This window comes from Ictalurus furcatus, chromosome 27 (assembly GCF_023375685.1).
Source record: "Ictalurus furcatus strain D&B chromosome 27, Billie_1.0, whole genome shotgun sequence".
Classification (NCBI taxonomy): Eukaryota; Metazoa; Chordata; class Actinopteri; order Siluriformes; family Ictaluridae; genus Ictalurus; species Ictalurus furcatus.
The window spans coordinates 12,868,694-12,987,838 of NC_071281.1; the positions used below are offsets into that span (position 1 = coordinate 12,868,694).

Genomic DNA, 119,145 nt, shown 5'->3' on the forward strand with positions numbered 1-119,145 from the left:
CACACACATCAAACACTAAGATGAAAAAAATAAGTGTATATAGAACAACACTGTGAACTTCACGTCTAGGACGCAGGGGGCAGTACATCTTTTGAAGGCACAATTTTTTAATAATAAATGCACGCTGTGAAGAACAAACAATAACAATATAAACAAACAACTACACACAAAAGTTACAAATAATTATGTCATTTTATTGAAATCAGAAAACGTCACAAAAAAAACAGCTGCACAGGTCCTATTTGAAAAGTAGCCTTTATAGTGTGCTCAGTTCTTGTGCAGGTTTCTCGTTGGTCCTTTTGGATATGAGCTTTATAAGATCCGCTTCATAATCTCTGTCAGGAACTGCTGAAACAGCACAATAACACCTCGAGAGCCGAGTTTCACCTCTGCTTTTTGCAGTACTACTAGTTCTGGCAATTTCACACTGGATATTTGAAACAGTATTACAGAAAAGGCTTTAGATTTCCCTTAATTCAAAAGTCTCTGTAAGAGAAAAATGATGTGTCATGCTCGTTTGTGTGTACAAGGTCGCGTTTCATTTTCAACGTTTTATATACTGTATCGAGGAATGCAATATAGATTAATATTTGCAAATCATGCTGTTTGCTTTTTGGTTACAGTGTATAATTTTTTTATCTCAGTCCACTCACTGGTGTCCAAATGGCAGAACGGAAAAATACAGCAGCACATAGGCTGCACTGTATATTACAAGTGTAATATTTTAACAGAATATATGTGTGCTTACAATCTTGGTCAGGATCTTGGTCATGCTCAGGAAATTATCAGGCAAGCCTTGTAATATTAATATAATGTATGGCAGTATAGTACAATCTATGACAGTATTGCTGTATAGGTAAAAGGCAGAATAAAACACATTATAGTGCTTTCTAATTACTCATGCCATACTTATTACTCATGTAAAAAAAAAACTCTACGTAGCCTACGACTTCATTCAGAATTTCAAGTGATCTTAAGTAATCTTTCAGAAATCTACATATACTACCATTGGTTGTTATATAAAGTGCTTCATTTTGTGATAAATTATAATTTTCAGTTTCTACACTCTATATGGCACTGCAATTTATTTTTAATGATCAGCAACCTAAAAAAAAAAAAAAGTAAAAATACATTTAGGAGGGTTTGTGCTCCTTTTGCTATCCTTAAATGGCAAAGTACACATGCATTAAAAACCACTCATTTTTACCATTTAATACTGTATATACAGAAAAGAGTAACATCAAAGATCCTATTTATTTTCATTTTTATCCTTTGTATTTTGGTGACATTAAATCAGACTGAGGTTGAGGTAAATCTGGTTTAAAAACTGATCTAATATGGCATACACCAGGGGTACTCAATACCAATTTGTGAACAAGCAACTACATACAAATGTATTGCTTGCAAAGTTCTTGATAAGTGACTAAAGAGGGACTACAATTACCTTTTAATTCTTAACCACTAGTCATTAGTTTGTGGCTGTAAATAAGATATCAATTTGAAGTGGTTATGTTTTAAAGCTCATGTTACCACTTTTGACTTGAGCTGCAGACTCTGAACAGATGAGACATCTATTTTGAACTTAATAAATACTATACTTATATACTTCCTTGTCAAATTGTATTTAAGCATTCTGTTTTTTGTAATTAATCTTAACAGAATAAATGATGGTTCATACTGAGAATGCTGGATTTGTTGAACTACAGTTCATATGTTGATCACTTCTGCTTCAGTATTTGTTTCGAGTACATGGTTTGATCCATTGAAATACTTGCTGGGTCCACATCCACCAGTTGACGAGATTATAATCAAAAATCATATAATATTCAGTTTAAACCCTCAATCTTGTCTTAGCTTCAAGGAATTAATAGGCTAGCATGTGCAAAGCGCAAAGAAAGGCAGCTCATGTGTAGCAGTAACATTGAAACAGAAGTACACCTGAAATACCTATTGGAAAAGGCAATTTCATGAATAGCTGAAGCAAATAACAAACACAAGTGGTTAGTGAGCAGTTCTTACAGAGAAGCTGGGTAAAAACATCACTCCGAACTATCAATGGAAACCACAAGTAGACACAAAAAGCCCATTAACAACATGGATAATCACACGAATGATAACACTCATGCAGTCAAACACAGTCTTACTCACATCACAGTTACACCACAAATAGAAAAGTTGACAGTAAGATGTGCAACAAACAAAACGAGGGTGGAAACGTTTCTTCCTAGAAAAGTGTAGAAAGGGGAGGGAGGAGAGAGGCATGAGAAGACGCTTCCCTCTTGTAAGCTGGTTTAGCCACTCAAATATGTACAACAAATAGACAAGCTAATCAGGTGGGATCAGAGGTGTTGTGAGCCATGCACAGAGTGGTCGGAACACCACGGTTCATGACACACACAGAGTCTGCAGGCCGCCTGCTCCGGCCAGGCCGCTCCGCCGCTACACACAGGGAAAGAAGAGAGACAACACACCAGTTATTACTCAGACAGGTGAGTGGAGGATGATGTTCAAAGGGAAATGGAAAGAAGGTGAGTAGAGTCTAAACGGAGCACGAAATGGTAAAGCAGACAAGTTTAACATGCATCTTGACAATGCTCTGGTTAATGCATAATATATGATGGTTGTACATACAGTTTTTTTTTATATCAGCGTAATGTTTCGATCATGCAGCCCATGTTTATCAGCGGTTCCCTCAAAATGTCACTTGTTTCGTTTGTCTCCATGCTTGTAAGTGCAGTTTGACATGCTATCTCCTCCAGACACGCACATTTTATTTTATTTTTCTCCCTTCAATCATTTTTGACAACCTCTTTTTGCCCTTTTATCACCAGGCCAAAGAGAGTATTAGTACATACCAGGAGAGAAGTAATTAAAAAAACAAAACAAAACAAAAAACAAAAAACATTTTCCATTCAATGAAAAACCAAACTCTGCAAACAGGTTTCATACAAAATTTATTTCATGCTAGAATTGGAACCATGTGCTCTTTTATCTATTAATTGGGTTGTTTTTTTGCATAACATTGTGCATGCATCTGATCCCCCCCCACGCACTTCTGAATTGCATACAGTGCTCTTTTGTTGTAAATATACATTTGTCTTTTTAAACTTTTTAATCATTTTTGTACCTAAAAGAAAAGATATGAGTAAAGATGTGCACCACACATCTTGACTCCCTTCTTTTAACACTTTGACATTTTTTGTCATTTTTTTTTATTCGTTTATTTTTCAAAAATAACACTGTCAAAAGTCTGTACTTAATATGTGAAATAAACAGTTGCTCACGATCTACGCACCAATAATATAGCATAAAACCGAAAAATATCAACTAAATTTGCTTTTTTTTTCTTCCTCTTAGTAAGATTCAATAGCACAAGCATGCCAAACAGAAACAAGATGAAAAGATTGAATTGACCACACAGAAAGCTGGCTGAAATCATTTCTTTTGTCCTCCTCAGCAACGACTTGTTTCTCATTTGAGGTCAATATGACCAGAGCTGGCTTACAGGTGGTTAGTAGCACAAATGAAAATATGGAAAAGTGAATAATTCGCTGCTAAGGAAATGTACATCTTTGAACATCTTGTAATCATGGCTACATGAAGCGTATTCAAAAAGTGAAGAAAGAAAATATAGTTGATTTTTTCATACAGATATTCATAACAGCAGTAAGCATTTTTTTTTTTTCATTTTTTTAAACATACCACCATGCAACTCATGCTAAAATGTAAGCCTTCTACAACTGCCACATAGGACATTGTAGATTATACCATTAGAAGTGTTAGTGGATATAATGAACCATTGATTATTAATGTTATTCCACTCTTTGTCAAATCAACATCAGATTGTGCCATGCCTTCAGTGCTGATGTATTGTTGTCCACACTTCCAGTCCTTAAAAAAGTGTCCTTGTCCAAAAAAAAGACCCCTTGCTGTTTTGAGAGGGTCATCAGACAGAAAAAGTATGCAGTCATGGTATGTGAAGGAAATATTCAAACGTTGTACCAGTATCCTATTCATTTGTCTCTTTCCTTTTCCCTACATGCCTCTCTCCTTTGGAAAGTGACCTCAAGCCACTGTGGAGCCAAGAAACGTTGGAGAGGGAAAGTTTTCCTCTCTGAGTCGCTGCGGTCCTGTGGTCAGGTCACACGGAGCGCTTCTGCCTGCATATACTTAACTAGGACAGTCTCGTCTTTACAGGAATCTGTAGTAGAGAATACAGGGATTGTGGGGTTGCTCAGGGTCATCCAGCCACTGCGCCTCGGCCATTCAACTCAGCTTACACAAAGAGGACGATTGGGAGGGAAAAATAAGGTGAGGAGACTTCTCACGGAGGAGAAAAAAAAACAGCATTGGATTCTTGGACAATCCAGATTTCCAAAAAAAAAAAAGAGTAGAGATGGACAGAGACATAGAGAAAGAAGGAAACAGTAGAGAGACAGCTGCTCAGGACAGCAGAAAGAGACCGTGGCATGCGGGAGAAGTTTTTTTTTTGGGGGGGGGGGGCTTAGCTGTCAGACTGGACAGAGGTGGAAACCTATTTTGCAGGTAAAGAAGAATAAAAGGAAGGGGACTCGAAGCTGAGCAGACTTTTGTGGATTAAGAAACAGAAGAGGCAAAGACAAAAAGAAGAGGTGCAGCATGGGTAGAAAAGCACTCAACATCTTGGGCTCTCGTTTCAGCTACAAGTTGCCACTAACTGACTGCATTTAAAGATTTATTGTTCCGGTATGATGTACATGTGTCTGCTGGTGAATTAAACAGGGCTACAGTGCAAAAAATATCAAAAGGGAGCATTAAATGAAACCTCAAGTATGTATTAATTAGATATGTAGGATATGCAGTTGGAGCCTGGTTTATACACTTTCCCTGAGAACTTCTTTTGACATTTGACAGATTTGTTTTCTTTCTAACAGCTCTATGAAAGCGAAAGACAGAAAGCCACTGAGACAGAGAAAGAGGAGAGAAGAAAGCCAGAGAAAGAAGCACAGCTCCAATTTGGACAAGGACAGAGCACACCAACACAGCAGAGGCTAGGGGGTTAGAAGAGAAGGAGGGAGGACTGTAAAGTTCTAGCAGACATATTAGGACATTGCTCCCTACTTCAGCATTAATTCCCCACAGGATAAAGGAAGATTGGGAGCTCGGCGCAAGAACAAGTTGAGCACAGGACTTAGCGGGTAACTTGGCCAGCTCTGTTGACTATAGTGCCCATGCACCAGGACATTTTCTAACATTGGAAGAATATGCAAATGACATTCAGATACAGAGACTTTGAGCTCTGTTTTTTTGTTTTCTGGATGGATTTATATCTGGATGAGTTGTCAGCTGTTCTGGGTCATTTTACCAGCTGTCAGGTTTCATGCAGTTAAAAAGAGCACACATGCACAGAGGAAATGTTTGGGCTGGTATCAGGTAGGATAGAGGATGACTGGAGAACAAGGTGCAAGAGAAAAGCTACAAATATGTTTGAGGTATTTGGAAAATTAGCTTATAGTTCAAGAGGGGAAAAGGGCCATATTTACTAAGGCCTACTCTAGTAACTGGTTCACTAACATTTTAAAATTTACCAAGCACAAATTTGAACTACTTAGCTGAACTAATTGTTTCCCCCTTTGCATCGTTTGATTTGTTTTTGTATTTTAGTCTTGTCTCCACCCCGTCATATCATTGGTTTGTTACCTGATTGTGTTCACCTGTTCTGTGTTACTCTTTGATTAGGTTGTCTATGTATAACTTGATGTTTCTTTGTAGCATTGCAAAGTTTAATTATACTTTTTATAGCATTGAGTCCAAGCCTTGTTTCATTGTACTTCCTGGTTTTGACATACAGTAGATTATGTATTAAATTTAATACTGCCAGCCTAAATTTGGACCCCTGCTATGGATTTTACCTCAATAAAGCTTATACTGATTTCACACACTTGTGTCCTGCCTTTCACCTCATGTTACTTATACTAAAATCCACACTATCAATGAAAACATAGCCACTTTGTCTTTCTATCCACGTTAAAATGGCATATTCTACCACAGAAAACACGTCTTTTGGAAAATAATGAATTAATTTCCTGTTAGATCACTTTGTACAGTATACAAGTAATACTGTAGCTGCAAGAAAGTGTGTTTAATGCTCATTGTCTCAGTGTGCCATACAGCAAGTGACTGCAGACATTGAAAATAACAGAAATGATGTAAAGATCATGAGTTAAACACCCATGTCAGACATCTGTCATGCCTTTTTCTATTATCTTTGTACTTTATTGTTGATGGAAAAATCTTGGAAACGGATTGAAAATGGCAGTGTGGCCAAAACATAAAAACGATACTTTAACATATGTGCTGGTTCAGTAGATACACAGTTTTGCATGTCTTCCTGCCTGCAATATCAGGCAGATTTGCTGCATAGCATTAGTAGATATGGCCCAAAAATCCCTTGGTAAAAGCAATATTGAAATCACTGCCCAGAAACGATCTGGTTAGAAAGGTTACCAGAAGTGACTATTATGGCTATCATCAAGATCAACACTAAGATCATTTGCCTATTCATTACTACCCGTTATAACTTATCTGTTTGTCCTCACTACAGGACCCCTTTCTCCCAACCAATACCAGGCCTATACCAGCGGTAGGACAAAGCATGCTGGGAGGCCCATAAACTGGCCCAAAACATGCATCACATAGGAGCACACCAAAATACAGAACAGCAACATCCACTCATACACCCAAACACATTGCACTCTCTCTCTCTCTCTCTCTCTCTCTCACACACACACACACACACACACACACCTTTGCTCACATAGCCTACATATGTACATAAAAATACATTAACACTGACAAAAGCTCTTAACACAATCAACACATTTTAAACAGCAAACTGAGACAGAAATATACTGTGTGTGTAGGAGAAGTGTGTGTGGTGTGTAGCTGTTGATTGTTCTTATGGTGCTTCTAAAAGTGGAAACGTGGAATTAAACAGAGCATGCTCACACAGAGCTGGACACAAGACACAGAGAGACAGTGCTATTGCTTGGCTAGTGATGACACTCTGGTTCAACTCTTATTGGTCTTACGTAGCCTCTGTTTAGAATATTATAAATAGATATACGACCATCTCCAGTCTGGCTACAAGGGAAGAAAAAGACCTTGCTGAAAGCTTTCTTGCTTATAATGTTTTTCTATGACCTACCCCTTGCTTCTGGATTTGTAGTTGAACGCTAAGAAGCTGATGAATTTCCTTCTAAACAGTCTTGGTTAGCTTGGATAGCTGCAGGAGGATGAATGTGTACACGCGGTATTTCCCTATCTGATTTAAATATAGTGTAAATATGACAGGGACCTCTCAAGCTGCAGGGGGTGGAGGGTGTCTTAGTTGCTAATGCTGTCCTAAAAGGCTTTTTCGCTCTGCTATTTGTGATTACAGTGGGGCTGGTAGTCAGGTGGTGACTCTGGCATGGCCATCCTCCTGGCTGTGTGTCCACCCTAGCTGCAACAGTGGGTAGCCTAGCGTGGGACCAGCCAGCTCCCCCCCTGCCCTCCCCGAGTACATTCCAGCTATGAGCCAATCAGAGATCAGAGGACCCGGAGGGGAAAAATGGAGGGAATAACAGACACAAACGGACATACGGACAGACGGGCAAGTGGAGGAGATAACAAGTAAAAAACAAACAAACGACAAAGAAAAAAACAGAAAAAAGGGAAGATTAAGGTTGGCCCCAGGAGGCAGCTGTACAGTATGTGAGTCAAAGTGAGATTGAACATAATGCAAGACGGTGCTGAGAGAACAAAAAGAGAAAAAAACTTATTGCATGTTTAGAAAAGTGGAGTGAGTTGGAGGAATGTAGTTATGTAGCTCTAGAGCTCTGGAGATTCGAGATGTCGTTTCCATTACCCTATGTTCACACTAGCAAGCAACAAGTTTGTTTGTGTCACTTGTAGCTGCTTAAATGGGAAATAATTGCAGGTAGGAACTGTTGTAAGGTTGTAACTGTTCCAAAGTTGTAAGTGGGGAACTGAAGAAACGTCAGGCCACATGTTCCATAGCATTGGTCCAAGGAATCATTCGAGCCAATCGCTTTACTGCGTCAAAATGAATTTGCATAGAATTGAGAATATTTCTATTGAAATGTTGCTTGTCCCTTGCTGCTGTTGCTGAAATTGCGGCCCCTGTTGAGCAAGTACACAAAAAGTAAATGTTGCTAGTTAGAGAATGTTCGCTTGCTAGTGTGAACATAAGGATAGTATCTAATGGAATTAATGTAGATTCAATGTAAAAACTAAAAAAAGTTTGTTTTTGTAGTCCAGACAGCATGTCTGAATAGTGTCTGAACGCAAGTAAGGCTCTATTGCGTGAATAAAATTCTATTAGAAGAAGATTTTCTTGAACTGCAGATCTGCGTTGTGTTCTTGGGTCTTTTCACTGTCTCTCTGTTATGAGTGTGCTCTGCTTCAGTATAATTTTGGGAAGTATAGATGGACATTTTGTGGGTTGTGTTCGCTATGTGTATGCAGCTATGCATTTGTGTGTTTGTGAATAACTCCTACGTACCTTTTCTCACTCTGGCGCCAGGGTGTGTGGCTCGGCCAGTCATGTTTAGTAGAAAACATGGAGTTTCCCCCCGTGGTTCGCAGGAGCTAAAAATCTGTCCGTCCTCGGGAGAAATGGCCTGGTCTATGTGTGGACAGTCTTCATTGGCCAGCGCTGCCTTAGCCGCCTCGCCGTTCAGTTTGGGATCTTCGAACACACAAGCACATGTGAGAGAATACAGGTGCAGGGCTATGCTTGACGGGTTGCATGCCTCATAGCAAGGGTTAGGTAGGAGGAGGAAGTGAATGAAGGGAGGACTGCACCCTCTGAAGGGTTGGAGGATATGTTTGAAGGAGGAGGTGAATATAACATGCATATTATGTGTTTTTTTTTTGTTTTGTTTTTATAACAACCAGTGAACTGCATTGGGATAGCACACTCATTCAATTGTTGGATAGATTACCAAATGTCTTCAGCTTGACGTACACACACGCAAATAGACACTAAGAGGTAAAAATGATCAGAGATCTGATTTAATTTGTCTTCCTTCTTAGTGTGTGAGTGAAACTGCTGAACTGTATTAACTACATCTTGCATAGTTAGTCTCAGCATAAAAGCACACAGCTGCAGGCTATTTGAAACATACTCAGTGATTTTAAGGAAAAAAAAATAGATGAGTTAATGTTCAATATGTCTGTACACCCAATCAGGACACTGCAATCTTACTACATAAATTAAATAAAACCTTTACACATTATGCGATCAAATCTGTTACAAAGTAAGCCACATAAACATTAAATACATTCATTTAAAAGATAAGTATACATTTATATGTCCGTGTCATTACCTTGCAGTAAGCAATGTTGGATAAGGGCTAAATATAGAGAATTAGAAGACAGTTAGTTTCCCACTGAAGAGGAATTTATAGAAATTCTGCATGGCAACCAGCCTGTTCACCTGTGCACTCTTTGGCATCTAGCACTCTGACAAATTTATGCCTCATCGATCACAAGAAGGCAAGAAGGCAGAGCACTGCCAAAAAGCTGTTGCAAAGCATTTGCTGAATTTTATATGGCACATTAATGGCAAAGGTTCCTCCCTACATTTGTTAAGGTCACCCATAAAACAGTTCTAGTCAACATGCAGCAATTTAAAGGTTATCGATAAGGGACCTTTGAAGCTTGTTTGGCAATTTTACAGCAATCCTGTTTCATTATGGTCAAGTTATGGAATAAACTTCAACCTCTGGCAGTGTTACTCTTGTTGGTGAACAAACAGCCATAAAATATCATCTAGATTATACATTATTAAATATGGCATCCATTCAGCAGTAACCTTCTAGTGTCTGTCCCCAGTGCACAGTATTTTTCACGTTTCACCTGCTCAGAGTCCCTCAACAGTGTTGACTCACACACAGATTTACACACAGACACACACACACACAAACATTTATGTGCATATGTGTATAAATAGATGGGCGCACACACAAACACACACCAAGGAAGTGCTGGGATGTGACGCAAAGCTCCTGGGATGAAGGCATGAGGTGGGGAGTGGGGTGTGAGTCATCTTTAGAATAGCTCCACACACACACACACAATTAAGGCATTCCTTTCACTTGTTTATTGTTGTCATTTATGTGCACTTCCTGTGCCCTCCTCTGTCTTAAAATACACACTCAGTCTGATACTAAGATGCATAGCTTAACATGCACAAATGTGTGTATGTGTAATAGTGTGTGTTCTTTTCTTGTGAAACATTTTATCTGCAGTGAATGTGCGTGGGCATGTGGGTGAAATGAGTGTGCGTGCGTGTGCTTTAGAGGCCATATCTCATTAGTTGAACACTGCTGTTTAAAGACAACATGTAATGCAACATTAAATATGAACAATGCCTCAGGTTTAAGGATTTTGCATAAAAGTGTGTTCATGCCATGATGTGTAATATAATGTATTATGTTTACTGAAAGCTGGTCATAATATTGAAAACAAAATATACTACCTATCACTACTATTACTACTTCTACTATTACTAGTACTAGTACTACTACTACTACCTATTTGTGTAACTATTGTAAAACCATTATGGTTAAGCCTATTAGCATTGGGCACATAGAAACACTCGTTGAAAGATAGATTGGCAGCTCCAGTCATGATTCCTACATTTTGTAAGTCGTGTTTCAAGGCCGTAAAAAAGTCCTGTCAGAAAAGCTTGCCATTATCCAGCTCATTCAGTCAAAGCATGCATAACTTATGGTTCTGTCATTTGCACCTTTCTGTAATTTGTACTTCTGTTCATTTACTTTGTCTTCTCAATCATTACTGATTATGGATGTGAAAATGAAGCTGACTTTAAAATAATTGTGCTTGGCTCCTCAAAAGTAAAAATTAATCCACTTTAAATTTGAAAGTTTCACTTTAACAGCAAACAATATGATGTAAATGCCAAAAACTGGGTTTTAAATATATTTATTTCAAAAGATTGGAGGGCTTATCCCTGCTAGCCCATTTATACCAGCCAGCCCTGGATGTTATGAATAAACATATGAAGATCCAGAGCTTGTAGTCCCTCTGCACCCTAAGACTGTGTTATTTACATATAAAAGCAGGGTAACTAAAGAGAGGCCATGGCAGAGAGCAGCCGTACTGGGGCTCTGATGGGAGTGCCCTAATTCCACTCCACTATTTCTGCTCTGAGATGGCACACAGCAGTACATTTAAAGCACAAAGTCTCTAAATCAGCCTCAATTAAGCCTTAGACACATATACAGGGTGTCCAAAAAGTCTCAATACATAAGGGAAATTAACCCCTTTTAGCATAATGTATCCCAAAATTTTTACATTTAGTTTATATATATATATATATATATATATATATATATATATATATATATATATATATATATATATATATATATATATATATTTCAGATAGCCTTCAAGAATGACTTTGACAAAAGAAGAACATATTGAAATCATTCTCATGGCTGGATCGGGAAGCTGTCACAAGGTTGCGGTGGACTTGGCAAGAAACATGGCAAGCACACGATCACACACAACACTGTTGCCAAACATATTAGCAAATTCAAAAAGAGTGGAAGTGTTGCAGACCAACCGAGAAGTGGACGTCCATGAACATGGCGAAGACACAACCGACGTGGTGCTGGCAAACATACTCCCCTATGTATGGAGACTTTTGGGACACCCTGTTCATGTAAAAACTAGTAGTAGTAGTTTTTATCCTAGTAGTAGTTTTAACTAGCATCAGCATATACCTTTGTGCATATTAAACAATAGCACATCTCTTCCTAATCCAGTCTGGTTTGCATGATTTCATGGGTTTATTCAGTTGATCCTGGTATCTATTCAGCTAATACCTGTGGCTCTTATATAACTGGAATGAAAGACTGCACCCACTTTTATCATTCCAGAAAATATTCAAGTCTCCTGTCTTATATTAGAACTGAATCAGTCTGTGCAATTTTTCATTTGTAATTTATTATCAACTAAAACAAATATAATAATTTTCCTATTTTAAGACTTTATTCCTCTGTATGCATGGCGCGTATTCAGTTGCCTCATTTCCGCTCTCCCAAAATTCCCCCTCAGAGGTCGATGTGAATTCCCGGTAGGAACGTTCTACTTGCAGTTAGTCCCATATGACATGAATGCAACATTACAATTGTGGATGCCACACATACACGATAGGTCTTTATGTCAAGAAAGGAGATGCCTGATAAAAGGTTCAGAAACAACATATCCTCAGGTTCTTGTTGTAGCTGTACCATGTTCATTTGGACTTTTCTGTAGGTTCTAAACTTGCTATGCTGCAACAAAATCATCTACCTTACCAGTTTAAAGCATACAGATCTACATAACCACCTCCTCATTAGGTGTGCACATGATCCCTGATCATAACTGGTTTGACATGAAGAATTCCTGATTACAGCCAAGCAATCTGTCAGTTTCACATATAGATGGAATTAAAAATAATAGACAGGATTATTATAATAATGTAAAGGCATTAAACCAAAGCAAATAAAAAATGGGGAGTGTCAGTTCTTCTTGCACCTCCCCTCAAATCAAGCCATGAATAAAAACAAATAGTAACTTATATACTAAAAATCATAGAATAGTAAAAGATATCTGAAAGCCTTCTGGTGGGTGTGAATAATTAGGGAGGTCTATCTTGGATGTCAATGAACTTGAACAGTAGACAGAGAGCACGGTCTTACCTAATCTCCATCACTCTGTGTGTGTGTGTGTGTCTCCATGGGAGAGCTTGTAGCAGAAAGGTGAGCTATTTACCAGCATGGAGCCTGTTTGTGCATGTGTGTGTGTGTGTGAGCAACTACTTGTACATCAACCTTGGGGAAAAAAAGGAATGTATGTGCATGAAATGCAGGTCCATGCTGGGTTTGCATCTGCTGTATGTTTTCCTGTTTGTGGCCAGTCTGACAGATGCCATCTGTCCATCTTTGCTATTTCACATGGTATTGTGCCCAGAGTCAAGCGGCTCGAACTGATTAGCCAGGCGTCTACACACAGATTGCAAAGGCAATGCTCGATAAAGCAAGCAATGAAACAGCACGAGCAATTAAGGCTTCAAGGCGCTATATTAGAAATTCATCCTCACTGAAGCCTTCAAAATAGAAGAAGTTATATGGAAGACTTTTCATATCTAAACCTAAGGATTAAAGGTGTGTGTGTGTGTGTGTCTGTGTGTTTTCTGCAGGAGTTGTGAGTTGAGCTGAATGACTGCAGCGCGATGCAGAGCCCGATTCCTATTTTGTGGTTGCTCGGACACTGTCGCCATGGCAACACGCTCCAGTACCATATTTAAAAAAAAAAAAAAAAAACCGGTGACGGTAGAAGGCAATAAACAAGACATCAAATGAAAAAGGGAGGGTGAGGGGAAAACAGTGAAAACTATTATTCGTATACCACTTCTGAGTCAGCAGTCTGAGTTAATAAAATAATTTTAATAATATTAATTTTGGAAAAAACATCACTGAAGTTTAAAGCATTTATACTGTACTATTTGATCAGAATGGGTGATCATAAGTAAACATATAAACAACACTGGATGATTTTTATGCTACTGTAATGTGAAACTCTCTCTCTCTCTCTCTCTCTCTCTCTCTCTCTCTCTCACACACACACACACACACACACACACACACACACACACACACGGTTATGACTCATTGCTATCCCTGCACCCTTTTCTAATAGTGACATCCTTATTCATTGAGTACAGCACCTGTCATAGGTCCCCTTCATCACAGCTATAAGAATACAACATATCTACATCCATTCCAGAATTCCTTATTATCCAACACCTAAACCCATATCATTCCAAAATATAGAAGAAGTAAAAAGGTGCATGTTTATTATCAGCAATTGTATTCTATAGTATGGACTAATATATAAATAATCACCAGCAAGCTTCAGTTACCTGCAAAGACATTCACTGGCTGAAAGACTAAATGTAGGTCCATGCAGTGGTTCGAAATAGTTTCAACTGCACTTTTTTACACCTACGTGGGTGAGACTGCGAATGTGAAAATAAGCCATTTATAGTACTAATAAGTGAAATATCGCTGTGGCAGCCTGTGCAGTATATTCAAAATTCTCTGCTCTAATCACTTATAAATCCTAACACAGGTATAATGCTAATGTCTCTTTAAAAAAAAAATTTTTTAAATTAAAAAAAAAAAAAATTAAGCATTTAAAATAGAATTAAAAACCCCATCCAGTTAGACTGTTCTCCTTAGCAGACATATCATAGTAGTATAACTATATGTATTTTGCAATAAGTTGCACTGTTATCTTACATAGCTAGTATTAAATAGCAATTTTCTTCTTGTATTATGTGTAAAATAAGTTACTTGAGCATGTCCATGGAGCTGTATATACTGCAGTATATAAGAACAAGAGTGAGTGCCATGTAATCTGTTGTTGGGTGTATTTACAGATTGTTCTGTATCTAAGAGGTCTGGCATCTGTAAGCACGTGTGCCGTTGTGTATGTGTGTGTACAGTACATCCATCTATGTGTATTATAATCTCTTCCTGAGTTCACAGAAGAGCTACTCTAAATTACACACTAATGAAACAATTCTATCTTTCTTTCTCCATCTCTCACTATCTTTTTCTCTCTTTTGAAAGTGGACAGTCTCTAAGTACTTCCAGTGGAAGCACTTATCTGCTCTTATTCTCATTCTCATTTCAAGCTACTTACTCATGTGAAGGGGCAGAATTTTCATACTGATCAGGATCTTTTTCACTAGGATTCAGAGAAGAGTAGTGTCAGTGTGACTGCTTGCTATTAACACTTTATGAAAGAAAGGAGAATAATTAACAGTCTGTAAACTATACAGGTAGCAGGATGACAAGTTTTGTACTAACTTTGTACTAAAGAGTTAGTTTCAACGTTTCCCTGCACAGAGAAAATAAGTACATTTCCATTTACTCTAAACGCACTATTAAACATTTATGCATAGGACAAATTCATCTCTTTTTTTTTTTAAATAATGAAATTCATTTTTGTTTTATGTATGTCTCATACAAAAACATTTATGTCTAATGTGGGTTTGAATCTGCATTATACCGTATGATCACAGATATTACATATTTGCCTTGGCCTTCCAATAATAAGTGAGTTTGGATTAAACTAATTTAACAGATTTGTTGTTCTTTTCTCAGTATGGGGAAATTCATCAAAAATCCGTGGTAATAAAACATATGCTACAAATGGCGATGGTGACCATCGCCATAATACACGGAGATTTTTTTTTTTTTTTTTTAAACAAAACACTATAGTATTCTACCTGATATAAAACACAAAACTTACCCTGTATTAGTTTAATCATAAGGTCTATGATATTATATCCAGTGTAAAGTATGTGCCTTAAGAGTTTCCTGCCTATCATTGTATAATTAAAGCTTCACCAGTCTAAGTGCAACTACAAACTACACATCAATAACACTTAATATACTTATTGACTAGATTATATGATCTACATAAATATGTATAGGCCTATCTAAATACAAACACATTAAACACCTAAGAGTTAGACAGTCCGTACAGGATTTCATAGAATTTTTTGTGATTGTTGTGCCCAAAAACACTCGATTGTGCTGCAGATTTTTTTTTTCAAAATTTGCAATGCAATTTGTGCAGTTTTGTGCTTTTTTTGAGGAATTTGGTGAAATTGCAATTGCACAAAATTGTTTTGCACGGTCTTTTGCTGTGATGTTTGTTGGTGAATGAGATGTTTTAGCTGTACTTATTGTTTAATGCACTTGAAATTAAGAGGGCTTTGGCTGAATGCATGTTGCGATGACTTCACATGACATGTCTTGGCCCAAATCTGCGAAACATCTGTGATAATGTTTGAAAAATTGCAAGCTCCTCCGAATATTGCGGAGTTTGCTTGATTTTGCATTAATTTCTGCGATCCCAAAATCCTGGAAGGACTGGTTAGATCAGTATAGCACGGGTTCATAATAGAGCCGAATGAGCATGCTATGCTTTTTTTTTTTTTTTTCTCGTTAAAAATGCAGTTCACCTTGATATGTTCCAGAGTAGGAAAACATCCAGCGTTAGAAAAGTGTGTGGTGTAGAGCAAGACTTTTGATGGCACGGTGTGTGTATGTGTGTGTTTAACAGAATGGGGAAAAAATGCTGAATGGGTTTTTTATGCCTCTGAAGGTTGATATGCTGAAGTTGCTGGCTTGTCTGGAAAGTGAGAAATGTTGCATTCAGGAGTCAAGCTGAGAGAACAGTAAAGAAGTCAGTGGGGCAGAAAGGAAGGAAACAGAGGGTTCAGTCTCATTCTCAGGCTAGGAGTATTTAGTCTCTTTTCGTGCATTCAGATGGTCATGCCACTGAAGGGTTTCCTACCTGCTCGGTTCATTTCTAAAACCTCGTCCTGGGCAGCCAGCGGGCATGTGTCACTCTGTGTGCTGTGGTGGGGCGAGTTCGTGCCTGACTTACAGAAATTTGGAGAACCCAGATGTGGGGCACGTGGGATGTGCTTGTTCTTTTTCTTTGGTAGTTTTTGCTTTGCCATAGCCAGCGAGTAGTACATCCCAAAGTTATTGACGATGACTGGAACGGGCATGGCAATAGTGAGCACGCCAGCCAGGGCACACAGAGCACCCACCAACATGCCCGACCATGTCTGTGGGTACATGTCTCCATAACCCAGAGTAGTCATAGTGACCACAGCCCACCAAAACCCGATGGGGATGTTCTTGAAGTGTGTATGCTCGCTGGCGCGGGGGTCATTAGGCTTGGCCCCAATGCGCTCCGCATAGTAGATCATAGTGGCAAAGATGAGCACTCCAAGGGCAAGGAAGATGATGAGAAGGAGGAACTCATTGGTGCTGGCACGGAGTGTATGCCCAAGCACACGTAGGCCCACAAAGTGGCGTGTCAGTTTAAAGATTCGGAGGATGCGCACAAATCGGACCACACGCAGAAACCCGAGCACATCTTTAGCCTCTTTGGAGGACAGGCCACTCAGTCCCACCTCTAAGTAGAAAGGCAGGATGGCCACAAAATCGATAATGTTAAGGGTGTTTTTGATGAACTTTTTTTTGTCTGGACAAAAGGTGATGCGCATGAGGAACTCGAAGGTAAACCATACCACGCACACGCCCTCGATGTAAGTGAGATAGACCTCGGTCACAGTCTCCTGGTAGACTCGTGTAATGTTGTTGTCTTGTGGGTCAACGTCCGTACGGTTAATGATGGGGTTGAAGGCCTCGTGTGTCTCCAGGCAGAATGTGGTTATAGACACCAGGATGAAGAACAGAGAGGCAAACGCCACCCACTGGAGGACAGAGAGAGAGAGCGAGAGAACAAGAAAGAGGAAAAGGGAGACAAAGGGAAAACATGTGCTTATAAATCAAAATAGAACTTTAAAGATAACAAATATTCCTACTATTTTCCACTAATTTAAGAAACTATAGCAAAAACTACAGTGATAATGTTCCATGGCACTGGTCTAGAAGTGGGGAACATAAAATGAAGACTTTACTGCAGAAGTGATTACATTTTAGTGATTACATTATAGTTCAGGATGGTAATTACACTCCATTGATGACTCATTGCTTTACCTCATAATTCACCAATCAATGTTATATTTTATTATTCAAGAAGTTTTATATATAGGTATATAGGTTTAAGTACACTATATGGCCAAAAGTATGTGGACACCTGACCATAATACAAGATGGTCGTTTCTGTAACCGCGCCCCTTTGGGAAGGATTTTCAACTAGATTTTAGAATATGGCTGGGGGAATTTCTGCCCTTTCAGCCACAAGAGCATTAGAAAGGTACTGATGTTAGACAAGAAGGCCTGGCACACAGGCAGCATTTCAATTAATTCCAAAAGGTGTTCAGTGGGGCTGAGATCAGGGCTCTGTGCAGCCACTCATGTTCTTCTACACCAACTTTGGCAAACCATGTCTTTATTGAGTTCACCTTGTGCACGGGGCATTGTCATGCTGGAACATGTTTAGGCCCCTTACTTCCTTGCTTATCCTACACAGGGGGAGCACATTCACACACTATGGACAATTCATATATTGTGGTGGTTTAGTGGTTAAGGTGCTGGGTTACTGATTGGAAGGTCGGGGGTTCAAGCCCCAGTGCTGCCAAGCTGCCACTGTTGGGTACCCCAACAGTGAGCAGCTCCAGGGACACTGTACCCCAACTTCCTGACATGCTGGGATATGTGGGGAAAAAAAAGAATTTCACTGTACTGCAATATATATGTGATCAATAAAGACTCATAATTATCATTAATTTGGGAATGCCAATCAGCTTAAAACGTATCTCTTTGGAGGAAATCAGAATGCCCAGAGGAAACCCTCAAGGCACATGGAGAACAGGCAAGCTCTGTGCACACAGGACAGCTGTACAATTTGAGCACCTAATTTCCATGGTACTTCAAGCGGCACTAGCAATCACCATCAATGTTGATCAAGTGTCATAGTTTTGGCCATACAGTGTATATATAAAAGTCATTATTTAGTGAAAAACGGGTAAGATGTCAGACAAAGAATGACCCAGGTATATAGAGTATCCAACACCCTTCAATAATTTGTAACTTAGCTACAAAAATGAAAATGTAGGTCAGTGCTTTTAATAGAGCACCAACTTATCTAGTATCATATAACTTGTGCAGCTGATGCAGCTCTGATAGAGTGGATTTGATCTCCCACAATGCCCATGTGGTCAGATTTCCAAAAGAAACAGCAAATACATTTCTGTTGATTTCATGTAAAATTCACAAGAATTAAAAGCTAGGGCAACTGACTATTTTTACCAGAGCCCAAAAAAATTAATTTCTACCTGTTTTGGGGGTGCCCATGTTCAGCTTTGAATTTATTTGTGATGTCACACTCCACAGTAGCAATTAATGGCTCAGAATGAAATAGTGATTCCACAATTGGGGTGTGGTTTTTATGCCATTATTAAATTACATTTGTTATAGGTTATAAATAATATACATTTTAGTTGTGTCCCTTAGGTTCACTCAACCCTGTTACCTGAGTAACATTCCAAGAAAGAAAAAATTCTCACATTCTTTTTTTTAATTTCATTTCCAATGATATTGACAAACGAGGTTACTTGAACATACAAATGGTACCCAAATTATAGACTGAAGGTAAATTATTAATTAAATAAATACAGTTCAAATAATTAATAGTTAACCACATTTTGTATTTTTGTTAATTCTGTGCTAAAGACCCAACACTGTTACTCATGTAGCAGCAAAATCCAGCAAGGAATCATTGTAAATATATATATATATATATATATATATATATATATATATATATATATATATATATATATATATATATATATTCCACATTTTTGAATGGTTAAATGCATACTCCAGATTCAAATAGTCAAAACAAAAAGTTTAAACACTTAGAACAGCTAAATGGCACCCCAATCATGGAATCACCAAACTGCTGAGCAAATTGACTACAAATTTGATGAGACTGTATTATGGTAGCAGCAGGAGCCCAAGGGGTAATGGATGTTGTGTAACTCCACTTAACCCCAATATAATATTAACAATGCCTGTCCTGAAAGTAGAAGGTACAAGATGCCCCATATTTACATTGCATGATTAGTCAACAGTCTACAGATCTGCTGTAAATACACACAGGAACTAACCGCATTGGACACATCAGTTATTGATTTACAACTCTTCGATCTTCTGAGCTTCTCAAGGAACATCACCTGATGTACTACTACTGCTGTTACAACCATTTCTACTTGTGTTAAATGTATCCATTCTCTGATAGTATCTTTACTTCGGATCTGCATCCTAACATAATCTCTTAAACAGAAGACAGTAATTAAAAATGAAATCTATCAAACCATTTGGAATTGGTATACTAAATGGAGCTATTACATTTACAATCGGATATCCAAAATGCATTAATATTTAAACATAATATCTGATAATGGCTCTAAATATAGATGTTTCTAAATATAAATTCCAGAGCCAGAGTCTGGCATCTACAAGCATGATTGGAGCTGAATGAATGCTTTTTGTTGAGCGCAATGAAGCAGCACTATAATCATACCATCTGTAGCAGCCATCAGCACTCCTGATCCTTGAGACATCACTAGCTCTTTCTCTTTGTCTGTTGTTCTGTCTCTTGTTGACTGGTCTTAATTGAATTCTGGAATGACCACTCAATTTAATTCAAATCATTGAAATGTGTTATCCCTGCTGAAAAACCCAGCTTGGTCTGATGAGATACCAGCTGCCAAAACACAGCCTGAGCTGGTCAAACTGGTAGACTACCAATAAATATTTGAGATTTTCTAGTTGCCTTATTGTTGTGTTATTTTATTAAAACAACTTGTCTACATCCTTAATTTAGAAACATTTCTACCAGATGTTCTACCAGCTTGAGCAACACAATTTGTATTTGGGATGTGAGGAAAAATTTAGTTGTATTTCGTTGTACTTAAATCCTGCATCAACTCCCAAAGTTTCAGACTACAACTCCTATGATCCTTAGCCCACAAACTTATCACATGACCTCCAGTCAAGCACCCACTCCAAGGCACCTGATTACTAATAACGGTCATCTGTTTGCAATCATACTGTTACCTTTAAATAACTCAGACTCTCAACGTTACTTTGTGAAGTGTTGTGCCAGCATTGTGTTTTCAATGAGTCCAGGCTTTTAGCTCCCTGTCTTGCTCAGGGTCTTACTAATTTGGTTTTGTTTAGTTTATACCTGTTTGCAGATTGCTTCCCTGTTGAAAAATCCAACTGAGTCTGATTAGCTATCATCTGCTAAAATGCAGGCCTTGCTAATCAAGCTAGTAGACCATTTTTTGCCAGCTGGTATATGGTAGAAAGGAATTTTCAGAATTAATGCGATTAATGCTACATCATAGACAATAATTTTTAAGAAAATAACACTACAGTAAGGTGATTTGAAAATTTCAAGCATTTATTGATCAGTTTAGTTGAGCATTAAGGAGGTTGGAAAATAACTGGTCTAACAGTTTAACTAGCTTGGCATGTGTTTTGGCAGCTCATCAGACCAAGTTTCTGAGTTTTGCTTAGCTTTTTGGTTTGCCTGCTACCTTGAAATCCTGCACTTGTATTCTTCTGTCACCTTCACAACAAGAAGACTCACGTAAACGCATACTTGCGTCACATATAATGAGAGAATTTAAATACTGTTTTGTTACCATTAATCCTAGTTGTCATTCTAGCAGCCAAAATGTTTGATGCCAAGCCGCTTATGTCTATGGTAATTTTTGTTCACAGTCCTCTATTTACCATACGTTTTATGACACATCATTAAAAATGTACTTTATATAAACTGTTTTAACCTTCATTGTGTTAAATGCTTTCAAATTTGCATATAGTCTAAGCTGTCATAAAATGAAACATTATGACAGCTATAATAATAATTATCAACCATGGGAACACAACATTGCAACAGAACACAAGGCACAATCTGTCAGAACAGGATATGGCATCTGTTATAACATATGAAACAAGATTGTAGTAAAGTATATGTATGTTTTTTGCTAAAGAAGCTGTTAGTATCAGAAATGTGGAGCCATCACTCTCTCAATCAATTATTTATTTATTTATTTTAAATCAGATGAGGGTTAGAATTTATTATTTTTTTAAATATATTTTTCATTACATGTACCAACTACATGTTACTCTGTACCTACTACCCAGTAGCTGCTGGGTAACTTCATTTAATCAAATGGCAGTTGCCTGTTATAAATAACAGATATTGTAAAATAAATAAATAAATATGCAGATTCTCAAAGAGCATTCTCAGAAGAGTCAAACAACAGAGTAAGACTAGGGACCTCAATTTCATCAGATATGCATTGAAATAATCACCTTAATCAGCCCATGGAATCAGTAATTTCTTTAGCAGTAGTCTTGTCATTGTACTGGATGACATTACAGTATTTATCATTGCTCCATCAGAACTCTAGTGTATCTTAGTGCTGAGAAAAAGTATGTTTTCTTCTGTTTTTGTGTATATCTCATGCTAAATAGTTTTAGATCTTCAAATGAAATACAACATAAAACAAAGGCAACCTGAGTAAACACACAATACACTTTTTATTTATTTTATTTATTTTTTGAAGGAAACAAAAAGTTATCCAGCACCTATCACCCATGTGAAAAACTAATTGCCCCCTTAAACTTGAAATCTGTTTGTGCCACCTTTAGCAGCAATAACTGTAACCAAATGCTTCCAATAACTGGAGATCAGTCTTTCACTTACTTCTAGGATTTACTCCTATGCTTTTGATCATTGTCTTGCTGTGTAATCCAGTTGCACTTGATTTTCAACTTACGAAGTGAAGACCGGACATTCTCTTTAGGATTTTCTGGTAGAGAGTAGAATTCATGTTTTCCTCAATTATTGCAAGTTGCCCAGGCCCTGAAGCAGCAAAGCATCCCCACACCATCACACTGTCACCACCATGCTTGACCGTAGGTATGTTCTTTTTGTGGAATTCTGTTTGGTGTATGCCAGATGTAACGGGACCCCTGTATTCCAAACAGTTCCACTTTTGACTCATCAGTCCACAGAATATTCTCCCAAAAGGTTTGAGGATCATCAAGGTGTGTTTTGGCAAAATTCAGCCTTAATGTTCTTCTAGGTTATCAGTGGTTTTCACCTCACCAATCTTTTATGGATGCCATTTTTGTCCTGTGTCTTTCTGATAGTGGGGTCATGAACAGTGATCTTTATTGATGCAAGAGAGGCCTGTAGGTCCTTTGATGTTATCCTTGGCTCTTTTGTGACTTGGTGGCTGAGTCGTTGCTGTGCTCTTGGAGTTTACCCATTTGGAGATAACGGCTCTCACTGTGGTTCTTTGTAGTCCCAGAGCCTTTGAAATAGCTTTGTAACCCTTCACAGATTGATGTATTTCAATCATTATTCCTCATCATTTCTGGAATTTCTTTCAACTTTGGCATAGTGTGTTACTGGGTAAGACCTTTTAACCAACTTCATGCTGTTGATTTGATTGAACAGGGTTTGCAGTAATCAGGCCTAGTTGCATACATTTGGCGAATTAGTAACTACATGGGCAAATATACTTTCACACAGGCACAGTTGGTATTGACATTGGTTGCCCATGTTTTATCTTAGATTTTGTTTTCATTTCTAAAACAATTTAGTATGAGATATTCACAAAAACAGAAGAAAAAAAAACACTTTTTCACAGCACTGTAGACAGTACATTTCCACATCTTTTTCATTCTGCATAACATTTTTGTTCATTTTCCTTAGTGTGTCCTTGCTTGCTTTACAGGTGAAGAGAGTACAGGCCTTGTGCAAACCTCCTACACTGAGTCCCACGCATGGAAACTTACAGCAAGACGAGCCACTACATACTGCTCCAACCTCTCAGGCTAAACTCAGTGCAGCAAGACCACAGATCACCCATTACCACCTTCCTGACTACACTATAAAAGTTACAACAGTACCAGTCATGCATTTTTGATATGACTATAGTCTAATATGGACCAAATGCAAAATGACAACATGAATCATATTTTACTGACAGGTAACTGGTATGTAACTCCAGAAAGCTCAAAGAGATTACTATCGTGGTCCCACAATTGGTCTCTCGTCTCGTTATGCACAAGCAAGGTTGCCAAGTCTCAGCAAAATGTTCAGCCCAATTACATCTCAAAAAGAACACCAAAAGACCTGAAACTAGCCCAAAAAGTTCAGATGTTGGAAAATGGAGCTTTTTTAGTGCTTCTTAGTCTTCGCGTGGGAAACAAGGTCACCATGGTACACACGCATTTCTGACTTGGAGTATCTGCAATACGCCTTTTTATCATTGCCTGGTATGGCCATAATACATTCCATAGTACCCATAATCCCAATCTTTGCTATATTTCTTCCATATTCTGATGGTAAATCAGAAAAAAAAACTCTAATGATTAGATTTCATTTAAATTATTTGTTTGTGAAACAAGATTTTGGTTGCTGTGGGCTGTTTTTAAACGAGCCCCCCAAATAATATCACCTACTGACTTGCTTTTTCCACTCAGTTTGTTTCAAAACTAACCCAATTTGGTATTTAAAAAACCAAATATGTGTACATATGATCTAAAATACTATTTTGTTTTTCAAACAAATTACATAATAAACATAATAAACCCCATCATTTGGGTTTATGTTCTGTCATTACTTTGAGCATGAATAAGTAACTTTTAATAATAATAAGTTAAGTTGGTGACCTCTCTGGTATAAATATGTTATTGCAAGCAATGCATAGAATGACTTTCAGTAACACAGTTGCACCAAATCTGACCCAACAGCTCTGACTTTGAATGAATAATTTAGGCTTTACTCGGTGACTCAAGAGTGCAAGAACATTTTGCTGCCTTAATATTACTAGTTCTTAATTTTTAATGAAAATTTTACATACTAGATTTTATTTTGCAACAGCAAGATTCTGGGCAGAATCATCTATATATCACACATCATTGTCTTTAAATGATTGACAGAATAATGCTGCATTCATATTTTTCTACTTCCAATCACAATGTGTTTGTTCAACTTCAGCTGTGTAAAGTTGGAAAAAAAAAAAAATCCTCACAATAAGCTAGAATTTATTTGGCTTCTGTATGGATATAAAAAGCTCTCAAATCGCTTTTAAGTGACCCAGGAAAGTCAGTTGTTAATGATTCATTTATTTTAAAAGTGTGGGGTGTATGGTCATGCAGCATTAATAGCACTGAAAAAATGTGTGTATATATTCAGTTATATGCAGCTTGAAGCTGCATTTATTTATTTATATTATATTAAATAGATCTTATTTGAAATAGGGTTGATTCTCGGATTTAAAAAACAACAACAAATCATTCAGGAATTGTAGAGAGTTCTCTTTTATGTTTTAACATCTACAACCTCAATTTTTTGCACCTGAATCAATTTCATTCCATATCACATGTTAGTCCATGTTAGTGGGCCCTGGGCCTCCACTCGAACTCAAACAGTTTCAATTATTTATTGAATTAAAGTGGACAGTTAAATTATATAATATACATTATATAAGAAATATTGAATGAATAAAAGCTTAAAAGCAATGATAAGTTTATTTATGGTGACAGTGTGCGTAACTAGACAACAACGTTTCTTTCATTACATGATGTGTTACTATGTCCCAGTACTTGCATACTCTTTTGCTACACACTCAAACGTATGTACTTTTTCTTCACAAAAACAGTACCGGTACATACTTTTAGTGCATTGTGAGTAGGTGAATTGACACACAGTATCTGTTTCACGTTGATTCTGATGATCAGAGATAATAGTAGCTGAGAAAAAACAAGACCTGATGCATTTATGGATGGTTGTTTTTTTTTTTCTAAAAGCAGACATTTAGATGATTAGCACTGCATTCATGTGTACCTTCTATAATTTCAACCACTTAGGATTCTGACTTTACGCAGATGTTCAACTGCATTAAAGCATTAGTAAATTAGGCATTAATATCTTAGTATCATGATCAATGCTATTGACACACTTACCTGCATCAAAAATTTACTGCACATAATAAATGTGATGGGTGCAACAACTTCCTGTGTGTTGGTACTAAAACTATAATTGCACGATGCACACTGGAGGGTGTGTGCAAAATTGCATGATAAGAGAATCGGTTCTTTTAAAAATGGTCCCAACAGAGAAAAAAATAGCTGAGTGGTCACTAGTGCACAGAGTTAACTGGCTTCTATTCCTAATCTTCTCTGTTATTGTGAAAACTGCAGAGAAGGAGAGAGCGAGAGAGAGAGAGACAGAGAGAGAGAGAGAGAGAGAGAGAGAGAGAGAGAGATAGAATGAGAGAGAGAAAGGGAAGAGCCTTGATCAAGAGTCTCAAAAATAGCATGGCAGCCTCCCCCTCCCCCTTACATCACCTCTCTCTGTCTCTACCTCTTTCTCTTGTTCTACCTTGCTTCCTGAAGATAAAAGCCTGTCACGTTCTCTTATGTAACCCAGTGCTGCCTTGCACCCACATTCCAAATTCTGTCTGCTTTTCTGTGTATTTTAGAGTGACTGAAAGGAGCCTGATGGCATCAAAGTGCCGGGGCTGTGAACACTACTGACCATGCCCAGACGAGGTGGACATTTGACGCCTGACCTTTAAGCATGACCTTCAGTGTTAACACTCTATCAGGCTGACTCAGTGGGAATCCACCAAACATAAGCCAATGTCCCTGGACTAAAGGGTCAGAGATTCAGCCACTGGAGACCACTGCTGCCCTTTTATAAATGTCAAAGGTCATGATTTTCATTGGAGAGCAGTGAGAATGGGGTGATGGAGTTAGATTGATAGGGGTTTGACAGTGCACTCATTGGTACCTGAATGAAATTTAAATGCTGCTTACTGCAGAATAGCTTTGTGTTTATCTATATACAGCACAGTGCTTGAACTCAGTGGTTTCATTGGCTTTTTTTGATGAAACAAGGAAAACCAAATGGAACCATGTTATGCTGCACTCTGTACACGTTGTTGTCTAATGTACCCAGAGGTCATACTTACTTAAATGTTACTATACTTTACTGGGAAATAACTTCTCAAGTAGACACTTTAAAGTCCATCCATCCATCCATCTTCTATACTGCTTATCCTTTTCTTCAGGGTCACGGGGAACCTGGATCCTAACCCAGGGAGCATCAGGCACAAGGCCAGGGTGGAGTGGGTGCCAATCCATCACAGGGCACAATCATATACTCATTCACACACCCATTGGACACACCAATCAGCCTACCATGCATGTCTTTGGACTGGGGAGGAAACCCCGCAGCACGTGGCCACAGTGGGAACCGAACCCCCGACCCTGGAGGTGTGAGGCAAACGTGCTAACCACTAAGCCACCGTGCACCCTACTTTAAAGTGTATAATTTACTTGGATATAAGTACTAAATAAAGTAAAGTAAAGATAGAAAGTACTTGGATATCATAATTTGAAAAACCAGTAGGATCTTTCCATTTGGTTTTCCTTGTTTCATCCAAAAAAATCCAACCTGCCACCTTCTTTGTGCTTTTTCTTGCAAAATCATTAACCATATGCGGTAGACAAACACAGTATGCATTTAATATACTGTACATGTGAAAGTACAATCCATTTTGAAGATTCATCACTCTATTTTTATCTGCAGTAACTGTAATGTTAATAAGCTAGATCACTGGGGAAGGTGCTGGATACTGAGATATTGAATGAAGCAATATGTGTGTCTGCCTTGAAGACTGAATTGTTATACTGTGTTACATATTTTATCACTCCAAAGTGGCTACATAAGCAGAAGCAAGCTTGACAGGATAGCTGTGTCACTGGTAATCAAATGTTTTCAATTTTCCTGTGATGGAACATGTAACCATGTACTAGCTGTCATGTCATGTGATAGGGAGAGCTAGCTAGTGGATGGAAATTGGCAAAGTCACCACAAAAAAAAAGATTTTAATGACTTTCTTACATCTAGAAACTTTTTCAGTCTTTTAGTTAAAGCGTACGGAATCCACACATCCAAATTGTATTAGTATGCAATAGTTCCTAAGTGTATTCCACTTTACCCTTGGATTACACTATCTGGTCTGTTATGTACACCAAAAGGAGGTCCATAATGCATCTGTGCATTATACATCATTGGTATTTTCCTCTTGTCCAAGTAGACATCCCTTCTACTGACAGAAATTTAATGGGTAGAGGATGGAGAGCAGTCTCAAAAAGTTGAATAAGCTTGTGACAGTGATAAATGCTGTATATACAGAGAGGTACAGAGGAAACTGCAGCACTGTGGTTACTGTGGTGTGAACATGTTACCACAGACAGTCTAAACGCACCCCATAAACATATTGTAATTCAGGAATATTTGCTTTGCTTTGATGACTTTGATGCCTTTGTTTAGGAGAAACATGTGATATTTATTATCGATATTTGTTGAGTCTGGAGCCGTCATACACTTTTTGACATGCAGTCCAGCTTCTCCACACTTCTCCTCTCTATATCACTGCTTCATACAGTACATTCATAAAGCTGTATAAAGGTCAACTTCACGCTCTCTATGTGTGTGTGGACAGTACTGCCTGTAAGATGAAATCCACTTGTGAGCAAACATGACATCCTGGCATCCATGAAGGATCTTTAGGGCTGCCAGTGAGGGAGATGTGAAAATCATGCGGTTATAGTCACGGCATGAGTTGTCCACACTACCCAGCTACAAGCTCAACACTGTGATTTTTCCACCACTCAATTATCACTGAATTAGTAGTTGTTCATGAACTGATTAAGTGCTGGACATTTCCAAGCTTGTTGCTTGAACATTGCCCTTGATAACAGGGTTTTGGCCTCCTCAAATAAATGAATAAGTACATAAAAAAAAAAAAAGTTCCTTCGTACACCCTGATGGGTTTTTTGAAAGCTAAAACCACTTAGAAAAGCTAGAACAATTAACTATTAAAAGAAGCCTTGAGGGATACTTTTTCATAGAGATTAAATAAAGGAATTAACTGGCCACATCATGGCCACATCATCACGGATATTTAATTCATTAATTCATTCACATTCAGAGAGTGCTTTATTCTGGTCAGGTCATTGCGGATCCAGAGCCTATCACGAGAATATTGGGTGTGAGGTGGGAATACACCCTTGGTGGGATGCCAGTCCATCACAGGGCATCATACACACACACACACACACACACACACACATTCACACCTATAGGCAAGTTTAGAGTAGCCAATCCACTGGCATGTTCATGGGGCATGGGAGGAAACTGGAGAACCCAGCAGAAACCCTTGCAGACATAGAGAACATGAGAACATGCAAAACTCCACACACAGTAATAATAACTTGAGTTCAGGATCAAACCTGTGAGGTGGCATCACTACCCACTGCACCAACATAGATAATGCTACATGTAAAATTAGACCAATAAGTCTTATTTTACCTTTACCTTACCTTATTAACATTATCATCAACATTATGCATAGCATACTAGCTACATGACTTGGCTAATGCCAGATATTAACATTAACACTGATGCAACTACAACAACATTCTTGTCCATAGCTATCTTGTCCAACAACATGCTGAAATGTCCATAGATTTCAGGGTGCAAACTAGGCAGTGCATTACATAGCCACTACTTTTGACAGTCCAGAGAGAAAATAATTCTTCAGTATGCTTCAATACGCCTCGTCTCCACTGAGTCATTGTTTTCCTCTACACATACTGTAGTTGTCAATGTTTGATTGGTGAAACAGTGTGACCTAATTAATGTCTGCTTCACATTTAAGATACACAGTAGTGCTGTCTGTGTGAACTTCAGGGTTAAAGGTCTTTCTCACCTCTTCTACATCATACTGTACCTATGGGCTTACTTATTCTTCCTGTATATTTGGAATGTACACAGCACCTACACAAATCCAATATTAGCACACCTACAATACTGGAAAACTCATATTCACAGGGAGATGAGAAAATGTGATGATCAATGGAGACCGAAGGAAAGTAAAGAATTTCTAGCAAATTAAACAAGCAATAAACTAATTGTAGAAAATAGAAAAACATAATAAAGTAAAAGTATATTTTTGTCTTATTTTTGACATAATTACTCACAAAAAATTATATATATACACACACACACAATTTACCCCACCCTGTTAAAGTATCTTTAACAAATACTTTAAATATTTTCTACTACAAATATTTTCTTACATTTTAAAATTTATTTACTACTTTGACACTACAGGTTTATTGGGTCATTTGTTAAAACAAGAGCTAGCATAACCAATCTTTGCCAGTTAATTGCTGATATTCTTTTTTGTATTGGAACTTTTTTAAACTTGCATATATTTTTGCAAATTAGGCTTTGTCTAATTAATTATGCATGAAATTGCGCACTTAATAAAACCAAAAAGTCTAGACTTTTGATATTAGAATTAAAATGATTATTCCACTGTGAAGATGCTCTGGACAGAAACACTTTTTTCATTTCTTTATTGTTTAATCAACACAGTACCATGTACTAGTATAAAACATTATTTAATGCCATTTTCAGTATGAAATCTAAAGTAAATCCAACAATAAACAACAATTTGGGAACTGTGTGTGAAATATGTATCCTTATAATAAGGAATAGAAATTAAATTTTACAAATTTTCAGGTTATCTAGAAACAGAGTTTTTTTTTGTTCTGAATATAGGAAAAACGTGATTTTGAGTTTTTAAAAATACAACATGGTCTAATGTATTTCCCATGCAGTCAGTAGGGTTTATAAAGATTATATAAAGGAAATTGACATTCCTGTATATAACAATGTATATCATAATGGCTCATATACAGTATATCATATAGATTTAGTGTGTGGAGCTTAACTCTTGCTAAGTCATGAGTGGACAAAACAGTGATATATGTCATAGATGCAATTTAAACAAAAATCAGAAAAATGATTGACATGACCAACACTGGTTTTTCTTCATGTCGTGTTTTGCCTTGAGTAGAGTAAATGTAGAAAATGTAGTGTGAGCTACAATTTCAATTTATATCAAAATAGGCTGGATATGTAAGCCACCTTTGATAGACTAGAACTATTTTAAATATATAAAATATATATTTTTTAATCATTTTAAAATCTGATCAGACAAAGGCACTTCTGTAACCATCATAAATGAGACCTGTGGCAGGCCCAAGGCAATGTGGGACACCACTATCACATGATCTTGGCTTTCACGCCCAAAGCCCCAGAGGTCTGGCATAGACCTGCGTAGACCAGTTGCTTTGTCCATGTGCAACACTTCCATGCCCACTGTGGACCAGCAGGGACCTTTCTGCCACCCTCACCTCCTCCACCCACACCAATATTGTAGCATCTGCGTCATCTTACAGTGTTCTAGTGCTATATTTGGAAGTTAAATAATTCTAAGTCTATGCCTAATCCTAACCCTAACCCTTAATTTCAACACGTTTCATCATGGGGGCTGGCCAAATGCCAAACTTATACAAACATGTTCTTATATACACTGTTCCTAGATGAATGTTTCCCTACACACATTGTTCCTAGTGGATGTTTCCATACTATTCACAACAGACCTCTTACACACCATCGTCAAGGGATCCAAACAGCCACATGTCAAATCACAACTTGCGTGAGAACAGGATGCTAGAGAATTCAATTGTCCCAAATGGTGACACCACAGGAGATTCTCTTCCAAAGATCTCTACAACACACAAGGCAATGGAGACACAAACCCAGCCACCATGTCAGTTTATTTTACTTATAAAAACAGCTTTATTGGCTTGACAGGGATAGTATGAAAGCAGGGCCATAACCAGGATAAAAAAAAATTGTGGGGTTGCAGAAATGAGTCATAGTAAATGTTAATTTCTGTTCATTTCTGAATGATGATACAATGCAATTAATGCAAAAATTTACAATGAACTTAAACAACATTAAATTAACATTAAGGGGTACAGCCTAAGGAGCTTGTAACCTAACCCAATTTAGTTAACATTACTGCCACTAGCAAGCTGATTTGTCCAGAATGTTACAAGGAGTATAAATTCAAAGACTAAATAAATAAGGTTTGCATTTTACAAACCCCCAACTGCCCTCAGAAACACTCACATTTATATCAGATGTTAACACATATATGTCTTGCATACCTCTTACCAAGAAGTTAAAATCTGGTAGGTCTAGCGTCCCATGAGAGCCAAATATAACGAGTCTTTAAACAAAAGTGTCGTACTCAGCTGCTCTGAAGTCAGTTGAGAATCAGCGCTGTTAATTGGGCAGTCTTGGAACACACGTTTTTCCACATCATAGACTACATCTTGCCAGCACATAATTGGGACAGCACTGTTTCCACTGCATTTGAACTGGAGTTGCTATGTAGGAGGTAAATAAATAAATAAATAAATAAATAAAACATTTCTAGACCTCAGTTTCCTCATATCATAGTTAAAGACATATTTCAGTATTTCAAAGTGAAAATGCTGGACCACATGTAGAATTACCTTGAAGGATTGCTAGGTTTCTTTACTGCTGATAATAACTAGAATCCTTGATACCTCCTTCAAATTAAGCTCAGTAGTTCTTACTACTTTTACATTGTACTGTACTTATAGGCTTACTTATCCTGCCAAGATATTTAGAATATACACAGCACCTACACAAATATTTGCACACCAAGAAAACTACAAAACTCTTTATCACATCCAGGGGAAAAGATCTTATCAGTTTCTTTCTGCATACATGCAGCAGTAGTGGCATATAAACAGAACAGGTAATAAAAAAACAACTATTTAATATTGCTGTGACTATTTACATAATCCATGTATTATGCCGCAGTGATCCATCCTTTTTGGCTTTGCTTCATGCATTGATCCAGACAAATATTTGTGCATGACGTAGCATATTTGCATTTAATTACTTACTAATACCTGCGTGACTGATTGAGTCTGGCATCATGTTACCTCATTTGTTTTCTCCTGGCCAGAAGACCAGAAACGAGTTACCATGACTACATACACATAGCAACAAATCCAGTCAAGCGTCTGAATGAGGCATGTTGCATACTCATCATGCACTAAAGTTTATCTGAAAGATAAATCCAGTCTTTTTTTTTTCTTGTTTTCATGGGACGATGCATATTGGGAGTAATGAATTTGCATGCACAGCCTCTTTTCCATTCCTCTCTGCTTGCTTCCAGCATTCAAAATGTACTTAATTTTAAGAACCATGTCTATTCTACTATTCTGGGAACTCTTAGAATATAACTTCCAGTCAAAATTCAGTTTTGGAGTTGCTTAAATGTCTGAGCAAACTTAACTCACTTTTAGCATCACAGAGTTGTGATGCTAAAGACGTTTTCCATGGCTTTTAATCAGTATGTGAAATGGTATGTGGTGGTGTTTGCATATTGAACCAGAAATAACACTACAAAGCAGCTTAAAACTTCACTAGTTGCTGGTCCATGGAGATTTCTATCCCATCCTAAAGCCAGTCAAGCTTCTCCCCAGGTGATAACCTTTAAACAAAGCCAGGAACCGGAAATCTTAGCCTCTATGGGTGCCCCAGTTTGGGCATCTGACATCGTGGCTCTTACTTGAGTTTTGCCAAGGCTATTAACAGTTGCTTTTTCTCTAGAGGCACTGCTCTGGTGCTTTTTAAAAGGATGTCCTGCTCCACTTAATGCTCCGAGACAGAACTGGGGGAGATGAGGGAGCGAGGTGACATGATTAGGGAGAAACGTGGGTTGCTCTGGAAAACGGATGGGAATCTGTCCGCTCGGCTTTGCATTTTAGAAACTGTGCTTCGAATAAAGGGTAAGGAGAAGAGGGAAAACGTAGTGAAGTATGGTGTGTAGGTTTATGTAGGCATGCATAATATACGTAGTTGATGAGTGAGCTATAGAACAGAGCAGGTCTTTGTTTTCAATAAATTAATGTGTTTGTGTGATTATGAGGACATGTGCAATCAAAACTTTTGTCATCTACAAATGAACTTCATAAAATAATGGATCTAAATGATCTACGTACGATTTTACTTTGTCTGTGTGCCAATATATCATATATACCAGAGATAATCTGGAAACCATAAGGTTTGCATGTGTGCATTTTGCAAACAGTTAATGTGAGTGAAATCACATGTTGGAGTAATGCAACTCCTCCCTATCTTCCTGCAGTAATTAACAGGGCCTGGGCTTTGTTCTGCCACTGCACTCTAATTAATGCTAATCACTCCAAGCTTCCTCCAGGGAGGATCTCTGTTCAGTATTCATGAAAAATCCCTGATATTCTGTGCAAACTACATTTTATGCAGCCACATGCATTTCGTTAACTACAGAACATGACTAGCTTAGTCATGAGGCATTAAGGACAAACAATTAACGGTAGCCATCAATTATTTCTAGCTGCACCTTCTTTTTCAGTCACGAACACTGTCTACATGTGATCGCTTGCTCTGAACTAAATTGAGCCTGCTAGCAGCAGAAATCTAGACACTGCAGACAGCTTAATAATCATGCACCGAGTGAAACCGGCATAGAAGAAAAAAGAATGATGGCACGAAAGAGAAACACAGAAATAAAATGGAAACAAGGATACCAAGCAGATGGTCGCAAGATAAATGGATGGAAAAAATGCTCAATAAAATAAATATAAATCATGGCACAAAATGCTTTTCTCCACCAGTTTAATCTGTCACTCTTATGGTTATTTTTTTTTTTAAAGACTTTTTTTTTTTTTGCTTTAACCCAGAATTAAGTATATTTCAGTAATGCCAAAAAATATATAATTCAATATTAAATATTAGATTTAGATTTCTTCCTAAATTGTTGCTTACTATTGTTATTAATTACTTATTATTACAGTTTATCATTTACTATTATGATTTACTCATTACCTACAGTGAAACTAATAGGTAAGGTATTTAGTAAAGTATTTAGTAATGAGGAATGGGAGTTTAAGGGGTTTATAGTATTTTCTACATATTTGCGGATCTTCTATGTAGATTCTTCTATCACTTCTATCTTCTATCAAATCCTGCATCAGACTTGACTGTAAATCATGCACGTTCTTTATTGTTTTTATACCTTGTAAATGTATTCGTGATCAGCTCTTTGTACAGTTTGGTTTATTTGTAATTTCTGCAGTGAAGGGTCTCCTCCTCTACAGAGCTTCTCAACCTCCACCGTAGTCACCATGGCAACAAAGAGCAATCTGATGAGCCTGGGCCGTAGGAGCATCCTTCAGTTTTGGCTACCATTCACATTTTAGTTTCATGTCTTATCTCTCTCAGTGCAGTGTATTTATCTCTTAAGCCTTTGGTTTAAATCTACTCTCTGTCTATCATCATCATGTCCATCCTTACATTTTTATACTTATACTCACTGTCTAAATCTGTATTTTTATCACCTCTTGGAACAGATATGAGGACGCAACATGATCTCAAGTTACACTGAGTGGATGTTTTTGTGTTGTGTATGTTACTAAGGCTGGAGACATTATATATGTCATTTTTAACAATGATTCTATATTTTATTAGAAAAGTTTGGCTATCTCATCGGGTCTTAAGAAAGCTCCACTTGTTAATTGGTCTGTTTACTCGATGTGCTCGTTGGTTGCTTTGAGAGCAACTCTGCTGTTCAGTGCGTGATTGAGTGCACACTCTCTAATCCCCACAGGGAAACAACGAGTAAAATAGTCCAAGCTCAAGAAAATGAAGATCCAGTGAGGACATGGGTGATAATGCGTAAATTTTCACCCTCCAAAGGCACAAAAACAGATTCTACCAGGGGGAGCAGTTGACAGTTCTGTCTACAGCAACATAAAAACAAACACTGGCAGCAATGAAAGATAAAGACATTAAATTTGAAAAATGAGAGAAGATTAACCATTACTTCTGTATGTTGTGTCCAAATCCATGGTTGGATGTCATTCCTGATTGGTCATATTTTACAGGCTGAAACTTCATTATAGTGAACAGCCATATTGAAGTATTATATTAAAAAAAATAACATAATAATCATAAGAAATGTACATAAAATATATAGGACAAATCCTTCATAAACTGTGCAAGCAAAGTGCTTCTAAAGTTGTAGGGAATTAAAAGAGTAATTGTTTGAATATTTTGCCATATTTTGTGTAAAACAAAGCATAACCACTATGAACTGTTTTATTTTTAGCTATAAGGTTGTTGTTTTTTTGGTAACCGGACCTTGATAAATTAAAGGTAAAAACAACATGAAGTGTCTTGATAAGGCCACCACAAGTCAGTGTTTCTTGGCATCGACTCTACAAGTCTTTGGAACTGTATTGGAGGGATATGCACCATTCCCACAAAGTATTCCTCAGCTGGTGTTTTGATGATGTTGATGGGAAACACTTTCGGTTAAAAAACACTCCCCTAGGTTAATATCTCATGACTGTGAAGGCCAATGGCTATATCCGTCCATCCATTTTCTGCACCGCTTATCCTACACAGAATCATGTGGAGCCTGGAGCCTATCCTGGATGGGGTGCCAGCCCATCACAAGGCACAATCGCATGCACACTCACACACAACAGAAATTTGGAAATGCCAATCAGCCTACAATACATGTCTTTAGTCTGGGGAGGAACTTGGGAGGTGGGAATCAAGCTCCCAACCCTGGAGGTGTGAGGCAAACGTGCTAATCACTAAGCCAATGTGCTCCCCCCAAAGGCCATAAGATTTACATCATTTTCATCCTCATCAAAGCATTCAGTGAGTGAGCCCTTGTGCTCTGTGGATAGGGACGGAGTCATCCTGGAAGAGACCACTAGCATCAAGACAGAAATGTTTCCTCATAGAATAAAGATGATCACTCTGAAGAACTTTGTATTAATTTGCAGTGACCCAAACTATGACAGCTACTTTTATATTAGTGTATGCGATTAGGATGTATGTTCCATATTTGTTACTGAAATATGAACAAAGTTAATGAAGTCAATTATTGATGAAAGTGTGAGAGGAGAGAAACCTCTTCTACAAGACTCTACGCTGCCATTCTAACAGACTTACCGCATTTCGTAAGGAGATTGCATCAGAACATGACCCAAAAAAATAAAAGTTTTGAAAAGCAGGCATGTGTATGTCACTTTTGTGAATCTTCCCAGTCATGAAAAGCTCAAAGCAGTAGGAGTGACTTATGGGAGCTGGGAGGTATTGAGTTTTGGAAATGCGCCAATTTACTCACACATATATTGGCCAGCACATGGCCAGCACATGAATAACAAACTGTTTTACAATACTGGCGCAGAGAAAAACTTACTGGTGTGTGTAATAGTTCAAGGGCCAATATGGGATTGGGGGACAATATGTGAAAATCAGATTTGACAGAAACAGGAATGGCATTGATTGAAAATTGATTAGGGTAGTCTCTGAAATCCACTGGTGTGCATTTTCAAATGATGTTAGTACTAAATCAGTAGAAAGAATTATTGGATCATTGAACTGGACACTATATTGTTTAGTTAAAATGGCCCATAATGATATAAATCAAGCGGAGCTTTTACTACAAAGGTAAAATAAAATCAGTACAGAAGCATTAATACTGAAGCATCAACAATGACTCATCTAAACGCTCCTGTGATTGACGACATGTGATCATGTCAACGACAAATGATGATGCATTTTCTATGAGAAACAGATGAACACAATGTTCTTTCACAAATGGCTTTCGCTGAATCCATGACAGGCTACAATTGAAGACTGACACTTCTGTCCTGTTTCTACATTATACCTTAACAATCTATCAATAGATTTAACCCATTTTAGGCCATCAAGTGCAGCAAGGCATAATTAATATGCATTAATTTCCCTGAAATGCAGATAGACTGTTAACAACAAAGGGTTTGATGACAGCTGGATGGCATTTTAACTTGATGATTGGACTTCTGGTTAATTGGTGGTTTTCAATGAGATGTGAGATGCAGTGGAAGTAAAAATGACTCACTTGTCACATTGTCACATGATACAGAAAGCTCCGGCGAAGTTTGTCACGTTCTCTGGCACCTCATGAGAAAGAGCAGCATTAATCAGTTTCATTTGCGCTCTGAACCTGTTGCCATGGCAACATATTCCCAAGACTTACATGAGGGGAAAAAAGCAGCATCTCATCTGCCAAGGACATGAATATATCAGGTGCCTGTGGGACAGCAGCACAAACAGCTGCTAGATGAGCACTTTATGAGCAGTCTCTAAATTTTCCCTGTGCATGGAATACTATAGACATGGCTACGGAGTTTAGTTTTAAGATAATAATTCATACAGTCATATGACTCACATTTTGATGCATGGAACAACACACCAGCCGTTGGTCTCATGTCTGATTCACTGATAATGAGAACTCTAAATATCATTTGCGCAAATCTGATTTAAGAGCGGCATGCTGATCATGCAAAACGTGACAAGTGTGTCGTAAATGTATTTCAATCACAGCAGGCTATTTTTGCCTTTTGTGTCCAACAAGGGACATGGCTTTAAATCATGCTAACAAGGGCTCAGAAAGAAAAATCAGTGAGCATGCAGTTTCCATATTTAGACAATATCATCACTCAAAGAAAGCCTGAACTTCGGTGCTTAAAAAAAAAACCCTTTTCCCAGTAGTATGAAGGTCTTACAGATGTGGTTTACCAGACAAGTTCCCAGTAACAGTTTAATCCTGCCCATACTGAAAATTGTAACTGTAATGAAAGGATTTTATCCAGCTCTATCGATCTTCTTTATCAAATTTTGACTCGTTTTCTGCACCACATTATCCCTCACCATGCTCTCTACACCTAAATCATCAGCCAACATGCCATTACAATCTATTAACACCCTGCATTACTGCATTTCCGACCTCCTCAATTTCATAATTTCTGGTAAACACAGCATTACAATTCTCCATTAGCTGTCTGCAGGAACATTCTGTGGCTTTTTCCAGACCTTTGTCAGCTAAAATATGCTAATGGTACAGTATTCTGCTTTCATTGCAAGGTGGTGGCCCAATTTTTAAAGAGAAATTAAATATTCATGTTGCAGTCCTTCACCCAATAAACACCCCAAACTGAGCAGCACCTCTTCTCATACTTTCATACAAAAAAATAAACTGTGACGACTTCATAGTTATCTGTTCGTTTGATAGTGATTCAGAGAGCAATAGAATTGGAAGCTTTGCAATCTTGAAGAGATTCTTGGGTTCCCCTAATGGCTTAGTAGTTAGCATAATTGCCTCTCACCTCCAGGGTTGGAGGTTCGATTCCCGCCTCTGTCCTGTGTGTGCAGAGTTTGCATGTTCTCCCCATGTTTTGGGGGTTTTCTCCAGGTACTCCGATTTCCTCTCCCAGTCCAAAGATATGCATTGTATGCTGATTGGCTTCTCTAAATTGTCCGTAGTGTGTGTATGTGAGTGAGTGTGTGTGGGATTGTGCCCTGCGATGGGTTGGCACCCCGTCCAGGATGTCCCCTGCCTTATGCCCCGAGTTGTACCCTGGGATAGTCTCCAGGCTCCTGCGACGCTAGGATAAGCGGTATGGAAAATGGATGGATGGATGGATGGATGGATGGGTTCCCCTAAACAACTTAAGGTTTCTGTAATTAACCTTTTTAAAGGTTAATATATAACAGGTGTTTTTTTATCTTTATTAAAAACATACTCTTTTTGCCTGGTCTATTCATAGTTCTTGGGACTTTTATTTTATTTTCATGATTTCATTTTCATAGGTCAGTTCATTAATCATTGCTCAACAGTGATAACTGTATAATATATGGTATTTAAACTTATAATATATGCTCAAAATACCCTGCTAGGGAAACTGTATTAAAGGGTTCTACAAAAAAATTCATATTTCCCTGTAGTAACAAAAAAACGAAAGGTGCTTTTTTCTGTAATGGTTTTATACATTAATTTATTAATAATAAATGTTTACCAGTGTTTCCCACTTGCAAATTTAGGAGTTAGTGAATGTGCCTAATATTAAATCACATAATATCCAACCATGTCACCCTCTTTCATTTGAACTCCCATAAGATGAGGTTATATTTCCAGTCCAAATAACAAATCCTGGATCTGTTCTTTCACCGCTGTGTAAAAGAACATGAAAGAATGTTGATATTTATTGTTCACTGAGTTACTGAGGAGATATTACTTTACTTTTTTCTACTTCCATTAGTGAGAACCAAGATCAAACAACATAGCCTGCTTTATTTTACCTTATCTCTTATAAGAATCCCTATAAACTTTTATGGGGAATTATGGGGCTTAGTGGTTAAGGCTCTGAGTTATTGATCAGAAGGTCAGGGGTTCAAGCCCCAGCACTGCCACTGTTGGGCCCTTGAGCAAGGCTCAAGGCCCTCTCTGCTCCATCTCACTGCTTCCTGACATGCTGGGGAATGAAAAGAATGCGAAGAAAAGAATTTCACTGTATATGTAACCAATAAAGACTCATTGTTAACAAAAATCTCAACTGCAGACCTCAATCCAGCTGTTCAGAATGAGAGGCATGTTTGTGCTGTTAATGATGCATCAGCTCCCCCTGATTTGCAGCTCAAAGCAGCATGGGAACATGAATATCGAAAACCCTCTGGCTTGTGATGCATTCCCTTTAATCTAACTCCCATAGAGATTTATTTGTCAGAGAGCGAGCTCACGGCACGTCGCACAGCAGTATTATTGTAGGCGAGGGAAGCTGTCGATCAGTACAACATGACGCCCAGGCAGACTGCTCATTTTCCCCTTGCTGAATGCCTGTAATCGTTAGACTGCTGATGTATAGGTTACACATTATAATCTGATAAAACTTTACAGGAAACAACCAGTTGAGCATGAACTACATGTTTCTGTAGATTATAATATATATAGATTATAGATTATAATAAGAATCACTAAATAAAGAGCTATTTCATAATCCCACTGCAGTAGAGAGGTATTCTCTACATCAAATAAACACAACCCTTCCTTGGTCAAGCACAGTTTGCTGATTTCCCAGCTCATCCTTCTTTATAATTAGCATAAATAGTGTCCTTAAGTCCTTGCTGTCGTAAGTAATATTGGCGATCTTGCTTAATTCCACCAAACTTAGCCACCTCTCCAAAACCCATTGTTTCAAAATGAAGCATCATGGCCCAGAAAGTGGCTGTGTGGGTGCAGACTTTTATTCCACACAAGCAATAACAGACCTGATTTCAGATCTAGGAATTCTGCACTCCCTACACTGATCGAGTTTGTAGAGTGTGTGAACCTGCTTAGCTGGAACAAAACCCTGAGATTTTGTAAGCTCTACAGATATCTAAGCATTGTTTTTTCTGTAGATAATTATGCCATGTACTTTAAACTGTTACATTTTTGGAGGGCAGCAAATTACATCAGAACCTTCCATACAAATATAATTACCTATTAAGCAGAAGCAAAGCACACTTTCTTTCTTTTCAAACATTTCAAATCACCCAGGTTTGTTTACCACCCGCTCTTTAAGGCAGTGTTTTTCTGGAACCAGAGCTTTTGGAAACAATATCCCTCTTTGCCATTTCTTCCATATGATCACTGACTCCACCCAAATCCTATGGTTATCTTCTGCTCCATAAAGCTAGCACTTTGCTTCCAGTTCACAAAATAATTGCAATGGAGGCCTGCCTCCTTGCAAGAAGGTTTTGTTAGTCCAGTGGGACAGAGTTTAAATTGCTGCTGCTACAGAAGTTTTATGTTTTCTTTCTTAGAGAAAAGGAACTTACTTCCAGCTATATGTGCACAGTATTGAGTATTATATATATTATAAAAGGGCTCTTTATGCAATTATATATGATGTGATTCTTATGTCTACAAAGAAATAATGAGTTGGCATTAACATTTCTATACTTTCATATGCACACTTCAACTGTTCTGCAGTCAGTACTGAGAATGTATGAATGTGTGTTATGTAGTGTGACCCCCTGCACTGATACTCCCGTTAAATCTGCATATTCATTAATGAGTTAAATCAGGGAAATCAGACTTACGTCCTGTCAGAACTAGGACTGTGCACCACTGCTCAACGGTTTCATGGAAAACAGGAAGCTTTCAAAAGTCATTAAAAAAATGAAAGACCATGACTGACACTGTGATCATTTTTACTCATGTTGTGACATTTCACTTCACTCACCCTTGCATATTTAGAAGAGTAAGGGTCCTCGAAGAGCGCCCAGACGCGACGTTGCCATCGCTGCCACAGTCCAGCCGTTTTGGCATCGGTCGTGTCCCCGAGCGCGAGCCTCTTGGTCATTTCCAACTCGTCATCGCCGTCCCCGTGTTCGCCCAGTCCGTCTCCATCCACGTCGTCGCTGCCCATGTCGGCGGGCCCGCCGCCGAAACTGTCTAGGGCTTCCTCAGCTTCGCGGTGTTGTCGGTAAGTCATCCAACAGCACGGCTCCACGTCCGTCTCGTCGATGCCCCAGAAGGCGAGCTCCTCCTCATAAAGCGGGCCGCACACGTCCGCCGGGCAGTGCAGCTTCCCCGTGCGGTAGTAGTTAAGGATGTGCGCGAAGACGCCCGGGTGTCGATCGAAGAAAAACTCGTCGCCATGGGCGTCGTAGTCGAAGTGACTGTGGGCGTCGGGCTCCGCGAGCCAGGCCAAGCGTGTCCCCGGCAGAGTGCGCAGGGTGCTGCGATAGGTCTGGTGCCGGATCCCCCCGACGTTAATCACAACTCGGTCTTTCTCGTCGCCTTGGACCATCGCGTCGCTCGGGCATGTCGCGAGCGAGGGCCGGGTGTTACATCCTAAAGCTCGTGCGAGGCAACGCGCACCGACCCGGGGGAAACATGCGCGCAATGGGTGAACCGGTTAATGAGAGGTTGCACTGAACCGAAAAGGTTAAGTACGCGATCAGTTGTGGTCGTGTAACTCTAAAACGTGTCTCCAATTACGCATAGCTTAAGTAAATAGCTTTGTCGAGAATGATATCATAGCGATTAGGAAAATAAAACACGCGGTGCCGAAGAAGCTCCCACGAGCACCTGAACCGATTCTCCAAAAAACATGCACTCCAACATCATAATGCTCTTCACTAAAAGATCCTATACAGATGTGCAACCACTGAACAGTGGCACTGGAGGCATTCAACAAAAGGCGACGCTGTATACGTCTTGGTTCTGAACGGACAGCTCCAATCTAACCAAGCGCTCTTCCTTTTCTTTCCCTCTCCTCACTGTTTATAGCCTCTGACGATCTCCCCTCTCCTCTCCTCTCCTAGCCCAGTATGTAGAAAGGTTTCCTCCTCAGGCTTGGTGGGATGTCTGTGATCAGCACAAATCCGTGCGGATCATACCTGTCATATCTCCGAGTTCCAATGCAATGTCATCCGACATCAACTGGTCTTGGATTGTTAAGGGTGTATTTTTACATCTTCTAATAATATTAGAATCGGAACAGCATGAGAATCCTTCAATTCTTCACCTACGCTTCGTCCTTGTGTTTTTTCTGTGCTTCTCTGTGTCGCTGCAGTGCGCGCCTCAAAGAAAAAAAAGTGACAGGGAGCAGCATCAGTTCATTTCGGTTGGCCAGTGCGCATGCGCAATTGCTTAACGACGAGAAACTTAATTTCAGACCTCTGGAGATCACTAGGAACGATAGGTGTGTGTGTGTGTGTGTGTGTGTGTGTCTACATCTGTAGATGTCTGTCTGTCTATCGATCTATCTATATATGTATATGTATTGATTAATGTATGTGTGACCAATACTCATTAACAATATATGTATGTATATATATATATATATATATATATATATATATATATATATATATATATATAATGATAATGAGTTACATCACAGAGAAATTCATTTTTCTTCACATATCCCAGCATGTTAGGAGGTTGGGGTCAGATTGCAGGGTCAGCCATGATACGGTGCCCCTGGAGCAGAGAGCAGAGAGGGCCTTGCTCAAGGGCCCAACAGTGGCAGTGCTTGGTAGTGCTGGGGCTTGAACCTTGGACCTTCCAATCAGTAACCCAGAGCTTTAACTGTCAAGCCACCACTGCCATATATAGTGCCCTATTTATTTATTTATTTATTTATTTTATTTTATTTTGCACCTCTTATTAAAGGGTTGGTTAATCCCTCTTATTAAAGTGGTTAGGGCTCTCAAAGGGTTAGGTTTGTCAAATCCTGAGCTCATGTTTCACTGTCAGAAAGTCATTAAGTCTGGGGACAAGAACTGATCCAACTTCTGTGCTTCCCCAAGGCAATTACAAGACAAACTAGCTCCTTATCCTAAAGACACAAAGGCAGTGATCAAGTGAGAAAGACAGTGACTGTGCATTGTGCAATAATAATAATAATAATAATAATAATAATAATAATAATAATAATAATAATAATGATGATGATGATGATAATAATAATAATAATAATAATAATAATAATAATAATGATGATGATGATGATGATCATGACGATGAAGAGGAACAAGATAGTACACATATGCCAAGAATCCTAGAAAGCAATCCTACCACCTGGCACTACAGCCATGATCTCATAAATAAAACTGACAGCTGTGTGTATTAAAATAAATGCAATGCTACAAAAAGCTGAGATATAAACTGTGGTATAAAGTTTGTCAGGTTTCCCTTCATATTGAGCGACATACATATTGATCTTATGAATAAGTAGAATATTTTATTTAAAGAAAAAAGGTATTCTGTAGTGATAGGAGAAGCTTTCTGAAGCTTTGAACAAACTGAACCAATCGCTTCCAAAATGAATGAATAACATTGTGTTTGTGTCGAAACTGCACAAATTAGCGACATCTGCTGGTCAGTGAGGAACTGCATCCAGAAAACCCGAAACAAAAACAGTCCGATTTCTCCTTATTTTAATTTTCATATTTATACTAATCTAAAATAAATGGACAAAATTTGTTTAGAGTGTGCACGATGTCGTATATGAGTAGCCATTTATATGCTTATAGGTTCTAATTTAAATAGAATTTAATCATTTTGATTGTTATAGGCCTATTGTTTGTTTATCTGATATAGACTTTAGAAAATACAAATGATCATTTATGCTAATTCCACCTAGAATTAGACGGTGACAGCTTAGGCGGTGCTAGTGATGGTAAAAAAATGAAGCATCATTACAGAGTACAGCACTAGAAGCATCTCCGCCATCTAGTGGTCAAAAGAATAAAGTGCAGATATCACTTTACTCTGCTGTATTCTGATAAATGCTAGAACGGATTTGTTGTTAGGCTGGACTGTACACCCGGCCTAAAAAAAAAACAAATTTCCTTCACGCATTCTACATGTTTTAGTTGGTAGATGAATGCAGAAAATTAAATGATGCACACATGTTTTTACACAGTGAAACAGCAGATTGGTTAGTGTCTGTGTGGAGTTTCGAAAGTTCTCCCTGTGTATACATGGGTTTCCTCTGGTTTGTCTGGTTTCCTCCCACCTATTTAAAATGTGCCATTTAGGTTGACTCACTACGCTAAATTGTTCTTGGTATGAATTAGTGTTTGAATGTTTGTACATGCTGTCCTGTGATGGACTGGCAACCCATTCAGGGTGTATTGCCACCATCCAGTGTTCCTCGGATAGGCTTCATATCCACTGTGACCGTGATGGTTAATGAAGCTTGCAAAAAAGTATTGTTAATAGAAACACTGGGTGTTATTGAATTATTTCCAGACCTAGGTTTGTTCACACTTGTGGCCAGGGGCTTATTGCTCAAATGGAGCTTTGCTAGTAATGAGGCTTCAACAGCTAGATTTTGCCTTCATCCACATTAGTGAATGACACAACACAAAAATATGCATTTAAATTACATGTTTGTTAGGGAAAAAATGCTTAAGTAAAAACATTCACCATTTGAGCATGTGCATGATTTGTGCACACATCAGATTTTAAGTGATACTTGACACAGCATATTTTATTAAGTCCATCTTGACTTGTCCTAAGATTTAACAGATAACTCTCTCAGGTTTTTTTTATTTTATTTTAGGTTTTTATATTCATAGTGGCTGATAAGGTTATTATATTACTGGTGGCTAGAAACATGCATGTTTTCTGTTTTTGATTGATGCCCAGAGCACAGTGAATAATGTCCATCACAAAGGCTGCATTTACACTGCAGGTCTTGATGCCAAATTCCGTTTTGTTGACAATATCCGATTTATTTATTTATTTATTCTGACGACCCGCTTACATCTTTTAAAAGTGACCCATATCCAATATCTGCATTGACGCTAGACATTTCGTGAAACAACCCAAAATAGACGTCACCGGAAGCTTGGGCCGAAAAGGAAGTAAAAACAGCGCAATTTGCAATGGACTTAGACGAAAATATAATTCAGCTTTATAACATATAAAATATAATACACACAAAAGCTTGTATTATATTTATAGAGCCCATTGAGAGTTGTGTTTTGGTGTCCACCTGAGTTGACGTCATTCGCCGTCGTCGCTTGTTTAATGACGTACGACTCGCACTGACGGGGGAATATCCGAACTGCCCGCTTACATGGCAGACGCGAATGCACGTATCCGATTCATATTAGATTTATTTCCACACATGAACGAGGCCTGAAACGGATCTGAGAATATCGGAATCCATGTGCCTTTTTCCTACTTACACGTTCACGGGTCATATCTGATCTGTGCCACATGGGAGAAATAAATCGGAATCGGGTCACTTGAACCATGTAGTGTAAATGCTTCCTTAAATGCTTTGAGACTTTTATATACAGTGATGCTTGAAAGTTTGTGAACCCCTTTGAATATTCTATATGCCTGGATAAATATAACCTAAAACAACATCCGATTTTCACACAAGTCCTAGATGTAGATAAGGAGAACCCAGCTAAACAAATGAGAAAAAAAATATTATACTTGGTCATTTATTTATTGAGGGAAGTGATCTAATATTGCACAGATGTGAGTGGCAAAAGTATATGACCCTCTAAAATTAGCAGTTTAATTTGAAGGTGTTTTTAATCAATGGGATGACAATCAGGTGTGAGTGAGCGCCCTGTTTTAATTAAGGAACAGGGATCTAGCAAACTCTGATCTGTGTGTGTGTGTGTGTGTGTGTGTGTGTGTGTGTGTATATATATATATATATATATATATATATATATATATGTGTGTGTGTGTGTGTGTGTGTGTGTGTGTGTGTGTGTGTGCTGTAGTCAGGTACCCCCGGTACCCACCACATTGGACTATTCCACAATTTTACTGCGCATATGCGGAAATGATTCAGGAAGAAAGGAGCCAACTCGTGCAAACGCTGGCGACGTCACGTGTAGTGTACAGACAGAGCAAACTTGAAGCGAAGCAACGGTGCTGAAAACCGGAGAAAATGAGGGGAAAGCAAAAAGTTGTTTTTTTTTTTTTTTGTCAAAGCCTGTGAAGTGTTTTAATGAACAGATTTAGCCTTTGGCGTGAAGGAAAGGTGGTACCATACAGTGACTTATTGTTTGCTCTGGATTAATGGTCATAGTGAAATACTTATTTATTAATATAGGCCTAATATCAAGATTATGACATTAATTTCAGTCAACTATAATCAAGATTACCTATTAATGCTAAATAACGTATTCTGAAAATTTTAATATTTATGTTAAAACACTGAAATGAGGGCCCCATGACTACATTTTGGCTATGGCCCCCAAATCACTAAATCCGCCCCTGGCTGTAGTTGTAGTAGTTGTGTATGTAAGTGGTAGTGTACAGTATGTAGTAGTGTGTGTGTATATAAAACCTTGAGGCTGTTCTCTAATGCCCTTATAACTGTTAGCCACCAGAGGGAGCCATGGACTAGTTACGAATAAAAAATAATCGCCTATTCACTCTCCTTTAGCAAACTAATAATTCACATTTCGCAGAAATATCACAATAAAGTCAAAATAAGGATGCTGAATATTATTCCGAGCACATCTGTATTAAAATTCCATCTTTTAATCCTTGGTTGTTTAATCCTTGGTTGTTATGCACAGATAATATACAGTATATGCCATGAGTCAACTGCATTGTGTTCTACTACAAATTTTAAATAGGGGTGTGGAATTAAAGCATGTATTATGATATATTATGGAATAGGCCTTTGCTGAAGTATTCAGCTTAATAAGACAGTGTTAATGTGTATTTGTAAAATAAAAGCATATCCTGTGTAAAATGCCAATTTTGCATGTTATATGTCAAGATGTTCTGTGGTTTTACTTAAGTTTTTTGTAGATTTTATAAAATATAGATTAAAAGCCACATTTATGCTGTCATATATAATGATTTCAATCTTTCCACAAGCTTTACAAGCACTTTTAGCATTAAACCCTAACCTGTAAACCTAAAATTTGAGTATAGTCAGCCTTCAGTGTGGTACTTGAAAAGTTTTTGGACTAGAGTGTTTAGATTCATCAAGGCATCCCCACAGAAAGGAAAACACCCAATTGTATGTTTTCACAAAACCTTTTAAAGGTTCTCTAGGGAGACAAACCAAACAACCCTTTGCTAACTATTACTAACTAGCTGAGTCAGTCTCTAACAGTTGTATTGAAATATACAGTAGCTGCATTCTCTCTACTAATACTATGTTTGCTTTCTTACTATACCACAATTCAGTTTAATGCTCGAATCTGATTGGTTAGAAGATATGCATTATTTTTGTATAACAGCACAGATAGTTCCACCATAAATAACATGAATGATAGGTTAATAGTAATGCACTCATTTTAATGCATTATCGTTTCTATAGTAACAGCTCATACACAGAGACTTGCATGGCAGACACTCCAAATAATCTAAGACTAATAATAAACAGATTAGAAAAGGTTGTTAAACAACAATGTAATATTTATAATTTATCTGATGAAGTTTTGGGGGTTTAGTAAATATTTATTTTAACATGTATGGGAAGAGTCCCAGTTCCGCTTTCCATTTTCTCTGTAAAATGACAGGCTGAACTTTGTGGGTTTGTGTGTGCATGAGAGAGATAGAGAGAGAGAGAGAGAGAGAGAGACTGGTAAAGAATAATTGCTTATCACCTCTATAACATATGTGAGAAAATTAACCAGACGTTCCACAACTTTAAAGGAAACTATAAACCGTTGAACTGTTAAAATGTCTGATGGCTGGGTGCAGCATGCATTATTTTCGTATACTAGCGCAGTCTGTCCTGTGTTATTCCTTATTTAATATGATGTTGAATGTTGCTCTAGATTGTGAGAAAAGAAGCTAATGCTCTTTTTTTTTTTTTTTTTTTTTGGAGCTAAACAGCAAAATCTGATAGTTAGTAGATCAGTGGTTAGCACTTATGACTGAAATCTTTATTTCACCATTGTAACCACTACTGTAAATGCAATGTCCCCTTGTGACGTCATCGCGGCATACACCCGAACACTCCTCATGGAAACGACAAAAATGCAGTACCATCCAATAGATTAGCACCAGAGTCGCTAAGCACATCACAATCTTTCCCGTATAAACATATTTAATGTTTTTTAAGGTGGACTTTTCCTTTAAGGCTTCTCTGTTTAATCATTCCCAATAATTGTGCCAGTTCGCATTAGAAAATGTGGAGCTCACACAGACTGTAAACAAAGGAAAATAGTTACCAAACACCACAAGTCTAATGAATTTTGTTTTGTGGGATGTGTGGGGCCCAAACATGTCAACATGGACTGTTAATCATTTATTTGGTCTTGTCCAGACAGTTTGAGAAAAGACCCTCGCAATAAGCTGAAGCTAGATTTGCAGAGGGTAATGGAGGGCTTGAGCATACGAACGCCATGATTTTTGGAGTGTCCCACTTTCCGTCGGAGGAGGGGGCAATAGGTGTTGCCTGCTCTTTTCTTCAGAGGAGCACACACACACCCACACACATTGAGCGGCCCACAAGTCTGAGTTTTCACTTGCTCTCATCTGTCTGGTTGACACACACTCGAAATTCACATTTTCCTCGCTGTACAAAGGAGAACCGACGCATTAAAACAACCCCGCAACCATGGGAGTGGAAGGCTGCACGAAATGCATCAAATACATGCTGTTCTTCTTCAACTTTATTTTCTGGGTGAGTGCTTGTTAGATTTTTATAACGGATTTGTGTGTATCAGTTGTCTCGCATGAGCCGTTAGAGCCACACCGTCATCATGTACACAGATACTAGCTTTTCAAACAGCCAGAGTGAGACTGGTATAACTAGCTGGTTTAAGGGGCGATGTTGTTTATTAGGTTTTAAACTGGAATGGATATAACGGGTTTTGTTGTTCTATATATACCTGTGTATAACATAATAGTGAGACTGCTGTCCGTTAATGTCGAATGGTGCGCATTATTTCAGTTCCTTAAGTTGTTTTTGTTTTTTTGTTTTTTTAAAAAAATAAGCTGACTCAGCCTTGATACTGAGGCTTGACAGAGTAGAAAACAGAAATGGTTTTGCAGTAAACATGGTGAGGGGTTTATTTTTTATTTTTTACATGTTACACAAAAAGCTGTGGTGTTGAAATGTTGTTGCATGCTGAATAAATGTAAGGGGTGTGTGATTTTGCGGTTATAAACCACACTGTAAAAACAAACCAAAAAAAGGGTTGGGTATCATGTCATGTGAAGCTGCATCAGAACTTCCAGAGAGAGGTTGGATTTAATTTAATTTAATTTTATTTCATATGAATGAACTTGTGAAACACGAGTCATATGATTTTTTTTGAAGTTGTTTCAGATTTGTTATTATGAGACCATGTTGGAACATTTGTTTCCAGTAGACACCATCTTTTGTGCAGGTGAACGCCTAAAACCAGTAATCTTTTAAATTTGTGTAGGAATGAAATGATGCCCAAATGCTGTTGTATGTGTGGCCTGAACAAGTCTTAAGAATGAGCCAGTTTCAGCACTTACTTTTAATTTATAATAAAATGACGGATTGTGGCCAGATGTTCCGTTTAAAGAGTTACATGAGTCATCAGCGGGACTGTGGAAAATAACCAAACACATGAAAACGACCTCAGAGTGTGAGGCTGTTTTTCCGCACACAGATTTAGCCCCGGATCGAGCGTCCAGCTCAAAAACGGCACTGTTTTTGGAGATTCTTTACTCTATGACTAGACTTAATCTGTGGCATGAACACGCTTACTGGAAGAAAAACGTAGGGTCTTCCCAAACATCGGAGAGGAATTAGCTGAAAGTAAACCACACACAAACAGACTTTTTTCATTTATGCAACCATGTCCACAGTTGGAAAAGAGGTAGGAAGAGATAAGAAAGCCTTGTGGTGTTGGCAGCTCTCTCGGAGATAGATGATCACTACAGTGCATTACAGTATATAATTGTGTCCATCAGTCTACACGATGATGGATTTCATACATTTATCTTTTATCTATACTTTCTCCCTAAGGGAAACATGAGACCGGTTGTGGCTAGGAAGATTTGATTGATCTCTTATCTCAAAATGCACAACAAGTTTTTCTAGTGGATGTGTACACTAAAACAGAATTCATGATCCATGTCCTATATATTCCATTTAAAAAAACAACTACTTGGACATCTTTAAGCAACAGAAACATTCATCGGGGGGGGGGGGGACAAAATTCAGAACATTATAGAACCATCCTGTTAAAGCCAAGGTCTGGTTCTCAAGCTTGAAACTGAAAGAGTAATTTTGAGGTGTGGTCTGATTGGAATTGTGGTCATAGTGCTTTTGGCGCTAGCGTTGGCATGCCAGAGATTTTACAAACCCCTATCAGTGAGTCACAGGATAGAAATAGAGTCCACTGTGACCCTGGCAGGGAATAGGAGAAGTCCAGGAGGGGAATGTCTAATAAGTCTCATCAAATTCATTATAGACGGCACTTCCCAGAATGAACTGGGTATCCAAGAAAACATTGCAACAGGATGTCCTACATTTTGTGTAGGTGTAGGCCCTCCCTACATCTGATGGAAATGGTTCATGCCAGCTCAAGGCTGTTTTAATATTATTTATTCTACAAAAGCACGGACGGACCTGCACGTTTATCTTGATGATTGCTGTGCCCTTATTTTCTGGAAAAAGAGCATGTTGGTTTGGGTGTAACAGGGAATAGTGATGATTTGATTTAGCCTCTTAACTCCTGTTGATTCTAATGGAGAATTCAGTTTGTTTAAGCTAGAGGTTCCTGCTTCTCATCCTATCACATTCAATCTAGTGATTGCCTAATGGCGTTGCATCCGTCTCTGAGCAGAGACAGGATATCAGGCTTTCCCCAGCATGTTGACAAATGACACTATAGGACTGAGATTGACACACAACTGTGTGTGTTTTAGCTTACAGTTGATTTTAGTATTTTTTTTAAACCTGAGGTGGTTTAGAGGCTGGGAAACCTCCGTTCCACATAAAAGCAGGGGCTTTGCTTTACTGGAGCTCAGGTGTGGACCACACTGTTTGGTTGGACTTGTCCAGTCACTTCCTCTTTTAAATTGTACAACGCCAGGAAAGAGTTGTGGCTAACAGAGAGACTGTGCTAACTACAACGTCACACCTTCTATAAACATAGGCTAAAGAAGGCATTCAAATGCAAGTGGCTAAAACTCATATAAATGCTGTAATTTAGCTTTGACCAAAAGTCTGCGTCTGAACCCAGTGTCGATTAAAAGTTAAGAACCACTATGTAATACATTAATTAAAAAAAGTACGTACTCGAGTGAAAAACGCCCAAGAGCATAAATTTAAAAAAAAAAAGAGCAGACATGCAACACTGATCTGTTGCTCAAGTATATACTCTGTATGGGCATCGCCCTTCTTTAAGCTTGCTGTCAGTTACCATGGTTTGATTACTAGTCCCAGTGGTGTGGTATAGTCAGATAAATGCTTGCTACAGATCTTGTGCAAGACCACCCACTTGACCACAAATTAGATGGCTTACTGCTAAAAATGAGACGTCTTGCCCATTTTGTCTACAAATCAAACGTCCTAAAATAGAAATTGTTAGAGAAATTGCTTGTGTATAAATTGCAAAAACAAACAAAAAAGTCGTATTTGTAATTTGGTTAAATCTCAGACAAACTTTTAGCAGCTTGGAAAGTCTTGACTAGGAGCTAGGAAGCAAAAAAATGTTTGACAGTAGGGGAATGAAGGAGTGTACGACCTTCCACTTTTTACTACTGGTAGTCTCTATAGTTGAATGCCTCTCATTTCTGACTTTTTGTCGTTGTTGTCTACCACCTGCTTTGCGCCATGTTTACTCTACGACTGACTTCCGGCCACTTTCCATCACCTGGGTGTTGCTGCGAGTGTGTGGTAATGGGACGTTATTACTAGTGTATTATTTAGTGCTTAAGAACAGGATACTCTCTGGGTTAAATGTACACTATGAGGCAGATTAAAAGGAGAGGGGAATATTATGGTCTTGGAGATATTTTAAGCGTCAGGCTAAAGAAGCTTTTCCGCCATCTTGTTCAGTCGTTGAGATCTATGTGCACACTTAACTGGAAAAATTAGTGTCTATCCATTTTGTTTCCTCCACTTAGACGTCTAATACCTGATCGTATCATCTCGTATTATACAGCCATCTTTCATCCAGCTTTCACCTTGCAGAAGAGGTTTTAATCTCAGTAGACGTACTGAAATAAATAATGCATAAGTAAAGTCATTATCTCGCTGTTTACCATTAATGACCCATCTGTATTGACCAAGACATTGAAAAAGCCACACATCCATCCACGGCTTCCCTGGGTGTGTAATGGATGTGTAGTGTAGTTGCAGCAAATTGAACTCAGAACACACTTTTATTGCACACTTGTATGTGATCTTGATATAAAAGTGCAGTCAGTGATAAAATGCTTAAGAACTCTTTTTGATCATGGTGGTGCACTTAATTTTACTGCATCAGAGCGGTATAGATAGAGATGGACAAAATGATGAGGGGAAACATGTTAAGTTTCCACAGTTGTGTTAAATTAAAGTCAACGTGTCAGATGGGTTTGTATTTGGTCTGGATTTATTTTTCAGGCCATCATGCAGGCCTACAGTTTCACTTGCTTTCTCCACCTCTCCTGAGCTTTTGCTTTCAGTCCAAACACACCTTGCATTGTTGGTTATAAATTAAGTGTAATGCTAACCTATTTAGCTGACAGCATGATGTGTCAGTCAGTCAGTGTATTTCACATCTTCATTCTCTTGAGCACATGAAACAAATAAGTAATATTGAATGGAAATTTGGAAACTTATAGGATGTAGATTGGGAAATGTTTTCCATTCAATTTTTAAAGCATTACACAGCTGCAGTTTACACCACTAGTTATGAAGATTATGGGCGTTCATACCTTACCTTCCAAATTCATTCACCCTTGAGTTGAATTCATACAATCATTTTAAACATTTATGCGTTTTTGTGCAACCGAAAATATCATATCTGAAAATGCAGGAGACAAATTCAAAAATATTTACACCATCCTACAAGAGGTATACACATACCTGAGAGGGAGGGGGAGTAGAAATATTGAAAATGGTGATTAGAGTTAAAAAATTTACAAATAATGATGTCATTAGATAATTTGAGCTTTGAGAGATTCTGCCTCTGTCACATGACATGGTCAGTGTAAGGGCATAACTCGGCCATTTGCCATTTCCTCCACAGCTGTTAAGGCTTGCTGGGTATGTAAAATTACGCCTTAGGCTAGGGTTACAGTTGGGCAGCAGGCGGTTATTAGGTGGTGTGTGTTTGCATGAGTGTGTTTGTGTGAATTATGGGAATCCCTAATGTAAAGCGTACATTGGAAAATCCAGAGCCTGTAAAAGCACCCCAAAGAGACAGCTAGAGTGTTATAGCAGAATATTCCAGACATGTAGTTCTCGGTTGCTCCTCATATAGCAAGATTTTCCTCTGATTCGTATTTTATTTTGAGTTTCCTATTAACACGTTGGCTAGATACTCATGGACTTGAGTCTTGTTGTGACGAATGATGAAGCAAGCACTGTAAACGCCCTCAGTTTAGGTATCACTGTAAAATCAGAACACGACTGAACATGGGTTAAATGATTTTGTTGCTAAAGATGATTGTAGTTCCCGGTAGGCCTTGTTTACCCAGTCACTGAGCAACGGGTTGCCTGAGCTCTGGTATGGACCAAAATGGAGAGCTAGCAAGGGGGGAGGAGCCGTATAAGAGAGTCTCTATATCAGTCCCACAGACACTTACTGAGATGGCTTCAGACCCTTAGATAAGTGGTTGAACTTTATCCCTCACCGGGGACAGCAATCTGGCATGGCAACAGTTCAGATTACAGGAACGAATCCCTTTCATTTGCTCTGATTCCTTCCCTTTTTCCAGAGAAACACTTTCTAAAGTTTTATCATTCTAAAGGGAAAGCATTTCTCATAGCCATACTTGTGCTGGCAGTTCGGAGCGTGTTGTAAACATGAGCGGGGGAAATGAAACTGTCTAAACGTGTAAACTTGTTTTATTTTGGTTGCCAACACAAGGATTAACATTAAAACTCTGGGAGGGGAAAAGTCTTGTCTTCCCACCATGTTTCTCAGTTCACATGGTGCATAAGAGCGGGAAAATCCCTTCAGATTGGACCTGTGGGTGGATAACTTTCATTGTGCAGCTGTTCACAGATGTGTGCGTGAGAGAGCGAGGGGAAGACAGGGTTGGTGATAGAGTGGGGGTGGGGAGTACTTACTGGATCTTATAATGAGGTGGGCAGAACACAAGAGAACATAATGGGGGGAAAAAGGTAGCAGCTGTTTGTTTTCTGAGCTATTCACGAAGGATACGTTTACATGACAACGATTTACTAAAAACGAAAAAGTTTTTCCTTTACATTTTTGAAACGTTTCGTGTACAGACGGCAACGCTGTCAAAACAATCCCCGTTCACATGGATCCACTTAAACGACTAAAAACGCTGTATTATGCATGCCAGGCCAGTAGTTGGCGATGTCACTTTGTAAAGAAACACTATGCGCCTGCGCACATAAGCATTGGCCCGTTGCTGCGATACGTCATTGTGTCGGCCATATTGATCCAGGCAAGACTGTCCTATATTCAAATACAAGTAAATGGGGAAGCTGCTTTTTTTTTTTCTTTTTCCTGGATAAAAAGCACAATAACGTTTACATTTCTCAAACCATTTCAATGGTTTATTATCTACGTGGAGTACAAAAAAATGTCTCCAGTTACTTAGAATCTCTATAGTTAGACTTGGAAAATTATTCATTGCCATAAGGAATTGTGAAAACTCACGCTTGTCAATCACAGATTTGGCTTATTTTTCTTGGTTTAATAAATGCTGAGCCGTCCCTAACGTAATATCATTTTAATGTACAGGAATTGTGCATAAATTTTTTTTTTTTCAATGTGTAAATGGATTTTTATGTCTTCAACTCCATGTTTTAGCTTTTCTTGTGCTCCAGGTCAGAATTCTGTTACCAAAGCTCGTTCATTTTTAAATATTGAAAAAAGTACTAATAACTGACCATCATTGTACCAAAATGGAACAAAATCAGCAAATACAAATCAAATAGTGAGACACTGGCAGACAGTCTGCGTTCTGTATTTTATTAGCAATAAAAGGATACAGATATACTCAAACAGACTATTGCAAAGATAATTATAAGATTTTGAGTACCCCGTGTCGGCATAGATGTGGGTTAATAATTTGGCGTATGTAACAAATGCGTCTCCGCTGGTCGTAGTAGTGATGCAGTAAATCTACACTTTGCTGAAGAAGCACAAACACAGTCCTGTAGTTTTGAATGTCTCACGCGTTGTTGAAGTATTCACGCGCATACCTATAGACTGAATACGTAATATGCGCACATATGATGTCATCGTTTTCACAAATTCTCGTTTTTGTACGTTTACACGGAGACTATAACAGCATCGTTTTTAAAAACATGCATTTTGAAAGCCATTTTCAAAAGTTTGCGTTTTCAGGCCCCAAAACACCGTTGTCGTGGAAACGAACAACCAAAACACAAAGTCTTCAATTTTTAGTTGAAAACATTGTCGTGTAAATGGCTCCGAAGAGCCTGAACTCTGAATTCCTGCTGTAAACTGCCACTCCTCTCATTCTCAGTTCTCTGCTGAGAATGGTGTGCTTGGATCTCCCCTCACTCACTCACTCGGCTAGTGAGCACCCGCTGGTGTCTGGACTGTCTCTGATTCCCTTTATTTGTGTCCTACATTCCTCCACAGTGTCTGTACACTCTTGACGAGGTCCAGCTGTCCCAGTAGTGCACAGCCCTGACTCGATGTGACAGTGATTTATTTGGAAACAGAGGCCCCTTTCCCGCTTCTAATAGCCCTCACCCATACAATACCACTCATTGTAGTGAAACTTTTAAAATTGTCTGACGGAGAGCATTTGACCTTTTTCTTTTTTTTTCAGCCCTAAATAAAGGGGTCCCACCTTCAGAGTTGGCCATTTTGTGCTTCTTTGGCTCTGAGCAGAATTTTCCGTTTTGCTCTTTAAAAGGCAGAGATCTTAAACTGAGGAGGAACGTAGAGCGCTTGGCGTGTGCGTTCAGATTCATAAGTTTGTGCACAGATGTTTTTTCCTTGTTTATATGAAGTTCTGCAAGACTCCAAATGGCAAGGAAGATGACAGGGAGATAACAGAACACGGGGATCAGTGGGTCACTCAAACCTGCTGACAAAGATACCAACATAACAGTTTTTTCAGGAAGAAATCTGGGAAAGGTCTGGCAAAGTTCATGTTTAGAATTTGTCAATGTTGCTGGTTCCACTCTTATAGGCAAGCTGAACTTTGAACTTTGACCCAAGCCTACTTTCAAGGGATCACTTTGACAAAGAATAGCCAGAAGACTCATAACCTCTCTCTCTCCCTCCCTCTCTCTCTCTCTCTCTCTCTCTCTCTCTCTCTCTAGCTGGCTGGATGTGTAATCCTGGGCGTCTCTCTGTGGCTCCGTCATGACGAAAAAACCAGCAGCCTGTTGGCCCTGAAGTTTGACGGCACAGAGGCACCCAGCACGTTCTACATCAGTAAGGAGTCTCATATTTTCACTGTATCACTATCACCTTAATCTGAAATCTTAATACTCTTGATTCCTCCTCCTCCTCCTCCCCTCTGGTTTTTCCATCCATTTTCTACCGTGCACATTTGTTATAGTTACTGGTCCTAGAGATGTACATAACATCAACATTTAGTAGTTTATAGCTCCACAGTTCACTTTGCAGGGAATTCTGTACACACAAGATCTTGACCTGCAATTTTTGTTGCTTCTTTGAAGCAAATGTCTCCACGTTTTCTCTAGAAACGACCAGTCCTCCATTTAGACTCTCTGAAATAAACTGTTCCTGTAGTGTTGGTTAAATAAGTGGTCCTCAAATTATGTACCTTCAATTATTTTTAAAGGTACACAATCACCTGCCACTTTAAAAGGAACACCTGTACCCCTGCTCATTCATTCATTTATCCTAACATTGGATGTTTTTGTTTGTTTGTTTGTTTTTCACACCATTCTGTGTAAACTATGCAGAAAAATGCGAATCCCAGGATTTTGGTTGTTTCTGAAATACTCAAACCAGCCTGTCTGGCACCAACAACCATGCAACAGTCAAAGTTACCGAGATTGCATTGTTTCCCCATTGTGTTGTTGTGAGCATTAACTGAAGCCCTTAACCTGATTCTGCATGATTTTATGCACTGTGATATTGTCACATGATTGGCTGATTTGGATAATTGCATGATTGTGTAGGTGTGTACACCTATTAAAGGTGTGTGAGTGTATATTCCCAGTTCAGTGTAAAATATACCTATTAAAGCTATATACAGTATCTCACAAAAGTGAGTACACCCCTCACATTTTTGTAAATATTTGATTATACCTTTTCATGTGACAACACTGAAGAAATGACACTTTGCTACAATGTAAAGTAGTGAGTGTACAGCTTGTGTAACAGTGTAAATTTGCTGTCCCTTCAAAATAACTCAACACACAGCCATTAATGTCTAAACCGCTGGCAACAAAAGTGAGTGCACCCCTAACTGAAAATGGTGTTGTCACATGAAAAGATATCAAATATTTACAAAAATGTAAGGGGTGTACTCACTTTTGTGAGATACTGTAACTACCATTGATGGTACTACCCCAGTGACAGAAATAAAGGTACTAAACTGTATTTGTACTTGAGAGTTTATTTGAATGCCGAAGTTCAGTACAGTTCAAACTGAGATCCTAAATCCATTCAGTGAGGAACACCCCCCCACACACACACACACCCACCCACACCCACCCACACACTTTTTCACATGCAGCCAAGAGTGTACTTGTTCAGGCACAGTGCAGCGGTTCATCTGGCAGTGACATTAAGGCACTTCATTGTGTTAGACAACTTATACTGGATTCGCATTTTAAATGCCCAACCAATTCATGTTACTTTTAAAAGTCAGAGATCGCAGAAGGTTCCCGATTCGTTTAAACCATGTGTTTTATTAGAGACTTTGTCCAACAGACTGCTTTTGTAGTTTCAAAAGAAATTACACCAGAAACCTGTGCAGGCAGGCATAATCGTAACCATTGCACATTTCATTGTCCCAATACGACTGCTTTGCTTTATTCAACACCGGATTTGTGTTCATATTCTTTGTATTTTCAGTCAGAAAGACTAGACATCAGAAGGTAATTTCAGTTAGTGACTGGTCCACAGGTGGACTGTCCCACCACATTCCGTTTCATTCTCTGTGGGAAAATATTTGTTTATTCAGGAGCACCCTACATCTGCTTAACGGCAGGGAGTAACAAACGAGGTAACCATAACATTCCTGATGAGGAAATGAAACTCAGCACCTGGTGTTTCAACAAGGTTTAAACTGTCATGTCAGTATGATGCTTGTGTCTTGACTACCCAGTAAAATGTGTTGATATGAACCTTTTCATATCATGACTGTTGCATAATAGTTTATGATGTGTTGGAATGATGATTTATTAGGTAGACGATCGTTCCAGCTGTTGGTTGTTTTTTGTGGCTGACTCATAAGTTTTTAATCTAGTATTTTAAAGCGAGTCCTAGAGCTGGGCAATATGACAAAAAATATCATATCGTGATACTTGAGGACATTTCTACCATACACAATGTGCATCACAATCTATAGTTAGCTAACAAACTGTCAGCAAAACAGTAGTTTGCCTACAAAGACAAATAAAATTACATTTAAAAAAACGTTAAATCAACAGCATCCATTCAGTACCATTTTAAAAAATCACCATACCAACAATATCGTATTGTAAAGTGTATTGTGTCTATCATTTATCACAATATCGATATTATATTGATGTATTGCCAAGCCTTAGTGAGTCCTTTGTGTATGGGATTTGCATAATGTAACGTTTGTGATTCTAAATGCAGCCAAGCAAGTCTTATGACCTCTTACAAATTAACATTCAGCACAACATGCAGCGAGAGGATAAAAACTTATCAAAAGTTGAAGGCCTAGGAGAATGATCATTTCTGTCTAGCTTTGCTTCTGTAATTTATTTAGGAATAAAATATTTTGTATTAAAAAGTTCATTTTTACGTTTATATTTTCAAATAGTACAGAAATTCATATTTGTCCTAAATAAAGAATATACCTCATTTGAGTGGTGGTGAAGATTACTGTCAAATGGACTCCTGTGCTTAGGCCACTTCTAATTATATAGGGCTAAACGGGCCTTTGACTAATTGACTAGTAGTTCAGACCCACCAACTAGTCAATTCTGTAAATAATTATTAAAGACTCTACACATACTTATTTACTTGGAGATACTTTGTTACACAACATTAGCACTATTGTGCAACATTCCAAAAAAAAAGAGAGGAATTTGTAAACAGCGCTGTTTACTCTGATACCTGCATCTCCAGATGAAAACATTTAATGCTGGCTAACGAGTTACACACAAACTATTAATACATTATTTTAGCTAACTAAAAGTCTTTTTAAATAACAGTAGTTAGCTTTTGATGGCTAACAAGTTACCGACCCTCCCCTTTACACATAATTTATATTAGTTGCCTTTTCAAATAGCATTAGCTAAATGGGTAATTAATAAATGCTAGTTAACAGGTTACGTACACCCCCCACTTTATATTAACCACCTAAAAGCAAGCGTTTTAAATAAGCTTAGCTACATAGTCAGTTAAGTAATGCTAGTAATGCGTTACTTTATATTAGCTAGATTAATTTAGACAGTTCACCTAAACTTTGTAAACATATTCCTCAGTTGAAGCGACATTTCTGTCTGACATTTTGTTTCCGTTTATAATAGTACTTTTGCAGTGAGGGGACACTAATACTAATGCTAGTGGTATAGTATTTTATGATCATTTTATGATGATGTGCCTCGTGTTCAAAAGAGATGTAATGATCTAATTGATTTTATCATAAAAAATAAATAGAGATTTTTTTTAAAAAATGTGTTAGTCACTTGAAACTTGAAACTTGAAACTTTCAGTAAACTGACTCACCACCTCCCATGACATTTTTCCAGATTGATGAAATATATCCACAGACATCAGCTTTTTCATAATTACACCACATTTCTGAAGAACTCTGAAGCACTTTCATTCACTTTTTTCCCTCATCACACACTTTGACCTACTCTTTTTTTTTTATTGCTGTGCTTTGGAGGAATCTTGGCCCAGTTTCCAGTGTTTTCCAGTGTGACTACATTTCCTGCCTTATGGAAAACTCCATTCCTCACAAATCCACACGCAAGCCCAAGTCTTGTTAATTTTAGCCTTGTAGCTGAAAGAGCATGCTGCTAGTGGCGACAAGGAAGGACCTGACCACGAGCCTTAAGCAAAGAGGATCTGTGAGTTTTTCTCCCTGTTTAGCTTCCTCTCTTTATTGGGAATAAAGAGGCTTGGTTGAAAACTGAACCCTTCTATTTTCAGCATCCTGAATTATCTCTATTGTGCAGATCTGTTTGCTGAAAGGGGGAGCTGAGAAAGAGGGACTTGTCTGAGTTGTTGGAAAATAGGTATTTCCTGAACATTTAAGCCCTGTTTTAAAATGTGACTCACTGTGCGTTTGTATATTCACTCTTGCACATGGTTATATGAGAAAAGAAAGATAATCTCACCACTGTAGGAGGTGACTTGAGAAGTCATGGGTGTGGTACATGTTCTTTGAAAGGGAACTTTAGAAATGCTGGTGCTAAGCAATGTTCACACTACTAACAGTGACTCAGCTAGTGAAACAGCATCACATTCATAACCCTAATATCTGCAAAATAGTTTAACCAGGCCTTGACGTTGTAGCCTTTAAACTACACTGTGCTCATGGAGAGACATCGCCTATTGTGAAACTCTGCAGTTGACTGTGCTAATTTCTGGGAACAGCTGCAGATCACACACTAGAGGAATGGGTGGGAATGCAGAGCTAATTGTAGTTCAACCAAATGTATGTGGTGGCCTGGGACAACCCTTTCTGAAGTTCTGAAAATTACAAGTTTTCCTAAACTAAAATATCTGTTTTGCCCATATCTCAAACCACAAGTAACGTTCTAGCATTTTAAATTCTGGTTACCCCCAAAAGTGAAAAAGAAGAAAATTGCATATGAAGATTTCTTGCCAATTCCACTGAAAGATGCCCCACTTATTTCTACATTTCTAACCTAATCTACATCTGGAAAACCAACATCACTTCATAATGTTAAAGAATTATAATTTTATTGCCAAATAAAAGTTCTCATTTTAATTACCAACATCATCCACATCACTCTCTCTCATCAAAATAAAATTCATGCGCAGAATTTAAACAAAACATTGGTTGGGAAATTATCAATAATTCATTTGCTCAGTTATTTGGCCATTTAATGGGGGTGTAACAATGCATTGGGGGGCAAAAATGCGTACTATCAGCATTCTATTAGTTATGCATCTAATGCAGTTGCATTGTTTGAACACTAGCAGTCCCAATCTGCACATCCCATACAGTTATTATTTACAGAGCGTATTCTGGTCACATGATGTTCTTTCGTGGAGAGCATCCGCCATTACTGGGAATCATCTGCACTTGTGAAGTGACAGATAGCCAGATAGCCTCAGAATGCAATGATGAGCACACTTTATAGGTTATATGGTCAACGATGTTGGATAAAAAGAGCTCTTCAATATCTTACAAACGACACCAGCCCTGTGTTGCCCTTTATTCTCTTCCTCACTGCTGCTGCCTCACTGCTGCCTCCAAACTCAAGGAGTGAGTCCAGCAAAGAGATGGACGTTGAAGGTTCAGTAGCTGTAGTTACGGTTGAGGTGGTTGTTTTGCTGCTGCTGTTGCACCGTCTCCTTTCTTACTGCAAGCGCCTTGTTTGCACTTTTGCTTGCACATTTATAATTTGTTCTGCTGTCAGAAATTTCAGCCTTCTAAACCTGGGTCCAGGTCAGAGGAGAGAACTACTGTGTTTAGTACTTGGTCAGAAAGAAACCCCTTCCATCGGCTTTGAAGCTGCTCTGTTGCAGTGACTTGGAAAGACTTCAGTGGCAATGACTCAAAGGCAGCACCCTCAGTGGACCTCAACAGCCCCTTCACAGGTGCAGGCACTGAAGAGGTTGTGATATATATCCTTGCCTGCTCATAAACACAGTGGCACATTTGAAAGGCTTGAGAGAAGTGGAAAGCTCTTCAAGCAGACTCCACTGGTTACTGGTCCACCCATGCTTCTCCTCCAGTAAGGTTGCAGCAGCCACAATATTGGCACCATTGTCATGTACAATGGTAATGAGTTTATCAGGGTGATGTTTGCTGCTGTCTTTTGAGTGGCATGGTAGTAAGGCACACAGACATCGTCCACATATAATGGCATGTAATGCCAAGGAAGGCTTCAGTGGCTACACTTGTCCCATATATCTGCAGTTAAAGCAGTTCTGCTCTTAGTATTGTGGATGGCACCCTTGACCTTCTGGAATGCTTCCTTGGTACTTCCTCTCTATCAATTTTATAAAATGGGTTCTTGAGTGAAGAGTGCATCCTGGGTTGAGTACACTGACCATGCTTTTGAAACCTTGATCTTCAACCATTGACAGTGGCCACATGTCAGTTACCAGCATTTCCAGAATGGCGTCAGTTACAACTGCTCCTTGTTGTGGAGTGCACGGGGGATTTTTTTTCTCTGAACAAACTCACTCATGGTGTGCTATTTGGATCATTTTTACCCAAAGAGTTCTATTTATTACTGAGGATGTGAATTATGAGGAGAGATTTTGAATCATAAACACTTACAAATATACTATATGTTTATTATATCTTTTTAAAAATAGTTTAATAGTAGTATAGTAGTAATAATAATAGTATAATATACTATATATTTTTGTGGATGCACAAAAAACACTGATATTTGAGTCAGTGGTGAGGCTGCATTGGTCTTTCGCTCTACACAACAAAGAACAAACCGCCTTCGCGTCAACACGGACTTCAGGGTGAAACTTTTCCACGAGCGTCCTCTGGTTTGCTTGTTGTCCAGAAAAGCTGAAAGACTCGTGCAGCCCAGCCAGGAGACACCAAATTGTCGTAGAAATTACACAACACTCGCAGACTTGTCCTCTGAAGTTATGACTCGATCTCCTGCAGAAACATGGCCACCCCTCCATCCTACACTGATCTCGACAAAGCAGCAAAGAACGTTTTTAATAAGGGATATGGGTTTGGGCTGGTGAAGCTCGATCTGAAGACCAAGTCAGCCAATGGAGTGGAGTTTAAGACGTGTGGCTCGTCCAACATCGACACGGGAAAAGTGAGCGCAAATCTGGAGACCAAGTACAAATGGGATGAGTACGGAGTGACCTTCACTGAGAAGTGGAGCACAGACAACACACTCTGTACTGAGATCAGTGTGGAGGACCAGCTCACTAAAGGACTGAAGGTGACCTTTGACACATCGTTCTCTCCAAACACAGGGAAGAAGAGTGGGAAAGTGCAGACGGCGTATAAGTGTGAGTACGTGAACATGGGCTGTGACGTGGATTTTGATTTCTCCGGCCCGCTGGTTCACGCCGCCGGCGTTCTCGGATACGACTCCTGGCTCGCCGGCTTTCAGGCGACCTTCGACCCCGCCAAGTCCAAAACCACCCACAACAACCTGGCCATCGGCTACCGGGCGCGAGACTTCCAGCTGCACACACGTGAACGACGGTTCTGAGTTTGGAGGTTCTGTGCATCAGAAGCTGAATGATAATCTGGAGACGGCAGTGAATCTGGCCTTGGCGGCCGGGAGCAACAACACACGCTTCGGCATAGCCGCCAAATACACACTCGACTCCAACGCCTCCGTTTATGTTAAGGTGAATAACTCCAGTCTGGTTGGAGTGGGCTACACACAGACCCTCAGACGAGGAGTGAAGCTGACTCTCTCTGCGCTGGTCGATGGGAAGAGCATCAACGCTGGAGGTCATAAATTCGGCCTGGGTTTCGAACTGGAGGCCTAAACATCCTGTTCCTCCATCTGTGTGTTTGTGTTCTATGCAGAAGCAGAACATTCCATCTCTCTCTCTCACACTCACACACACAGACACACACACTCTTCGTCATTCCTCTGAGTCTCAGCACTTTAGTTATTACTCTATATTTATTTATTTCCTTCACCATCTCTCTCACACACACACACGGTGCTGGACCTGGGTTCATCTATACGTAAGATTTTTTCCCCTGAATGTAATATTTTTGTCCGTTAGCATTTCTGTAATATGCCCGTGTGTTAGTGTTGACCGTAGCCCCGCTACTCCAGGAACGATGTCGTTCTCTGCCTTTATGTGCTCCTCAGATGTTCCAAATTATGAACCCTGAAATTATGAAATCATTTGCTTTAAAGCGCACGGCTAGTTAGTTAGCCTGACCATGGTATTTATGATTAGCTTGGTGTTAACACATTGCAGTGATGAAGGAACTTAGCATTACTGTATCCTTACAGAATGAATAGAGCGTGCAACACTAACAGGACAAACACTAAATTGCGCCGCAGTAGTAGCGGGTGCTGAAGTGTTGTTACAGTCAACGCTAAGCTCTTGTGAGTGAATATAGAGTTACTGTATAATTCACATTAAAGCTGATATTCTGCTAAAAAAAAAATGATATTTAAAATAAATTACTAATTTTAAAAAATCACTTTTCACTGCACCTTATGGTTTCTGTTACTTACTGACTTTAGGCGTATTGTTTTATTTGCGTTTACTTTGGTCGTACGTTTTTAATTTGACATTACAGATCTTACTTGCGCTACCACTGTTTATCGCTGCGTCTACATTGCGAGTGAGGCACTCATTACAAATTGCTCCCATTATAATAAACGACAGAATTTCCACTGTAAGCGCGTAAATACAGCATATAATGACCTATAAACTCAAATTAAACTAAACATTTTAAGCAGTTTGCACTAATTTCCCCAAACCCTTGCACACACTAGAGCATTTTGGATGTAAATATAACTTGTAAGGACACAGCCTTCTTTGCAGCATTTAATATAAAATGCTCCGATGCCTTAGAGGACTTGGGTCACACGTTTGTTTTTCTTCTGTTACTTGGTCTGTGCTCTCTGCCTTTTTTCCAATGCGTGTTTTATCAACAGAAGTAACGCAGTGAGTAAACGTGCCCTGTGCCCTGTTCACACCAACTAATCAATAATGAGATTTATTGACAATGTTTTTCATAATCGATTATTATCTATTTTAGCAGTTGGTTGTTCCAGTTCTAGTTGCATGTGTTTTTAAAAATGAAGATGCATTTGAGATTTTAGGTTTACAGATGCATTATGTGATCGCACCTCTTCCTCATGGATTAGAGAAATCCATGAGGCTGTAGATCAAATCGTAGCTATTGCGATCATCTTCAGTGTCCTGCAGAGAAATGGACAAAGGAACAAACCCAACTCTGTTCATTAGGGTCTATAATGTGAGTGTAATCTCTGTGCAAAACTAAATAAAGAGCGTTGAGCTAGTTCCATGGCACAAGCCAAGCCTGTGTTTGCATTTGAATAACCAAAGCCAGCCCTAATAGTTTGTCAGAATAAGTTATTCATATGCTGAAAACCATCATCACAACATGTAAACCTATTACACAGGCAAATGACATTAGCAGCCATAACCTGCACACAGACCACATGAAGCCTGTAGGATGTAAGCGCATGAGTACACTTACAAAAAACCTCCAGGGGAAAAAAAGTTTACATGGTAGTACTTGCTAACTGTGATTTTCTAGTTACAGTCAAACTCAGTTTACACTCATGCCCGTGTTACAGAGAATAACATGACTGAAGCCACATATATTGCATACATTTGTTCAGAGCTGCATGGCATGAATGAAAAGTATATATTGTGATCACGATACGTCTTCCACGATAGGTCTTCAAACATACCATTGTGTTTTGTTTAAAATTAGACCCGAATTCATTTGTCCAGTGTTGCGTTTTCATTTTTTTTTTCTGTTAGGATGGCACACATCAGACTTTCAGTTATGTTGGGCAATATGGCTTTTCGTGTTGAACTCTGCCTGGCATGGCTCACTCCTATTAGCGCTAACCCACACAGACACAGTCATAATACAAAATGAAGGAAAGCAGATTGATATTATTACAGTAGATGTAGATAGAGAGGGCTCATGTGAGGAGTGAGTTTAACCCCTTAGAATAACGGGAGCTATTTATTGATAGAAACTTACAATCCTCACTCTGATAATTATATACAGTTTTATGGCCAAATGTTTTACACCTGACCATCACACCCATATGTGATTCTTTCCCAAGATGTTGCCACAAAATTGGAAGCACACAATTGTTTATAATGTCTTATGTATTCTGTAGTATTAAGATTTCCATTCACTGGAACTAAGGTTCCAAGCCTGTTCCAGCATGACAGTGCCCTGTGTACAAAGTGAGGTCCATGAAGACATTGTTTGCCAAAGTTGGAGTGGGAGAATTAGAGTGGCATGCACAGAGTCCTTACCTAAACCTCACCGAACACCTTTAGGATGAATTGGATCGCTGACTGCACCCCAGGCCTCCTCATTCAATTTCATTGTCCAGCTTCACGATTATGCTTGTGGCTGAATGAGCACAAATCCCTACAGCCACATTCCAAAATCTAGTGGAAAGCCTCCCAGGAAAGTGGAGGTTATTATAACAGCAAAAGGGAGGACTAAATCTGGAATGGGATGTTCAGCAAGCACATAGTTTGTGTATCGGTGTGATGTCAGGTGTCCAAATACTTTTGGCCATTTAGCGTACCTTCACTATAGCTAATCAGGGATGTGGATCAAATAGTGCCTGGGCGCCCAGTAGAAGCAGATTTCATGTCCAGGCTATTAGATGTTTTTCCCCATAGTTGCACAGTGAACATGTAGGTTTAACAATCAGAAAAAAGTGACCTATTCCTATTATTGATTTTCATAGACCATGTATGGGGCTATTTTTAAAATTAATGTGCTTCACGCTGGTCTGAACCGCTCTTTCTGAATCCTACCACCTGCTGCACTACATACATCAGCCATGGCACATGAGCTGGTAATACAATTATTATTAGCCAGATTATGTTGAGATGTTAAAAAAAAAGGTTTGATATAAAGCCATCATATAATTCTCCTGCTTACTACACACAGTCACCTCATGGTTAAACATGTCAAGAGAATCTAAAGACACTACCCAGATATTAAAACTTTTACAAGGACAGAACTCCACATATAGCATCCAGTGACACGTAGCATTTTTAATAAGGGCACAAAGATGATGGGGTACAATATGAACTTTGTTAGAAGAAAATGACTATAAACTTATTTGTATCTCATAGTCTGTATTAATGCACTTAACTAGCTAGCTTGCCATATGTTATCAGCTTGTGCTGATCCATTAGTTTCTGGGCAACCAAAACATAGGACTGAGCAAACACATTGGAGCTTTTACTTGCCTGGTGGGCTAGCTAATACATTTATGATTTCTCCACCCATGACTATAGGTTATAGTAGTTACTATGTAATATGATATGATATGATTAAGACAAGAGCGTAAGGCATAAAATCACCTCCCAGCAGATGTCCAATGACCATACACTTTAAAAAAAAAAAAAAATAAGAATAATATTTTTTTTATCCCCCCTAGCCTTTTTCTTCACTGTACTCCTCAAAACACTGATTTTGCTAAGGAAAAACACGTCAGCTCAGTGTTGTGTGTGTGGTTAGCCTTGCATGAAGAATGCACAGAACAAAGTGCTAGAGGAACCGAGCCTGGATGGGGTGACTCAATTATCCCTAATGGGAGGAGAGTGATATATCCATAGAAACCGAATTGCTTGAGGGTTTCTGCTTTGTTAATGTCTAAGTCCAGCATGGACGAGAGGCTTTTGGAGGCAGAATTATGCATCAGGCTAATGGGCTTCTTGGGCATTAGGCGTGAGTTTTCCCGTACTTTCTCCGTTCATAAATCTTTGTGAAATATTGCTTTCACAAATCTTTTAAGAGCCAATCTTATTTAATATTACGTACACAGCACAATCTAAACTCTATCTAATGTTACATCACAACAAATGAAGAAATTTCCATGAGCCACAGTGAAAAAACCTGTGAAAAACTGCTGGCTGAATTGTGCTTTTACTTAATGTCTGAATAATTTAACATGAAACATGCAGTATCGAAATATTTTAACATTTATTTGAACTACATGTAAGTAAAGTAAGTATAATAATAACTTGTATTAAAAATAATGATAACTGTGATCTCTCAGAAGAGTGTATTGTGTTGTAATATATCATAACTATATAAGATTGTCTTATTATCCAGCTCTAATATACATTACCAAGAGAACATTTAAACTAGAAATTATACCTTACAATTAAAAGCCGCACAGCAACAAGTTGCTGATTGGATGTTAGCAAATTATGCATTTAATTTAATTTTGAGTTGGTCTTTTTGTCTTCTTTTTTTAATTTTTCTAAATATAGAAATGAAACATTCTTGAGCTTTGCTGTTCCTAGGAATTTTTTTACTCCTGCTTGGTGTAATATGTCTGTTCTGACAGTGTCTTCATATCAGTCCTGGGATTTCGGAACGCTCAACCTTCCAGTGAGAACGTTCACCACTAAGCCAGGACTGCTAACTTCATGATCTAAGTTTTTTTTCTCCATATTATCTGTAATGGTAGGAATGGTGGCATGTTATTAAAGCGAGAGCAACCTGTTATCCTCTTCGAAAAAATAAACGATGAATTTTGAAGACACAAACTGATTTTGTTGTGAGAAATCTTGCAGATTTTAACTTTAATTACTCCTAACTCTCTGCTGAAAATACTCATTAATTAGTCGCAAAGTCATGCCAAGAGAGATCTTATAATAACAGCATTCCAAATCACCTGGATTAAGGAAGAGAATTAACTTAAACCGGAGTTATTCTAGAAAAGCATTAATAGAACCCACAATGACTGTCTTAAAGTACGGGTGTGGACCTATTGTGCTTCCCAAGCCTCCGCAGTAGCAAACTGCAATTTTCATACTAATGACAAAATGAGACAAATGTATTTTGACAGTTTGAAGTTTGCTCAGTCTTGAAGGAATGGCGCAAGAACACTTATCCGCATGTAGCATCTGGTCATGGTCATCTTGATTGGTTTTATCTTTTTAAGTTTTGTGAAGTAATGCCATCTACTTTCAGTAGGATTGAACTAGAAATCGATAAGCATAATAAAAAAAAATATGAAAATAGTTTACAGTCTAATATAGTTAAAATGATTGAGAATTATTAAATATTTTACATGACCTGTGTTTGATCTTATATGAACATTTACTTATATGAACTTCCCTTCTAGGGTTAAAAAAAAAAAAAGACACCATTTTATAATTGCCATTTAAGCATGGTCTGTTATTTAATTCTGTCTGATTCCATTTATACTTTAGTACAGTCTGCCAGGAAGGGAAAAAATGAATCATTTTTTTGTCGTGTTGGTCAGTTCCTGTAAGCCATACTATAAGCCACAAGTTGGTGGTTGCAGAGTTTTGCATACATATATTATTGGCATTGTACACTCTGTTCATATTATACCCTTCCCTTAAGTTTCCTGTTTAAACAAAAAAAAAGTCACTATGTCGTCACTTCTTGTGCCACTCTTCCGCACATTGTGTACACGTGCATGAGTCTCCTGGTATTACTGATTTGCATCATCCAACTCCTCCTAAATACATTTTTAAAAAATAATAATAATAATAATAATAATAATCTCCTCCTGAATACATTAAAAAAAAAAAGGAAGTTCTGTTTGTCCATGACCAAACTAGGTTACCATGACTACAGGTACAAGGGCTGTCACTAGAAGTTGTTGGTCTCTATGATGCCAGATAAGGGACCTGTGGGTTTCTAATTGAACATGCTGGGGGTTTCTAGTTGACAGTGCTAGAAATCCCCATATTGGTAAATAGGATGAGAGTTAACTCTCAGGAAACCCCCCAAAAATATAAATAGAAGCATACAGTCAGTGACTGGTGTGATGATGACAAAATAATATTGTGAATAGGAATGAGCAGAGGACAGTCTTCATGATTTCAGCAGCATTTCACAGGTAGAAATCAAATTTCTAAATATGAAAAATACATACGGATACCAATCTAGTGGTTCTGCTTCCATGCATAAAACACACTGACCACTTATTTTTTTCCTCACTTATTTCCTCACATTATTCTAACTGAAACAGCATTTATTCAATTACATGAATTGTAAGACAAAATGGGAAGTACATGTTTAATTTTTTTAATTTTATTTGTTTTAAAACCTTAAGCTTAAAAGAAAATCTAAGCAATACAAAATGAACGTTGTATAGTGAGCACCTTTAAACACTTCAAATGAGTGGTCTCAGCTCATCAATTTGTGTTATGTGTACTTAACATAAGCTGATGTCAGGGTTTTGAATGTCTGTTGAACGGAAAACCTCTCCTACAGAACGACATCTTGTGTAACATATTTAATCTTGAGCATTTTTAAAGTGCGTCTTTGCGAGCCAGGCAGGACATCGTCATTATATTGCTTTAATTGAGTCTGAGAAGGGAAAGGCTCGTGTAAGAGTTCACTTTTAAGAGCTTTTAAAGGAGGTGAAAGGAAAAGTGCGTTCGTGGCCGGCCGCCAAGTGGGCAGAAAGACCACACCTGTTTGGAAACTCCCAAATATGATCAATCTTAATAAGCGGCTGTCTATAGCACGTTATGTTGATTTGATTTATTTTGATTTATCTGTATTTGTAGCAGGGCACTTGTTGGATATAAGACCTAACCAGCACCAAACCTGCATTTATATTGCAACCAGGATCGACTAGTAGAAAAGAAGTGCTTTTCTCAGAGATTATCTGCTTTAATGCTTGCTCATCATAATGAGCATGTGATGCTGCTTGAAATAATATAGCTGGAATGAGAATGGCAAGTTATTAGCATCTGGGAGCAAGGGTCAGGACAGGTTATCTCGAACAGTAGAGTGCAGACATAAGCACGCACATCCTCCCTAAATTCTTTTCAAAGGAAGTCAGCTTCTCTAAATTTATGTACAGACTCAATCAGCAGTTGAACCCAGGGAAGTGTGTGTATACACTTTGGAAAGGAACGCTTTTCCTAAAAGATCTGTTTCACTTCTCCTTATCAGGACATACATAGACCACTCATAATGTCCAGTGCTCGAATTGTCACAGGTCTTGCCCCATCGATTCCCACTGTGGCCCTGTGTGCGCGGAGTTTGCATGTTCTCCCTGTGCTGCAGGGGTTTTCTCCGGGTACTCCGGTTTCCTCCCCCAGTCCAAAGACATGCATGGTAGGCGGATTGGCATGTCTAAAGTGTACGTTGTGTAAGAATGGGTGTGTGAATGTGTAAGTGATTGTGCAATGGATTGGCACCCTGTCCAGAGTGTACCCCGCCTTGTGCCCGATGCTCCTGGGAAAGGCTCCAGGTTTCCCGTGACGCTGAAAAGGATAAGCGGTATAGAAGATGGATGGATGAATCAATCAATCAGTGGGTGTACCAAACAATCATAAAACAAAGAAGAATTATTAGATTATCACTAATTATTACTCTGCCAGTGTCACTCAGTCCCTGTCTATAAATTCCTTCAGAAAACAGTGTATGGTGCAGATGAGCATGTTTAGAGCTTTCAGACGAAAAAAATCTCATTATCATTAAAAATAATTTGGGATTACTTATGAAACTCGGGGGGGGGGGGGGATTATGAACAATGTTGCATTGTATCAGCATAATTATTTAATTAGTAGTCTTATGTGTCTAGTATTCTAATTTCAATGAAACACCAGGGGACACCCCCAAGTTAATTTTTTGGGGCCTTATTTGGGGGGGGGGGTGTCAATCAATAAATTGATTCGTTGACAACTATTTTCATAATCGATTGTTATTGATTAGTTGGTGCAGGTCTAAACCCAAATGTCTTCGATGTATAGCAAAAACAATAGAATTGGCCTTGCTGTTCTACTTCTTCCAGACTGGACTGTAAATGGACCAAAAGGGTGAAGGTTTTTGTTCATGTAATAACAACTTGGTTATATATGGATCTTGACTCAATCAAAAAGGGAACACCTACATGTACTGATATATTACCAGTGAGATGACTATAATCAGTGGAAGCTTTGGAGAGTAACGGTTCTGTTTAAAAGAGGACAGCGAAAAAACGCGAAAACAGGAAGGTGAAATATGTCATTATGCCTGAAATTATACCCTGCAAGGCCAAGGTCTGTAGGGCTGGACTCCTGAAGGAGAGGATATAGCTTGACTCTTTAAAATATATATATATATATATATATATATATATATATATATATATATATATATATATATATATATATATATCAACATTTGTAAAGGGATCGTCTCCATAGGCAGGAATCCTATTTATATGGAATGGGTGGTCTTGAACAATGCCCACCCTGAGGTTTTCTAAAAACAGCACATCTAGAAGTGTTTTCTTCCTTTATGTCACAGCAATTTGCCAGACTCTCTTTTTTTCTTCTTCGTCTTCTTCTTGAAGTCAGTTAGACAGAATAGAAAACTTGCTGTACATTACAAAGCGCTGACATTGAAGACTCCTGCCATAAATGTTAGAACAATGTGTTCTTACAGCAAACATCACCATGGCAATGATTATGTAGCATGTCTGTCATACAAGTACCAGTGAATATTAATGTTCAAATTAATTTTAATTACAGGTGATATTACTGACATAGCTGCTGTAATTATAGTAATTGTTTGTGGTTGTAGATTAACTGTAGTTAAGGTACGATACTGTACTTCATGTCACAGAAGAAAAACATAAAAACCCAAGCTCTGGTGTTAAAAAAGTCAAGAGGAAAATTCCTTCCAGCCCCCCCAGTAATGGCCCCTCTTCTCTGTCTAAAATAAGTCTCCAAGTTTCGCTCTTTCTCTCTCTCGCTCGCTCTTTCTCTCTGCTTCACATCATCCCTTTCCACTGAGGTTGCACTACAGCCCATCTGTTTGTGTTTAAAGTCAGTAGAGTGTACACCGTCTGTTCTTTCTTTTCCTTTTTAGGGACCTTGTGCCACTTGTTTGGCTTTTTTACACTCTTTCTTGCTTCCTCTTCTTTTTTTTTTTATAGTTCATTCCCCATTACTTTTCCAGCATCCTCATTCTTCATAGCTAATGGTGCCTCGGGTTTTATTTCATTAGTCTCCATTTTTCCATACTTTGTTTGTCTTGGGTATTCCCGCTATATGCCACACCCTGCTCTCTTTCTATTTTTCCCTCTCTCTCTTTCACTGCTGATTCACTGTCGCTGATTCACTGTCCCTGACTGGCTGATTTGAACAGCGTTGTAATGTATGACTTTTTAATCTGTGAGAGATTCCATCATTTTCTTTTTCTCTTTCTTTCCCTTTATTTGTGGCAGGGGGCCAGGCAGTTGCTTTAAGAATTCAAAGAGAATAGCAGCTGCATTTGGCACGGCACATATCTTTTCTTTCTTTCTTTTTTTTCTGTGTGTTTTTGTTTTTTCACTAAAACAAAATCCATTCCTCAGCACCCCAGTCCACCCCTCCACGCTACACAATTTGTTTTTACTATATTTGTGAGGACCGTTTATTGACTTTTAGGCAAATGCCCCAACATTCGGCAAATTCTTGTGCGTTTTTAATTGTTATGGGAACATTTGGTTCTTAAAAGGACTTAAACATGCCCACTCACACAGACAGACCTTTCAAGGCCAAAACAGGGAGGATGGACTCTGTTCACTTTTTTTTTAATGAAAACTAAGGTGAAAAAAAAAAAATCAACTGCCTTTTGTCTAACCAAAATATATTGTGTTTGCTGTGTAATAATTGCACCTGTTGGAGTAAGACCAAGACCAAAACCTTTAGTTTCAATGACCACTTTTACATGCACATGAAAATTCCTATATTAATTGGAACTTGGTAATATTCTAATTAGTATCGAGTCATGTAAACGCTCCAGTCCGATTGCTCGATTCAGATTAAGACTATATTCTGATTCCCATCCCTGGAATACGAACGTTTAATCGGAAATTTGTTGCATGTATACACCTTATTTTAAAAAATCCACTGAAAGGAGATGTATGTAAACATAGTCAGTGACTAAAACTGTTTACTTTCACTTCACTAAAATTCCTCTAGTTTTTTATCAGCTAATTCTACACTAAAACTCAGTGACTAAAATATGACTACTGTTAATTCTAAAACTCAGATCAAATTTACTGTCAGAAAAATGAACAGTGGCTATGTGTCACAAGCGCATCACGAATATGACTAGTGTGTTTTATGAGAAGCACACCCTGATTTGCTTTATCATGCACTCTCATTTGAAAGTATTTAAACTTTTGCATCGATTTTTGATTAACTGAAACAAGTAAGGAAGTCAATAGTGAGCTTTTTGTCTTGCGAGCAGCTTGATGCTGACACAAACGGAACACTGTCTCCGATGTATGTGAGCAAGAAAGGGAAAGTGCAAAGGGAAAGAAGCTGAGCAAAACAGGGTGGATGCAGAGAGAGAGAGAGAGAGGGAGAGAGAGATTGGTCTGCATTGTCCAGCTGATCAGCATGCCAGTCACGCAGCGCTCGCCCTGAGTGTGTCTCAACGAGCTGTAGGCTGATGACTGACTGTTCTCTATGCCAGATACCCAACACAATTAAGCTACCATCCCCCATCCCTCCATCAATTTCTCTAAATGCCTCTATGCACCAACCATCGAGACGTTACGCAGACTTTTTATTAAACCTAGGAATCCAAAATCAAATTATCCCCTGGAGACGACTGAAAGTTAGAGGTAGTATAAAGATGTTAACCTTTCTCCCACCCCACCCACTGCCTGTGTCTTGTTCCTGTTATTATATATTGTTCCTGTGAAAATTGGGGTTGGCGGATAGTAATGGATGATATGAGACCAGGAAAAACAAGAGAGAGAAAGGAAGGCCACAAGGTGCTCTAGCACAAGCGAAATTGTCAACTGTCAAGTGACAACCAATTGTCTGAACATGTTTAGGTAATTATTTTCCCACACTGGGCTCTGATGCAATTTGATGCTTTTAAGGTGTGGATTTGAGGAAGGAAGAGAAAAGAGGAGAGGGAGGGCCATGTTCTCATTCCCATTACAGGGTCCTTTATCCTTTATTCCTCTGTAAAGTGCTGGAATATTTTTGGCTTATAAATAAAAGGCACATTTGCAGTTTGGGCTGTAGAAACCGAGTACAAGATGGAGGATGTTGGTGATTTTGACTGTATATCTGCTTCTTAAATGACTTATAAGAAGCACACGTAGGCTCTTGTTTTTACATATCTATGCTGTCGTTTACTAGGTCAAATGATTTGCAGTGTTATGTAATAACGGTATTTTTCTAGTCTTGCTCAGTCTCTGTTCTCCTCTGTCTGGGCATGGTTGCCATGGTTACAGCACTAGTGCAATTGCCAGACCTCTGTAAACAGACTGAAATGTTGGAAACGCGGTTTCATGTCTATTTTTTTCCGTGTCTCACTTTCTTTTTTTTCTTTTGCTAATTTTGGACATTCTTTTGGACATCTGCTGGTTTCCCACTAATATGTCATATAAATATATCAAAAATATAAATAAAACTGTTTGTTTTTATTGTCTTTTTATTTTGATAGTTGTCGCAGTGGAAAATAAAAGTGAAGTAAGAAAGTGCTAATGTTAATGCTTGCAAAAAGTCACATTCACTTAACTGGGAGGGACTAGTGTGTACATAAAATTGCTCCCACAATGACACCTGGTGGTCATAATGGAGTATTACACTCTCAACACTATTATATTGTGACGCTGAGTACAAATACTTGAGACAGCAGTTCATTTCAAACAGGTATATTTAGATGATCTACGATTAAGCAAATGCATTTTTTTATGTAATGATCTGTGTATATTTTGTATTGCTACTTATGATTGAAGTCCAGTCACTAGAGAAGAAACTTAAATACCACTGGAACATGAGCCTTAATCTGCATTTAACATTTGGTTAGAGTGACATTTAGGGAAACAAGAACTTACAGCCTACAGAGCCTGAACAAGTGTTAAATGATCGTTTCAAAGTCACCGACTGGAATGCTGGAGTATGACTTTGTGAATTTGCAAGGAAATGGAAACACCCCCCACTCAAAAATTCAATACTAGCTCATGTTCTCTGGCAAATAGTCAAACTGTTAAAATCACAGAAATGTACAAGGTAAAAAAAAATCTCTAGTATTGACCTGCTGTCTTTCCCTCCTGTAGGTGTCTACATCCTGATTGCTGTTGGCGCTGTGATGATGTTTGTTGGGTTCCTCGGTTGCTATGGCGCCATCCAGGAATCTCAGTGCCTGCTGGGAACTGTGAGTCACTCATTATCCAGTTAGCACATTTGTCATCTCCCTCAGTCATCTACCTCAGAGCGACCAAACTGCTTTCACATTTTAGTGCTAAGTTTTCTCACCTTTTTTTTTTTTAATACACAGCTTTGACAGTTCAGTAATAAATATTGCACTTAATTTGAACATGTGCTGCAAACAAGTGCACAGCTTTATTTTTGAGCATTTATTCACCTTTAGTAACTGCTTTATCCCGGTCTGGGTCCTAATCCAGAACCTATAGTGGGAACACTGGGCACAGACGAATTCACCATAGTGCACATACTCATTCACATCTAGGGTAGCAAGTTCACATAAGCATAGGCATTGGCACATTGGCAATTCACATAGCTTCATGTTTTTGGACGTTGGAAGGAAACCGGAGAACCCGGTTGAAAACAGGGGTCCTGGGGCTGTGAGGCAGCAGCGCTACCCGCTGCACCTGTGTGCCACCTGGCTTTATTCTACAACTGCTAACGGAATAAAACTTCCTAAATTGTTTTATATGTCTGTTGTCGCTCATGCAGATAATTTTAAGGTTGACATGTTATTACAAACATATAAACAACTAAATAGTAACTCTAAATATTAACTTATATCACCATTGTTGGTTATCACTTAACCACATTTCATCTTAATATATTACCTGTAAACCCATGCCACTATTGGCTGACGGTCATGAAAAGTCCATCTTTGATGCCCAGATATACCATTATTTATTTTAAGAGCCCCCCCCCCCCCCCATGTTATAATGACAAATATAGAACCCTTGGTGTTATCTATTTATATAAAATCTATTTCTTTACCACATAATATACAACACACAATAAACACACAGTTTGCATTCTGTTTGATGGAAAGAGTAGAGAATACATTATCACTCTGATTTTTTTCCTTCCCAGTTCTTTGCCTGCCTGGTCATCTTGTTTGCCTGTGAGGTTGCTGCTGGTATCTGGGGATATATTCACAAGGACCAGGTGAGGGGGAAATGTACTCACATATTCACAAGAGACACTAATTGCGTTCTCCATTATGGACATGGACAGACTCGAACATGATTCCAAACACTAGTTATAATGTATATCCATGCCACCTTCTATTTACACACGTAGACAGCAGCTTCCAGCAAATGCGATGAACTATCATGATGCTCTTCACTGCTTTCAGATTTCTAAAGATGTGATCGGCTTCTATGACACTGTGTATGACCGAGGCTTACAGGAAACACTCACAGAGAAGAAAGAGGCTGCGGCTGCTGTACTGAAGGTCTTCCACGAGTCTGTGAGTTACATTTCCATTTATTCATTTAGCAGACACTCTTATCCAAAGTGACTTACAAATGAGGAAATACAAGCAAAGCGATATCACGCGGAGAACACTGCAAGTAGTGCTACCATGTAAGAGTTATTATCGAGTTCACCTAACCTCTCACGTACAGAGGTGCTTGAAAGTTTGTGAACCTTTTAGAAATGTTTACATTTCTGCATAAATATGACCTAAAAAATCATGATATCAGCATCATCATCAAGTCCTAAAAGTAGATAAAGAGAACCCATTTAAACAAATGAGACAAAAATATTAATCTTGGTCATTTATTTATTGAGGTGTGACCCCCTTGTTCTGCAATAACTGCACCTAAATGTTTCCGGTAACTGTTGATCAGTCCTGCACATCGGCTTGGAGGAATTTTAGCCCGTTCCTCAGTACAGAACAGCTTCAACTCTGGGATGTTGGTGGGTTTCCTCACATGAACTGCTTGCTTCAGGTCCTTCCACAACATTTGGTTAAGGTTAACTTTATTCTTCTTCAACCATTCTTTGGTAGAACGACTTGTGTGCTTAGGATCACTGACTTGCTGCATGATCCACTTTTCTTAAGATTCAGTTCATGGACAGATTTTCCTTTAGAATTCACTGGTATAATTCAGAATTCATTGTTTCATCAGTGATGGCATTTTTGTCTAATTTGTTTAATTGGGTTCTCTTTGTCTATGTTTAGGACTTGTGTGAAAATCTGATGTTTTAGGTCATATTTGTGCAGATGTGGAAAATTCTGAAGGGTTCACAAACTTTCAAGCACCACTGTCTTTTATGCACCACATAAAGAGTCATGTTGTACTCTACTTTCTTTTTTAAACATATTAACATTTTAAATTCCTTTGCATAAGGGATAATTTAGGGATGAGTGATTTGTTGAAAACTATAATAATACTATTATTAAATCTCAAACACATTCAGTGATACATGATATGTATCACAATATACAGGTTTGCTAACAAATGGCCAGCAAAACTGAACTGGAATTAAAATCCATCAAGATTTTAAGTGTAAAATTTTAACATCAAATTAGCTGCTTCCAGTCAGTTTGTAATTATGCAAAAAAAAAAATGGACATCAGAATATCTCAGAAAATCTTGACTCAGTGACATCATTTATCATGATATTGACATTATATCGTCTTATTGCCCAGCCATAGGAAAATTTGTTAAGGCTGTTTATTATTTCAAATAATCAAAAGAGTCATTTTCAAGAAGCAGTGTATTTGTCATATGACACAGACCACTTTTTGCACTTGCTCATGCTTCATTAAGTGGCTTTAAGAAACCTAAAAGCAGCACACAAAATGTTTTGATGTTGTACTCGTACTTCCAGCAGTATTCAACACATAGAATTTGCAGAAATGTACCTGGACACTCACAGACAACGTTTTTATTAATAAATGACCTTATCTAGTAAAGGAATCACTTTATTTTTGTCTGAAACACTAGATTCTAAAGCTGTTAAAGCTTTAGTTATCAAATTCAGATTCTTGAACTGGTCACTCCTTACTTGGCCTGATTGTTGTTGTTTTTTGACACATTGATTTGACACTGTATTCTGTATAAAATGTTTTATCTCTCTGCTTTTCAGCTGCAATGCTGTGGCAAGGGTCAAGTCACCTCAGTTCTAACTAGCTGGGCGACCAATCTGTGTTCTAATACAGGCGTTCTGAAGGTCAATCCGGTAAGCCCTACCCATACACACCATTTATTTTAATTTATTCTTAAGTCTTTAGGCTTTACTTAAAATGATCATTCTGTAAGTACCTCAACTAGTTCAATTCGCATTTGTTTTGCTTTCACAAAAAATAACAAAAGCTCAAAAGATTAAACAATGACAATTTTTCACAGCTTTCTTTGCTCATATTTACCAGTGGAGGGCACTGAATTTATTTATTTTTATTTATTTATTTTTTCCCTCTGACCACATACACTGGGATGTGTCTGACCAAACCAATATATTATTTCTCAGGACTGTCACACCAAAATCAAAGAGCTCTTCAATGACAAGATCTACCTGATTGGCATCGCTGCCTTGGTTGTTGCTGTCATCATGGTGAGTGATTTTCGGCCCGACTTTGCTGTCGCAGACAAAAATCACATGTCATAAAAGAATTCATTAATAGTGAGTTGAGATGAGCAGCCTTTGAAATGCAAAAAAATATTATGCTGTTAAAATAATAGTTTAATAAACAAATATCCTTATTACCTCAGACTCACTTGAAGAAAGTTTCTGTTTATGCAACTTCATTTTCTGCTTGATCCCGGATCATTCTGATCGATGAAATAAACAGAACATAGTAATTTTCTTTACTGGGAGGTCTACCAGTAAAGGATTTTCACTGGTTAATCTGACGTGGAGATTAACCAGTGAAAATCCTTTACCGGTAGACCTCCCAGTAAAGAAAATTCGGTTAAGATTATAGTGCGATCATCTCATACAGTGTAACAAGTAACAGTCTTGAAAGACCGCTGTAATCACACAGTCTAAAATCAGATTAAGAGAGAAAGAGAGGGCTCCCAAATGGGCATTCACCTTATAGTTGAAAAATCATGCCATGATGCCACAGCCATCCGTGGCCAGGAGCAAAATTTGTAGTGCTCTCTGGGAGGGAGAGATGGCATACTCGACACTCACCAATCGTGGCCATCTGTGAGTTCATGTATATGGAAGAGAGAAGCTAGCACTTTCGTCCGAGTGTAATACGCTGCCCTGTGATACAGCCGTTTGAAAAGATGCCGTTGCCTGGCTTCACGTGTCATGGAGGAAGCACATATTAACCTTCACACTCCCCTTTTGGTAGCTGTCATATGATCGTGGAATGCTGGCTGTTGTTTAACATGTATAAAAGATTTCCATAGATCTAGTTTAAGCATAAATTTTAATTAGCCACAAGGAAAGTGTTACCATTTTAATTCTTATTACCTAATTGTGTGTCTTACTCTGCCTTTGTGAGCCTTTGGGTTGTTTGGGGTTGTTTTGCTATATTGAGAATATGATTTACTTTTGCTTATAATTTTTTACTTTGTTCCTTTTTTATTTTAAAGATCTTTGAGATGATCTTCAGCATGGTGCTCTGCTGTGGAATCCGAAACAGCCCTGTATACTGAAATACGATTGGGCGAACCAGGCTGTGGGTGTGTGACATCTGGAGATACCAGCCAATGAAATTGAAGGAAAACTTATTCTCCTGATTCATTTTTGTATCTACCCTAATTACCTAATGTAGTCAATTTGTCTTAAGGAACAAATGATTTTATTCTCTGGTGTGTTAATATGATACTCTGTCACTGTCTGCTGTTGTGCTGCATGTGCATTCTTGTGGCAACACTGACCATGTAAACAATGGCAGACTAGAACAGAATTATTAGATGCTGTACACACACACACACACACACACACACACACAATTAAAAAAAACCGAATTGGATATGTAAAACACATTGGCCATTTACGTTCTGTTTTCTGTATTAGTGTTAACAGTGAGGATAATTACTATTGCTATTGGTTTCTTTTATTCTTTTATTATGTACGTAAGACTTAATTCATTTCTTATGTATGTACAAAAAAAACTGTATATATTTGCAGCCTATTGGCTTTCCAGCATGGATATTGTAATTGAACAGCCCTATGGACCTTCTTTTCTGAATGTGCTTGTACATTTTCTCGTAAAGTCAACCACTAAGAAACAGTATTGGTGAAAAGAAAGAAGGTCAGACCTTAAAACATGCATATTGAAGATGCATTCTTGTACTTTGGTGTAGCCTAAGTATGTGATGCCATGTAGCCTTGGCTTCTTTGTACCAAACATTGTGGGCCAGCCAGCTGATAGAAACGTAGCCATTGCAAGCATGACGATGCTCTAAAATCCTAACAAGTTTTTAGAAATAAAATGTCCTCTAATGCTTATGCTGTGATTAATGATTGCCCGCATGTTGTCCACTGAGGGAGGTTGGAAACCAGCAGAATCATTCACATAGCTACTGCTGGAGTTCCTCTGACCTCTGACCCTAGGCCACCCTTACGCTCCGACTAACCCAAGCCAAAGCTCTTATATACACCTCCCAGCCTTATTGACTGAATGCCCTATCCTTCAAAAAAAAAAAAAAAATGAGACCGCATTATCTAGTATGTCCTCTTGATTCCTAGTGGAATTTCTTACTCGTATATTGTACTCTATATTCTGTAATCCATTTTATGGAATGCTGTGCTTTTGAAAAAAAAAAAAAGAAAGAAATTAAAAGATGATAGTATTGTTTTGTTCCGCCATGCTGGGATCTTCTGACATGCTGGGAGTTGCTTAACAATGTCATAGCATAAAAAAAGTCTACTGAGTGTACTGTAAGGCTGTGGTGTGTGAGTGTGTTTTATGTGTTGATAGTAAAGCCTGTGGGGGAAAATCTAGTTTTTAGGAGTCAGCCTCACTACCGCTGCCATTAACAGCAGTTACTGTACTTCCTCTTCTCTCCACAAGGTGTCGCCCAAATAACATTATTCTAAGACGCTTCCAATGACACTTTGGTTGATTCCTCTAATATTACTTGTGGAAATACACCTGCATCGTATTCACTACATAAATATAATGCACTCCTTCAATCATCTACATTTCTTTTAACCCAACACATACATGCACACACCCTTTACATCGTTTCCTGCATACAAGCTATAATTGACACTTAATGCCTATGCTGATATGCTGATCAAATGTCTTGTAATATGTACAGCTCTATATTATTGTACTAATGACTATGTAAAGGCATTGTGATATCTTTTTTCTGGTACTTTGTCAAATAAAGGACAGAGATTACTGTGAAAGCCAGCCAGGCCTTTGGGATACTTGCAGGCCAACAGAAGGAGTAAGACATCATTTGCATAATAACGGTTAGAAATTACATGAAGAGAAATGATGGAATTCGTAATTATGAGCTTGCGTTGGAATGATTTCGCTTTTCCATTCAGCAGGACCCACTGGCAACTCTCAGTCCAATCTCTGTCCTGGTTCACCTGATTAATATTTTTTGGTTCTTTTTTGTTGCCCAAATACTTAGGGATTAAATGTATTTTACAAATAAAATGTCTGTCATGTCTTCTTTGTTTCAAGTGCAAATCCAGACTACAAATACACTATGCTGCCAAATGTATTGACCTGGACACCTGACCATCACACCCATATGTGCTTATTGAACATCCTGGTCCAGTGTTGGCCCCTTTTTTGCAGTAATGACAGCTTCCACTCTTTTTGGAATGCTTTCCACTAGATATTGGATTATTATTGAAGTTGGGCACTGATGGTTAGGTGAGGAGGCCTGGTGCACTGTCAGCATTCCAGTTCATGTCAAAGGTGTTCAGTGGGGTTGAAGTCAGGGCTCTGTGCAAGCCATTTGATTTCTTCCACAACCAACCTTGGTAAACCATGTTTTCATGGAGCTCAATTTGTGCGCGGGGCATTGCCATGCTGGAACCAGTTTGGGCCTCTTAGTTAAAGTGTATATTCACCCCTTCTATTCACTGATTTATCAGTTTATTCGTTGGTTTAAATTGTTTAGTTTGCACTCCTACTTGTTCTACAATTCCAGAAGAAATGTTGGGTTTTAATGTCATGAAGATTTTCCTTTTTTAAAGTTATAAGTGTTAGCCTAAAAAAAAAAAAGAAAGAAAGGTTCTCAGGATTGTGAATCTTGGAGAGGCTTTCGTGAGGAACAGTGGACACTGCCCAACATGGTGACATGTCACATTTATGGGATGGGTGTATTTGACTGAGCAGCCAAGTGCTGTATTTTACTGAGCTGCTTTTTCATTTAAGGAACAAAGGGTTCTTAGTTCTCCTTTCACACAGAGAGAATTGGGGGGGGCAGATTCAAACAAATCTGATTTAATTTAAGACTACAAGAAGTATACAAATGTGCAAGTATACAAGTAAGTTTCATATTATGCTTCACACCATTTCAGAGAAATGCCTCCTTCAAAATCTTAATTTTAGCAACCTCTGTCCCGATTCTCTGGTTTCCTCAACTCCACATTGAAATGAGTTTTTGCCTGGTTTCATTCCTCTTTCTGAAGAACCACTGCTCTCCCACACAGCCATCAACTTCTGATATTTATAATGAGGAGAAGGGAGGGATGATGTAATCTATTTCTGAGTGGGTATAGCTGAGTTCCACCTCTTTTCACCCCGTTGATAAGGGAGCCTCCTTAGAAACAAAGAAAAGAGAAACTAAACAGAGAAACTGGAGAAGAAATAACCAAAGAACTAAGAAAGAAATGATAGTTTGATGGATAGTTCTTAGCTTAGTCTTTTGTAAAGTTCTAACTAGAACCTTTATCTATCCATTAAACTATTTAAGAGCCTATTGTTACTGAAAGCATGCTCTTTTACTCATTTTTCTCCTATTTGTGTGTAGTTTCTCTTTTCTTTGTTTCTAAGGTGGCCCCCTTATTGACAGTGTTAAAGAGTAGAAACTAATGCAAAATTGGGGAAATAAAAGTAAAAAGTATACTTTAAATAAAAAGGGCTCTTTGATAGGTTGATGGATAGTTAATGGTTCTTTGTTTACTAATGGGGTTGTATTTGGAAACCTCTTTAATTAAGCTAATAGGCAGAAGGTTCCACATGGAACTTTTAAGGGTTCACCCAAATGTTTTTTTTTGTTTTTTGTTTTTATTCCTAAAAGGTTCTATATTTAACGTAAAAGCAAAGCGTTTTGTAAGTGTATTAGGCTACTGATACAATTTGTATTATACTGATACACTGTTTCTGTGGTTCACTTTGCCTCCTGCATATGTTGGGAAGTTGAACTGAGACTGTGGAGGAATCCATCCACTTATCTCTTTAACCCCCCTGTCCAACCATCCATTAACACCACCCACCTCTACATAGCTCCCTGTCCCGATGGACTGCTGCTGGGGGCACGTAGGGAAGGGTTGCCAGATATTTTTTTCAATTACACATTATTTTGAATAGTTTGTTTACACTGTGCTGGGAAATAAATCCGTGGTATAAAAACATCGTGTTCTGGTCTGGGATGGTCTGAAGTCGCTTGGGGTGGGGTTTAACGCAAAGATCAATAGAGTATAAGAGTCAATAGAGTCAAATCTGGCAACCTGGGCAGAAGAAAACGGAGACTACACTGTGGAACGACGACAAAGGGGTCAAGCTTAATTCCCAATGCAGTCCAGAACCAATCGCTAGTGTGTTTGAGTGCTCTCTTTAAGTTTAAACCACTTTTCTTGCACGGATACAATTTTCTTGGAGATTTGGGATTTTCTCGTACTTAAAGAGACTTTTCTGGGAGACATTGTCATTGCCGGATTGGACTGTGCGTTAGTTTCAGGATGAGCACCAGCGAGGGTCTTTTTTGCTCGGCTTTGCAGCCACACATAGCCGTGAGCACATACGCAGTACCGAATGATCGCGAGCTCACCGCGGACCGGCAGGCGAAGGAGAAGCGCGTGCAGCAGCAGGTCCAGCAGCGGCTCGCGGAAAAAGCGTCATCAGGTGAGGCGCGCGGAAAAGCAAACACCTGCACGAGACAGCTTTGTCTAATTCATGACAACTCATTTTGTCTTACATAAACAAAACAAATGTTAGTTTTTTTTTTGTAAGCTTAATATACTTATTAAAAAACAACTATGGGAAAATAATTCACATTTCAGATGAAGTTCCCCCCCACGTGATTATGTGATGACATGATTACGTGAGGAGGGGGAAAAAACACGTGAATGTGCATTTCACAGTGCTATACCCTGAAATTACACATGCGCCAAATTACTCAAGTGGATACAGTACGTGTGACGTCATGAACCATGTGATCACGTGAGAAAGAATTATTCATGAGAGAAAATCTAATCACATCTGAAAAATGAAAATATGTGACCTATAGCCGAAAAGTAAACATAATGAAAATACATTTTATGTCATGTGTTTAAAAAACAAAACAAAAAAACGTTAAAATAAAAGAATCATGTAAACAATCACATGTGGAGGGAAAAAAATAAATAAAACACACGTGAAAATGAAACCCCAGCATGTGAAGTGTCCAAAACCCGCATTTCAGTTTCACTGGGTGATTAATCCCATGTGAAGTTCATGTGACCTTTCTGTAAAGGTTAGGTTCATGGAATTCCCCTAAATGCCACTTAGTCAAGTGTGGAAAGTCATGCTGCCCAGTTGTGTAGTTTCTCCTCGCTTCATCAGTTTACTGCCTCTTATTATAATTATTATCAGGAAGTCAAAGCTACTGTTTATACATTTGGTTACTATTACGCCGCAAACAGTAGGCTAATGAGATGAACTCCGTAGTTTGCCTGTCTGCGTAGCTTGCCTATTATTAGTACACACAGGTAGTGTCTCTACCCATCTCTGAATACACACAATAAGCCTTTACTATGTCTGTAGCCTTGAACATTTGTTATTGTATTATAGGTTGTATAGTTTACTGTTCAAATATTTGGGAAAAGCCTACAGGCACAAAAGAGAATTTTGAAAAGCTGCCAGCTATCCCTCCAGATAATTGAGATCTGCTTGAGTTTCAAGCCTGAGCTACAAGAAAAACTGGACAGTGTTAAGAGAAAAAAATGCCAACTCGAACCAACTTCCCTAGTAGTTTGACTACATTTCCCTGTATATTGTGATCTTTTTTTTTTCTTTCTTTTTTTTTTTTCTTTTTGCATATCCAGCAATTTGAATTAATCATACTGTCTAACAGATATGACAGTGTTTAAATGTTTCTGTTATTAAAACCACAAACGGGGATCTTTTTGTTAAACTCTGAAGGTTTTTCACAGGGCTTATCTTCAAACTGGACTCCTAATCATCAGGAGCTCAGGATGTCACGGCTGATAGTCATGATGAAAAGCTTGAAAGATAATTGCTGGGTTTTCTCATGGTTCTGTGTTTGTGCAGTGTTTTGACTAATGCTGGACTTCCAGTCGACAGACAGTGATTATGGAAAATCCTGTGGGAAAATTGTCATCGTGTTTTATGTAGATCTTTGTATATCTCAGTGTAGCTTTAATGTAAAAGCCACAAAGCTTCAACAAAGGGGAACTTTCTGCAATTTCTTCTTACCTCAGAAGCCCTGTATGTGGAAGGAGTGTGGCGATTTACTGTAATTTATTACTATTGTTCACAATCCATTCAAGTAAATGCATATTTGTTTTTAAAGACTGGTAGTCAGTTTCAGTGGATTCTGACTCATTTTATCCACAGGATTAGAACCAAAAACAAGACATAAATAAAAAGTCATGATTATGTTTATGGGGGATGGAGGCAGATATGAGTTCATGTTGCTTTACAAATGCAAATTTCTAAAATGGGTCACACCAGACTTTGTGTGTGTGTGTGTGTGTGTGTGTGTGTGTGTGTGTGTGTGTACACGCACAGGTATCACTTACCTCTTCTTGGCTCAAGCTAGGTTTGGAAATTGGGTCATGCCTAAGCCTTTAATGAAGCTATACTGTTAACATCATGTTTATGCCTTCACCTACTACTGTGAAAGACAAACCCACAAGTGTTTGCTACAGATTTACATTTATATAAGCAGATATATTTATCAGCAATACATTAGACATAACCTTTAGATTGTGTGTACTTTAGTATGGCCCCTGGAGCATCATTCATAAGCATGATTTACAAGAATACACCAACTTTTTTTAAAACCTAATCTCTATCTAATGCATTTGGTGTGTATGGATAATTTCCCCAGAAAGAATTTTGACTCATTTCCCTGTCCCAGGGAAGGAACAGAAAACTGCTGACTGGAAATTCCCTTATAATTAAAGTTTATGGGAAGTTGGGCCAGCTCTAAATCTGTGCAATTCATCCTTTATGTGCGTAACTTTGACTAAGTGGAAGACCATGAGGCTGTTTTCCTTCAAGGGAAGTTTTCTTTCCTGTCCGATTGTTTCTTTTTCAATTATGTACCAATAGCAGGTTTTTGGTTTATGATCACAACCAGATAGAGATTCCAGATTGCTAATAAATAGTGAATTAGAAAATAAGAAAGATGGACTACAAAATATTTTGAAAAGTATTTGTTGGTGGTCGGTGACGAAACATTTAAGTGATCTAAAGTTTTTAGATACAATGTTGAGATGCCTCAGGAATTTCCGTATGAGAAGAGTGACCATGCCATGATCTGGCACAAACGTGTTTTAGTGTTTCAAGGCTATGCTGTGTCCTGCATAATTCCATCCATCAGCTGCTGTGTTTTCTAAAATCCAATTTTTCAGAAATCGTGCTGTTGATGGACTAGATGTGTTTTGATTACAAAAGGCTTTGTCTTTAGTGTCATTAAAGGATCATGAAACCCCCCTCTTTCAGCTCGTCTACCTCACAATCTTTTTGAAAAATGCAACATAAATGGGTGTGGATGGCTGTGAGAAGAAGGGAGGGGTTACCTGGGCGTGGCAGGGCAAGTCAGGGATGAGAACACGCAGTCTCATGAATAATTATGAGACACCGACGCGTCATCGAAGTACTATAGTACGTTTCTACACCACTGCCTGTGATGTCGACACAATGTAGATTTTAAACCCGGAAGATGAAAATAGCGGAAAAAAACTCAAAATTAACCAGTTTTCTACGGATGCTAACATTGTCTTTTATGATGTGCGACACAAACACCTCTGTTAAAATCTCAAAAAATGTAGTTTAGTGTTTCATGACTCTTTAAGGTGAACGAAACAGTATTGGTTTCTGTCATGCACTGAGTCTTATGAGTCCAGGTTGGAGATTTCTCAAATTAAATTAATTTAAATGCATATAATAGTAGTGTTGGGCTGAGCGATTCATTTACCTGAATTGATTCAAATGACTTAAGTCACTGAAGGGACTCATTAATTTTAACTCTAGGAAATACAGACAGTGGTGCTTATAAGGTGGGCTCAAAATGTCTGCTCCATGTTTTCTGACTGAAGGAGGTCATGGTTTAGTTCCTTATGGCCCTGTGCACCAAGAACTGCCCAAGTAGTAGCAGCAGGTGATGGAGTGCTATTTTTATTTATTTATTTTTTTAACCAGAATTTGGCAATGGCATGCGAACCAGCCAACTTATCTCCTCATCTGTATTAACAGTCCCAGCAAGCTACCACACTCCACTGCGATGTATCTCATTGCTGGGGGTGTTGCCTGTAGCTTTTCTGTACCCATTAGGCCTGCATTGGGTACAGCCAAGAGCAACTGTGCCCCGTGTTAGGGATAAAACCTACATACATAGCATTGTATACTTGCCGTACCAGTGTGGCAGCTCTTTTCAATTTACATCCAGAGCTTTTTCAGCCTGTATAACCAGTGAGGCCTAGATCTCAACCTTGGATCAGCCTGTTTGTATCACATTACACAGAGATTCAGTGTGCACTTAATTGGACGTAAGAGCTCTTTAATGAAATTAGGGCTGCAACTAACGATTATTTTCATAATCGATTAGTTGGCCGATTATTTTATTTTATTATTAATTGGATGGGGCGGGGCAGACGTTCAGTACCTTTTTTTTAATTATTTTATTTTTTTTTTTTTTAATTATTATTTAAAATAAAAATATTTAAAACTGAGTGTTACAAATATAAACTTCAGACTAAAACTTTACACAACTGTTTGTCCAAAACAGAAAAGAACCCAATACACACACAAACACACACACACACAAGAATATATATTATTAATTTAGGACTGCTTTTTGTGAATCCATAAAAAATGCATAAGTACTTATAAATATAAACTAAATAAATAAGAATTTTATATATATATATATAAAAAATACATAATATGCATTATTTTTATGGATGCACAAAAAGCACAGAATTAAACTACAGTCCTAAATGAATAATAAAAACTTCCTTTGACTGCACCTTGTGGTTTCTGTTACTCACTGCCTTTAGGAATATTATTTTACTTGTGTTTACTTTTGATAATAATGTTTTAATTAGACATTACAGATCTTACTCGCGCTTCCACTCTGTATCACCACGTCTGCTTCGCGCGTGATCAGCAACGTGGCCTCGTTACTAACACATCACTACCATTATAATAAACAACAGAAGTCACACTGCAAGCGTGCAAATACAGCATATGATGACAATAAAGTGAAATTAAACTAAACCTTTTAAGCAACTCGTGACCGCATCACTGTCATGCTCGTGCTACACAAACTCCGCTTTATAAAGTTTGATCTTCTTGGCGGTGTTTAATATAAAATGTTCACCTGCCTTAGAAGACTTAGAGGTCGCACACTTTCTTTCTCAGTCACGTGACAATTTCGCCTCCGTCTGTTGGAGACTGAGGTCATGTTGGGAATAAAATATAGCTGACAGAAACAGTAAAGTGAAGAAAGTCAGTGTCGGTGACTCTGGGTATTAGGCTAAAGATAGCGTTGTCGCATTACGTGCGTATGGAAGTGGCTTAAACTTCTGGTTAGTAAAAACAATGCTAGTGATATATTTGAGATGATCTTACCTTTCTAAAATCCACACAATAGACGGTAGTGCAGAGTGTAAGTGTATAGTACGTCATTTGGGACACAACTTTATTATTTATTCCGAAGTGTGTTTTCGGAACAGAAGTAACACAATGAGTAAATCTCCCCCATGCCGCGCGCAGACCGACTAATCGATAATGACATTAGTTGACAACGATTTTCATAATCGATTATGATCGATTTTATTGATTAGTTATTGCAGCTCTGAATGAAATTGACACCTAGTGAGATAACCAAGTCACTCTCTTGGACGACTATACCATGAAATGGGTAAGGAACTTAATTAGCTGTGTTGAGTAGAAGATAGTGAGTAGTTAACGAAGCTATGTCTTTCTGTCTATGCACACTAAAGATTGGAACAATTATTCTTTTTCCAGGACTGTAGGAAGCATGTAGATGTGATTAGAAATGATTAGCAATTAAGATTATTATCTTAGATGACCAATAGATGACCCTTCACTGCATAAATATTTTAATCTGATGCAGAAGTTTCTGGACTGTGGTGTTTGTGTCAGTTTTTGTTTGAGATATTGTTAAGGAATGAGTAAGACATGAAAGTAGTGACATTAACAATACATTTTGGCCATTTGAACAGTAGAAAATACCAGTAATATAGTTTGATATAGGGAAGAACATTATGTTTAAAGAGAGCCAATGTCGAAAATATACATTTCCATGAATTCAATTCGAGAAAATTTATTATTTAATTTATGTGGCACTTTTAACAGTGGACATTGTCACACAAGTAGCTTTACAGAAATATGGATCTAGATTTAAATTTAGATCCCTAATGAGAAAGCCAGAGGCAGCAGTGGAAAGGAAAAACTTACTAAGATAACATGAGGAAGAAACCTTGAGGGAAACCAGACTTAAAAAGGGAACCCATCCTCTTCTGGGTGACAACGGATGGTGCAATTATGAGTCTTTACACTTTCACAACTGTATGCTATAAAGTCAAACAGTATATGTATGTAAAAGATCTTCTGTATGAGCTTCAGGATCATTAGGCAATGTTTATTGTTTTGATGGCTAAGTTCAGCCCTGAGGTTACCGGGGAAGTTGTCCAGGGTTCAGGTAGAGGTCCAGGGGATCCACTGACTTGTGGAATTCTTGTTTGAATAAAATATGTTGGTTAAAGATATAGGTTTGTCCCAAGCAAATTGGTTAATAAAAAATATTTAGTCCACGTTCATTTAGGTTCTGAATGGCACTCTACTGTTGGTTCAAATTCTAGTAAGTGGTGGTTGTAGATGTTAAACTGTAAAAATGTTCTCATTCGATTAGAAGAAGAAGAAATACAGTTGTACCATATTGTACCATTCGGTTACAGTAGGTTTCAGTGTGATGGATATGACCAAAAACTCTGCTGCTTTTGTATTTTGCTCATGCCTGCTGCCACCTCATCTTCTTTCCAATGTTGTCAAGGCACTCTTCTGGTTCTGAGAACTGAGCCTATTGCCCGTTTCTTCATAGAGGGCTTTGCAGCTGTGTCTGTTTGCTTAATGACCACACAGCATCAAAGGAAGGATAATGAATAGTCAGCAGTAGTTAAATCTCTACTGGCCTTATACCGCAATTAAGGCTTTGATGAAGACGCTTCAGTCACTTTGGGCACTGACCAGTGTACATCATTCAACCCCAGAACAAGCAGCTTTCCATTCAGCCCTGTATTACAAGAAGTTCGCAATTCACAATAGGTTATGAATTTATAAAATTATGAAATTAGTTACTCAGTGTCTGTATGCTTTTGTTCTAAGGACAGAGTCAACAGGCATGAGAATAATAATAATAAAACACGCACTCCTTTTATTATGCGGATTTAACAGTAACAGATTTGCAAAGACACAAAGGAGTAGAGAGCTATACATAGGGCCTTGAATGCATTTCCTCAACTCCTTTGCAAGACAAGAACAGGAAAGAGGAAAAGCGTTACATTGCAGAGACCTGTTCTAGGCCGTGTGAGACAGGATGCAAGTGTGTAAACTTGATACAAGCTTTGTTGGGGCGAATGCAAAAATCCATAACCAGAGCCCAGTTTGCCTGGGGTGAGGCAGACAAAGTTAGATAGGGATAATCTATAATCAGAAATGTAGAATGGAAACTAGGATCAGAACCAGAAAATCAAGGAACTAGAAACCTGAAATGGAACCAGGGTCAAAACGGAAATTTGATATACTGAAAACAAGACTTTGACTTACAGTGGATGATCTAAGAATTCACTTTAGCTGTCTTATGTATGATAAGACAGCTTGATGCTACAAAGTAATAGCAGGGTATACATACTGTACTGTATACAAACTAATCAAGGAGTAACACCGAATAGGTGAACACAATTAGGTAACAAAGCAACGACACAATGGGGTGGAGACAGGACTAGACCAGAAAACACATTTAAACAAAGTAAACACGAATGCTTAGGGAAAACGTAAGGAGCTTTGGTTATTCTCTCATGTCTAAGTAGTTTTAAGTTTGTTTTGAATAGTTGCAAATATTGTAATTCAGCAACTGCTCTTAGACTACTATTATGTCTGGTTTTATGGTTTATTTCTCAATACAGGGAAATTCTTGTTTATGATAATTGCAAATACATTACAGACGCTGTGGATAGACATTAGGTTGGAAATACTGGCATATTCCTTTATGTAGCACTCTTATTTAGTCACGATCTGTCTCTGACAGCCACACAATGACCTGTTCAGTGGTCACTCCTCTTGAATCAGTGACTCCTGTGTAAGAGACATTCCTGACTTATTATTCGGCTGATGTTATCAGTGACACTCTGCTGTTTTTAGACTGCTGATTGAGTGGGAAGCTGTGTGGTGTTCCTGTAGAACTTCTTCAACTCTGAATAAACACTGTGTAATATAGCTGACAGTTATAGCAAGGCTTGGTGTAATACTCCTTAACATTTAACAGGCTACTGTTACTTTAAGATGATGGTGGAAAAAATTTCATCCGCTTCATTATTTAGCTGTCAGTAGGATTTATGATTGCATCCCCAGCTTTAGCAGTACAGCTGCCAGACAATAGCCTCCCTTATTGCATTGCTCGTGAGTAGAACTAGGCTCATTTTGATTGCTTCTTTTAAAATTACAGTAAGGAATTTCCGGTTCATGAACAAAAGGACTCAGGATGCGATGTTACTGAGTTGAAGAGGGGCTTGACAGAAATAAAGCATATGGATGCCTGGAAACAGCTATCAAGTCTAACTGATGGAGAGTGAAACATTGTTAAATGAATCACTGGCAAGCGAGTTGCATTTTAACTCCACTGTTTTAAATGCCATTCACCATGTTGTTGCATAATCACTATATGCGATTAGCTCAGCGGATGCATTGGATCAGAAGTATTCTGACTAGGAATGGGAGTGACTAACACACTCCCACATACTGCGTGTAGTGAAAAAGTTTCTAGACTGAAAGGCTTTCACTGGAAAACAGAGGAGACAAGCAGCTCGTAAGCTTCAGATCTTTGTGCCCTGGTCACGCCAAGGCATTTTGAAGAAGACCAGATGTTCCGATTTCAGTACAAAGCTAACTCTGATTAGACTGACAAGAAGCTTAGGCCTTTGCCCTGAGGCTTTATCATTTAATAAAAAAATTAAGATCTATCTGTAACCCCTTCATTTTTATTTGCGTCCAATAAATGATCTATCTCTAACTCCTTAATTTTTATTTGCGTCCAATAAATGATCTATCTCTAACTCCTTAATTTTTATTTGCGTCCAATAAATGATCTATCTCTAACTCCTTAATTTTTATTTGCGTCCAATAAATGATCTATCTGTAACCACTTCATTTTTATTTGCGTCAAGATACTGTAAGCTGTTTCTCTTACCAGCCCTGTTGTTCCCCTGAATGCTTTTTGACTATTAAAGCAAAATACAGATGAGACTTTCTTTTTAGCATTACAGCATAAGTACAATAGTAGAATCAAACTCTGATACAAAAAATTTGATTTGAGGCAAATCACAGCAAGATGCTTGCGATTATGTTACAGCCCCAGTATGAAACTTTACACAAAATACACAAACCAACTATAAACCTCTTGGAGCAACAGTAAAATATCCACAAAAATGAAAAATATGTATTTGTCATTGCGCATCCAACTCAAACACGTATTTGGAACTTTGGGTATTTTTGGTTGACTCACAGTGTAAGTCTCTGGGGGGGACGACTTGATCTGTATCTGTTTACGTTTATAAGGCATGACGATGTTTACTTTAAAGTGTACTGAAAACAGTTTTGTTCATATTTTTCTGTGAGAAATGTTGGAGGGATTTTAGATTAGAGTCAGTTTCACACGCTTGGCAAACTTCATGAACTGCATTTGAGAAGCACACATCTCTGATTTCTTAAAAACACTGTAAACACTACTACTCGGCGAAGACCGCCAGTGTTGAATTATCTACGTTGTTGGATTACAATAGAGCTGTTTACATATGTCTAGCTTAGACAGAAGTAATTTATTCATCATTGCTGTGTAGGTTGGAAAAAAAAAAAAAAAGACCACACACCACACATTTGTGATTAAAGGTTTGTGAACACTCTGTATTCCCAAATAGCTTGTAAATTTGATACTTTTCATAAAAATCATGATAATCTAACAAAGCCAGTCTTATTTAGTCAGTAACTATGCTCCTGCTTTGACAAAACATTTAGCAATGACAGATCAGTATTGATCATATAGTGTATAATGAATAGTTTAATAAAAATATTAATGAGTATTTCCGTAGCTAGTGATTTGTCCTAAACAACAGTTAAAAAAAATAATAAAGTATTTTATTTACCATCTACCTACACGGTTCCCATACACTCATCAGACGTTTCAATAGGAACACCTTGTTGTTGAGAGAGATCAGAGAAGAATGGCCAGACAGGATTGAGCTGACTGGAATTCTATTCAGTAACTCAGAAAACTCTTTACAACTGTGCTGAGAAGAAAAAACACTTTGGGTTCCACTCCTGTCAGCCAAGAATAGAAATCTGAGGCTACAGTGGGCACAGGCTCATCAAAACTATGCATATGCAAATTGGCTTGCCTGGTCTTTTTCAAGTCTTCAGCTAACCAGTTTAAAGCTATAAATGTGGATTTTTTTTTTTTTTTGGTTGATGCAGTCTGTTCTTACTGTATTCCTGTATACTTGTTAACATAAATTTAAACATAATTTTTTAGTCTACAAACATTTTGGAATTTATTGGAACCCAATGTGTGCAAGTTGTTCTGGTAGGAAAACCATTTTTTTTTGTGCAAAACTGCCTTTTTTTAAAGCATTGTTTTTCTCTTTAAGAAACGAACAAATTCATCTATTGTTTAGTTTATTTTCTTATGGTAGACTAGTGAATGCATAGAGGTGCTTTTAGCTTTTTAGCCGTCACCGCTTTTTATCAGTCATTTTCTTTCTTTTTTGTTTAAACCCATCAAACCTGCCTTCCCAATGGTAAGATGAAATTCCATATTTTAGAGTAGCACAGATTTTTTTTCCTTTCTTGACTGAGAGATGCAGTTTTATAGTGTAAATTTGCAGGTAAAAAGAATAATTCATCTTGCTGCCTGGTGCATTGCTTACTTGCTTACTCTACTGTTTTATATACAAACATATACAGTGATAATTTCTTGCACTCTTGCTCGAAATTCAAATTATATTATAGATTTGCACTGTTGGGAATGAATGTTACATACAAAATTGGATTGTTGCTATAGCTTCTGAAAGAAACAAGTCTTCCTCCCACACACTCAGCTCTGGCTTTCATTCCTTCATCATTGACTTAATCTTTTCTGAAACCCAATCAACCTCTGAATTTTTTTTAATGGTTGAATTAGGAGTAAATTGTGGAAGTAAATGTGGGTGGGTGTTGGTGTGCAGGTGTGTATGGGCAGGTGTGGAGATTATTATCAAAGTAAGAGTGAACTAAAATAACCAAGATAAATAATTTAAATCCTCCTGTCTGTAATATGAGCAGACCTGTTCTCCAAACACTTCATTAAAATTCCTTTAGTGTCCTGGGGGTCTTACCGCTGATGTCATGTGCATAGTTGGGGTGTAGAGATGCTTGGATTAAATTGAAAACCTGATCTGTTTGAATGACTGCAGTGACTTAATGAATGTTCGGTGTTTTTGGGTCATGTCATTCAGAGTTAGAATGGTTCTTTGGGGGGGGGGGGCATCAAATTAGAATTTAGAAGTAAGGACTATTATCATTTTTTTAATATTTCCCTGTTTTAGAATATAGTGGAATATCCATGAAGGGGTACAACAGCCAGGGGACTGGAATCAGCTCTAAGACACTTATGTACAATGGCAGCAGAATAACAGTAAGTTTTGCATCACATCAATACAAAGTTCTCTTTTACTTTCTACTGTACCTTACACCATGGAAAGTTACACTCCTAATATATTAAGCCTTTTATGCATGTTTCCCAAGCATTTCTGCATACAGGTCAGTTAGAAAAAAAAACAGCACTTATGTCTCATCAATACAAATTTCAATGTGTAAACCATCAACCATGGAAAAGAAATTGGCCTGTTCGGTTTGTTTATTTCTGTATTTTGTTTGTTTGTTTTTTTTGTTTGTTTTTGTTTTTTACAATTTTGAAATGTCAATATTGTTAATTTTTTTCAGAGCTGAAGACTTAGAACAATAGTAGAGAGGCAAGGGCCCAATAGGAAAAAAAAATTAATGGGGCAAAATTGAGGTCTTGTGTCACTATTCCCTATTAAAATTTTAAAAAGATATCCAATTACAGGCTAAGAAGGAATGTTTAGCAGAGAATCTCCAGTTCATGTTCATTTTATATTAAAAAAATGAGGGGGGGAAAAAACTGTCTGAAAAGCAACCCCAATTCCAAATCAAACACATGCCATAGGGTAAAAGTTTAATTTACAAATGGGCATTTGTTAGCCTCCTGACAATCTCTACAGTGACACACTTTGTGGCTACACATCTGCCACATGCTGGTGTAGTATTTGACGTTCTTCTGCCAAAGCCATGTTTAGAAGGTGAAGTACAGCTCTTTCACATGTGGAGCTCAGGGAGGATGTGGAACATTCACAATTCATGATCTCATGAGTTGAATGGTGAAAAAAGACTGTGACAGCAGAAAATGAGGGAAAGGTGCCAAGTATGTGCTTTTGCCAGATAAATCAGAAACAAAACTGAGACTACAAATGTTTTGAACATCATTTTGTATAAGTTTTATTCTTGTTAATCTAAAGCTATTTAGACATCGGTACAATGTACAGGAATGTAAGGTATGTACATGGGTGTGGGTCTTAATGACTTTTAAACAATAGGAATGCACCAGCATAGAGTTCAAATCCTCTATTTGTCTTTCTTTTGAGTATTAAAGGAGTTTTCACCTAATGTCCATTGATTCTGTATGCCCAATTATTGTGCACAACACTTTTGACATGTTTGTCAAATGTTGTTCCCAGTTTGAGAAATGTCAAAGTCTAATGCCAGTTGTTGTCAATAATCTTTTAAAGTCACCACTATTTAATGTCAATTCACAACTAGAACTGTTAGATTTTAACAGTAAAGGTTTTAGGCTGAACTAAATGGTAGGATGGAAACTGACAACAAATTCTTCCCTCAAGGAAAAAAAAAATAGTCCCAATCATACAGATTTCGATGTTAATTTACTGAGAAATTCACTACATTGTACCACAGAAGTATGCTTTTCCCATAAATCCTTTATGAAATGACTCCCAAACTGTCCTTAGACTTACAATATAAATAAGTTTCAGATGAACGTGTAGTCTGGTCTTTTCTCATTACAGGGAAACTTGTTGAATTTCTTGTATGTGGTAATCACACATGTGCTACAGATGTTGTAGATGGAGATTAGTTTGAAAATTTCAGGAGTGTTCCTTTGAAAAGTATTCATTGTCTCATCATTATAATGATCTTACTCTTGCTCTAGAAGCCACGTTTGCATCAGGTTGCTGGAGAGTTCAGCTCGCGCTCAGCTGTGGAAATGGGCACACAGCGCAAGGTCAGCATTGGCACTCCCATGCCCGCTGTTGTGGGCAACCCATACAGATATTATGATGACACCTACATTGGAGGGCATCGTATTGGCCAGGTAAATCAAGTGGAGCAGGAAGCAGGTTTGCAATTAATGCAAGGGCAGCATTCTCCCAGTGGCAACTGGGTAACTCAGGAGGGTCTGACCTCCTCTGAGCATCGCTCCTACTATGGCCATAGCCCATTCGCCAGTGTGTCGCCTATGAGACGCAGCCTCAGTGGTACGCTAGTGCATGATGGTATTGGCAGAGGATTGAAGGAGGCAGATCTTGCTCATCAGTATTCGTCCAAAGGCCCAGCCCACCGCACCCTGATGCGCATGAATAACCGACAGACGCCGCACCAGAGGATGGGCAACAGCACTATTCAGTGGCAGCAGGCGTCCTCTGGGGGCAGCACCATGATGGCCGGAGGGCAGTATTCTAGTATGATGAGACGAGCAGGATCACTGCACAGCCTGAAGAGCGTGGGCCAAGGGGTGGATGTGTGTGACGCATTGGCCAATGGCAGAGACATTTCTGGAGGGTGAGGCCCTAAAGCTTCTAGCATAACAATGATTATATGCTAACTTGCCAAGAAAGAAAGCATTCAGTATTCTAATTAGCATTGTACAAATTTCACAATGCTAATACAGTGAGGGGAAAAAAGTATTTGATCCCCTGCTGATTTTGTACGTATGCCCACTGACAAATAAATGATCATTCTATAATTTTAATGGTAGATTTATTTGAACAGTGAGAGACAGAATAACAACAAAAAAAATCCAGAAAAACGCATGTCAAAAATGTTATAAATTGATTTGCATTTTAATGAGGGAAATAAGTATTTGACCCCTCTAAAAACATGACTTAGTACTTGGTGGCAAAACCCTTGTTGGCAATCACAGAGGTCAGACGTTTCTTGTAGTTGGCCACTAGGTTTGCACACATGACAGGAGGGATTTTGTCCCACTCCTCTTTGCAGATCTTCTCCAAGTCATTAAGGTTTCGAGTCTGACGTTTGGCAACTCGAACCTTCAGCTCCCTCCACAGATTTTCTATGGGATTAAGGTCTGGAGACTGGCTAGGCCACTCCAGGACCTTAATGTGCTTCTTCTTGAGCCACTCCTTTGTTGCCTTGGCCATGTGTTTTGGGTCATTGTCATGCTGGAATACCCATCCATGACCCATTTTCAATACCCTGGCTGAGGGAAGGAGGTTCTCACCCAAGATTTGACGGTACATGGCCCCGTCCATCGTCCCTTTGATGCGGTGAAGTTGTCCTGTCCCCTTAGCAGAAAAACACCCCCAAAGCATAATGTTTCCACCTCCATGTTTGACGATGGGGATGGTGTTCTTGGGGTCAAAGGCAGCATTCCTCCTCCTCCAAACACGGCGAGTTGAGTTGATGCCAAAGAGCTCCATTTTGGTCTCATCTGACCACAACACTTTCACCCAGTTGTCCTCTGAATCATTCAGATGTTCATTGGCAAACTTCAGACGGGCATGTATATGTGCTTTCTTGAGCAGGGGGACCTTGTGGGCGCTGCAGGATTTCAGTCCTTCACGGCGTAGTGTGTTACCAATTGTTTTCTTGGTCACTATGGTCCCAGCTGCCTTGAGATCATTGACAAGATCCTCCCGTGTAGTTCTGGGCTGATTCCTCACTGTTCTCATGATCATTGCAACTCCACGAGGTGAGATCTTGCATGGAGCCCCAGGCCGAGGGAGATTGACAGTTCTTTTGTGTTTCTTCCATTTGCGAATAATCGCACCAACTGTTGTCACCTTCTCACCAAGCTGCTTGGCAATGGTCTTGTAGCCCATTCCAGACTTGTGTAGGTCTGCAATCTTGTCCCTGACATCCTTGGAGAGCTCTTTGGTCTTGGCCATGGTGGGGAGTTTGGAATCTGATTGATTGATTGCGTCTGTGGACAGGTGTCTTTTATACAGGTAACAAGCTGAGATTAGGAGCACTCCCTTTAAGAGTGTGCTCCTAATCTCAGCTCGTTACCTGTGTAAAAGACACCTGGGAGCCAGAAATCTTTCTGATTGCGAGGGGGTCAAATACTTATTTCCCTCATTAAAATGCAAATCAATTTATAACATTTTTGACATGCGTTTTTCTGGATTTTCTTGTTGTTATTCTGTCTCTCACTGTTCAAATAAATCTACCATTAAAATTATAGACTGATCATTTCTTTGTCAGTGGACAAACGTACAAAATCAGCAGGGGATCAAATACTTCTTTCCCTCACTGTAGGTGGCTACTAGCTTTCAGTTTTATCAAATGTTTGGTTCAAGTAATCATATTGTTGTCATGTTGTAAATAGCTACCTACTCATTTGGCCCTTGAATGTTAAATAATGGAAAAATGGAATAATGGAAACTGGAATGATGCTCTATGGTGATTTACCCATGAACCTTTCCATGATATTTTTCCTGCTCTTCCTGTGTTTGTCACATGGTCAGAATCCACAGCCTCGATATGTCAACTGCAGTCAGTTATCTCAGCTCAACAGATGTTGCCATGCAAATGCTTGGGGCCGCCTACATTCAACATCAGTGTTACCATAGCAATGAAGCCAAGGACCTGGTAAACAAATCTTTATTATAAAAAATCACAACATACAGTTATTATCTGCAAACCAGTAGACACTTTCCCATGATATACAGTATCCATATTGATACGGAGACCTCTTTTAGAACTATGTTACGATACATTGAATGTCACTTTTCATTAGAACATGCAAAAACTGTTGTATAAAAGAGACGTTAAAAAACACAATAAATAAAACTTTTCACTCATGCAACTGGAAATAATACTTACTTTTTTTCGATTAGTATTTTCTTTCAAAAATATCTGTTCAAATGATAAAAATGTGTAAACTGTCACTCTAGACATCACTAAGAAACCTGTACAGAAAGCATCAGGCAGCAGGATAAACTACCTCTTTCTCCAGTTGTGTAAAAGTGAAAGGAATTGATCCATACCAGACAGTGGTGTTCACTGTTGGCCCATCATCTCTAGTTTCACAGGAATGGAACTACACCTCTCTCGTTAAACAAATTGAGAAGCAGCAAGCAGAAGCAGGGTACATTTGAATAAGACCTGAATGCTTTTTTTTTTCACTCATGGAGCCCATCCCCATGTCCACCCATGTACACAAATCTCTGCCCGCAAAACTTATGGTGGTTCAGCTAGCGTTAGCAGGCTATCTAGAGTTATCATTAGCAAGGCCTTTCATGACATCACTTTCAAGCTCACTTATAAGTTCAACTGCTTGAAAGCCAAATTACAACTCTATAAACATGCAACTTCTCATTATAATGATTTATAAGGTTGTAAAGCGGGTATGGGGGCATGTTTAAAATTGACTGACAAGAGGTCAATCCAAATGCAAACAAACATTCCAGAAATTCCACATTCTTTAAGGTAGCTTTCCAAACAGTTTTTTAGCTACCTAATGCACTTATTCTGAGGCAATGGTTTAAACTATTTTTTTTTTTGTATCATTTCTGCATGAATTTCTACAGTATTTGAACTAGTAATAAATTAAAAATTCTGACTATTGCACCTTTAAAAACAAAAATTTAATTTCCTCCAGGGATGATATTTAATCTAATTAGAAATCAAATTTTTGTGTAAAATTTCATGAAGCATAATTCAATACTTTAGATTTATTTTGAATGCTTTTTGCCCCCCCCCCCCAACAACATAGGATTAAATGTGCAGATTTTTTTTTCTTGACCTTACAACACATTTCCTTCTGAGAATTGTTTTTTTTAACATATGTTCTATTGCTTAGCTTCAGACTCAAACCTAATGCATGGAATGCTTTCCGTGTGTCCATAATCGTAATCCAGAGGCCCTAAGGGTGGAAAACATTCCATGCCTGAGACCACATGATAACAAAATCTTGCCAAATCTTTCTTTTCATCTTTTTTTAAGCTGCAGATGTTTGGCACTTTGGTTGCCATGTTAGGCTGCACGTCATTGGAGGTGTCCTACATTGGCAAAGCAGCCATTTTGAAGTGAAGTGTTTGCAGATAGCTTTTAGTACAGTAGACATTGGGAGAAAACTCATGCTTCTGAGTATGTTTAAGCTTGTATAAATTTGAAAAGGTCCAATTTAAAGCATCTCTGTACACTTCTACACATGCAAAGGTACTAAATCTGAAGGGGATCCCTGCACTGGTGCAACTATACAGCAGTGAGAACCAGGAAGTGCAACGGTATGCTACAGGAGCCACACGCAACCTCATCTACGAGAACATGGAAAACAAGATGGCGCTGATTGAGGCTGGTGGTATCAGCAAATTGGTGTCTGCATTGAAAGAGCCAGATGATGAACTTTGCAAGAATGTTACAGGTACAATGTCTTGTACATTGCAAGAAAAACTATATCTTAGCAAGTGAAAATATCTTGAATATGGGCTAATGTATATAATATTTCTTATATGATTATTATAAATTAAACATAAGATTATTCAGCCTGTTTTTAGATACTATTACTCTTTTCAAGCTTTATATGTTCTTATTCTATTGGCAGATATTTTTGCTTAAGATTAGAAAATAAAGATCTGCCAAGAGAAGTCAATTTCAAGCTTGAAATTAGTAACAAATATGTAGAAACAAGTTTAATAATCATATTTGGTTTACTGTAGATAGTACTACTTATAGTAGCAAATATTAGATACATTTAACTATATTCAAGATATTTTCACTTGCTAAGTAGTTTTTTTTTTTTGGTTAGGATTTCTGACGAGCAGGATTTTAACTTATGCTTTCACTGTTGCAGGGAGGATGAGCACAAACTTCCTCCGTGATGCGTTATGTCACTTGTGACAAATCGTAATGCAGCTACTTGCGACTATTCAAAGTATAAATTATTGTCACTCAAATTGAAAATTAATTGGAATACTTAAACGGTGTACTGAAAAAGTTCTAATAATTACAGCTAGGTAGAGGGATTTGTTTTTAGTTTTGGCAGTAACCACAGGTGAACCTTCGGTAAGTAGAACACTGAGTGTATCCTGAGAAAGGCAGAGGTGAGAGAGGCACAGTGAGAAAGAAAGGCAGAGATTGGAAATGCTTAGACTGTTGTCTGGACACGTTCCAGTTCTGAAGTCCTGTGGGATTTGTGGCCATTTTCCTCCCATAGGTCTCCTTTGTGCCTGTGTCATCCCCCCCCCCTTTATTCCACACCCACACACAATAAACAGGGCTTGAAATTCTTTGCTTCTCTGTTCCTGGTTGCCGGGTGGTTTCACAGTATTTTATGTCCCGGTCTTTTATCTGTTATATGTGAAAATCCTCTTATTGCCATGAAGGTTACCATGATTAGAAACAGATATTGCAAGAATACAGCACAGTTACAGTACGTTATTGTTATTGTTTTACATAAATGTAATGGGCAGTTGTAGTTCTTTTAATATGGGATTTAGCTTTTTTCTTTTCCCTCTGTAGGTATTTTGTGGAACCTGTCGTCTAAAGACAGTTTGAAGGAGAAGTTGGCGAGGGAGAGTCTAGCCGAGCTGACCGAGCGAGTGCTGATTCCTCTCTCAGGAGGTGGAGACTCTGGAGTTATCCAGCAGAGCAAGTCTGAAACAGACATATTCTACAACACTACAGGATGTCTTAGGTACAAACACAGTATACAGCTGAGTGCAAATGACATTTCTAGGTCACGATTCAAATTTGTGATACTGATCATTTTAATTACTTTGTAGAAATAGTCAGATTTTCCTTTGAAAGTTATCTCTTCTGTTGAAATATGTGTTCAGACGGCACTCCAATGGGTTTAATCTAACATGGATCATCAGGTTTTACACAATTTTGTGGAGTCCATGCCAGTTCAAGTGCATGCAGTCAATAAAGCAAAAGGGGCACGTATGAAATATTAGGAAATTCTGACATTCAAAATTGTAAATACTTTGAAAATTCTACTTTGCACTTAAGTTGTTATGCTGATTATCTTAAATTAGAAGTTGAAGCATACATTTTCACTAAACTTTCTTGGGTCCACTGTGTATAAATCTGAAGAAGAATCCAGGAGGTAACTGCAGTGTAATAATTTTAGATGTATTGCACGAAGTTTCCAGAGAAACAGGACATCCCTACCTCAAACAGCCACAGAGCACTTTGCTTGCACACCTGATAAAGTGTGTTTGTGTGTGTGTAAAGGTTTACAACCCTCACTACCCACATGAATAGGCAATATTTTAACCTCTTTTACTGGTAGCCAAAAAATGGCATTTTTGTCTGTTTTGGGGGTACCTGTGTGCAGCATTGATTTGTTTTGTGATATCACATACCACAGTAGTGGTTAATGGCTCATATGAAAGTAGACACTTAAGACTTTAAGAATTAGCAGTTATTTTTAAGTATTTCTTCTTTTACCTAGCCTACCTGGGGCAATATATTCAGATTTTTTTTTTTTTTTTTAATTATAAAAAAAAATTATTTACTTTTAACACAAAAGTTATATCTTCACAGCAAATGTTGATATCAACCCCATTCCTGGTCTCAAAGATGCCCCAAGTACTTGTCCATGAACATCCAAAATATGAGGATGTTATCTCTAACCACTAAAATTGTGTGTAAGTTTATCCAAACACCGGTAAAAACCTCTCCAAAATGGCACAAAACCTCTCCAAATGGGACCAAACGTCTCCAAATGACATAAAACCTCTCTAAATGGCACAAAGCTTATAAAAATGGCACAAAGCCTTTAAAAATTGCAGACTTCTAGAAATAGCAAACATTTTTTTTCAAAAAGGCACAAAATAACCTCTCCAAAAGGCACCAAAAGTCTCCAAAAGGCACCAAACCTCTCCAAATGGCACAAAATGAAAACAAATGGCAGTAGCATGAACTCTGTTACACGATGTGTAATTTCACACACACAAAAAAGTCTGAAACATACTTATAAAATATAATGTTCTTGCTCTCCAAATGGCTCAAACCCCTCTCTTCTGACTTCTTTGCCCCTCAACTCAATCCACATAGTCTTCCTCAAAAAAAAAAGAGCCACTCAGAAATAACTCCTCCAGGAGCTGTGACGCATTCAGGCCTTTTCGGGAGTACGCTGCCGCTATAAGACGCCGATAAATCGCACACTGAGCGAAAACCAGTAGAAAACTAGTGATCAGAAAAAACTGCCAAACATGCAAAAACCTGCTGTATAAAGTTTTGCAGGAAGACCACTAGAGCGGAGAAGCCATTTCCTGATAGTTTCTCTGCACGGCCCTGTAGCGCTTTGCTGATTGGCCTGTACCCGCTGACACACATCTCAAGACTAATGGATGCACACGTAAAAGGTTTGGTTGTGCTGATTACGCGTTTGATTTTCTCAGCCTCTGAGTGGACAATCATGTCGAGATTAGGCTTGTTTGAAAGCTAGAAGTATCTGCAGTTGGTCCAAGTGGGTGTCAATCAAGTTAAACTGCCCGATTAAAATTTAGGAGGCAAATTGTTGAGCATAGCCAAAGCAGATTAGCGTTTTTTTTTGTAGATGGTGTCTCAGTTCAGTTTATGGCTAATTACTAAATTCCAGAGGGGTGGGATATCAAAACACTTAATGCATTTTGAAGAGGACATTTGTGACTAAATACGGAACTTTACATTTGTTTTCTTCAATAAAGCTGATGGACTTTATACCAATGGAAATGTGCATGATTTACAAAACCGCAAACGAACTGGATTTTCGTCTATGTAGGTAATATAAGGTAGTAAACGTTTATACAAGTCCAATCTTTGGTTTAAATGTTATAATCTTATTGTGGCCGTTATATACGGTGTTTTACTATCAAAAAAGCTTTAGTCGTGCTCTCCGATTTATCTCTGTCTAAATGTTTTCATGGAGAGATGTGAATTGTTTGCCCAGCAGGGAGCTCAAACTCCGGCCCTTTCCCATCCCCCTGCTCACCAGCAGTTAAGCACACAGTCATGAAACTGCACACAAAGAAAGCCACCAGTGTCCTGACTAATCTTGTACCAGAACTGCGGCAATAAAATAATTCATTTGTTTATACTAATTGAAAATGTCCGATAAGTCGTTTTCCGTTCCGCCGGCGGAATGAACGCAAGTGTCGAGGCAAAAGGGGTTTTAAAGATCCACATGCATCTGCATGTGTGCACATATATAGCAAACCATGTTGATGTTTTCAATTCACATCCAGTAAGTTATCTGCATTGCATTACTTGCAAAGCACAACCACCTCTGTACTTTGCATAGTTAAAGCATTTACTGTATGCATTGCATATATAGTATCCTGTCTTCTTTCTCCCCTCAATAGAAACCTGAGCTCAGTGAATGGAAGGACCAGGCAGCAGATGAGGGATACTCGTTGCCTTGTGGACTCTCTCGTTGGATACATACAGAACTCTCTGCAGGAGGGCAAGGTTGAGGACAAGGTCAGATCTGAGAATCAGAGTCTATGACTAAAGTGTGTTGAATGTGCTTGAGTTACTATCTATAAGAGAAAGAAAGTCTCTCAATAATATAACTAATAATAAAATTTAAAAAATAAAATAGTCAAGGCATTTTAAGTAACTCTTTCTCTGTGGGTCTCCCCCAAAATGCAGGGTGTAGAGAACTGTGTGTGTGTCCTGAGAAACCTGTCCTACCAGCTGTACTCTGAGATCCCCACATCAGTGCAGCATCGTTTGGAGGGTCCAACACGAGCTCAGGACACAAAACACGGAGACGCCATCGGCTGTTTCATGCCACAGAGCAAGAAGACGAAGGATGTGAGTGACATCCATGTGAAAAAAAGAAGAAAAATACAGATGTTGCATAATGAAATGTTACATTTTTCTTATGTGTGTATATGTTCATGCATATATGTTTTTATAGAAGCACTTTAATGTAGTCTGGGAAGTTGTTGTTTTTTTTTGTTGTTGTTGTTGTTTTTTTTTAAGTTCATTCAAAATTTTTCAAGTCATGGTTGTTTCTGCCTTGCAGAAGAGGAACCACGAGCTGTCCACGTTGTCCGAGGTAGCTCGAGTACCAAAGGGGGCTGAGTGGCTTTGGCATCCTCAGATAGTTGGGTTGTATAACCAAGTGCTGCAAAACTACGAGATGAACAACACTACCCGTGAGGCTGCAGCTGGGGCCTTACAGAACATCACAGCAGGGGAAGGCCGGGTCAGACATCATTCCTCAGCTTTCCCACCATCACTGAAATATCTTGTGATCTAAAAATTAGAAAAATTCTGCACTTCACTATTACTACTTAACACTCTAATCTGTCATGTATATGAAAAGTCAACCCTGAACAACTTGTATATTAATCTTTATAATTAACATGTGAGCTTCAGTGGCATCCAAGAGTTCACTCTGGTGAACACTTTCCTATATTACAAACAATGCTGTTCAACTACCTGCTGATAATGGTGCAGGAGCAAATTTGTCCTTGCTTCATCTCTAAGTATAGAGAGTGATGCAGCAGCACTTTAGCTCTCTCACCTCCTTCTCTGTGCACTGCTTAAACAGATTAGCTTCAAATTTCATTCTAATATCATCAATGCCATTATGCTTGTCCCACTATGACACCAGCATTGTATACAACTACTACATTTTCATGGGAATATACAGCCCCTGAGATGCTTTTCTGCTCAACACAGTTGTACAGAATGGTTGAGAGTTATCATATTCTTTCTGTTGGCTCAAACCAATCTGTCCAGTCTCCTCTAATGTCTTTCATCAACATCAAGACAGAACTGCGACTCCTTGGAAGTTTTAGTTTTGTTTTTTGCACCATTTTGTGTAAATGTGGAGACTTCTCTTTAAACTGCCATAGAATAGTTGATAATATTTATGTAGTGGAAGATTTGTCAATGCATTTTGCATTACAGATGCAATACAATGTGCATTATAGATTTTAATCTCCATGGCATCATGTACTCTGCTGACAAGGGTTATCTCAATAACATTATCAGATCAGCTGGGTAATGTTAGTCGAAAAATAGAACACATGTGGTCTTGTGTCTAGTAGCAAGAAGACGTTCTTGGAACATTCCATGAATACTAGAAAGGACGTTCTACGTACAGAATAAAGCTTTCGTAATTTTGAGGAAGTTTCGACAATGTTTCAAGGACATGATTTTATTGATGCAAACTTTGGCCTGAAAGTAGTCAAAATGTGAGTATTACCTGCTTTCCCCCCACACCCCAAAACACATTTTTGTCATTCCTCCTTCCGTGCAATTCAATGTAGTTATTTCATGGTTTATCTCTAGTTTTGCTTTATCTATTTTACTTCCTCCTCTGAGAAAGTTATCCGGATTTCCCCAGTCCTAACATTTCTCTTTCTGATCTTGTCTCTCATCTCTCAATCTCTGTCTCTCAGTGGGCGTCGGTGTTGAGTCGTGTAGCTCTGGAACAGGAGCGGATGCTACCTGTGATTCTGGATCATTTGAGAACCCCAACCGACGCTGAGCTGCGTTCTCTCACCGGTCTTTTGAGGAATCTGTCTCGGCACTCCAAGGACAAGGCCGATATGGGTCAGTGACAGGCACTAGTGAATGTGCTTAATTCCTGAGGAGATACAGACCTGTGATTATGCTTGGCTCAGTTTCACGTGGTTGCAGCAAAGATATTCAGGATCATAAAAAGGATCATAAAAGATGTCTTTGTAAAACTGGTTCCTTTTCCTTTACCTTAAATAACCTTTCATTGTACAAAAGAAAATATTCTCCATGACCACTTTCTCCTTTTTTACAATTATGAGACCAGCCTTGCTTTGTCCATGTTCTCTTTTTCTTTCTCTTTCACGCTTTCTCCCACTCTCTCTTTTAACTGTTTTTTGATGAGCGTTTTGGGGTTTTTAGTCAGAGTTCTGCAATGTGCTTATTACACAACTCTGTGCTTAAACAGCCAAACTGGCTTCTTTTTTTTTCTTTTCTTTTTTTACTCAAAACCATATGCTGGAAATTTTGAATTGCACAAGCAAAGAACAACCACATTGAATTAGGCCATTTTGAGATTTTAAACTCCTGCCCTTTCTCGTTCTTACTCAAACATAATGACTACTTTTTCCACCAGACTCTGTCTTTTACAACTCCACGTCATGCTCTGTCTCTCCTTTCTGTCTTATCATGTCTAAATTCTGTGTTATTTTTCCCAAGGTCTCACTTGCCTCATTCTTGTTGAGTGTCTCCACCCATACTTTCTGTCTGGCTGCAATTTATTTCCTCCCTATTCATTCTGTTAAACTCTTCTAGTTTACCAGTGGAATGCCGTCATCATCTGTCACCACCACTGACCTAATGTGATATGTTTTTTTTCTATCCCTTACTGTAGCTACGAAAGTGGTGAATATCCTGGTGCCCAAGCTGCCTAGTGATGGGCATCAGAAAGAGCCATCTAATGATGTGGTGATCAACATCTGTGGCATTCTCAATAACCTGGTCATGGCGAGTTCACTGGCTGCAAGAGACGTGACTTACTTTGATGGCCTGCCCAAACTGGTTGGAATCAAGATGTCTCATGATAACAGGTAGAGAAGATAATCTAGTCTACCTTTCAGAGCATACTCTGATTGAAATATTAATAAGACTCATATTTAGTTATGTGCAGGACTACAGAAATTAAAACATGCTCGCTTGTGGGTAAAATTTGGCACTTTTGGTACCCTGATGTGTAAACTATAATTTCTATATATAGTTTACACTCACCACGTGGAAGCTAAGCTGGGCCAAATGTGATGACATAGCCTACAGCTAGTGTTGGGTGACCAAGTTGAAAATATGCAAGTACTAAAAAGGAAAAAAAAACAACAGAAACTTCAGGTAAAAATGGTGGACAGGTGGTATGACCCAGCTGATGATGAGCTGCTGTTTTGTCAATTTTCCACATTATGACCAAAACAACATAACAGGCAAAAATAAATTGTTTATAGTTGGTACAGCAAGGGAATATAGTACATATATTTAACTATGTAACTTTATCTCATTTAGGATAAAATATTGGACATATATTAATAATGAATAACTAATTAATTGATTGGTAATATTCATACTTTCTTAAATTTAGGATGGTTAATAAACATGAGAACTGGCTACACATTTGGAAAACAACTAGCTGCAGCTACAAAGTTCATTTCAAGCGGTACTTATGACAAAACAAGTTTCCCCATTTGTGTGTTTGTTTTTCACCTGGTGTGCATCATTTACCCCCGTGTTTCATTTGGTAAGAGGCATAGCCCATGGCTAAGTAATGTTGCTAACTAACCTTACTTAAAAATACACTGTTATGCACTGAAAGGTTGCTTTCTGGCAATAAATAAATAAATACATAATAAACCTAGATGTAAATAGTCCTGCAGAGGGGAAAAAACAATGGGGGGGGGGGCAGCTTAAAATAACATAGCTGGTTTCCAGCATGACCAGCATAATGTGCATTGGTTACAAGCAAGAAACCGGCAAAACAAACTTTAAAAACAGGTTTGATCAGTAAAAAATTAAGCTTTAAACAGTTTTATTTTCAGTGGAAAAAGGAAAGGGTGAAATTTTCATTGTGTTGGTTTTTTTTTTTAAGGTAATGTTAGGGTTGGGTATCAGTCTGCTCTCCTGTTTTAATTCGAGTTTCTCCTCCTAAGTAGTAGAATCATAGGGTTTTAACAAACCAGGTTGACAACATTACTTGTGAACTGTGACGTCCAAAAGATGCTAGCAGGGTACAAATTATTGCTAATAGTACATACTAGTAAACAAAAAGCAAATGGCTGAACTCAAACTCGGTATTAGAGTATTAGCACAAATCACTGTGGAGAAAATGTATCTACTTAGACTATATGGCCAAAAGTTTGTGAGCACATGCCCATATATTTTTTTTAAACATCCCATTGAGAAGGCTTTCCACCAGACTTTAGAGTGTGGCTGTGAGAATTTTCCCAGTCAAACACAAGAGAAATTGTGAGGTCATGCACTGATGTTGGTTCATCCCAGAGATGTTCAGTAGGACAAGACACTCAATGTTTGGCTTAGGCCTGTTAGTTCCAGTGAAGAGATACTGTAATACTACAGAGTACAAAGATAACTTAGACAGTTGTTTGCTTCTAATTTTGTGGCAACAGTTTGTTGAAGACCTAAATCGGTGTGTCCATATAGTGTACATTAATATTAATTAATTACTGCAGAACCTTTGAACACTCTATCACCAAGACAGAGGTTTTAATGCTGAAATGTTGTCAGTCATGTGCATAACGGTTTCAATTATTGGCAGTTTTCACACATCATATAGGGCTTCCAGGTGGAACAAAAATAAATCTACTGTACAATAGACCTTGAGATGAATGATTAATTTAATTTTTAATGAAAAAGCACTCAGTGATGACTTCAGTGACCTCCACTCAAGCACTGCATCCAAGTGCTACCTGGATGCAGAATGTACATTTTTAAAAAGTTTTTAAATGGATTTGTCCAATAAAACATTGAGCTTTGCTGCATTACAATGAAGTGTGATTGTATATGCAATAGGATCCTATTGAAGCCAGGATGGATCCTATTGAAGCACTGTTCCAGGTTACGATGTTTAATCAAAGAGCATTACAATAAATTGAAAGAGTTCAGATACAGTATTCTACACGTTTATTCCCTAGCATAATGATAGCCAAGCTGTTCATGACTGGTCATGACTTTCTTTGCAGTGTTTCAGCAATCAGCCATGATGCAAATGCTTTCAAGACACAAAAATACCTTCCTGCTATGTTAAAATTTCACTTTGTCTAGAATATAAGCCCTATATATTTTACCCTCCAGCTGTTCTCTGTTCAAGCCTTTATCCTCCACTCATACTCCTGCAGTGTCGTATTATATGACTTATTCATTATTTAGCAAAATTGTCCTGTGTATTGTCCAGTGGGTGGTTCTCATGTTTCTGCTTTCCTTCTGTGTCTCAGTCCAGGGAAGGTGAAGGCAGCTAAGGCCGCCTCCACAGTGCTGTGTAACATGTTTCAGTACACCAAGCTCCATAAAGACTACAAGAAGGTGAGACTGATATTACAGTTTCAAAGACTTTTTTTTTTTTTCTTTCAAATACAAAGGGTTTGTGGAAAGTGCAGGTCCACAGAACAGACGGTGCATTAAGAGATATTGACTGGTGTATTGCTGGACATGGTCATATTTCTGTTGCATAGGTGTGGTTTATTTTGCCCTGTTGCTCATCCTACAAGGCTTGTCAGCCTTTTCTTCAGTTATGTAACCAAGTTTATTGACCATTTACCCAAAACATGTTACTGATTAACGTTTTATAATATCCTCTACAAATGTGCAAAACAAACAAAGAGGAAGCTTTACGCACATACTTCTATGACTCTTGACACATTGATGTGCAACAGCTTAATTTAATGCTGTATATTATACTATAATTAACTCACTGTTACATTTTTATTTCACTTTACTATGGCATATTTTGTACCCATGCATTCTTGAATGCCTATTATACTACTGCATTGTTGAATTCTTGATTTAGGTTCACCAGATGACTGATTCATTTTCTAGCAGCTCTAACAGTAGTTTGGCTGTAAGGCAAATCACAGGTTTATATATTAATGTGCTCTTTCTAATATATTATAGTTTCTGTAGTAACAACAATAATAACACAAGGATTTGTTTGGCAGATGCTCCACATATCTGATTAAAAACATTTGGAATCATATCTTTAGGATAGATGGTGTTGCACATTGCGTCTTTTTTTTTTGTAATATAACAAGTTGCATTTTTTTTTTGTTTTAACTTACACAGAGGGACAAAATAGAGGCTGGTGAGGGAATAATTGTTTATAGCTGTTTCTACAGTGATAACAGATGAATTTGTTTTGCAGATGTTCCACAACATTAACTATAAACAGATGAAAAGTACATCATTCTTTAATTAAAAAAAAAAACATTCAAAATGGGATGATGGGATATGGTGGTATAGGAATATAATACATTTCAGCGTGAAAACAGTAATTCTACTTCATGTTGCATCACTACCGTATCATTGACTATTTTTCAATAACAGCACATCCCAAGTTTTTTTTTTATTGCTTACTTAACCCTCCTATTATGTTATGGATCAATTTGACCAATTTCCATATTTGAGACGTCTGAAACACGGGTTAATCTCTCTCTTTCATTTTGAATTTTTTTTTGACATTCCTCATTTAGGGTCATGAACTTGTATGCAAATATTTTTTCTTATGGCTTGTCCGAGACAATCCATAATAAAGGTTTACTGTTTTAAGCTGTTCTGTGCTGTTTTTGTGTGTATTTAAACTGTGGAAGTCATTTTGACCAATAACATAAACGATGTACTTTTTTTCAAACATAATAGGAGGGTTAATGAACAGACGTCCTATTCATTGTTTCTTTTTTGAGTAGAACGTACTGAATCAAAGGAACTGTCTTTTAATGGTTGATATGAGCTCGCTGTATTTGAACAGCATAATAGGATCAAATTTGTGCTTCCAAAAGACATTTGTGAAGTTGCCACTGTTTTTGAGCAACACTACACTGAGCACATTTCCCACATGATTCACTTTGACTCATAATGGCTTTGGGTAGATAAGTGCGGTGTGTGGAATGTGACAAAGGAATGCACAAAGCATTGTTCCACCCAGTCAGCATAGCCTGTCTGTTAGCGCTGAAGCAGTAATCTTCATGGTTCAACAATAGCCAACAACTTTCATTGCAAGCTTGTGTACTATCTGCCTGCAATGCTATAGGGCTTTCACTGGGTGTGGATGAATAAGTTTGCCACTGATTTTGTCCCAATGTTTTATTCCAGTTTGAAGAATTGACATGGATACTGTTGAAATTATATATAATTATGTATATAATTATAAAGTTGAGTGCAAATGTTTGCATTCCTCTTGACGTACTTTAGTTAATTTATTTGAATGTGCCTTATTAAGGCAACTAAAACAGTCAATACATTTACTGTGTCAAGTCGTATTTAAGGCATGGAAAGTTCAAACAGATAAAAACTCTCTAGCAGTAAGCTGTGAGAGGTCGTGTCACTGGGGTCATAAAAACAGCTATCACAAGACCTACTACAGATAATACTGAATTTTCACAGAGCTGAAGAAGTGAGCATTTTGGAAGAGTTTTGGAAGACCCAAAGTGTGTGTTGTGTGGGGTGTTAGAGTGTTTTGGAAGACCCATACTAATGATGGAGAACCTTTAAATTCATAAATATAAAAGGCATTATCAGTAAGAACAAAAGTAACACCCGGATTTGACAAATTGACAGATTTCTTAGAGAAAAGTATATTAAGCTCCATATTTATATTCACACAGTAACTAATTTATATATATATATATATATATATATATATATATATATTGTGTGTGTGTGTGTGTGTGTATGTATGTGTATATATATTATGTATGTGTATATAATATAAATATATATGTATGTATGTATGTGTGTGTGTGTGTATGTGTGTATTGCTGAACAAACAATAAAATTGTGTTTTCTGTGAGCAGTTCTTTACTGTTGTACCTTCTTTTTTTATTTCCATTTTGCAGAAGGGGTTCACGAGACGAGACTTTACTGATACGATTTGAGTTAATCATACTTAGAAATCCTCAACATCTGGACCTGTGTGAAGTTTAAAATTAACATGAATAACCAAGTCTTCCACCAAGCTCAACATCCTGAGGACGTCCCTCTAATGTTTGGACTGAGCTTGGGTGCTTTTTTTTGTTTTGCTTCCTCTTTCCTACCAAGTTTGATTTGCTGTGGATTTCTGTGAAGATGACTCCTTTTTTTTTGCTAATGGAGTTGGATGAAACTGGATGGATATTTTGGATTAGCACCATTTCATATAAGAAATAATGAATATTGTGGACTGTTTTTGCCGACTCAATTCAGCAGCATGTGCGTACACCCATCCGTGATCATGATGAAGAAACCGACCAGGAAAAGAATTGCTATGTCTAGTAGCCCATAGTGTGTTTGAATGTGTGTGTTTGGATGTGTTTAATGCTTTTATCTGTCAGCAGACATGACTCACAGTATTGAAATATGTTTTCCCCTACTATCTGTTATGAACATTTTCAATTGTTTTGGTGCCCTCATTATTTTAGAATTTTTAGAGTTGTAGTATAATTTTTTTTAAACCCTGTAAATTCATATTTGTTTTCTGGACAATCAGAAAGAAGTATTCTAGCATTTTAAACTAGGACTGAACCTCAGTTGTGCTCTTGAGCAATACAAGAGGCTGTGTCTCATTTGGGTTGGGATTTAATGTTATGCTTGTACTGTTGCTTTCCTTTGTGAAGTGATGTACTTTTGGCCATCTGACTAGTCACATGATTAACAGTTTCTTCCAAGCATGTTGAGGTGTTTAGCAGTGCTGTATATGGAGTTTTTTTGGTTTTGTTTTTTTAAAGGATGTAGTGCCTAGTACCAACATGCTCTTACAAAAATTTGGATTTGGATTTGAAACATGAGAAAAGATATTATAAATCAAGTTTATTTGCTTCTAATGTTTGATTCATTTAGCTTTTTCTGTATCACTTTCCAAGCTTTGCTGTTTAAGAGATTTGAGTTTTCATTTATTTTTGTCGTAGAAGGATTTCAAATTACAGTAACAAATCACTTTTAGTATAGCATCTGTAGCAGAACAGACTGACTTAAATGCCGAAATGAAAGTATTACATGAGAGACTGCAATGGTACCTCAACAATATGTTTATCTTAAGACATTAACCAAAAATTTGGCGTCACGTTGCTAATTTAAACATTACACCTCTATTGTTTTCAGACTTCTATAATTAACATCATGATCATCTCATATAAAGATAACTGAAGAAATGAATCTTCACTACATTAGTACTGGTAATAAAATCTTCCATTGGTAGTGTTTACTAAAATTGTTTTATCATGTCTACCTTTTTCTTGTTTTAACTTTAACTTTGTCTTGCTCTCTCTGGCGTCCATCTGTGTATCAGGAGCACATTGTTCCGGATGATGTTTTCCAAACATGTGGGAGGATTTAAAGGTTGACAGGATACACATTTCTCTCACTAGGCAGTGACCAGACAGACTGCCCTCTGCACAGTCTGTCTGTTATATGGGTGCAAATGGTAATAGCTGTATGAAAGGGTGTTTTGGAAAAAAACATGGGAGATAACAGAAGACCGAGAGTTGTAAAAGGAAAGATCAAAAACAGATGTCAGGAAGCTGATGGACTTTAGCCAGAAATGCTGACCTTGGAGTTTGGCTTGACCTTATCTCAAATGCTTATTGTTGTCTTCTCACTGTGCAGTCCATTGAGAGGGAACAAGGGACAGTGAGGGGTAGAAAGAGAAAAAGAAAAGGGAGTAACAATGTGTAAAATATTGAGATAAATGAATGTCAGTGAGTGCAATACTATGAATTTTAATTGCAATAAACACACATTTTTTTCAGAATTGACCATGTTCTGTGTTTTGTTTTGTTTTTTTGTTTTTTTCTTCCCCCCAAGCACTTACTGGAAAGATTATAATAGATCATAAAACTGGAAAATGCACGGTTCAACAAAAGTCAAAATAGCCTCAGAGTCTCTGAGTTCCTTAAAATAGCTGCTCTGTGCTTTAAGAACGGGTTCAAACATTGGACATTTACTTCACAAAATGCATCGTAAATATATCCTTTTTTTAACTCGGAAGTCAGACTAAAATGCAATGGGTCACCACTGATTATAGACAAGGTTATGCAGTTTAAAGCATAGATGCTTTTAAATATGGTTTCAAGTTACTCCATTTAAGTAAACATTATGGCATTGCTTGAAAAGATTTAGCAAAAGTAAAAATCAGATTATGGAATAGTTCGTTAAAAAACAAACAAAAAAAACAAGATAAACGTCCAGGTCCAGAGCTTATCCTGGGAACATGGTGTGCAAGGAGGGATGGGATGCCTTTCTATTGCTGGGCAAAGGAACAGTGATACCAAGGTTAATTATGGAATTAAAGGTGCAGTCAACTATTTTGATTTTTAAGGATTTCAAGGGAAATCCTTTCCCTTGAATGTTCTGTAAAATACCATGCCCACAAAACATGCCAAGACTAAAACACCTGAATGCTAGTTTATGAGGTGGAACTTTATGAAAAGTGACCGTTTGACCCTTGACTGGTTGGGTGTTGGTGGTCCATCCATTGTTTGTTGCTTCCGTTTACAGCCTGTGGCAACTACAAAGAGCAATTTTTTTTTTCTAAGCAGATATTTTAATGAAAACAGCACATAATGGTGGGAAATATTACAAAACCTTTAAGCTTTTTTTTTTTTTAATGGAAACCATGCTTCTGCAGTCAACACCAAGGCAGATTTATTGGTATTTGATTTGTGTGTTATTGACTAGGTATGTATAAAGCTGGTAAAATACCACACAATGAAAATCTAAAAATATGGTCCAAGAAAAAAAAATTATGTGAATTATTTTATCCTTGTTTGAAGGTATCATCACGATCAAACACAATCAAACTGTAGCAGAAATAATTCAATTTTTGGTGGAATTTTTTTTAAATATAAAATGCTAATAACAATATACATGTTAAATATGATGATTATATCATACTGTGCATCCGGAAAGTATTCAGTGCTTCACTTTTTCCACATTTTGTTATGTTACAGCCTTATTCCAAAATGGATTAAACTCATTATTTTCCTCAAAATTCTACAAACAATACCCCATAATGACAACGTGAAAGAAGTTTGTCTGAAATCTTTGCAAATTTATTTAAAAAAAAAAAAAAACAAATACATACACACAAGTATTCACAGCCTTTGCTCAATACTTTGTTGAAGCGCCTTTTGTCACCAATTACAGCCTCAAGTCTTTTTCTTGTCTTTTCTTTTTTTATTTCAGCTCAAACAAACAATCTCCAGTTTCATTTCTGCTGAACATTTCTAGTAATCATTTCTAGTGAACATTTCTAGTAATCATTTCTAGTGAACATTTCTGCTGAACATTTTTTTTTCCCCAAATATTTTATTGAGAAGAAAAACAAACCGACTAACGCACAG

General features: G+C 38.1%; 3 protein-coding genes and 1 pseudogene across 5 annotated transcripts; 3 read left to right on the plus strand and 1 right to left on the minus strand.

Moving 5' to 3' along the window:
- Positions 1–2,230: 2,230 nt before the first annotated feature.
- Positions 2,231–43,173, minus strand: kcnc1a (potassium voltage-gated channel, Shaw-related subfamily, member 1a). Of its 2 annotated transcripts, none has more exons than XM_053617058.1 (4): positions 41,733–43,173; positions 16,432–17,365; positions 8,546–8,731; positions 2,231–2,439 (listed from the first exon to the last, which is right to left on the minus strand). In XM_053617058.1, the coding sequence occupies exons 1-4, from the start codon at positions 42,300–42,302 to the stop codon at positions 2,330–2,332; spliced, it is 1,800 nt and encodes a 599-aa protein (XP_053473033.1). In that variant the 5' UTR covers positions 42,303–43,173; the 3' UTR covers positions 2,231–2,329. The 2 variants fall into 2 exon arrangements, with proteins under 2 accessions (XP_053473033.1, XP_053473032.1); XM_053617057.1 differs by lacking the exon at positions 2,231–2,439 and adding an exon at positions 5,236–7,551.
- Positions 43,174–49,417: 6,244 nt separating this feature from the next.
- Positions 49,418–83,701, plus strand: cd81a (CD81 molecule a). Its single transcript, XM_053616809.1, has 8 exons — positions 49,418–49,631; positions 57,423–57,537; positions 77,235–77,332; positions 78,250–78,324; positions 78,515–78,628; positions 80,257–80,349; positions 80,638–80,721; positions 81,714–83,701. The coding sequence occupies exons 1-8, from the start codon at positions 49,566–49,568 to the stop codon at positions 81,774–81,776; spliced, it is 708 nt and encodes a 235-aa protein (XP_053472784.1). The 5' UTR covers positions 49,418–49,565; the 3' UTR covers positions 81,777–83,701.
- Positions 64,077–65,135, plus strand: LOC128602779 (voltage-dependent anion-selective channel protein 2-like; annotated as a pseudogene).
- A 643-nt stretch (positions 83,702–84,344) lies between the features above and the next one.
- pkp3b (plakophilin 3b) lies at positions 84,345–117,554 on the plus strand. 2 transcript variants are annotated; one of them, XM_053616804.1, is made up of 13 exons: positions 84,348–86,161; positions 97,366–97,454; positions 99,063–99,691; positions 101,617–101,740; positions 103,313–103,517; positions 104,615–104,789; positions 107,446–107,563; positions 107,735–107,899; positions 108,114–108,296; positions 109,501–109,654; positions 110,454–110,649; positions 113,053–113,140; positions 115,666–117,554. In XM_053616804.1, the coding sequence occupies exons 1-13, from the start codon at positions 85,999–86,001 to the stop codon at positions 115,702–115,704; spliced, it is 2,328 nt and encodes a 775-aa protein (XP_053472779.1). In that variant the 5' UTR covers positions 84,348–85,998; the 3' UTR covers positions 115,705–117,554. The 2 variants fall into 2 exon arrangements, with proteins under 2 accessions (XP_053472778.1, XP_053472779.1); XM_053616803.1 differs by lacking the exon at positions 115,666–117,554 and having other exon boundaries at positions 84,345–86,161; positions 113,053–115,646.
- The last annotated feature ends 1,591 nt before the right edge of the window (positions 117,555–119,145 follow it).

Coding starts and splice junctions, on each gene's coding strand:
- kcnc1a (XM_053617057.1), bottom strand. CDS start 42,302: ATGGTCCAAGGCGACGAGAAAGACCGAGTTGTGATTAACGTCGGGGGG. Junction 17,366..41,732: donor ACTCTTCTAAATATGCAAGG/GTGAGTGAAGTG, acceptor TCTGTCCTCCAG/TGGGTGGCGTTTGCCTCTCT. Junction 7,552..8,545: donor TGGCGCCAGAGTGAGAAAAG/GTACGTAGGAGT, acceptor ATTGGCTCATAG/CTGGAATGTACTCGGGGAGG.
- cd81a (XM_053616809.1), top strand. CDS start 49,566: ATGGGAGTGGAAGGCTGCACGAAATGCATCAAATACATGCTGTTCTTC. Junction 57,538..77,234: donor ACCCAGCACGTTCTACATCA/GTAAGGAGTCTC, acceptor TCCCTCCTGTAG/GTGTCTACATCCTGATTGCT. Junction 80,350..80,637: donor GCGTTCTGAAGGTCAATCCG/GTAAGCCCTACC, acceptor ATTATTTCTCAG/GACTGTCACACCAAAATCAA.
- pkp3b (XM_053616803.1), top strand. CDS start 85,999: ATGAGCACCAGCGAGGGTCTTTTTTGCTCGGCTTTGCAGCCACACATA. Junction 99,692..101,616: donor GGCAGAGACATTTCTGGAGG/GTGAGGCCCTAA, acceptor TCACATGGTCAG/AATCCACAGCCTCGATATGT. Junction 104,790..107,445: donor AACACTACAGGATGTCTTAG/GTACAAACACAG, acceptor TCCCCTCAATAG/AAACCTGAGCTCAGTGAATG.